The following is a 123211-nucleotide window of genomic DNA, read 5'->3' as shown; positions in this document are numbered from 1 at the left end:
ATATTTTGTTTTATAATAATTACTCATAGTGTTCATTGTATTAGAATGAGGAAATTATGGATAATCTAAGATGCATGTTTTAATTTCATTTTTTCCAGCATAATTTGTCTCTGCTTCAGCCTGAACTAGTCCAGAAGCCAAATTATATGTTTGTAGTAGATATGTATAGCAGACATAAGCTCAGTATTACTGTCTTTCAAAGAAAATTATGATGAGTTCCATTTGCCTTTTTGTTACATCAAAGCCATTTTAGAGCTTAGAGTTACTCAGTGGAAAGACCAAATACCACTTTTTTTAAATCAGAAATGTCTCAAAATTTGTATCTTAATCTCTCTTCATTGCATGAGATATGCCGTTTCAAACAGATGCATGCAATAAGAAGCCCATTTTAATTACCTGACAAATAAAGGCTGTTGGAAGTGAGACTTGTGTTTACAGGTTCAGTCTTGGTTCCATAGCCCCAAGAAAATGTGGGGGGAAGAGGAACAACTGCTAGACCCTCCTGGAATTCTGGCAAAGTGCTTTTGATTTTATCGCACCCAGGTTTCACTAGGGAAGCTGAAGGAATTATTTCAAACCATGAACCCTTGCTGATATGTTTTTGTGAACCCAGATGGCAGGGGTGTCAGTTCTGTGTCAGATCAGTTCCAGCTTCATCTGCCTTAGGATTTGGGCCCAGAACTTGCAGTTCACCTTGCATAAGGAAACTTTGATTATTGCCTGTACTTGTACAGTCTAGTCTAGCAAAAGCACTGGTACACTTTGAAATTAGGGCACTTAGAAGCACTGTTGTTTTTCCATTATGATCTTCAGGTAGATGATCCCTCCCTGTGTCTTTATATGGTAATTTTTCTTCCGGTGGTGAGGACTTGCTGTTGCCTCAAATTACTTACTACAGGTTTAAATGTAGGGCTGGAAACCTCGATCTAGTGTTTGATTGTTATGGAGCATTTGCTAAGTCCGGAAATCTTACAAACAAATAGATCTTTTTCCCCTGATAATTGTTAGATTGTTTCATAGAAAAATTGGATCTAAGTTCTTATTTGCATAATAAAGCAGTGGAATACTTATACATATATCTGTGAAAAAAATGTTCAATTATTTAGAAATTGTGCAGTTTTGCTTTGAGTCTGAATTATTTAAGTGTATAGTTACATTAATGATCTTTATAGTATTTTTTTATTTTGGAGTGAATATCTAAGTACTGTTTCTATAATATTTCAGCAATGATCCAACACTTCTAACACTAATACACTTTCTGAATTGCTGTTGTGGAAAAGAAGCGTTGTTATATCTGGCACTGAGCTTTCAAGTTTTCAATCTGCAGTTCTCCTTCACTGCATTTTAAATGGTTCTCCCTTCCATCCACTGAGATAAACCTTAATGCACAGCTAAAAACAGAAGGCCTTTATCATATCTTCTAAGTGCTACTGGAGTATTTATACCGGTTATTACATATTTACACAATTATTTATTTTGCTACTACTGTGCCTAAATGATCGTGACCTGTGTCAAGGCTTGGATGGGAAGCACTAGCCTCACTATTGTTAAAGACAGAGCTGTAGAAAGGCGGCTGCATGCTTAGATCTCATTTCATTTGTTTCTCCAGGGGGTTGTATTAGTAGTGTTTTCATTAGAAATGTTTTTACAGATGTCGGCTATCCAGATATGAAGTCCCTGTAGTGGAGAAGCAGTCAGGAGTTTGGCATTCAGAACAGAAAGGGAAAAAAAATCATCTTTGAGAGACTAATTTATAGAAAAATAATTTACTGACTTTCTGATATATAAATGTACAGTAACCCCATGGCAGCTTTAATATAGAGTAATTGAATTCTTGCAAGTATGGTTACTTTCTATTCTGAACTTGAAAAAATGCTACAGCCTGTCGTTCCCCATCACTGAAGACTAAAATAGTCCCCATTAATAATGCTGCTGGAAAAGTGATGTCCCTTGCTTTGTAGTCCAGTACTCTTTTTTCCGAGTATAAAACTTGTGGTAGTTTGACAACATTTTAAAAATTTATGTATTACTACAAAAAGTTTTGTTCTGGCAACACACATAGTAAGTAGATAGTTATAGAAGTGTAGTGTCACTGAGGGTTTGAGCAAAAGGTTTTAATGCAGTTACTGACACATAACTGCATTGACAAAATAATATGGCATCAAACATTAGAGTGGGTTTACTGGGGCAGATGGAGTCTAGGAGAACAGTACACAGCCTAATACTCTTTCAGCAGTTACTGTACATTGCTCATGGCTTTAAATGTACTGTGAAAAAAGCTGTTAAAATTTGAAATTTGTTATGTACTGTGAATATATATTTTGGTTTACAAAGGCAAATGTAAATAAAGCAGCAAAATTAAATCACCAGGGTTTGAGGAGCAGGCAGTCAAGCTAATACATTTTTTGGTAAAATTTAAGAGGTAATGGTAAATCTCCAACATTTGTGTATTCGCTTGATAGCATAAGTGAGGGTGTTTCTTTGGTTTGGTTTTCTGATCTGGAGGTAGAGAAAATAATTTTATTGATCTCATGTTAAGAGATGTTCATTGTACAGACACCAAACCATCAGTATGTTTGCCTGAAAAGACTATTTTTAACAACAAGATTAGTACTGTAATACAATAGCTCATCCAGATCAGGGGTGGAAAGCACCATGAGCTGCTATTTTTTTTATAATTAGGCGTGAGCACAGCCAAAGTTGTGTCTCATTCATGAGAGATATGAGGTGCACACCATGCTTCTTATCTGAACGAATAACACAGTTTAGTATTCTGTCAAGAGCCAGGACTGTGGGTATGGTGCCATGAATACCCACGTGTATTTGGGGCAAACCACAGAACCTGCCTGCTGCTCTAGGAGCCCTTCAGTCCAGGTATAGGGCATGCTCAGTCTAGATAACATTTTTGATGTTTCCATAGCAATAATGGTTTTTACTGCAGTTTTCCTGAATGTGGATGCAATGGTTTAAATACTCTTATTGGTTTGTCCTGACTCTCTGATAATAAAAAATTGGATGAATAGATGGGGCTAATAGCCCAAAGTAAAAGGAAGAAACAAACCTCCTAACATAGAATATCAGAAGCAAGAACACACCAGTACCCTAGGGAATTTGTAGCTACATCTCTATGAGAAGGCACTGCTATTTGTGGAAAAAGTTGCGCACCTCAGCAATATGATTTAGTGTCTCTTAAGTGAGTTTTACCTCCTGTCCCATACTAGCAGATCTTGCAGAACATGTGGCTTTTTTTTTTTTTTTGCTCACTGTCTAGTGTCTTGCTGCATGTATACGGTTAATCATCAAAATGGTCCTGAAGTTTTACGTGAGGATGCAGATTTTTATGCTACTGATCCCATTTAATTTATCTATATCATCATCAATGCAGTCAGCTTATAACGGCCTAATTAGAAATAGGTAGGCTTAGCAGGAGGGCATCTTAAAAGCCATTATCTCTCAAACACTGTGTAAGGGACTAGCAATGGCTTGCCATCCTGCCCAATAGCTTGTGTTGCACTACTTTGTGCAACATAACAAAATCTCTCCTGAGTTGCTCATGAAGGTGATCCCACTGGTCGGCTGAGGGGTAGGACGCCAAGTCTGTGGTTTCTCTGCCCGTCTTGGTTATAGGGGTGTTGAGTGATCTTAAACAGGGCTCCAGGCTTTCACTTCCTATCAGCAAAATGAGAATAATGTGGGAAAAGCTTTTCTGTGTAAGTGGTTCACAAACTGCTTTAAACTCCAGCTATTTGTGTTGTTGGCAGTTGTCTTAATGCCCTTAAAGGGATAGATACTGGCTTCTACTGAGATGCTTCTTCAGCGAATGAGTATGAGCTATTTACTTTGCTCTTTTATAGTAGATAAGTCAATACATTCTTCCATTCTTCTTGCTAATTACCAATTCACCTGAAACCTCTAGAAAAAAGCAAAAATTACTTCAATCCTTCTAGGGAAGTTAAGGGAGCCTAAGGCTGCAGCCTTCCATGAAAGCTTAGGGTAATCTTTTTGTTAAGAAATTAATTAAATAAAATTATTTTATGAGGGCAGGAGAAAGGACAAAATTTTTTTAAAGTTTTGGGTCTGCCCCAAGCAAGATTTTTTTCTTGCTATGGGGTAGTGCTACTTACTTTGTTTCCCTCTTGATAAGATGAAGGTGATTCCTCATTATACTGATACTTTGATGAATAGCTAGTTAATGCTTGGTTGTTACAGCTATTTGATAAAGAAAAGGTCAAGCATTTTTGCCATATCCCATCTATTGAGTAAATAAGTAATTGCAAGGATTTTAGTGAAAACTTTTATAGGAAAATCATTTAATGACTTATTAGTATTGAAATACTAATAAAAGCAAATCCCTATTATCCTAACAAACGTGACATATCCTTCTGGAAATTAATCTTGAAGGTGGGGGAGGCCAACTCCTCTCTAGGTAATTCTCAAATGCTGTGAAACCAGCAGCCCACTGCCCACACACCAGACATGACTGTGCCCATGAGATGGTCACAAACTCTCTATTCCGATCTGGAGCTCCATACAAAAAATTCAGGGGACAGAAGACAAAAACTGGGCCACAGATTGGGCCACAGTGGGAGGAGGAGGTGACTTTGCATCGCTGCATTTTCTATCACATGGAAAAGGTACCTTTACTGCAGCTCACAAAACCTTAGCCTTGCCCACTATGGCAAGAAATTCCCACTTCTTTGCCAGAGTGGACTTTTATGGACACACATTTTTTTCTCTCTCTCCTTTTCCTATTATCAAATGTAATCATGATGATAAGAATAGCAGATTTCACTAGCAAACAAGTTAATTGAAATGTTTCTTTATAGTGAATAATAGAAAAGTTTGATAAATTAACCTGCAGAGAAATTATGTGCTACTTTATTATTGTGTTTGATCAAGAAACCTTGCATAAAATATGCATAAAATAAGTTTGTTTGCTTTTTTAAGATAATTTTTATGCTTACTCAGGCAATCTTTCACAAAGATTGGAATGTTTTCATGAGTTTTATTTTTTCCTTCCTTCTTCTTTCCTTTTATGCTCACTGAGTAAGTCATTCACATCATCTGCACCATTATTCCTGGAAGTGCCTCACAACTCTAAAAGCAGAATATCTTAACTAAAATAAATGCTTGTAGAATAAAAAACAACAACAACGAAGAGAGAAAAGCCTGCCCATGTGTTTAATTTGATTTCTGCTTATTTTTCCACACAAGTTTCAGATAAAAAGGCTTTTCATGCTTTATGGAATGCAATTTTTTACAGAGCACGGACAGCAAACTAACTTGTGTACCACAAAATAACAAGCTTGTATGAGTACAGGCAGGACTGCTGTTTGCACTACAAGATTCAAACTTTGAGTTAGATAATTTTTTGGCAGTGAAAAATTTAGTCTGTTGCTTATACACAAGTTAATCCTGACTTAGAAAAACATGAAAGTCCATCTGGGGCTTTTAAAACCTTAGCTAACTTTTATACTGTGCTAAGAGATGATTTAGAGTATGTCACATTAAATACTATAATTCTTAAAATCTTCCCGCTGTTTTAGGCATTAGGTCTTTAAATGCTAACTCTTTTTTAATGCAAAAATGTAAGAATTAAAACTGTGACAAAATACAAGGCAACTTTTAGTGGGCTTAGTTAAAATTTTTTTCTATGCTCACAAGAGGAGAAAGCAGGCATTTAGTGTTGTCTGCTTTTTTAACAGAGGAACAAGGACTGTAATGAGGAATATCAGTATGAAGAAAATGGACTACCCTATGTGGTTTGAACGAAGGTCTATATATGTGTGTGTGTGTGTGTGTACATGTTCAAATATGTTGATAAAAGAAGTAACATTATAAAAAGAATCTACACAGGCTTATTGTGGTTTTTTTTACGGCAGAAATACTTGCTTTATCTCATGGTGCTTTCTTGATTTTTCTTCTGTAGCACAGAGCAGTACTTCAATGGCTCAGCAACCTGATTACATAAAGTCATTTTAATAAGAAAAAAAAATCTCTTTGGGGACACAAGAGGCAGCCTGGAATCTGGTTCACAATATCTTACATTTCTAATTCTCTTCTTATGAAAAAAACCCAACTAAACCAAATCCAACCATCATTTGGAGGTTTCCTTACAGGGATTTCTCAAATCTTGCATTTATTCCTGTAAGTCTTATCAATACATATTTTTAAAATATCACAACCTCGACTCCCTTTTCTAACTCCATTTTTATTATCACAGTATCTATTTTAATGGCTATTAAGCTACAATGTCCCTACCTTATCTTTGTCAGTTAATGTATCTAATTCCGCCATCCCAGAGGGAATAAACCTGAAGCTAAAGCCTGCAATATATTATAGAATCAAGAACGCTTATGCAGAACAAACAGAGGATTTAGCTTGGATAAACAGCAGAGAGCTCAGTGTCTTTTATGTCCAGAGCTCAGGACTGGATGAAGAAAATGACTATAAATCATTCCTGAGAAACAACATAACATAAATGTTGTATGTTTATTTAAAACTTTATACAATCATTTATCTGGGCTATAGCTCAGTTTCAAAAAGTGGTCTGCTGTAATGAGGTACTGAGACTAGCAGTGATCAAGAGTAAAATGATATATAGCCTTCAACCAGAATTTGCTTATGGGAAGAATGGAAAGCACTTAAGCAGACACCAAGTATCTATAGCTAGTAGATCAAGTGGGAGGATAATGCAATAATAACAAAAACTTTGATAAATTTTTTCCTGTTTCTCTTCAAAATATCACATTTCTTGTAATGTGACATTGTTTTGAGACCTAAGCAGCCAGCAATTTATGCCTAAATTTTCACATTTGAATAAAGACTGATTTGTTGTAAGTGTCTGAGGTTTGACATGATCTTTTACCAGACTTAAATTTTTAAAAAGGAGGCTAAATCTTTGTCTGGCCTTGCATTCCAGGGACAAGAGCTCTTTAAAATGGGTTGCTGTTTTGTTTGTTCTTTGGGGTTTTTTTTGACTCTCACAGGAGCAAGCACTTTTGTGATTTCATGGCTAGTAATTGCTAATTTTTTTTACTTCAGGAAATTTAAGAGCCACTGATGAAACATTTACTGCCTAAAGGAGACAGGCAAAAAATATAATGCAGCTTTTACTGCAGAAAGAGATTTTTCCCTCAAATTCTCTGCACCCTGGAGTGTTCCAGAAGATGCCAGTGCATGGCCCCAGGGGTGCCCAAGCAGCCACGAGGTTCCAGGACAGGGTTTGGCCATGCCACCCCGGCAGGATGCTGCGCCTCCCACGGCACACCGCAGTTCCCAACCGCAGTTCCCAACACAGCACCTTCTGCTCTGCATCTCAGTGTTGTGCCAGCAGATCTCCCTCAGCTGAGAAGATTCTGTGCTCTGTGGGACAGTGGGACCCACCCAAGCCTTGGCAAAGTGTCTTTGGCAGCGGCAGCTTCTGATGAGACTGCAGCCACTGCGCCTCTCTGCTGCTTGCAAAGGTTTTCAGCTCTGCCTGACACATCTCCCACCACTTTGACAGTGCATTTGGGCCTGAAACGTTATAATTTTTTAATTTCCTTCAGAAATGATCTGGTGGCAATTTAAAGCTTGCTCTCTGTTACTAAATTAATGTTAATTTAATCTCTCTCTGTTTACTAAATTAATGTTAACTAAGCTGCTCCTTGTTACTCTAGCAGTATTGGGGGACTGCAGGTCTATTTGTCAGACACTAAAGAATCATCCACCCCAAAAAAAACAAACAGGAAATCAAGTTACAACATTTTCACCTAGATATTTTTATTTATTTCCTGGTCCATGGAGACGACGGCCTGCAGAGATGGGGCTGACTGAAACACTGTATCTGCTGACAAGAACAGCAGAGGTGAAACCTTCCTCCTCCTGTTTCCCCTCCACAGTTGACAGTACCCTGTAAAACAGGCTCATAAATACTTCTATGCCTATGCAGCTCCGGATGTTTTCAAGCAAATATATTTATTATGTCAATAACTATAAAAAAAAAGATTACTTATTCAATAATTCATAATGGTTTCAGAGCTGCTGGAGGCTAATACGGCTCACTTTACTTTAGATAACTTATAAACGTAGATTATTTTCATGACAGACTGAAATTACTTTCTGGTGAATATTTACTTGAGCTTTAATTTTCCTATTAACCCAACATATACTAGAAAAGAGAATGTTGGTGCTTCTGTCCTTGTGCCGCTCTCCCAGTTGCAAGTAACAAAATCTCTGAGAAGTGTTTTGTGGAAGCAAGGTCTTAAAAATTCTCTATGTCATCAACAGCACAGCAAACTCTTGTAGGTTTTTTTGGTAGCTAAAACTGTTTTGTTTTTCCAGCATCTGATTAAAAGCAAACACCTCTACAAGGGATAGGGAGGGCTGGGACACTGCTCTTCCCATGAGAGCTGCTCCCAAAGCCAGCAGCAGCTCTTGCCCAGATGCCCAGGACAACTCTGGCAGAGCTGGAGCATGCTTTGTGGCAAAGGCACCTGAGGGAGGGATGGGACATCAAGGAGCAGTTTGGAGACAAGATAAAATGTGTTGGACACATCAGGCACTCCCATATCCTGAGGGATGCAGGACACTGTCACCATCAGACTCCTCCCAACTTCATCCCTGTGGGGTAATGGCCTGATTGTGGTATGCCCTTTTCTTGCACATGGCACATACTGAAACAGAAGAACCCTAAAAATAGTTTAAATCGCCGCTGGAGTTTTCCTCTTCAGAGTAAGTAGAAGCTGGAATATCTTCTAGGGAGGAGGAGCAGAGAATGGACAGGACGCAGCAGGAAGAGAAGAGATCCCCACACAGAAAAACTCAGCCCTTGTCCCTACAACAGGCTGGCTTTCTTCTCCTTCTCCCTAGTTCAAAAAGCAAATTAAAGATATTCTGTTAAGCATGTGTCTATATTCCAACAACCACAACATTTTAAGTGAGGGTTGCTGTGATGGTGCTTGAGACATCTGAAGAAAGCATTTATTGTACACATAGGAAAACATACTGGGAGCAAATTTAGGGTCGCTTTTCTAGCTTGTTGATTGAATTCAAATTGTACAAAGGAATAGGTTTTGAATTTACAAATGTCTTTTCCACAATGTCTTTATATCAAACAGGACACATCTATTCTATATTTCTTCAACATGAAATAGTTTTATTAATTTAATTTTGCACATGCAAGAAACATGCAAGCACAGGAATCCATAAATACAGGCACGTTAAAAATAAACCTTGCCCTAACACCAATAAAAGCTAGCAAGAAATATTTGAAAACTTGAACTCTGTACAAATATGCAAGAAATCAGCTTGGAGCCTGTTTAGAGCCAGTTCCTGACAAGAGAAAGGGTGACAGAAGAGCGTGTCCGAGGCCGTGCACCCCTGGCCGAGCCAGTGCTGTACCCACGTGGCGAACCTGCGGGGAGGGAGCGCGGGTGTGCCCGGGCAGCTTCCTTCCTTCCTTCCTTCCTTCCTTCCTTCCTTCCTTCCTTCCTTCCTTCCTTCCTTCCTTCCTTCCTTCCTTCCTTCCTTCCGACACTTCCTTCCGACACTTCCTTCCGACACTTCCTTCCGACACTTCCTTCCGACACTTCCTTCCGACACTTCCTTCCGACACTTCCTTCCGACACTTCCTTCCTTCCTTCCGACACTTCCTTCCTTCCTTCCTTCCTTCCTTCCTTCCTTCCTTCCTTCCTTCCTTCCTTCCTTCCTTCCGACACTTCCTTCCTTCCGACACTTCCTTCCTTCCTTCCTTCCTTCCTTCCTTCCTTCCTTCCTTCCTTCCTTCCTTCCTTCCTTCCTTCCTTCCTTCCTTCCTTCCTTCCTTCCGACACTTCCTTCCGACACTTCCTTCCTTCCTTCCTTCCTTCCGACACTTCCTTCCTTCCGACACTTCCTTCCTTCCGACACTTCCTTCCTTCCGACACTTCCTTCCTTCCGACACTTCCTTCCTTCCTTCCTTCCGACACTTCCTTCCTTCCGACACTTCCTTCCTTCCTTCCGACACTTCCTTCCGACACTTCCTTCCTTCCGACACTTCCTTCCGACACTTCCTTCCGACACTTCCTTCCGACACTTCCTTCCTTCCTTCCGACACTTCCTTACTTCCTTCCGACACTTCCTTCCGACACTTCCTTCCGACACTTCCTTCCTTCCGACACTTCCTTCCGACACTTCCTTCCGACACTTCCTTCCGACACTTCCTTCCTTCCTTCCGACACTTCCTTCCTTCCTTCCGACACTTCCTTCCTTCCGACACTTCCTTCCTTCCTTCTGACACTTCCTTCCTTCCGACACTTCCTTCCTTCCGACACTTCCTTCCTTCCTTCCTTCCTTCCTTCCTTCCTTCCTTCCTTCCTTCCTTCCTTCCTTCCTTCCTTCCTTCCTTCCTTCCTTCCTTCCGACACTTCCTTCCTTCCTTCCTTCCTTCCTTCCTTCCTTCCTTCCTTCCTTCCTTCCTTCCTTCCGACACTTCCTTCCGACACTTCCTTCCGACACTTCCTTCCGACACTTCCTTCCGACACTTCCTTCCGACACTTCCTTCCGACACTTCCTTCCGACACTTCCTTCCGACACTTCCTTCCTTCCGACACTTCCTTCCTTCCTTCCTTCCTTCCGACACTTCCTTCCGACACTTCCTTCCTTCCTTCCGACACTTCCTTCCTTCCAACACTTCCTTCCGACACTTCCTTCCTTCCTTCCGACACTTCCTTCCGACACTTCCTTCCTTCCTTCCGACACTTCCTTCCTTCCGACACTTCCTTCCTTCCTTCCTTCCTTCCTTCCTTCCTTCCTTCCTTCCTTCCGACACTTCCTTCCTTCCGACACTTCCTTCCTTCCTTCCGACACTTCCTTCTGACACTTCCTTCCTTCCGACACTTCCTTCCGACACTTCCTTCCGACACTTCCTTCCGACACTTCCTTCCTTCCTTCCGACACTTCCTTCCTTCCTTCCGACACTTCCTTCCTTCCTTCCGACACTTCCTTCCGACACTTCCTTCCGACACTTCCTTCCGACACTTCCTTCCTTCCTTCCGACACTTCCTTCCTTCCTTCCTTCCTTCCTTCCTTCCTTCCTTCCTTCCTTCCGACACTTCCTTCCTTCCGACACTTCCTTCCTTCCGACACTTCCTTCCGACACTTCCTTCCTTCCTTCCGACACTTCCTTCCTTCCGACACTTCCTTCCTTCCGACACTTCCTTCCGACACTTCCTTCCTTCCTTCCTTCCTTCCTTCCTTCCTTCCTTCCTTCCTTCCTTCCTTCCTTCCTTCCTTCCTTCCTTCCTTCCTTCCTTCCTTCCTTCCTTCCTTCCTTCCTTCCTTCCTTCCTTCCGACACTTCCTTCCTTCCTTCCTTCCTTCCTTCCTTCCTTCCTTCCTTCCTTCCTTCCTTCCTTCCTTCCTTCCTTCCTTCCTTCCTTCCGACACTTCCTTCCTTCCGACACTTCCTTCCTTCCTTCCTTCCGACACTTCCTTCCTTCCGACACTTCCTTCCTTCCTTCCGACACTTCCTTCCGACACTTCCTTCCTTCCGACACTTCCTTCCGACACTTCCTTCCGACACTTCCTTCCGACACTTCCTTCCTTCCTTCCGACACTTCCTTACTTCCTTCCGACACTTCCTTCCGACACTTCCTTCCGACACTTCCTTCCTTCCTTCCGACACTTCCTTCCGACACTTCCTTCCGACACTTCCTTCCTTCCGACACTTCCTTCCTTCCTTCCGACACTTCCTTCCTTCCGACACTTCCTTCCTTCCTTCTGACACTTCCTTCCTTCCGACACTTCCTTCCTTCCGACACTTCCTTCCTTCCTTCCTTCCTTCCTTCCTTCCTTCCTTCCTTCCTTCCTTCCTTCCTTCCTTCCTTCCTTCCTTCCGACACTTCCTTCCGACACTTCCTTCCGACACTTCCTTCCGACACTTCCTTCCGACACTTCCTTCCGACACTTCCTTCCTTCCAACACTTCCTTCCTTCCTTCCTTCCTTCCGACACTTCCTTCCGACACTTCCTTCCTTCCTTCCGACACTTCCTTCCTTCCGACACTTCCTTCCGACACTTCCTTCCTTCCTTCCGACACTTCCTTCCGACACTTCCTTCCTTCCTTCCGACACTTCCTTCCTTCCGACACTTCCTTCCTTCCTTCCTTCCTTCCTTCCTTCCTTCCTTCCTTCCGACACTTCCTTCCTTCCGACACTTCCTTCCTTCCTTCCGACACTTCCTTCTGACACTTCCTTCCTTCCGACACTTCCTTCCGACACTTCCTTCCTTCCTTCCTTCCGACACTTCCTTCCTTCCTTCCGACACTTCCTTCCGATACTTCCTTCCGACACTTCCTTCCGACACTTCCTTCCTTCTGACACTTCCTTCCGACACTTCCTTCCTTCCGACACTTCCTTCCTTCCGACACTTCCTTCCGACACTTCCTTCCGACACTTCCTTCCGACACTTCCTTCCTTCCGACACTTCCTTCCGACACTTCCTTCCGACACTTCCTTCCTTCCTTCCTTCCTTCCTTCCTTCCTTCCTTCCTTCCTTCCTTCCTTCCTTCCGACACTTCCTTCCGACACTTCCTTCCGACACTTCCTTCCGACACTTCCTTCCTTCCTTCCGACACTTCCTTCCTTCCGACACTTCCTTCCTTCCTTCCTTCCTTCCTTCCTTCCTTCCTTCCTTCCTTCCTTCCGACACTTCCTTCCGACACTTCCTTCCGACACTTCCTTCCGACACTTCCTTCCGACACTTCCTTCCTTCCTTCCGACACTTCCTTCCTTCCGACACTTCCTTCCGACACTTCGTTCCAACACTTCCTTCCTTCCAACACTTCCTTCCCTTCCCTTCCCTTCCCTTCCCTTCCCTTCCCTTCCCTTCCCTTCCCTTCCCTTCCCTTCCCTTCCCTTCCCTTCCCTTCCCTTCCCTTCCCTTCCCTTCCCTTCCCTTCCCTTCCCTTCCCTTCCCTTCCCTTCCCTTCCCTTCCCTTCCCTTCCCTTCCCTTCCCTTCCCTTCCCTTCCCTTCCCTTCCCTTCCCTTCCCTCCCCTCCCTCGCTGCCGGCTGCTCGCCTCACGCCAGCACAGACAGAGAGCACCCTCTCTCTTTAATCACTTAAGAAGTTACTTATGATATGCAACTAAATATTTAGTTGTGCAGAGGACAGCTTGTCACAGACAGCTTTGTTGCTAATGTATACAAATGCTGGTATGGCACTGGCTTCCTCCCTGCGCACACAGAGCTGCACACACACTGACCACAGCCTAAATAAGCTGATTTATTTGTTTCAGTTATTTGATAAGTGCATCTTTCCTCAAACCCTACGAAACCACTTTAAAAGGATTATAAGTTTTATGATGTGAAAAGATTACCCTGAGTGTGCCGGGCAAAGTTTATATTCAGAGACTGTGCAGGAGGTGAGGCATTCACAGAGGCTGGAGAAAGAGACTTGATAGATCAAAAAGGGATTTTCTTTGTTGCTGTACCACTTGCTGGATTTTTTTCTTTCTCTTTTCTTCCATTAAAAGAATGGCTCTGGCAAGCCCAGATTTCCTAACCTTGTGACACTCCTCTGCCTTACACTCAACAATGGGAATTTCAGGATCGACACTATTTTAAAAATAAGAAGCCATCATTTCACTGGCAGATGAAGACAGGGGAGAGTTGAGTATGGGAGTTACCTGCACAGTGTGTCTGTGAGGCTCATCCTGAAGTGGGAGTGTGAGGAGAGAGTGGCTCAGCCCAGTTTCCCTCAGAACGCAGTGAGTACATCGCTGCCAAGCACAGTGCCCCGGGAGGCTGGAGCAAACAGGGGATCTGTAGAGATGCTGGGTACTCACCCAGTCTTTGGGAGCGCTGTCTCATCACCCTTCCCCATGGTGGGAACCAGCATCCACCAACCCCGGTGCAGCTGAGAATCCAGAGCGGTCAGCAGGTGAGGAGAGAGGTGACAATAAGTCTTGGCTTTTGCCTTGAATGACAAAGTTGTGCTCATGTCACGTGGCTTTGTTGGGCTTGACACTTGTGTCATGGCAGAGAGAGGAAAATAATTTGGCCTTTTATACCCTTATTGTTTAATATTTGACAGATGCTCAGGGAGTAATTGTAAATAGGAGGAGGAACAAAACCGCTCATTTTTGTTTCCACCCTTTTTAAAGGAACGGTCTTGCACAGCAAATGTTTAATACCGTGCTCTAATGATGTTATTTTATTAATAGAGCAATGTGGATAGAAAGGGCAACACAAGAAAGAAAACAGGAACACAAGAGGAGGTAGTGCACACAACACCATCGAGGTCTGCTCTCCTCAGAGGCTTTGCTCAGGTGCTGGGGCAGCACTCAGGGAGGGTGCCTGGGGGTTTTGCTTTTGCACAAAGCTCTCTGGGTTCTGCCTGACCTCATCTCCTCTGTCCTGGCTGCATCAGAGTGGGGTCTCTATTACCCTCACCCCTGCCTCCCCCCATCTTGTGATTGGGCAGTGCTGCCACATAGAGCTCTATTGAAAAACGTGCTCGTATCCAGCATTGCACAGCCCACAGTACTCTGCTGTTACTAGAAAAGCATTTATATTATATTCTGTCTCCTGTGTCTTTCACAAGGGAGTTTTTATGTGTCACCAGAAAATACTGGGTAACACACTTTATTAGCCTCATGATACTGTGGGCCATCAATACTTGTCGAGGGCTGATGAGATCATGCTACAATTGTTAATCAGAGCAAAGGAAGGAGGTGGAGTAGTGGGAAATACCTTTAGGAAAGAATCAATTAGAGAGAACAGAACTGCAGGTAAGCATGGAATGTGTTTTCTAGTGTAAAACAGCAGTAGCTGCTCAGCTAGCCCATTGCTGAACTTTAAACATAACTTTCACTTAATAACAAGAATTCCTTTACTCAAGGAGAGAATAAATGCTGCGTTATAAATGCTTGTGATCAGTGTGTGGCTCTTTCAACCATTATCAGTCTCCTTAAGATCCATTATTTAGGAGAGTACTTAGGTGCACAGCTGGCTTTAAACAGATGGAGTGTTGTTGGGACAGTCTCATTTACTCTTTGTTAGACTAAAAGGTTTCAGCTTAAGAGATTGCCCAGCACAGCTCAGCATTGATTACTCACTTTCAAGAGTGCTCTTGACTTGGGATTTTCTCTTCAGTGAGGACTGGTTTCCTGGAGAAGGAGGCTGAGCCTGCTACCGAAGTGATCTGAGTGTCACACAGGTGAGGTGAAGGATGTGGTGAGACCGGTGCCACCATGCAGTGATTGCCAGAATGTATTTCAGCTTTGTGGCTCCAGGTGATGTTTGGCTTTTGAAGCCTGCTACTGTTGCTTGTGCACAATTCCTCTCTGATGTATTTCTCATCCTGTCAGAGGAGGGTGAAGTTTTTGTGACTTTTAGTGAGATTTAATAGTCATATGACTTTTCTTGTATTGCAGCAGAAGCCTGCAGCTCTGGTGCTAGCTCACCTCTCATCCCTCCAAACTCTCACTTGAGTTTCTAGGAGGACACTTTAGATTGTGGTCAGTGTGAAAGGCCCAAGATACTTTGATGACACCTTGGGTGAAAACCAAAGAGTTCACAAACCCTGTTTTGCACACCTGGCTAAGAATGAAACAAGATGTTCAGTAGTTTCCACCCCACAAAGTAATGCAGACCAGGCTGATGACAGATGCCAGGCTGATTGTTCAGTGCTACCAGCCTAGATAGCACTTTGTCTGGCTTAAGAAATACAAATATCTGTAACTTAGACACTCCTTGCTCATTTGGTGCCAAGTGGAGAATTTCACGAATAAATGAGGAAGGAATCAGATCAGACTGGTAATTCACACTGGCAGAGTGCTGGAAACACATCTCCCTATACTTTTCCAAGATACAAGTAAGAATGAATTTTGCATGTCTGGGACCAGTCATGCTTTAACTGGAGAAACAGAAAACCTATTGCATTATTGCTATTAGAGTAGGACAGCAATGTCCTACTCTATTAATTTGGATCTTAGGGAATTTATGTTGAGAAACAAATGGGTGCTTAACAGTCCTAGCAGAACAAATACAGAGAAATAAGCAGTAAACAATAACACCTCCTCAATCAGCTGAATATTTCAGAGAATCCCCAGAGTTATTTTTAAAAATTCTCATAGAGAACCCTTGATCTGAGCTGTGTCAGCACTTGTGAGAGATTCCCTAAGGACTCTTGGCAGAAGTTACCTCATCCATGGTTAATGTCTCTATCTCCACAGCACAGTGAATGGGCTCTTATGAATGTTAGACACAGCACCAAACTTGGGGCTTTCATTAGAGGGCAGGAGCAGGTTGGGTTTTTAGTGTATTTCTCCAAGTTTAAATTAAATACATGAGCTCAGTAAGTATAAAGAGAGCGAAAAATCTCAAAAACAAAATTCCAGGTGAAAAACCCCCACACTACTGAAACAACAGAACAACCACAAAACAGAACAAAAAAACTCATTAGAAACCAGAGGGAAGCAATCATGAATCTGTAGATGCTTTTACAAGCCAAACATATTTAATTTTACTAAAAGGCACCTTCCTGAGCTATTGACCAAAGGAATAGAAATCAGTGCATCTCAGTGAGATGAAAATATGTTTCACTGTGACCCCTAAGAGCTGCTTATCTTGCTGTGTATCTGTATTCTCATCTGCCCTAAAAAGAGCTGGGGCTCTGCATTTAACAATAGCAACCTCATTCCATGGCTTCTCTAGAGCAGAGGTACTGCCAAATGCATTTCGGTGCAAGTTCTGATGTATGGGATGACTGCACTGGGTACAAAGCTTTTTAAAGGTAGAAATTTACTGTCCATTGATTAGCACAATTCCTGCAGGCCCCATGATTTCTTTTTTTTAATGGATATCAGGTACAAAAACAAAGTTGTGAAATCAAATACAAATCTTTTTTGCTCAGGGCAAAATTCTGTGTTCATAGTTTATTCCTATGCCTTGTAGAACTATTCCAATTAACAATGCATCTGATAAATGGGAAAAAAAGCCCTAAATACTCCAGTCTTGGTGGAATACTTCAGTTCAGAAGGGACCATTAGATCATGCAACCTCATTTTTGTTTATCAGGGGGCTTTCTATATAGTCTAGCTGTACTTGGATAGGGCCCAGTGGTCCTTTGGCTGGAGAATACTTGCATTGACTTAACCATATCTAACATTCTCTAGCTTAATCTGAGGACATTGGGTTTAGGCACTAAGCATCCTGCCTGCCCACATGTAAATCCTATGTATCCCTGCCAGGCTGATGGGAAGAGAATTCTTCAGTAAGCCTGAGAGGGTCAGATCCTGAAACAGCCAGCAGGAGGGAGAAATTTTTTCTAAACCCATTTGCAAACAATTTTCACTAAACACTTCCGTAAACCTTCTGGGCTCTGTAATTCAACACTGGCTTTGAGCTCCAGCCTTTTATTGGCAGTGTATCTTGGCTTGATCTCATGCCTCCAATGTTAAAAGCCAAGTTTTGAAAATTAAACTGTTGGGTTGACTATGGTTTAGATATACCCTGGATCCAAGTACAGCAGTTTTTGAATCTGTTTGTACTGGTTTACAATTAAATCAGTCTTTCAATCTTTTTTTTTTTTTTTTTTCAGTTTTTCCTCTTTTTCTATAAGAATAAATAATAAAATCTGTTCATTTTAACTGCTTTGCTTTCTATTGAATTCTGGAGTCCTTATGGACATGTGTGGCTCTGGCTCTTGTAAGAATGGTGTTTCAGGTAATTCCCCTTTCCCAGTCCCTCTCATGGCAAACAAGTATTTGATGTGAATAGAGCAAAAGGTGATGGAAACAAATGAGATTGTGCAATGGAGACATACTTTAGGAATCAGATAAAGATGGGAAGAGTAAAGAGTAAAGATATCATCTATATTCCTCCTGATCAGCAGTGAGAAGGCATGACAGTTTTTTATTTAGATCTTGCAGTTTACTTGTCATGGGCAAGAGAACCTGGTGAGATTAGCTAACTTAGTTTTGGATTTACCACAAAGAAATCTTCACACAATTTTGTTTTATCATCTGTGGGCCTCATGTGATACCTCACTCTTGTGTCTCCGTGTGTTCTGCTCTTGCCATACAGTGACATTCACTTCTCATTTGGCCCTTCTCACGGACAAAAGGTGGACTCTTTTTTCCCAGCTTTCAAGGCTACTGGGTGTACTGGCAGTACACTGGACTTTCTGTGTCCTCAAAATAAAATGCCGACAGGAGGCAAACAATGAATGATTTGCCACCTGTGTCATGTGGTAAGATATATGTATGTATGAAATATGTATATGCATGTCTGGATTTTTTTTTTTTTTTTTACTGGCGTGTGTTACTCCCTTCATTTTTGCCTGACTAATAATACAATACCATGTTAGTTTAAAGCTAACTTAGGAAACTATGTAGCATAAGGGACTCATAACTTTGTATTCTTCTGGGAACTTGCCTAGACACTCAAAGTGTTCCCACAATAAGGTGGACTAAGTGTTTGCTGGTGAGACATCATAGGGCAGCTTTGAGATGTCTATCACTCGTCGTACCAGTGTTCTAATTTTTTTCTTACAATTCACTGTATCTCTTGGGAAAGTTTACCTTAGAACACTATTGTGGGAGTAGAATGAAATGTTTTGGTCTGGTAAATGGAAATGTGAAGTTTTGATCACTTTCCTCACTCTAAATACCACAGAAGCTCAACACAGCTCTCCTGTCAACCATCCTCATCAAACAGACAGGTGCTGCTCTACTTTTGTACTCATTTAATCCAGGACGCATCTGCATTTCTCATTAATTTGCCACCTTCCATTTGAGAAGCATTCTTTCACAAATATTTGCAGAGGCTGTGCCTAATAGGATAATTCAGGCAGCTGCTGACCATAGTGTCACAGGGACAGGAATACATCCTTGGAAGAAAACTCATGCACGTTTGTCTGTGCACAAACTTATGCGCTCTTCCTCACACACCCCTTTTTCCCTCTGCTCCTCGGAAACCCTGCCCCTACAGGGGCACACATGGACTCAGGGCATGTGCAGTGCCAGAATGTCACTGAAGCTAAACTTTAACTTCCTCATATGAATAAAACTAATGGTGCTATTTAAATACAATAAAAACATGCAGAGCTTCACTGCCAAGTTGTGCAAGGTCACATTGCAATGTGTTGGCTGTAAAGATTTCTAAGGAGCCTGTTTTCTTGAGTAATAGCATTTGGAGAAATGCACTTATCTGAAGAATGAGACTGTTATAGGTTTCTGTAAATCAAACCTAGCCAAAGAGCAGTTCCTTAATATCCATTTTCCACTTCAACACTTTGGCTGTGGCACACATACTGGGCTAAATCCTGCCCAGCTCACAGACAGCCCCCGAATCCATGCTGGCATGACCAGCCCTGTGCAAAGGCAGAAGATAGCTCGAGAGACTCCTTACAAGCAGGAACAGAAGGGTTTGCTGCTCTCTGCACATGAACATTGGAAGTGGTACCAGTCCTAGATTTGTCTTCTAGATGGGCTCAAGCCATACAGGGTTCCAGATAAACCAATCTCATGGGAAGCAATGTAAATCTGATGGACTGAAGTACAAAAAAAGCAGTGGATCCACAGCTGCCAACCTTTGGGTTTCCATCATCCCTCCTGCACTCCCAGGCAAGGCACATCTTTAGTGGCTGTCCCTGGGGTTCACAATGGGCGATCACTGAAAGCTCTTCAAGGTGCCTGTAAGTACTTTTCCCTTTAAATTTCTCCTTGTGGTTGTCAGTATCAGGGAAACGAGGCTCCCACCCAGCACAGCTTCTTGCCACAGAAACAGAAGGTGTGCATGAGACCGGCTCAGCTTCCTCATGTTTGGGGAACATTTGGGCAGGACAAAGAGAGCTGCCTTGGGGATGCCCTCTTGTGCAGATCTACCCCAGCAGAAGGTGCCAGCCAAGGGGAGGGAGGTGGTGTGGCAGGGCCCAGCGTGGCCCCACAGCAGTGGGAGCAGGCTGGTGGCACCACGCTGCTCCCCAGCCATGCCACAGCGTGCGGGGCTGCCTCCTGCGACCGCCCCGCCAGCCAGGAACATGGGCATCTGTAAGGGGCTCTTTACTGATTCTATTAAACTCTGTTATTCACAGGAAGCCTTAGAAAAATCTAACACTACATTCACTTCTGAGGTATAATAGATGTGAAGTCTTTTTTTTAAATCATTTTAATGCGATCATTTGTTGGGCCTTAGGGTAAAATTACATTTCACAGCTCCCTTGTTCCCATGCTATGTTAAAAAAGAGATTGATGTCTGAAATTTCAACTGTATTTGTCTTACGAATTTGTCCGACTCCCTGGAGAATAATTGTCTCATATCATTTGAAGGCTGGTAATTCCTTTGGAATGACCTCTGTGTTATAATTACAGCAAGAGTACTAGCATGTAGCTAGGCAAAGTGAAAGTTAATGTTCTTGGTTTCTAGCTTTGTTATTTTTATTAAACTGTTCCCCTTTAAAAGAAATACCTGGAGATATGGACTCTTACTCAAAAGGGCTTTTTGCAGATAACACAAAATGTCGTTTTTCCTGCAAAACACTTACATGCATTAACAATTATCTGAAGGTTGCAATGTATTCTTAAAGTCATGTGCATTTCTGGAATATATTAGAAGAATTGGAGACTTCAAGATATCATTTGCCTCAGGATTATTTATTTTATCCCACTTCAAATGTTTTGAAATTTTTTGAATATATATGCTGCCATGGCTCATGTCATTTTTCTATCATGATACGGGATTGAACTGAGAATAACCTAAATATACCTTCTCCTTAGGAAAGAAAATCCTGCAGAGCTGAGAAGAAATCTGGAGAAAACTGGTGAGCAGATCAAAAGGCATAGAGAATTAGAGATGCACTTGTAGGAGTAATGAGAAAGAGGATGCAATCCAGTGTGCAGCTTTGTCCTGTTTGTGCTGGTCTCCCTGGACCACCAGCCCTAAGTCTGAGCCGTGCTGGGGCAGCGTGAGGGGGAGCAGAGGGAAAACCCCCCTGCAGCCCCGGGGGCACTCTCACTGATGTGCAGGCACTGGGATGTAGAATTACTGTGACCATTACAACGATTTACATGCTTGATTCCTGTCTGCCTCAGCAAGGTGATAAATACCTCAAAATATTATACATTATAGGGCCTATTCTATTCTTGATTTACAAGGTCAATTGCCTATACTAACCTCTGCTAATGTTGGTGGGAATTTATTTTATAAATTTTCAGCACACCCAGAAAGGACATGGGAGTTAATCTGTCGTGATTCTTCTCTCTAGGGGCAAGAACAGCATCTTACTTCCCCAGCCATAGTTCTTACACACATTTTTGGGTGATACTTGAAGGTAAAAATGTGGTTTGGTAAGTGGGATGGGGCTGCATGCTTCATTTAAAAAGAAAACACAGACACTGCTTAATACATTTACTGCATTTTATTTCTAAAATGGGAACATTTATCATTTGTTATACTAATAGCTGAGATATTATTAGTATTTTTTTTAGCCTCTGCCCACTGTGAAACTATGATATCTTATAGTGGATTTCTATTATTTATAGGTTTTCATACAGGTTATGGCCTTAGGCCAGCCCAGTTACAACTCTGAAACATTAGAGTAGCCCATCTTCATTATTAAGAGGTACATATCTATAACTGTTTAATAATGACTAAAAAAAGAGTAACACTCCATCTCTTGTATTCTCATGAACAATGTCCTTGCTCAACGTCTTCTTTTGTCCAGTGAGCACAAAACCAAAACTAAGGTTTCTGAAGCCAGCTGATGAATCTTTAGGGGTAGTCCTTGCCATTGCAGGCAACAAGAAAGTTTTGATCCATGTTTCAGCAGCTGAGTTAATCTTTATTTTTTCTTCATATTTTCTGATAATTCTGGAGGGGTATGCCTAGTTTCCAAGCTAGTAACAACAATATACAGTTTCACTGTTTTGGCTGATTTAAAACATATATGCCTTTTTTTAAAGCTTAGAACAGGAGAGGCTCAAATTTGTGTCATAAATGGTCTAGAACACTCACAAATATATGGGCTTTATTTTCAGTGACTTATATAAAGTCACTGAAAAAGCTTTCATAAGTTCTTTTAGTTAAATGACTGCATATATTTGTAAAGCAGTCTTGCATGGAGGCAGTATGGTGACACAATTAAAGGAAAATGAGAAACTTTGTTGAAGCTTAATGAGAATTAATGTTTTGGCCATTGAACTTGATGGATATGTTGGAAAAATAGTTAAAGTGCTTGCTGTGTTAATGTCAGCTGACATAACAATTGTTTCCAGAGAACCAGACTTCTGAATCCTCATATAAAGCACTGGGGAACTTGAACAACACAAAAGAATGTAAGGTTTGGAGAGAATGGGGGCAGGGGAAGGAAAGAAAAACATTATATAAGTTTAGCTACTTCCAGCTCATTTTTCCCCATTGAAATAATGAACATAAGGGTGTCTCAGCAGCAGTTCAAGCCACGTTTAGAGAGAGCTTTGAGACTGCTATCTTAAGCATAAGAACCATCCTGCGCACTTACCAAGCTGCACCAAAGAGTCTTTAATTCTTGTTTGTAGTCCTACATTGAAATGAAGACTGGTTTATTGGATGAAAGGTAATAATGACCTTGGGGTAAAAAACTAATCTCTTGACTAGCTGAAAACCGCTCTCCTCCCTGAACTGAGAGGAGCCAAAAGCAGTGCTCGGAGCCTGGTGCTGTGCATGCACAGCAGAGAGGCACAAAGACAGCCCTGACCTTTTCCACAGCACAAGCCCACCACTTCCCTGCTCAGTGGAGATGGAGGAAGCCTCCGTGGCTGCAGCCTTGGACCCAAACCCTCTATTACTCTGCAGTTCTCAGTCTTCATCTGCGCTGTGCTTCAGCACCCAGGCATCAGCCATGCCCTGGGGGCCCCCAGTTGCTCCTGGGAATCTCACACCCTTTGTAAACTACTTTCTGCAAGGGAAATGGTATTTTTTTTTTCCCCTAAGTGCATAATATAATTCAAGATGCTAAAGAACAACTTTATTTGGTCTGGATCAACTGGTGTTTGAGCTGGCAACTGCCCACAAAGGTCCTCTGCCATAGTTATCATGTTGCATACGCTCATTAACCTCCCTGTATAAAATAATGAGTAGAATATGCACAATGTTACCAGTTTTTCGTAAGTTCAAAACCCAGAAGAACACACAAATCACCAGAGGAAAAGATTATAGTACTGGGGTAAATTGGAGGACACATCTATTACCGTGCCAGTACCAAAAAAAAAGCATTTTCATTGTGAAGAAAGATGTCTTTATTCTCACACCACACATGCACAAAATAATATCCTGACGGTTTCCCATGGACTAGAAACTTATCAGTGGAAAATGAAAAAATATATACTATCTCTGCCTTCTCCCCCCCTCTCATTTTCTGAAGCCATGTAGAAGCCTCATGCCATTTTTTCAGAATTGTTCATGTATCAGGACGGTGAGGGGATCTAAACAACATATTTTGTGCAAAGAGGAGCTTTGTAGCTCTGGTCTCAACTCCAGTGTTCAGTTCTTGTGATCCAGCACAGCTGAGAAAGGGGTTTTGATGGAATGACCCCTGGTTCCCACCCACTACTTGGGCTGTGATAGTCAAGATTGTTCTTCCAGTCTATTTCAGAGACTGACAGAAGCAGTTGTGAATCATTGTGGAGTATAATATGTCCTTACTCCATGTTTTTTTGAAAAGCCTGACCCACTGAGGGCAAGTTCTTCATTAGAGACTTTGAAACCTAAAGCTCTCCTGGTCCCCGCACAGGGCAACCCTGTAGGCTGCTACACTCCCAATGTACATGTTGCTTGCATATAAGATACTTCCATGAGTTTTAAAGTAGCCAGTTTCATTCTCAAAAATAACCACAGACTGTATTTCAGAAGATAACAGCTCTGATTATTCCCAACTGCATAGATGTTGCTTTGGTCATGGAGCATGTTAGCTGTTTCTAGAAGAGCAAGAGAGGTGACCCTGGTGACTACAGGCCTGTCAGACTCATTTAAGCAGCTGGTAAAAGTACAGAGAAGATTATTCTGGTAGTTAATGAAAAATTCCTGAAAGAGGTGATTGTCCTGCTCTGCTCTGCACTGGTGTGGCCTTATGTTCAGCATTGTGTGCAGTTTTGGGCACCACAACACAAAAAAGGCATTGAGCTGTTAGAGAGCGTCCAAAGGAGGCCAGGAGGATGATGAAGGACCTTGGGGTGAAGCTGGGTGAGGAGTGCCTGGGTCCCTTGGTCTGTTCAGCCTGGAGAAGAGGAGGCTGAGGTGAGGCCTCACTGCAGGTGCAGCTTCCTCGTGAGGGGAAGAGGAGGGGCAGGCACTGATCTCTGCTCTGTGGTGACTGGGACAGGATGTGAGGGAATGACCTGAAGTTTTGTCAGGGGAGGTTTAGGTTGGTGATCAGGAAAAGGTCTTTACCCAGAGGGTGGCTGGGCACTGGAACAGCTCTCCATAGAAGTGGTCACAGCATCAGCCTGACAGAGCTCAAGAGAATTTGGACAACCTTCTCAGTCACATGTTGTGTGATTCTTGGGGTTGTCCTATGCAGGGCCAGGAGCTCAATTTTGATGATCCTTATGGATCCCTGTCAACTCAGGATATTTTATGATTGCATGATTTTTTAAGCCTCATTGCAAACCTCATTTTAGAAGGGTTCACCTGCCCTGGCCTCAACTTTTTCCATCTTTCTTCACTCATAGAAAACATGAGAAAAATGTGAGTCTCTTTTCTTGCACGGGAAACAGATTGCTGGCAAACCAAACCTCGCAGCAATTCCACTTACCAAGAGGAACATCATTTCTGTTTGGTAAGGCCACACTGAACATCACACTGCCCACATCTTTTCCTATGTTGTGTCTGTTCAGTACAGGTTGAATGATCAAGACCCAATTGTGCTCACACCACAACCCCTCTTTCAGAAGGATGGTGGTGGCTGGGATGTTGTTAGCCTTAGAGGCTGAGTTCCCCAGGCTGCCGTCAGAGACTCTCTGAAGGGAAAAGTTTAGGAACAATTTAGAAATTATAGACCAAATCATAGAGCTATCATAAAGCTTTCATCAGTCAATAAAACAGGCTTTCCTTTTCATAAAAAAAAGCTCTCAAACATTTTTGTCTTATAAAAAGAATATTGATGCTGGAACCCTGAAAACTTCATGTGAACTTTTATTTTCTCTGCTTCTCTTTTCATTTCCTGTTTTTCTTTTCTTTCTCTGTGGTGAGTGCTTTCATGAGACCTTTAATGCCTTTTGATCCACTTATGGGTGAGGTGCCTCAAATAACACCTCCATGTTGCCTATCTCTGATTTCTACCAGGTCACCAGGCAGCCATGACCTCTTAGAAGCTGACAGACATCTTCAGTACTCTGCATCACCCAAAGCTGAGGAAGAACACAAGATTAGGTGGGGAGAAATATGGCAATACCAACTCCTCTACCATTTTTAAGGCTTCTTGAAAAAACATCGTGAGAATGGCACACACTGAATGACCTCCTCACTGTCTTTGCAAGAAAAACATTCTTTCTGTGAAGTGCTTGTGCCAGTATCATCACAAGACACTCCAGCCAATACACAGAGTAGGTGCTGTGTTTTTCCATTTCAGTTAATTTTCCTTCACAGGTGGAAATTAGAAGGCAGTTGTCCAGTTGTCAGCGCTGGCTGAGCCTCAGGCTGCAGCCTGCAGAGCTGCTGGTGTTTCCACAAGCAGCCCTGAAGCCCCAGCACTGGGTGCAGGGTGCATGCACCCTGATTGTGGCTTTCTTTTTGCATGAAGGCAGCGTTCAGGAAATATTTATCTATGTTTTCCCAGTGTTTACATGGTGGTTAAGGTTTTTTTAAACTGAAGTCTTACTTTTGGGAGAAAGGCAGTGTTTATGCCTGCTTGCATTATACCCAGCAGTTGAGTGTCTGCTTTTAATTGTTGACAATCAAATATTACTACAGGAAATAATGATAGAAAAGAATTACAGCCATTTTCCCCATGGTGGTGCTGCATAGGTAAAGCAGAGGGCCTTTCATACGATTTGTATATGACTGTAATATACTCATTTAGCATTTGTTGACACATGGGCATTGCAGTACAAATCCTACTATGAGTTTTGACAGCATAAATATTTTTAGTCTATCTGTCATGAGAATATCTGAAGAAATCAGAAACACAGAAAAAAAAAGAAGGAAAAGAGAAATATTAATCACATAACTTATCCACAATGAATAATTTGGTTTGCTCCATCTCTACTCTGTATAGGCAATACTGCACAGCAGTTGACAGGCCTCGGTTGGTGACAGTCAGGAAATCAGTTCTCTACGCCATTGTCCTATTACCATGTCTCAAACTTTTGCCGTTTAATAGTAAGGGATTTTAAATTATTGCTGGACAGTTGATTGAAAGTTGCTGTACCCGTTTTCAAAATGTTGTAAGTAAAAATTGATGTGATTTTGAAAATGGAAAACTATTGTATGAAACTCTTTAGCATGAAGAGAGCTTCCTGGACTATGGCCATAAGCTGCATTTGCTCAAGTCAATTTTGCATTAATCAGTGTGCCTTGAAGATTACGTCCTATGTTTTTTTATTTAGTGGGTCATATATTTTAAAAAGTGCCTTTAAGTGTTTTGATGAAACACATTAAAAATCCACTGTAATGACTAGGTGGCTGACAGTGTTAATATATAGCAAGTACCTTTGCCTTTGCAGTTTAAATCATCTGGAGGAGATGCTTCATTATTTATTTTTAAATTTTATCACCAGATATCTGTAATATCTGAAAATCAACCTTATGGTACTTGTCTCCAATATTTTCAAAAATACTAATGAATGTTTTCTAGTCACTCCACCACAAAATCAGACTTTTAAAGAAAGTTTTCCAACTAGAAATTACATAAATGATCTGATGCTCTTTCACACCACCAAGAGAGCATGAAAATTAACCCTGGCTATCTTTGTCCACAGAGTCCACAGATGGAGTAGTGTAACATTTAGTAAAATGGCAAAAGTCAGGCCATGGTGTATACTGATTTTCAAAATATTCACAGGTCTGATCATTTTGGTCACAAAACAGACTTTGCACAGCAACCAGACTTATCTGAATTTCCTAGATTTTTGTGAAGAGATCTGGCTGTCTTGGAGGTCCTACCAGCAGCAGAAGAATTTTGTAGTCTCACCTCCACTCCTGGGTGCAAAGGTGAGTACGTGAGTAAAGGCTTTAGGGTTCAACCCTTCATTCTAAGTTGAGACAAGCGTGCGCAGGCAGGGACATGTCCTCTTCAACAGACAGATGACAACCATGAAAGACAAAGCAGTGTGTGCATGCTGCTTTAGCCAGTAAAAATCTCTTGACGGCTGACACTGGCACAACCTGGTGGTGCCTCAGCAGGCCTCTCCTGTGCCCTGGCTGTGGAGGGAAGAGCTCCCTGGAAGAAAGCAAATTTCCTGCTTCAGGCTGCAGGCTGCAGAGGCATGAAGAGACCCCCCAAGGCAGCCTTGGACTCTCCAGGGGTGTGGCAGAGTTGTGTGAATGTGGAAGAGAAGCAAGCGCAGCGGCCATGTTCAGAGCGGTGTACTTCAATCGCTCTTTAGTAGGAATCCAGACAGTTGTTTTTTTTTAAGGCTCTCTAAAACAACATTTTTGCAGGGAGAAGACCAAGCCAAAACCCTGCAGCAAGGGCTGCCTTGTTCATGCCCTGGAGCTGCCTGTCTACTGAGCTGAGCTCCTGTGGGGAGGAGGCCTTCTCCTGCCATGGGGCCTGCATGGTGGGGAGAAAGGATGGCTGTAGCAATTCACACGTTCTGGAGGCCAGGATGTGGGGATCCAAGCTGTGAATATGAATATTCAAAGAAGTTATACACTCTGCTAAATGCAAAGGACTGGCTTCATCTCAGTCTAGAATTTGAGCATATATTTTGTTTCAATGCTAGTCTATCCAAACTAATTTGTCCATCTCTAGTAATTTTGCCCAGTGGGCCCCATCTCACAGCTTTTAGTCTTTATTCAGGCTATAAGCCCATTGACCTCAGTAAAAGCTGTGCCAGGATAAAGATTGAATGAGGACCACAGGATTCAGGCTGAATATCTTGAATAGCATGTAGATATGATTTCCTGTATAAAGACCTCCAAATTTTTTTAAATAAAATTTGGGAGGATGATAACAACTTCAGCAACATGATTTAAAATAATCACTTCTCAAATGTAGACATGAGGTAAAAGATAGGAAATGAACCTTTTGAAAGAAATATAACCTACATAACATGCTGGGAGTGGTCAGTGGGTAAACAAGCTCTGGCAGTGGTAAAGTTATGTGAATTCACAGGAATTATTTAGTACTTTCCCCTGACTAGAAGCAGGACCACACAAATACAGACCTGTCACAAATATATATGAAGGGAATGATGACTCCAATTCATTGCATTTAGTGGGATTCTGTGTGTTTTGCTGGGCTGCTGACCTACTGCAACAGTATTAAAAGGCACTGGGGTGCATTTTTTGAATTACAGAGGAAAAATGAGAGGAGCCTTTAAAAGCCTTTGCATGTACAGCCAAGTCCGCAGTTGGTGCAGGTCTCTGAGGCTGTACCACCAATAAGGGTGACTAAAGCCCTGGGAATGGAACTGACTGCTCGCTGACTGCTGTCTTACAGAAGGTCATCTAGCAAGTTTTACAAGCTGTTCTCTAGCCATATTGGAGTTACTCAAATTTTGCATTATTGTGCAGTTTTGCATCCCTTTCTATGCCCAGCCACTGTTAGAGGTTTTCCTGATTTTGGTTGCCATTTGTTAAAAGCGGTGGGAGTTGCAGTGTTTCACTCATGATGGGGGAGAAGAAAAGATGAGAGCACTACAGACAGGGGTTTTGCAGAAATTGAATGTTAAAACTGGAGATCTAGTAAACTTGAACTCCCCTATTTTGGCTAGCTCTGAAGTTGAAATTTTTGGAGTTTTCTTGGCCTTCCATCTAGATCTGACCTATCCTCTGAGAGTATGTGGATATTTTTGGCTTTTTAGAATATACTGCACAGATCACAGATCAGAAAAATTACAGCTGGCAAAAACCTTTCCTCATTTAGCTTGGCTGCCTGTCTGTGAAGGATCATTCCCTAGAGTCTGTTTTTGTAGACTTCATAACACAATCTAGAACTAGTGAAAAGGGGAAAGTTTGTCCAGAGAAGTCTGCTATTTAAGAGAAGGGCTTGATTTGGATTTTTATTTTTGGTTGTTGCTGTTTTATTTTGTCTGGATGAATGCACACTAGAATTTATGCAGTTGTCTAGAGACTCTCTCTGTGCCTTGGTATGGGAGAAGATTTGCATGGCTGTTTATTTTTGTGATAACCCATGCTTCAGACAGATCTGAAGAATCTCTTAACCACTGTCTGAGCTGATTTCCACCTGGGTGAGAATGAAGGACTATTCACTGCATGACATGTGAATAATGCATCACAGTAGAGGCTGTAATTTAGTATTTGCACTGTAGTAGCACTGTCCAGTCCTTCAGAATATTGAATCACACATGAGCAGTGTCCAAACCACAATTACAACTTTAACACAGCCATATCTTTCACCTCCTATAAAGTGGGGGGCGGGGTGGAAGAAAAACCCCCAAAGAACCAAAACACTTAAAAGAAGCTCCAAAATGCCTGCAGAACCTTCTGTCTTGATTGCTTCTAGGTCACATGGGAATGCACTTCAGGAGAGCTCCCACAGTGCTTACCCAGAAAAAGGGGCTGTAGGTGGCAAAAATCCCTCAGGGAGCCTGGTTACACTGCATTTTTTCTGGCTCCTTTTCACACCATGTGGAATTTATAGGCTCAGCTCTCTGGATCATTTGTGGGAAATGGATGGGTCACAGAACAGAACAGAACACTGCTGGTCTGATTGGGGCTGAGAAGGTGATTATATCATGTCCTCACAGCATTGTATTAAACTTCCCTATTGCTAGATTAAAACTGAGAAAAATAACCTCTACTTTTATCTTGTTTCAAATTGCCAGTCCGAGGTTTAACATAATGCTTTACAAATTGCAGGAGCCCCATACTGTATTTGCTTTTTGACAGGTCTGACTCTGCTTCATTAACTGGCTCCTTCTGGCATAACACTTTCACCCATCAAATTTACCTGTTCTTAACTGTCTTGAAAGAAACCCCAAACTGTGAGTAGTAGTTAATACTTCTCTCTGTACCACATCTGGTATTGCTTAAGGTTATGCATAGGCTCTTAACAGTCATTTTCCTTTCTGCAGTACAAAATGAAACATATTGATTATAATTTGTTTCCACTCTCTTTTATCTTTTTTTTTTTTTTAAATCAGAACTTGGAAGAAAATTATTCAAGGAGTATTTTTCTCTATTTTTTCTTTGTTTCTGCAGCAAGCTAATTCCTATGAAAAGTAGCCTTCAATGAAGGCAAAAGGATAATTTTCACTGTGATTTTGCCAAATGCCTGTTTTCCCTTATGAAAATCCTCTAATAATCTCAAAATATTGGACAGAGATCTTACAGTTAGGGCACAGGATATAAATCGAAGCATCCCTTAGAGTTCTGTGGCATTATGAACCAACCTAATTTTGCTGTTGGGGTTATCACAATGACTTTGTGAATCATGTGGATGGCTTTCAACAAGGTGGACTGAAGGCCCTGAGTTAGGAAATGTTATTGTCTTACAGACAAATGAGTGCAGCAGCATAACCCTGAGAGCATAAAATCTCAGTGAAGTCAGTGGGATTTACCTTGTTCATGAAAGAGGGACTGCAAGGGAAATTGACAGCTGACAAAATTCCTTCTGTCCTATGTCCTTTGATAACTGACTCTGGACTTGCTTTTCAGTTTTTTCCTATTTTCTAATTTTTTAAAATTTTATTTAGAATACAACAGGTTTAAGGATCTGATTAGTTTCTGTAACAGATCTGGCATCCAAATTATTAAAGTAAAAAGAGTTTGTTTCCTAAAGTACTGTGCTTATGTTGCTTTCGATTTGAAATTTGTTTTTCTTAATATACTGTTGTTGCAGGGGAAGAATCAACAAAGCCCTTCCAATAATAAGGCTCAATATAACCTGGGAGATATTTTAACAGTGTCCAGTTGCCATGAGAGATTTCCCATCTGACTCTGAAAGTCAGTGGGGTCCAGGAACTTTTGGACCCTTTTTCCCTACTTCAGCCCCCTCTTTTGGGTTTTCTGCCTCTGCACACTCCAGCCACATCTCTGATCCAGATCAAAAGGAGGTAAAACTGTGGCATGTGCCATGCAGTGCACCTCTCCCTGACACAACCAGAAGGATTATTTTAAGCTTTATTAAGTGAAATAAGGCTTTGAACTGGATTTTAAGACATTTTCTTCCATCATATTATCTTTTAAATTATTTCTAACAGTACACTCTTTCCACCTATGGAAGAGCTTTCTTCCAACCCACCGCCTGCACCTTTCAAAGGTGTTCTTTAGGCTGTTTCCATTTCTGTTTCTTAATCTGTTTCCCATTTCTTTCTTTCTTTCTGAAACAAGCATCTCTCCTGCACCTGATTCACCATCATTCCCTTGCCCTCTTTCCTGGCATGCTCTGTTCTATGAGGAGGTCCCCAGGTGGGTCTTGGCAATAGGAGGAGAGAGTGACTGACCAGTCTTTCATGCTGTGGATAGCGTTTGAACGTGCTTTACTCTGTTCCGGCAGCAGAAGAAACCGTAAAATTCTAGGAAATATCTTCTCAATTAATTCCTTTGCTTCTGTCTTCCTAAGTAACCTCATTAAGGAGTAGGCTTATTTGGGAATAGCTTTCCTGGCAAGGACAAACAATACTGGAGTGATGCAGCTATACTGTTCCCTGGCCTCATGGCTGGTGAATTTCCATTTCTTATACCATATCCAAAACTTGCCTAATTTGATCATTTGTTTGCTCTAAAAATATTTGCAAATTATTCTAACATAATATTTATGAAGAACATCTTCTTTATTCTGATAAGTGTATCTGAAAAAGAAATATAAGCAGTGAATGAGGTATTTTGAGAATAGCTTTATGGAATGACAAGTGAAATTATCCAATAGAGATAGTGTGTGCCTTCTTTGCACAATGAAATTTTGTTTTCTGGTCACACTTTTCATGAGTAGAAGACATTTAAGTGTCACCAGTATTACCCTGCAATTCATTGTACTTGCAGTACCACAGGATGATGAATTCAGACATATCTGCTGGGAACCAAGCATTATCAAGAGGATTTCACAGAGGAAAACTAATTATTTAAAGGAGCAGCTGAAATGTATTTCTGTTCTGAATGTCCCCTAGAGCCTGGCTAGTAGGGACATTCAGCCCATAAATATGGACTAAACTCTATTTTCATAATTGATTTGCAGTACATCTTTAAGTGCTAAGGAGGCCAGGTGGTTCAGCAATGACTGCAGCTTGATTCCTGTACAATAAAGAATCTGTGCATTGCTGCACTCAGGCAAGTTATACCATGGACAGTTGAGGCCGATAGGAATCTATGCAATAATTCTCACTCCATCATTTTCGAACATTAGTGACTTACAGGTCCTGATCTTAGTTCTGAATTTGCCTTCATTTTCATTGATTTTGTGGTATATCTGATGCCCACTGCAGTAAATTACTGAGATCATAAATGATGACTCATGAAGCCGAGAGCGAAGTCAATGCCATTGGGGTGAACAAAATTAATGGATGCTGGTGGATGATCTTTGTGCTTTCCTGTATCTGTTGTTTGAACCTTTTCATTGCACATTGGGCCTTAGGAAGCCTGGGGATGTGATCACAAAAAATAGCTCCAAGGCTCAGTTTTCTTGTACCTCAGTAAATGAGCAGGGGGCTGAGGAAAGGCAGTGCACAAAGGATTTCAGGAATTTTAAAAACTTCTCTATTTCTTAGGTAACAAGGTAATGCTGATCTAGTAGCTCTAGAATTGTGATCTTTACAGCAGTAGACCAGCAGAAATTGAGGTAACATTATCTAAGTAAGTTATAAACTTTCAGTGGCGTAAGGTTGATCTATATGTGGAATATCTTTCCCCTTTTCCAGGGCAGGAGGGAAGAATCATTACTGTCATATTTTTTGACAGTACCGCTGAGGCAATCTTCATGCTGCCCAAAAACCTGGCATTGTCTTTCCTTAGGAGGCTAAGTCACTCACAGCAAATAATAGTGGACTCTTTGAGAAATACTTTCCATATTGCTTAATTGCAAATTGGGTGAAACACTTCACTGACTTCAACAACAGAATCTTTTTTAAGGAGGAAAATGTAGTCTAACTGGGGGTAAAGAAGTTGGCATGGACTTACAATAATAAAAGGTTCTTTGATGGAACTAAACCAGTGTTACTGACCATCCAAAAGCTGCCTGTTACCACAGACACCACAAAACAACATCTCTGGTTATATGATGTGCAGCAATAGAGCTTGCATTGATTTGCAGTTCAGTGACTGCAAAGTAACCATCAGTGTTTGGATGGCTGTGTGCTTCACTGACACAGACAGATACAAGTCAGTGTTTGCCACCATCAGTGTGACCTGAATCTTTCATAATCCTTGTCACATCAAGAGACCCTACCAAAAACTTTGCCCTCTTATTTCCTGTCAATGACAGTGTCCCTGCTCCAGAGTACTCTGGGTTTTTAAGTACTGCAAAGTCAGTCATAAGGCTCTTAGACATGTCTGTACCCAACAGGGGCACCATATGAAAGTAGTTCCAAGAACAAAAACTCTGATGTTTAAACAAAGAAACTATTTCTACTGAGCATGAACAATACTTGAAAGAAGTGGATTGGGAACTGAAATTACACCATTACTTGTTGCTTTCGATATTTTGATGTTGCCACCATTGCAATGGTTAACAGTGGAACAGCACTTGAATGGGAAAGTAGTTGGCCACATAGTGACCCCTCTGATCAAATACAATGCCAGTGCAAGTCTTGGGATTTCCAGCATTACAAGCCATATAGAGAAACATTGTTATAGAAAGCTTGCTGAATCTAAAAGACCTTTTAAATTCTCAAATAAAAAGCCTAAGAAATTTATGACTGTGTTGCTAGATGTGGAAGCCAAGTAAACTCACAATGTTGATCTTAGTTGTGTTTAAATTTCTCCTGCCTTCTGGCACTTTGAGCTGTAGTGGAAAGAAATCATTTACTTCTAGTAGCTTTAAGCATTTGGAAACACAGGGGTACCATGGAAGAGCGTTAAAAACATAAATTATGCCACAAAAATGGTCCCAGAAGTGGTGTTGGGCACCTTTCCTCTCAGGCACTGCAGATCTATAGTGACATGTGTGGGAACATCAAAAAAAAGCCCCTGGACAAAATGTGGTGCCAGCCCCTGGGTTACTGGCTTTCGACATGAGGCTGTACTCATTTAAAACTCCCTTGCAAGCAAACAAATAAACATAAAGCTTGAGCTTCTAACCCTGAAGTTCCTTGCTGAAAACATGATTGTCTTTATTAGACAATTGATATTTAATGACATTCTTTGTTTATCTTTTTATATATACATCCTTTTTGATCATGGTTAAGTCTGTAATGGAATAGAAAATGTGGTCTTCCTCTTCTTGGGCTTTTAATTGCTCTGCAAGTTTCACATTCAGGTTTTCACCCTATTAGAGATCAGAAGTTGCACAGGGCTTGCAGAGACCCCAGAGTGGGGCAGCTGAGCAATGAGGGTGCAATCGCCCTCTCCAAGGCAGGATATGCTGGATGAAATCTCTTGGAAGAGAATAGCAGTCATCCATCTCATTTGGAAAGGCTTTGGCTAAAATAAGCTTATTTTTCATTTCTTTATGGTGCATTTAATTTTAAATGCAGGGTAAAGATTGTCAAAAAGTCCCAAGTACTACCGTGTGTAAGAAGAGTCAGATGACCTACCATATGGGAGATTACCTTGGTTTAATGCATGGCAAAATGCAGTTTTGTGAAGCCAGAAACAAATTAAACACTTATTTCAAAAGTAAATTTAATGAAAATTTTATTTGTGACATATACATATTCTGGTTAAGGTTATTACATTTAGGCAGTAAGGTTTCCTGGTAGAAATTTTCTTCTTTGTTTTTACAAGATCTCAGCTTTATCTCTTTATTCCCTTACCTTTGCATTTTCTTTTCACTTCTGAAAAGTCTGATGCTTTAAAGAAGAAAGAAATAAAAAAGATTAGAGAGAGGGAGAATGAGGGTGAATGCCTGCATGTGTACCTGTACACATAAAAGGAAGAGTGTGTGACGTCCTTGAGTTACACAGATGAGTAAGATTACTTACTGACTACTTACTGACTACTAGAGACACTTATTAAGAAAAACATGATAGGCAAAAAAGAATAAAACAATCATGGCTTAAATCTGGCCTAGATCTTCAGTTATGTGTGATTAGCTTAAGCCATCTCTTAAAACTGTTACAAATTAAATGATGCATGCAATTAGGATTTTTTCCTGTTGTTTTTCTCCCTCCTTTCCTTTATTTTCTTTTTAATGCTCCCCACAAAGAAACCCACAAGATATTTTAGCTTCAAAAGACATGTTTCTCTTCTCTCATTGCAAATCCCTGGTTTTGTACTAGGCACAATACCTAAACAAAAAATATATGCAAGAAAAAAAATGTTCTTTATTCTCTGACCAAAATTTAACATTATTCTCTCCAGAGCAAATTTGTTGTTGAAGTTTTATTTTTAATGCAATGAGATCTAGTGTTTTTCTTTGTTTTTGTACAGAATAATTGCATTCTTCAGTAGCATGGACTATTATTATTTATTTAATTCTGATGATGAATCTATTAAAATACGTGATTATAGTTAGGCAGAATCACAGGTACATTTTATTTTACATTAAAGCTGAATATTTTTTCTGAAAGTTCACTGCATGTGTCCTCTGAAAAAGAATATGTTGCCCACAAAAATAGATCAGTGAGGAAAGAAAAGAGATTTGGCGAGGCTGTGTTTATTGTTCAATAAATCACAGTCACTATAAGTGACCTGCTGACTTCAAGTTCTTTAGGTCAAGGAACCCTTTGCTATTCTGCAACTTCACCTCTTTGCTGAGCCTCTTAATCAAAAGTGTAAAGCCAGAAAGAACATCAAACAATCAAGAGCTGGATGATTGGATTGGTTATTTTAAATTACTACAGCTATGGTTGTGACAGATTTGAGGATAGATTGCATCATCTCAGCCTCACTAAGTAGGTTGAATAGGTTGAGCATTTTGTGAAAAACAGCTCCCCTCCCTCCAGAAAAAATTTACATGAAGCCATCACTCAAGGTGCTTTGACAATTAATTTACTACACATGTAAAAACTGCAGGGATTAGGAAGAAAAATCTAGTGTAGTGACACCTCAGATTTGCTGTAATAGAAATGAAAGATAATTTTTAATGTCTTTACTATATCAATACATATTTGCTGTGCTGTTTTATTCAGGTCTATCTCCTAATTCAACCTGGTAACCTGTACTGGTTCCTGTGATTTAACTTGTGCTGTTAACGACACAATCGAATGTGAGAGGGCTACAAACCAAATTGAGGCACAAAGAAATTGAGATTGATGCCGATTCCCTTTCTTTCCTGCAAGTTCTGAATCATGTGATTTCCATGATGGCAAACATCACAACAGAAAACAAGGTAAAACCGAAACAAACATCTGGATCATTACCATGGGATTGTTTCAGATAACGAGCCAATAATATAAAGGAAGCTGTACTGCTTTTTACTGGGGTGGAAGCAGATCTGGGAATTTTTACATCTGAAGACAATCTAGAAGCATGCTACTTACTGAGGTATCCATGGAACTGCCATGGGATTTTGTGGGCGAAGAGCCCTTGTGCTTAGGGTGTTGGCAGAAAGGGAGCTAACCAGCAGCCTTATTTAACACAGGAAAATCCTAAACTAGAAAGGTGCCAGCAAACAAAGGAGAGGGAAGAGAAAAGCCACACTTGGCTTAAAATTCTTCCATAATCTACAGTATAACTTGCTAATACATATCATGTGCACAATGCATTCCCTCCATTAGGACTGGAGGTGAATTAAGGTTATATGACCGTGCAAGACTGATAGAGAAAAATTATTTTTCCAGCCACGGTAAATAGTAAAGCAATGATTTTAAAATCAACAGTGTTACTCAAAAGCTTGCACAGAAAAACCAGCCATTCAACTCTACAGAGTGTCATGATCTATAGTATAAAAATGTTCATAATTTTTTCCTTCATTAATTAGATCTAAGCAGAAAACATCTCTTGAAATATTTTTAGATGAAAATGAGCTCTTGAAGAGAGGAGTCTTGCACAAATTAGCCGATTTTATAGAGATATTTAAAATTATTTTCCCCTCAAACTTATAGAAGATATTTCTCTCTTCTTTTTTTTTCTCTTTTTTTTTATTTTTCCCCCCACTTCAAGCAAACCCTTTGCTTCTCTAGAGTAAACTCTGAGAGAAAAAAATTTAAAACAGCCTGAAAATTTTTTTATTGATAATGTGTACTTGAAGGAAGATCTTTCTCTAGCAGCTCTACTATTGACACAGAGCAAAGCAAAGCTAGGAAGATGGAGGGCTGACACAATATGGTTCTAAACTTCCTTCAGAGCTTAAATGCCCCAGATCTTCTTACCTCTCAAAAAAGACGAGTGCAAACGTTGTCCTATCTTTAGCTTTTAAATAAAAACAAGCTCGACTGGTGTTAATAGTCAGATACTGTTTTCAGCTGTGTCTGCCTACGGTCGTGGAACATATATCTTTGTCACATAAGCTGTTCCAAAAACTGAGATGGGAGTTACATGGTGTTGTTATCACAGACTGATCAGACACTGCTGCAGAACCTCTTTGTGCAGAAAGAAGTGATGCAATTACTATTACACCAATACCTTATCCCCATTCCTGAGGATTTTATGGGTAAGTAGAAGAAACTGGCTTTATATATTTTAAAGAAAAAAAAAGAGAAAATTAAGAGAGACCCAAAGAAACACACAGGCATTACAAATATGGTTCAGTGTTTGCATTTATTGTGCTCTTTTTTTGCTTGATAGAAAATATTTTTCTGATGAAAATTTTTATTTACTGTGTATATAATTACTTTTATGCTGTGGGAAATACAGAAAACGATAGTCCTGCTATAAGGCTAATAAAAAAGAAAAAAAGCTAAATAGCTTCCAGAAGAATTATTTGATCTCTGTAGTGTGTGCTTTAAGCTAAAATGTTCTTGGCTTCCTAAAAAAAAAATAAATTCCAGGTTGAAAACTCTGCATGACTATTATAGTTTGACTCATTCTATTGAGGCTAAAATTATGAAAAAAAATGTATTTCTGTGACTTGTTGTGCCAATATAAACAAATACGAGTTCCTCCCCTGGTCATTTGCAAACTTATTTGGAGAAACTCTAGAGATGAGAAGAGTGATTGAATACAGTAATGTCAGAGGGGAAAAGAAAAATAGCAGTATAATAGATGAAATTTATAACAGGCAAGATGGGGGGGGGGGGGGAGAAGACTAAAGACTAGAAAAAGTTTAAATCCATGGAGAAATATTGGTATCATTCATCTGCTGTGGTTGGAGGAGAAGACAACAATGGGGAGAAAGGTAGTGATATAACTACAACTCTAATGGATGGTCCAGGCTTCACTAATACTCTTTTCCAAGAGAATGGGTGTCTATAAAGTTATGTTATCTCTAATAAAATAAATTTTTTTAAAAAATTAAGATTTGTCAATGCCTTGTTCTAAGATGAGACACACTGACTGGGAAGATTCTGATTCCTTTTGTGACAGACTGTATGCTCATCCCTTCCTATGTCCTTGGACCAGTTCCAACCCTGTTTGGTTATCCAGGTCTTCTACACCATTAGTTTTCTGATGTCCTTACTTACATGAATATGAAATCACCTGTGGCTATGTTCAGATATCTGTGGTTCTTGTTTTACACCTATATAAGTGATTCAGATTCAGAGCAAAGCAGCTGCCTGTGGTTGTCCCTTGACTGGCATGTCCCTTGACTAGCTGATTGTCCTCAGGGTCACCACTGGGAAACACTGAGAAGAAAAATAAGTCCCCCATCTGATGCACTGGCTTTTGACACATCTAGATTTTGGGGACCTAATTATTGCTGTACAATTGTTGGCATCTATTTTCACCAGGCATCTGGGAGTATTAAGCACACTGCATTATATTTGTTAGTCCAAAAGGCTGTCAGATTCCCTGCAACCATGGAACATGAGGCAGGCCAAGTCCCTCTCAAAATGTCTTGTTGGCTGATTTTAGCAAGTATGAAAAGAAATAAATCTGAGGTTGGGGAAACTGACACAGTACATGGAAGTCAGAGCTCAGCTTCAACATCTGTGCGTCATCAGTTCAAGTGTAGCTTGGGTTTGTGGTGTTAAGAAGTCATTGGACTTGTTTTAACTAGCAGATGCTTTTTTTTGTGCCAAGGAGGCTGCCCTTGGCAGTGTGTGCAGTGACTTGGTTACTGCTGGTGTCTTGCTGACTTGTTTGAGAGCAAGTGTCCACTTTATTTAGATAAAAAACCAACAAAAACAAACCATTAAAACTGATGCTATCTAGCTTTCCTGGTCTTTTGTACTTTAATATCAGATTGATTCTTCCCCAGATCTCAGTGAACACATTCAGAGGCAAATTAAGCAAGCAGCACATTGTTGGTCCTCAGTGCCGCTAAAAAAGTTGAGTAAATGAGTTAAAAGAAAAATATTAGCAGACCTGAGTCTCACCCCTTCTAAATCATGCACCCAAAGAGTTTCAGGGTGGTGGACCCCAGGACTTTTCTATATCATAGACTGGGCCACCAGCCAAAGGACTCCTCCACCTGCCACCCCCATTAGACATTTGTGCCTCATTAGCTCATGACAGATTATGCGGGTTTGGTGATATAATCTCATATATTGTATGACTCAATGCAATTTTTGTTAGAAGGAACTTTCCTCGGATATATAGAAACTTGCCTTGAATGATTGACTATCCCTGCTACTTGCAAATCAGCAGGCAGTCTGCTGGCAGATTTACCTGAGTATTTTCTCAAATACAGTAGTTTTGCACAATGATTCTACCATGGTGGTTCTTGTGCTTACGTAAAAGGTCATAAAACAAGAAAAATGATGGAAACTGACATTTTTTTTGCATACTCAAGTGATACTTTGTCAAGTGGAACAAGGGGTAACTTAGCAAACTAATCACTGCTCTTTGACACAAACAATGGCAGTGAAATAATCCCGAAAAAGGCACTGAAGGTCCTTTGCAGTGGAGCATGGCTACTGTTTTTAGCTATGGTTTTAGAGTGACTTCTGATGAATGAGTTCCAAGTCCTCATCAACTGGAATTTTGAAATTCTGTCTTAGTCCACTAGATGGTGGTCCTTTTAATCAGGATTCAGGTAAAAGAAAATTACTCAGCCACAAAAAAGCCCAGCACTAGAGTAAACAAAATAGAAACACCTAGTTATTATATGGTGTGATTTACATCATAATCTACAGACAACTATTCCAAAATAAATTTGAGAAATTTCTTGAGCATAACTGTGGCATTTTCTCAGCAATACATCCATAGGAGTTGTGAGACTCAGTGACCAAGAGACCTAAACTTGATCTCACTTTCTTCTGATTGCAAGAGTTGCAACTTCCAAGATGCCAACACTTTTTGGAAGCTGATAATGACAACCTCAGCAAGGGATGCTGATTATTTGAGGCTACCTTCAATGCACAATCACTCTAGCATATTTAATTTTCTGCAGAGCACAGACAAAATTCCATAAGTAATATTAACATAAAACAAAGTCTTAGGGTACAGTAATAGAAATGTTTTATTAATCAAATATATTTACATTTCTTCATCTTCTTTTTAAATGTGTGCCTATTATTTTCATTTAAACACAACGTAATCTTTACATTTGATATCACAAGAATACAGCTACATGCATGACTTAATTGGTCCTTTACAGTAAAAAAGAGGCAATTTAATGAAGTTTAAAAAATGCAAGCAAACTGTTGATCTTTCTAATTACAGTGTCATTTTTATTTTTATTACAACACAGGACCCCTTCAGCATACTCTACATCTATAGGGTGGATTTATGGGTTTTTTGAGATTGACTTCATGATGTCGAAACTTCCAAAATCTAGGAAGAAAAAAAATATCATGGAGTCCCAGAATATTATATTTTCTGGAATCTTTCCACAGAAAGGACTTGCAAGGAACAGAATAGCATTCTAATTGTAATTTCTAAAAAATGAGAGCAACTTAATTACTCTTAAAAGCAATGAAGACTTAATATTGGACATTCACTTATTTATTTGTTGGAAATCACACTGTTTTTTCAGCTATAAGACAGCATCACATAACGCAATGGCACCATACAAAAAATAAATTTTAATTTAAAGGAGAGATGATGTTACCAAAAGTAAAAGGTATACACATAATTTCTTGTAAGCTTCTAGTATGTAATGTGCTGTAATTATTATATTATTCCCAATTCAAGTATCTTTCATGGGAAGAAAATCAAATTGTATTTAAAATTATCATCTTTAGGGGCTATAAGTATGTTTATAAAGGACCCGAAGTCTTTCTGAAAGTATAGCTCTGTGAACATATAAAATTTAATTCCACACTGAAAAAGAATCAGAACTAGGCACAACTTTTAAATATGATTTCCAACATGTTCAGGGTTGGACAAAAAAAATTAAAAACCAAAAGCTTGTATTTTTTACCAGACTACAAAACAGAGATGCCAAGTGCTTCAGAAATTCTGAAATGGCAGGCACATAATCACTACATTTAAAGATAATTGAATTACACTTACTGCTTCAGATTACTGTGTGCAAACACATATTGTATGCATAATAGACCTAAATGTACAGTTCTGCTGATACATTAATTGAAACTCACTCAGTATTTGAGAAGTCCAGACAGGAACTGAATTCTGTTTAGTCCAAACCTAGAATGTATTTTGTGTTCACATTGGTTTTACATTTGCCATACTGTAATAGAATGCCAAACCTGATACTCAAGAAAATGCCACTATGGAATCATGGGTTCTCACTGTATTGCTTTTGTATGCTGCCAAACGTGTTGTTGTGAAAATAGAATATATAAAATAATACAATAATTGAAGTTGTCTTTAGGCATATGGAACAACATAGTGGTTTACACTAGAAAGAATTATCTGGAAGGAAAATAAAATAAATTCTGCAGACATACTACTCTAGTGCATTTTTTTAAAAATCCAATAAAATCTTGAAACAATTGACCTTTACTTCACACCCATTCAGAAGAATATTTAGACATGTTTAAATGAAAACATACAAGTAAGCCTACCTGCAGTCAGCAGGGAACTTGCCATTTCTGTAAGCACATACTTAGGTACTCTTTGCACTACATGATTCAAATATAGTGGAGTCTCTTCACTGCCACAAACCTCATCCCTGACCATGGGAGCAGGATTAGATAATGCAGCAGCACAACTCACTAATCTAACATAGCTCACATTTGCTTTTCAGAGCATGACATTTTCCCACTTACTTAGTTTATAAATTTTCTGATCTCTTGTTCTTTGTTTAACTGTTTGCTTGCAGAAATGATCAATAGATACTGTTCAAATAGTTAACTAAAAGTTGGTGCCCCACCAAATGTTACTTTATATTAAGTCACTTAAATAATGAAAAATGTGAGCTACCAGGCATGAGTGTTTGAAATGTTTAGGATTTTATTTTGGTTTCTTCTGTTTCATTAACCTTGCTAGAAACAAAACAATGTTCAAATAGTCACCTTTAAGTTACAAGTCTTCCTACCCAGCTTCCCATGCTTCTTTGAACCTAAAAGCAAACAAACAAACACATTTATATAGTAGCTAAGAGTCTCTCATAGTTTTGAGGATAGAATCAGGCAGGTGACAGAATCGCTCACTCCCCATATCTCTGCACTCAGAAATAGAGCTGAAAACTCATAGGAATAAACCTTCTTTATGAGATAATCTGGTATCTGCTAGAACAATGATAAAAAAATCTTTTCACCCCCATCACGATTTTTACATTTCAATGGCCAAACACAAATACTCCTGAAGTAATTCCCTGCAAAGCTTTGGAAACTCCAGATTCTGCAGTGTAGTTTTTACAATATAATAGATGAACACCATGCAGTATGGATGTCTTAGCTTTTAAACTCCTTTTAAATGCATTTGAATTTTACTGTAAGCTCTTTTTCTGCTTGAGCTCTTTGCAGAATTCATAAGTGGTCTGAACCTGGTGTCAAATTTGTAGCTGATTCTGTCTAGCCCTTTACAGAACTGGATACTTTATTCTCTACATATTTAAAATCATCCCCATAAATGTGTTTAAAATATTTAATATAATCAACTGAGCCCTTATGAGCTACTCAGCACTTCAGTTTTGGTGCAAAACTGAATTAATCTATTTTAATCCCCATATTCTCCACAATTGTATTTTGCAGTATTACCTTACGATAAAGCATGACCTCAGACTGTTTAGGTTTTGCTTCTTGGTGGTTGTGATTTTGTTTCTTTTCTTTTAATTTATTTTCTTTTTTCTTTTTCTTTTTTTTTTTTTCTTTTAGATTTTTTCTGGTTTTTTTTTCCTTTTTTTAAACATTTTTGTCAACCTACTGCTCTAGCATTGAAACAATCAATACATAAACAAACGCCGCTGGCTTCTAGAAGTGAAAACATAATTTGATTAGACAAAATTGTGAAATCTGAAATACATCATGGATAAAAGCATGGGAAAAAGCCAATATGGAAATTGTTAAATCAACCCAATGTAATGACATCTGAGCTTTTTACATTTATATTGGGAATATTTTGGCTTTCCTTCATTCACTTTACCAGGCAAATTTCTATGAAGTGAATGCTATGAAGCCTACAAGAAATTGATAAAGTATCTCTATTCAAATTTATCTTTTATTTTGAAGCTCAGCCCAATGGTACTGAAAGCTTCATCTAATACAGGAGCATTTCTAATTTGATCCAGATAACAGACTGAAAATATCAATCGACTATAGTTTGGATTTCTGATTGGTTTTCCTAGAACATTAAATCAGTTACCCAAACCAAATGTATCTTCTCGGTTTTCTGCTCCTTGTAATATTATTTACACATGGACTGGAATATTTAGTGTTTATAACACTTTTTACCACCTCTGTCTTTCATAGCTATTAGACTAAATTTGAAAGCACTATTAGTTTGACACAGTTTTCCTACTTGTTTCTTTGTGTAATGTATATTTGCAGATATACAACATTCCATTTTTTTTACTATTTTTTCTTTTTGTTTTTGTTGTTTTTCTTTCCCAGAATATCTATGGCAATGCCAATGCAAATTAGTTGCATGAAAAAGTGCACACAGTGTGAGGCATGAGACTATGGAAATGGAATGCCCTTTGGTCTGAGGTGGCTGACACTGACCCAGGTATAGCTTGCGATCACTTTCCATCCCACACAGCAATTTCTATTACAGCCATGTCAAGATCAACTTAGCCCAGCCCAGCTAAATGTACAGACTACATCTGGGTCTTTTGAGTCATGCTACAAAAAAGGTGCAACAATAAACAAGTCCATGTGCATTCTCAGTCATAACTATGAGCAGAAGAACCCTTGAGACTCCTCACTTTGGCATTAAATAACAATTATAAAGGCTTTTAGAATTAAAGCAATACATGAAGGGACTTGAAATGTTAACAGTCCCAAGTAACTTGTCAATTGAAATAAGACTCATCCCTAGTCATAAATAAATAATCTCTTTCCTGGTCTCACTTCCATGCCAGGATCAATATCTCTTAACATCTTACTTATTTTATTACTGCTTTTGGTTTTCTGGGACTGATTGAAAGTTGCTCAGAGGAAATCTTTGGTTTTGCTTAAGTGTCCGTGACATTTAATCATGACTTTCCTTGCAGTTTAATTCCAACCAGTCAATCAGTTAATCCACTTCAATTGATTCTGTGCTCTCTGTTATTGGCTTGCACTCATTGGGCATCCTCTGGTGTCGACTCAGCTGGGTGGCTTGTGTGAAGCTCCTCTCACACCTCTCGCACCTGGTGAAGGCAAGAGAGAAAATTGAGACCAGGGAGCTGCTCTGGGGGGGGGTGATGGGCTTTGTCTCATCCTGCCTAATCAGAACAGACACTCAAAAGTGGCTTCAGATTTTACTGGCTCGAGAGGTTTAATTGGTGGCTACTTCCAAGGCCTTGATGCCTATGATGGGACAAGGCCTGTCTGATTCAGAACAGAGGAATCTGTCAATAGACAGGGGGAAGGTGATTTCTCCAGAGAGGCCTGTCCTGCTGTAGCTCTGATCACTGTCAGTTCAAATAGATAAAGAACAAAAAGAGATTTTTAGGAGTGAGCCATCAAAGAGGCAGCTTGTCTGCAGTTTTCTGCTCTGCATCCCCTAAGAGAAATTGATGACAAATAGCATTTCACCTTCTGCTTTTTTAAAATCCACAATTGCCTATTGGAGGATGAGAAATCACAAAGCAGTAATCGTTCAGTCCTAGAACAAGAGAAAACTCTTTGTTTATCTGATCTGACCATGTAGTAGGATTCATTTTTAAAAGGCACATAGAGAGAGTGGTTACTTAATTATCTGTGGGCATCCACACTATTTGCGAAATCTGTGGGTTGAGGAAGAACTCCTAACAGCCATCAGTGTTGCTTCGCTTTTATACTGTTTCCCTTTCTACCCTGTTCTCTCTTAGAGAACCATAATCTGCAAGAAAAATACTGCATGAACGAATGAACAAAGCCATTAAATTTTGCAGAGGATAGAATAGGGGCTACGGTTGCCTTGGAATTAATCCCTTATCCCTGCTCTAAAGACACACTACTGTACCTAATCTCCCAAATGCTGCCTTCTTAATTTGCATTCTGAACATTAGAGAAGGGTTTGATGAGTCACAAACATGGATGGAGCAGACCCTTTCTGTATGGTGCTTGCTCCAAAAGCCGTCTTCAGTTTAATGGTACCATGTGATGTCTTATCTCCAAAAAAGATTTTCATAAAAGTATCACTGCAATGAATCGTTCACCTTCAAAGGAGAAGTGAGAGAAACAACGGGCTCAACTAATTCACCTAATCTTTCTCTATCATGTGAATGATAGAAAGTGAACTGTCAGTGATTTGCTTATTAAAAAAAAGAAGATATTTACACACATGTATAACTGTGGATATTCTTCACATTAATAATTTTGGTGATAAATTTCTGCTTCAGGACTATTTAGCACAGACATTACAGAGTCATTCATCCAGGTTACTGTACCAATCTAAAATGTCAACACTTTTAAGTTGTATTTCCTTGATTGTCTTTCATGGAATATTTTTAGTATCCTATGCCACTGTTAAAAACTGCACTGTGATCTTGACAAATGTAAAATGTCAGCTTTAATGTATCAGACCTATCAGCTCAATGAAAATAACTCAGAAGTATTGATTACTTAATGATTTTTGGGGTATTCATTAACGTCTATGTGCAGATCATCCACTCTCCAGAGCTCCTGAAGTGCTGATGACACATTAGTGCACTGCTGATTGTTTATTAGAAAACTGATTACTTACTGGATTAGTGTGTCAAAATATACTACCTTTCATTGCCTGACAAACTTGCAAATTATTGTATTATTTTTATATACATACATATATATCTATCACAGAGGCATTATAATCAATTTTAAGGCTGGGGGGTTAACTTAGTCTGTATGAGATATTACTCTCTACTTGAACTTGATAGTTTGGTTATTTTGATGTCCACAAAGACAAGTACTTTGCTTGATGAGTAATAGGAGGGTTGGATCCTTGCCTAACTAAGCTGTAAGTGATACAGTTGCAACATAACCTATAAAATCAGGTGTGGCATGCCCTGATTTTAAGAGCCTGGCCAAATAAAGGAAATAAGGGCTAACAGGATGCTTAGGCACCATGAGTAACTTAGATGACAGCTATAGAGTGATCCAAAGACAGTGTTACCCACCAAAACCATTTGCTGTGGCAGGCAGGCCTCCTTATCCTTTCTGGGGCTTGTCTGGGAGGCTGGAATTGGGCAGGCATTCACTCAGCACCTTGCATTGTTAGTGAAAGTGCAGAGCAAGGTTTACCACAGTTCTTTAAGACACAACTTCCCATCCTTTATCCACAAGATTCCTCTGTTGTAGGAGTGCTCTACCTTCCCAGCTACAGGCTGATACACTAACATCAAGCACAGGAAAGAGGGATGCTAAAGAGAGAACAGAAAAGGGGTAAATCTCTTGATACAAGCACCTACCCTTTATGAATTGGAAGGCTGTGGGTGCCAAGTGTTGCTGCTGGTCAAACTGTGATGTCTGCATTTACACAGCCCTTGGGCAAAAGTCAGAATAAAGCCTCTGACAAAGCACTTAATTCCCCTGTCTTTCCCTTGTACCTGGATAACCTTCAGATATTACCCAAGGTGCCTGGGATTTTCTAGGTACTTCCAAATCATGTGGGTGGTGTTTTCAGGACCGTAGTTTTGGATATATAAGTACCTGGCTTATGGGCAGAGATGTGTATTAGGCTCCTGATTCCTCTTTTCAATGTGGTCCAGAGAAGTTGTTGCTGGATACAAACTGATAGAAAAGGTGAAGATAATAGTGTCACAGCAGTCAGCATTACTGTCTCACAGTAGGTAGGAATGGGAAGAGGAGCAAGAATATTTTTCTTCTGGATTGTGATGTACTCTACTAACCATTCTTTCCCAGCCCATCATAGCAGAATAACCACTCCTATAAACTCTGCCCATGAGATTGGTGAGTTTTCATGTGCATGTTCCTGTATGTAACCCAGACGTGTTTAATGTTGTGTTGGACAGTTGAACAGTGGACAAAATTGTCAGAAAGGAAAAAGACTCCATAGCTCATGTGCCCACACACCAAGCCACTATGGGACTGAGCCCAAGCCTGAATGATAGACACACAAAATTTTGGCTAAGCCTGCACTGTAGATACATGTATTGGCAATAATGACACTTATTAACTGAGATACAATTTAATTTCCACTTAGGGCCATCTGATGGCATTTGAATGGAATTTAAACAGCCCCAGGTGCATTTAGGTCCAAAGCAATTCCAAAGTCCTCAAACAATTAGGTACCATCAGTGAAAACTGGATCCATGTTGCCTTCTTTTACAATGTCTGCATACACTGTAATTGTAAGGAGCAACGTCCTAAAGCATTCAGCCTCCTCAGCCTCAAGGCTTCACTCTTCCACAGGGTTTCCTGGTATGATTTGCTTGGGTGGAGGTGGTAAACAGAATTGTTCTTAAGTTCACAAAGTGCACCAATAGTCCTGGGGTATTTCTACAGTACTGGGGTTTCTGATTTTGTTTAGATAGCCCTCATTGTTACTGGTCTGCTTGTTTGCTTCACAGTGCTTTCAAAACATTGACAGTGAGGATTGGTTTAATTTGCACATTTATGTCAACCTCTGTGAAAGGCTTTGGGTGGAGAAAATGCTGAGGGCCTATTTTAGAAAAAAAGACATTAATTTGATACTCTCAAAATAAACATTTTAAGATTTCATTGAACAAGGACATTTTAAACTCCTTTGGAAGGGTGTAAAAAATCCAAGAAAAACTATCAACCAAAGAGAATCCCTCCTGACAACTCTGAGATGTCGCTGCAGGTACAACGTACATATTCAACCTAAAATGAATGCTGACCACTTTTGTATTTCAGTAAGTAACAATGTAAAATATGTGATCTGTTGGAGGCTGAAAGAATCTTTCCTCCTCATTATTTTGGATTGACTGCTAAATCTTAGGTCTTTGAATAAGTCTGATTCTGTAGGCAAATGAAAATTGGGAGGGGGTGAGAAAAAATTAAGAGAACAGAGATAACAAATAATTTTCCTTTTTCTCCTGCATTTTAATTTACTTAAGATCTTTGTTCCCAGACTAGCAGCCATAGTGGAGACTTCAGTAAGATAAGAATACACAAAAACTTTTCAGTGGTGCGGCTGGCTTGATAGCTTGTGATGACATGAAAAGTCAAATTCAGCTAAAGCTTTGACTACAGATAACCTCACTTAGCATTGTTATCTTAATGAAAAGAAAATAGAAAAGTCTTCCACCATACATCCAAATTTACCTAGGACCTACAAAGAAAATGGCCTCTCACAGAAAAAGCTTTTTAACCAATCCCAAACATCCTCTCACAAAACAATTAATCTAAAATATTTTTGAAAATACTGTCACCAGTGTTCACCATTTTTAAAACCAGCTTCTGGAAATAATATGCATACAAACATACTTGGCTTTTAACATTGCTGATTTAATCCATGCTGAGTGTCATTTGTCTATAAGCACATATGAGAACAGCTGCCCTATTGCATTAGTAATCATGAGATTGCATTCACAGCAGAAGCACCTTCAAAATTATACCTGTTATTTTAAAATAACTTAGCTAGAATTAGCTAAGTTATTTTAAATAAATTAGCTAGAATTTAAGTAATTTATCACTATCCATGCATGGCAATTCTTCCTAATATTAAAATATTAGTTAAATTAAGTGTGTGCATCACCACAAATACAAACTTCTCTGAGGTACAGAAACACTGTTTCAGTTAACTTTTCTGTCTTTTTTTTTTTTTGTTTTTGTGCGTAAGTGTATACTCAAAATTCTTCATAAACAAACATTTAAAACCTAAATCGCATGATCAAGAGACAGATATTTTGCTTGTTCTATTTATGGTTCTTGCTTAATAGAATTTGTTGAGCGTCTTTTCCTAAACCAGATCTTGTGCAACCCTTTTCCAAAGGAGGATCCAAACAGTGATGAGACATCAAAAGGAGTTGCACCTCTTTCTTTTTTCTCCAGCAGAGATGATAGATTGATTTCTGGATAATTTTCTGCTCCTCCTCTCTCAAATGCAAGTAGTCCTGCATGAGAGACAAATCTGCCCTTTTGAACAGCTTTGCAGGACCAAGGCTTGTGTGTCCTCTTATCTGACTAGCAGGGATGGGAAAACCTGCAGCTCCAGTTTCAGCTTCACATGAAGTTACTAGTCAGCTTAGTGAAAATACTTCAACAAGACTTCCAGAGAGAAAATGGTGCTACTGTTTCTTGTGCTTGAGGAAGAAACTAAAGAAACACCTTGCACAGTTGAAATTATGCCATGCATCATAAAGAACCAGTATAAAGTATACACTTTTTTTTTTTTTGTTGCTCTGTCCCGCAACTTAAGGAACAGTCAGATACATCCTGGAATACTTAAATGCTTCCACTCGAGCAGGGCAAAACATAACAAATGAACAAACAAACAAAAAAAATCAAAAAACCAAAAAACCCCAAAAAAACCCCACAAAAACTAACCAAAACAAAGCAAAACAAAAAACAAACCCAGACCTCTTGTTAGTTGTATTACATACATTAAGCTCTCTCACAAATGAAATTGTGCTGTAATCGAGTCCATTTTTGAAAAGGGTAAAAAATTAGTATACCAAAGGGGAAAAATAATGACTCTAAATTGGGCAAAATAGCAGATCTATTGGAAACATGACAAAAAGAGGACGTTAAGGAAAAAAATTAAGTGGACTTAACAAGGTTACACATAAGTAACACCTTAACATTAAACGAAATCTATTTTCCATTTTGACCCGGAAACCCCTTCCATTAATTACTAAAATCTATTTACACAGCAACTAGATAAAATCAATCTGATTGCTCGCACCATTTTTGGCTCACTTTCTGTGGGCTCTGAGCATTCAACAGACTGGCTCAAGAGAAGTCGATATTTAGATGTTCTGAGCCTCCACGACATCCTAGCCATGATTCCTGCCATGCCAATTCTTCTTCTGTACTGGATATGCAGCATTTTGCTCCTGGCTCTGCCCCCTCGCCCCCAGCAGAGACATATGTGGAGGCTGTGCTTCCTTCCAGCCTTATATGGAGGCAAAGTGTGCTCACCAGTATCTCTGTGGGGCTGTTATGGGGGGTTCTGACAGGCCGAGCTCCCTTGCACTAACCAGATCAAAAGCACTGTCTGGCAAAAGTGGAAAAAAAAGTCAAACAGAGAAAAGTAGAAAGAGAACAGACAGTACTCGCAGAACTGGGAGAGACACACACCTTCTACACATATTCCCCTTCCTCCTAGGAACATCCAGGAAGCTTCCAAAAGAAGTGATATCGATACATTAGGTGGAATTGCTCCAATGACCACATCTAGGTACTCTGAGCCCGTCAGTTCAGCCAAGACAAAGACACAAACATGGGATATATTTCTTCTGCTTTGGAGAGCCCTTCCTCTTTAGTAGGCAGAGTCTTGCACAACAGAAGGTAAAATATCAGGATCAGCTGTACTATTGCTGGAAATGAGCACTGCTGGAAGATTTCTGAGACAGGTATGTGCTTAGCTTTAATATCAGTAATTGAAAACTTCAGAAGTTAACAAAATCTGTTTAATGTAAAATCATCTTTATTAGGCGACATTTTTTTCTTATACTTCGGACAGCTGAACACTTTCAATTTATTACTATGATCTTTCAAAACTTATGCCACAGAGTTACATTTTCTATTCAGTGATTCTGAGACTAAAAGGAGGTGCATATTCCTCCCCATATATAACTAGAGCCAAATTAGCTTTTAAGTGAAGCTACATCTACCTCAGTATATAGACATCAAAGAATCATATTAATGTTCTTACAACATGGCCCGTCTCAGTCTTGATCATATTTTCAGCTGTGGTTCTCTGGCAGCAGCTTGTCACTTAATTAAAATAATCAAGGTATCATTAGAGAACAGAAGATTGTGCAAGGTTTTCAAGAAACTCAAAATCAAAGCTGTATAAATTCTGATTTTAACAGCACCACTAGCTGTTTCACCTCATTGTCACAGACATCTTTTCATTAAAATCCTTTCGTTAGGATTTTTGCTGCTGAAGCTGAGAAGCTTCAGCAACAAAGTGTAAACAATGGTTATCTGCTGGTGTAGAATGCAACAGGTAGATCCATGATTTGTCTCAGGTGGATGTTTAGATTTACCGACCACTCACAGCAGAGCTAAGTCTCGTTCTCTGCTGAGACGCAGACCTTTGTAATTCATTCCTTTTCTATTCTTAGCTTAGCTAACCTTCTGAGAACTTTCTCTCTATTCTTTTTAGTATAGTAATAATGTAATATATATAATAAAATAACAAATCAAGCCTTCTGAACATGAAGTCAACATTTCTTGCCTCTCTCTTCATCCTGCAACCCTTGCAAGCCCTGTGGCACCTCATGGTCTGACCTTGGCTTTCAAGGGATCATCAGCCGAGTGCTGGCGATGCTGGTGAGCAGCAGCAATGCATTTCCCCCCCTAATCTCAGCTGGCAAATGCCGCTGGCCTCAGGTACTTACTTGAAGGGCTTTTCCCCGGTGTGCGTGCGGATGTGGTTGTTGAGCGTGGTGGCCCCGGCGAAGGCGCGCCCGCAGTAGCCGCACTTGAAGGGCCTGTCGCTGGAGTGCGTCACGACGTGGTTGCGCAGCTCCGAGGGCTGCGAGAAGGACTGCGAGCAGTGGCCGCACTGGTAGGGCCTGCGGTGGGAAGGGAAACGGCAGCGTCAGTGCTGTCTGTTGGCACCAGCAGGAAACCACACGGGACGGGGGCTCCTGATCCTCCCAAGGATCTCCAAAGAGAAAAGCGGGCGCGCTTCTCTGGGTCTTTCTTGGGAAGCGCAAGCCCAAAACTTCACAACCCCTTTAGCAAATGTGAAACTCTTGGGCAGGAATTAAAAGAGAGTCTATGGGACCATAAGCCATAAATCAGCAAACTAGTGAACCTGCAGTACACATCTGCTTGCCTTCGTTCTCTCAAACTCGATGGTACTCCTTAGTCAAAAAGAAAAGATCCACACGCATGGAGCTGATGGACTCATGTAATCCTGTCTGCTGGTGTGAGCTATAGCCTTACTTGCAAATGCATATCTGATGGTTGTGTGCACATCCTGTCGTTATTCTTTAGCTATTCACAATTAAACTCCTCATATTGCTTTGGAGGATTTTAGAGATCACTTATTTCAATAAGAGACTTGGAAAAAATGACTGCTGTATCTAATATTTAAATTATCTTTCTATTTTCTTATTTCAGTTGAAAATCTTTACATTTCATTAACATTTTTTCTCCCATCTAGATTGAAAATGTCTGTTTTGGGGATCTCGGAAGGAAACGCAGAACTCAGGTTTTCAACAACACATCTTGTTAAAAATAAACATAACAAACAAACATGCAAAATGACTGATATGTTACAAATTCAGAATCATAACAAGCAGACTGCAAACACAGAAAAAAAAGGATACACAACAACAATGTGAGACTGGTCTTCTGAAATGCTAACTAAAATAAAATGCCAAGAAACCATGTCTATATATTTCTCTTCAATAAAAGTGGCTTTATGTCAACACCCTACTAGGTTTTTTTTTCTATTTCACATTTGTTTTAACTTAGTAGCAGAGTCCTAAATGCTTATCAGACTGCTTGCTAAGAAAATTAAGATCTTTTTTCTGGAGGGATAATAATGATTTTTACCCTACACAACATTTTAACTCTTGGTGTCTGCGTTTCCAGAGCCAATGGCCCACACAACTTAATTGCTCTCTCCGTAATAAATGTATATGTTTAAATAGCTAGAAACCAAAACTAAAGGGAAAGAGACAATGGTGACCAGGCATGTACAATTCAATTAAGTGCAAAATAAAGTGAACTATCTCATTTGTCAAGTGAACTGCTTAATTGTGGCTACTTGCATCACTGAACACAAATACTATTATTTTACAGTGCTTCAGAGCACTGAACCCTGATTGTAGAATTTTTTAGCTTGATTAATAGCTCAGTATTCATCAATAACTCAATAGCTTACAATTTTAATTACTTGCATTTGAAAATCTAACTACTCTCTAACAAGTTTGAAAGTAAGGTATGAAAGCTGTGGAAAGGTAATTTAGATGATGTGGCCCTTAAAGATACACAGAAGTATGTAAGATAATATTTTAAAAAACCAAAAACCAAGAAAGTGTTTTTCTGTTTCTCTTACGGAAAGACAAGTAGTAACATGTCCAGTTTTCACCTTTCTTGGAGTCCAAAGTTAATTTGAAGAAAATATTTATCAAATTTGGTAAGAAATTTCAAGAGTTGATAAAACAGAGATAATTGGTGAATGCAGTAATCAAGCACTTTTAACCAAAATAAAGCAATAATATATTCTGTATCCAAGAAACATTGATTTTTTTTTAATAGTGAAGGAGACCATTAACATCTATTAGCCTCTGGTTATCTATTTTTAACAGCAACCACAAAAAATGATGCAATGCGACATAAAGAATTAATGAATGAATAAATTAATAAATAATAATAATTAATCTTTTTATTTTTTAAAGTGATAAATAAATCAATATTATTAACTTAATACAGTGAAAATTCACACTGCAACTTGTCTGTAAACAGTCAAAATTTCAAACCAGATATAGGTGAACATTGTCATGGCAAACAATATGGGTTCATTGCCTCAAAATAAATGTCTTCTTTACAAAATACTCAGAATATATTTCACTGGCTTACACTGAAGTAAATCATCCCTGCAAAAGATCACCAATTGTTAGATCACTTTGACTCCATTTTTCTGATTGATCCACATGTTGAGACAAAAACTGTTAAAGAAGTTACCCTTCTCTTTACAGAGGATGAATTTATCCAAGTTTATGTCCAAGTAATTCTAATTAATACTAAAATGCCTAATTTTTTTAAAGCTTATGTAAATGACATACATTAGGCAAAATTAATTTTAAAAAGAGAGCCTAAAAATGCATTGAAATACTGTAACAACTTAAAAATGCTCCAATTTGCACAATTGCAGATTTGAATACGCCAACTTCTGACAACTTTTGGACGCTACTATTTTTCAATGAGAAAAGAAATAATTAGATTCAATAAGTACAGAAGTTATCATTCTGTTCTCTGGTAACAATTTTCCTGTGCTCGGGATTTTTTTTTTCTTGGAAGAAGATAAAATCAATATGTTATTTTTCAAAAAAAAATGAAAGTGGTGCTGAAGGCCTGAGCAGGAGCTGTGCTCGGTTCAGTGAGTGCATTGACATGGGCAGAGCACGCCTGCCTTTGATGCAGCACTTGTGTCTTCTGCCATCACTTCTGTCTGCACTGGGACAATGAGTTCGGATGGTGACCTCGCTATAACAGAGCTCTGCAGACAAGGAGGAACAGCAACAAAGGGACTGAGATGTTGGTCCTCGTAGGCTGTGCTTTCAGGAATCCGCTGCTGTACTGGCAGCTCAGAAAAACTCATTTCCTTGGAATAACCAACACACATATCGTACTTTCCTGAGCTTCACAGTATCCATGTGAATCAAAATCTTGCCAGATCATAATTTTAAGTTACAGTTAAGAGCAGCTAAACTGATTACAGCCATGTGCAGATGAGAGTGATGTTCTGACAATCATCAAAAGTAGTTCTAATGTTTTTTTATAGAACACCTAGTTACATAGGAGCTTTTAGCTTCACATCTTTCTTTTTGAGCTTAAAGAAGGGAAATCTACTTACCCAGAAGAAAATTTTCCTGTTGGAAAAATTTTACACTGTTGTTATTAATCCCATGCATCATTGATAAGCTATCTAGGTTTACTGACATTCAGAATCCACCAGCTTTTTCTGGAAACCTTAATCCTACAGTCTCTGAATCTATGATGGCCCATATAGGAATATAGGCCATCCAAACTGAAATTCTGAGAGCAATTCTAATGTAATAGTTTTCAGGTTTTGTGGTAATTTATAATTTGAGCTTTTCCAAGTTGTGCAAACATTTTCCAAAATTAAAACACTATGGAATAAATTTTGCTCTCTAAGTTAGACAATCTCTTGAATGATTTTGCTCTTTGGTGAGGTCTTTTCCTTTCTTAAAATTTCTTTACTTTGCAGCTGATATTTTTCTGCGTGAAACCACATCATGCATGGGATCAGTAAAAAAGTCAGGCTTCCCTATAAGGCTTACTGAACCTCACCAAAGCTCATGCTTTGGGCAAGGAATGTAGAACCCCTAATATGTACAAAGCACGTTAAGAGACTAGAAAAATCCATATGCTTTCATCTGAAATAGCTACTGAGAGACAGCCGTACATTTAGGTTAATTCTTTCTAGATTTTCGTTTAGCAAACTTGACATAGCTTTATTTGTCTTTTACTATTCCTCTGTCAAAAGAATATATTTTCCAAATTCTGACTCCTAAGTGTATCTAAGTGTTATAAATTTATTTTCTACATCATAAACTATTAACTCTTTGAATTATTAGAACCTTAGAGAATCCAATCATTATTTTCCACTGCATTTTCAAACTATTTCCTTTATGATTAATATGTTTTTAGTGTGGCCTTGTCAGAAGTGAATTTGCTCTTTTCAAGGGGCATATGGAATTCTAGTGTAATCTTAGAAATTTCTTGTAAGGGCAAGCTCCTGAATACTTGTAACTTTGTCATTGAAACTCAGCCCAGTGAGACAAAATAGCACAGCACTGTATTCTTTTCCCTCAGAAAGAGCTGGAAAAGCACCAGCTGAAAGGAGAGATTGGCATGTGATTGAAAGTGTTTTTCTCCCTGTTGATGACTAAGAAGTAAAAAGCCAACATGATCATAGAGTTATAGAATGGTCTGTGTTGAAAGGGGCCTTAAAGACCATCTTGTTTCCAACCCCTTGCTATGGGCAGGGACATGGTGAAATATGAGTCTCCTCAAGCCAGGTCTCATAAGCTCTTGAGATCTATTTCACACCCAAGATGGCTCAGCTACCTTAGAAGGCATAAAATCATCAGGATGGCTTCTGTGACAGTGTTGGAAACAAAAAGGTTTTAATAAAAGGCAAAATAAACAAAACTCTTTGCAGAGAAAAACCGAACCAGGTGCAAAAGGTCCTTGCCCCCGGTAAAACACCTCACAAAAGCAGTTAGTTTATTTTTTCTCTTCTTTTTATAGTAAATTGTGACTCCTGTCCAATTAGCTATCCTTAAGTTTGAGGTGAAGACCCCCAGGTCCTATGAGATGTCTTTTCACCTAATTGAGGAGAGAAACTTCTGTGCTTATTTCCTTTTTAAGGGGACAAAGGATATTTTTGTCACTCCGTCAAGTGGGGGCACATTCCTATAGGACATCTTCCACTCAAGACCCCATTCTATTTGGCCTAGATCATTCCCAAGACAGGGCATTGACAACTTCTCTGGGAAAATTTCAAGTCTCTCATCACCCTCACACTAAAGAATTTCTTTCTTACATCCCATCAAAATTTACCATCTTTCAGTTTAAAGCCATTATCCCCTGTTCTATCACTAAATGCCATCATAAAAAAAGTCTCTCTCCAGATTTCTTGTGGGCCCCTATGTGTACTGGAAAGCTCATATAAGGTGTCCCTGTGCCCTTCTTTTCTCTACCCTCAACAGCCCAAACTCTCTCAACCTGTCTTCATGCCCCTGATCATTTTTGGGATCGTCCTCTGGACTCTCTGTAGGAGATCCACATCCTTCTAATGTTGGAATTCCCAGAGCTGGATGCAGTGCTCCAGGTGGGGTTTCACAAGAGTTGAATAGAGGGGGAGAATCACTTCCTGCCCATCCTGCTTTTGACACAGTCCAGGACACGTTTGCCTTTCTGTGTTGCAAGTGCACACCTGGCTCATGTCCAGCTTCTCATCCCCCAACATATCTGAGTCCTTGTCCTCAGGAATGTGCTCAGTCCATTCCCCACCCAGTCTGTATTTGTGCTTGAGATTGCCCTGAACCACTTTCACTTGCTCTTGTTGTATTTCATGATGCTCACCCAGTCCCACCTTTCCAACCTGCCAAGGTCACTCTGGGTGGCATCCCTTCCATCCAGCATGTCACCTGCCCTGCAAAGCCTGATGTCATCAGGAAACTCGCTGAGGGTGCCCTCGGTCCCACTGTCCCTGTCACCAAAAAACACTGCTGTGCTAAGTAGCATCAGCCCAAATAGCAGCCTCTAAGGAATAGCTCTAGTCTCCACTTGGAGATTGAGCCATTGCACTCTTTTCAGTGCAACTTTACTGCCAATTCCTTATCCATTGAGAGATCTGACCATCAAATAAATCCATGTCTCTTCACTTCACCGACAAGGCTGCTGGGTGCAAACACTTAGCATAGGTCCAGGTAGATGACCTCAGTCTCTATTGCTTATTCACCAACTCTGTAAACACTGCTGTAGAAGGTTACCAAATTTGTCAGGCATGACAAATTTGCCCTTAGTGAAATCGCCTTGGCTGTCATCAGTCACCCCATTATTTTCCATGTTCCTTAACCTAGTCACCAGGGCAATTTGCTTCATGCTCTTGCCAAGTACCAAGGTGAGAATGACTACCCTGTAGTTGTCCAGGTCTTTCTTTTTAGCAGTGGAGGTTATGTTACCCCTTTTTGAATCAGCAGATCTTCACCAGACTGCCATGACCTCTCAAATATGACAGATAGTGGCTTAGCCACCTCACCATTTCTCTCAGGGTATGCACATGCTTCTCACCAGGCCCCAGGGGCTTGCACATCTTCAGATTCTTAGATGGTCTTCAATCTGATCTTCTATAACTCACAGCTCTTCATTCTCCCAGTCCCTGCTTTTACCTTCTGTGACATGAGTGGTGTAACTGGAACATTTGCCAGTTAAGTTGCTGACTGGCTCGGCCTTTGCTATGTCCTAGGTCACCAGGCCTCCTGCTTCCCTTTAGAGAGGTCCTGCATTTACCCTGGTCTTCCTTTTATCACTAATGTAACAATAGAAGCTTTTGTTGTCCTAGATGTCCCTGCCCACATTTAATCCTATCAGGGCTTTAGCTTTCCCAAAGGGATTTCTGGCTGCTTAGACAACCTGTCTGTATATCTCCCAGGCTACCTGTCTGTGCTTGCATTCTCTGGAGGCTTCCTTTCTGTCTTTGAATTAATCCAGGAGTTCCCCATTCATCCATGCAGGCATCCTGGTGGTTTTTCCTGACTTCCTCTTTGCTCCTGAGCTTCCCAAAGGTGATTGATCTCACAGTCTCAAAGAGTGGGGCACAGGGCTCCCTTGAATCCAGGACAGCATTTCTCATTGGTATAGGGGGGAGGATGCCATGCCACAGCCTCTGCACAAACCCCACAAGCAGTGCAGTTTGAGGTGGGGCCAGCATCAGCTTTCAGGATCTGGCCTTTATGCAATGCTCAGCTTTTTAAGAGCACAGCGACAGTCAGAGGAGTTAGGTCACAGTTGCTCTCAAAGGAAGGTATTTTTGAGGAATGCCTTCTTCTAGCAAGTGGAATTAAGGTTGAAGAGCAAAGTGACACCTCAGGATACTGCTAACCTGCACACAGCAACATCCCAAGCGTCAGCAGAGCCATGGGGGGTTACTCTCACTGCACTCCACATCCCCTGCCAGGTTGGTGCTCCCCTCAAGCAACGCAGCTGCTGTCCTGAGCACCACAGGTACCATGCAGCATCAGGGATGGCAGAGCTGGACCTGCTGGGAGTTCATCTGCTACAAATCATCTGCTACAAATGCTTGGGAAGAAACCGGCCAAAGCAGAAAGCCAGCATTGGAGCATATGCAAGCTTCTGAAGCTGTCAGGGAGAGTTTCTGCTCTGTAGACCTGTTATTGTTACTAGCTCTGAGTACTGGGCACTTGCAAACCTTTATGCGAAGATTATGCAAGAACCAGCATTAAATTCAGCACTTTACAAGAGCAATACTCAATACACAGAAATAGACAACTCTTGCTCAAAACACTCATTTTTTAAAAGTCTGTTTTGGAGAGGTTCAAATCAATTAGTGGACTTGTGGAGAGCATCAAGATCAAAGACACAGAACCTATAAAGAAAATATAAACACAAAATGGACTAAGCCATGATATTAGAGAAAAACATCTATTAAGCTGGTAACTTCAACTTCCTGTTAAGAAAAACAAAACAAAACAAAACATGCTTACTATTTAATATTGCGGTGATATTGCAAAACGTGAGTATAATATCTTTTGACTAAAGAAGAATTGTGAGTGCCAGATCACATCCATAATCTATCATCCATGAACACATTTATGGACTGTGCTTTCCCTCAGATTCTCAGCTTGAATCCCTGGCAATCAATGAGAATATATATCATACAGATGTACAGGTTGTACATGAAAATATGACACACAGAAGTCTTGAGAACTGAAGCGTTCTGACTTCCCTGAACAACAGTGTATCCTGAATCTGGTGATCAGAGTGATGTGGAAGACTGCTGTCATTAAAAAAGACTGTGTCATTATCAGAAAAGTTGTTGCTGTTAAAAAAACCAAATAAAAATTGTTCACTGTAATAAGGAGTTTTGGTAACCTCATTTTTGAGCCTTCCAAACAGGATTGTTGGGAATTTCTGCAGAAGAAGGGAGGAAATAATAATAATAATAATAATAAAACCTAAAAAAACTTCAAAAAGAGAAAAAACAAAAACAAACAAACAAAAGAAAACCACCACCCCAACAAAATAAACAAAAAAAAAAAAAAAAAACTAAAAAAAAAGATTTCCAACTCTTGCTTCCAGAAATATCTTCTCAAACTGTTTCTGTCTGGTCAAGGCTTAAGCAAGTCTTAAAGGCTCAGATGGTCCTCGAGTTCAAGATTTTACAAATTTAAATTTCCACCTCTCACACACACTTCAACCCCAATTACCATTAATTTCAAAGAGAAGCCCTAAAAAATGTAACAAACTTAAAATTTTTTGTGGAAAGAGAAAAGTATATAAGTAAACCAGTAAAAAATTAAAAGTGAATTTAAATTAAATTCTTAATCTTTAAATAAAACAAAAACCACAGCAGAAGATTTTAATAATTTCTCCTATTTGGGATTCATCATGTTTTAAAATTATTTTTACTTATTAAGTGATCAGTCTGATAAATAGGATCATTTATTTCTTGCTACTTCATGGAATTACGGATATTATGGCCTATTTATGTCTGCTCTCATTTAGATGTTTTCTTAATCTCAGTTGTTGTATTATCTTTGTTTGGATTTCTCAAGCTTCAAGTAGTCTGCTTTTCTTGTATTTCAGACCATGAATTAGACTCCTGTACAGATTCAAAGGTTGTTTTCCCTGCACAGCACTATTGCAAAACAAGTACTAAGCCAGAGCAGACAGACTAAAGTCTATTTCCTAGAGATGATAGGCCCTACTGTTTCAGTCACATCAAAGATGCAGTGGCTGGTGTGCTTACAAATTGCTGACAATAAATGAGGAGTTGTTTATCAGTTGGAGCAGTGCTGCAGATGTCATTGAGAAAAGAAGAACAAGAGAGCTGCATCCAGCACTTGGGGCTGGCAAGCGGGTATTCTTTCACAAATCATACCTTACCTTCATGTCTCCTGGAAATTTTGTACAGCACTGTAAAAATTTTTCATCTAGAAAAATGCAAAGTGTTTAAGAAACCAAAGGCTCCTTTTTTCTAGACACTGTATCACTAAATAACTGGCACCCACTAAAAGACAAAAAGTTTCCTGTGATGTAAGCTCAGACTGTAAAGGTTTCCAAGCAAGGATATGATAACCCAGATCCTAGGGCAGTTATTTATGGTAATTTCAAGCATGGAATGAATTGCAATGACCTTAATCATAGCAAGATGATTTCCTACTATGCCCTAGGGTATTCTGAACTGACAATGCTCCAGACTTTCCTGAGGAAGCTGCTGGCTGGGTAGGCACAGGAGGGACTGAGAGGTAGTACACCATGAATCTGCACCCTACTAATGAGAATGATCACTTTTAAGACTGAGGACCAGAAATCCAGTCTGTGTTTGTTCAAACAATATTTGACACAAGCTGCTTAGGAGGAAATAAATAAAAAAGTAATAAATTAATTTTAAAAAATTAATCTCTCACCTCCACAATGAAAGATCTAATGGTAAGACAGATTTATCCTCATTTTCTTTCTCTGACAAAATAAATATTTAGCTGTCACTTAGAGCGGAGAATAGTGCCATTAAGAGAGATCCTTCTTGCAGTAACTATTATCTGCAACTTGCTTCTTCACAAAGGAAGTCACTGGTTAAAACAAAGGGTGAAATCTAGGTGTCACACCTGATTGGGTGAATCACTGAAAAAGTATGTGGAGGACCTCACAACATGCCTTTTCCAGTGTCTAGATTCTTCCAGGATGCACCTTTTTATGCTTTACAGTATACTTAGGATGCTTTAATACCAGAAACACAAAAGCCCATGGAATGTAGGAGAGCAGACCTTTCAGGACCCATATTCTACATTGTACACCTAAATTACCAGTTTTGTCCTACAGCTTCCCTAGCAACGCATTTGCTTCTGCTGAGGCAAGCATGAAATCCAGAAAAGTGTTGAAAGAGCCTGTTCACATTCACAATATTATCAATTTTTAATTTTTATTAATATTAGCTTAGAATCCAATTAGTCCCTAACATGCTTGACATTTCTTCGGGAAAATGGATTTATTCTCTCCATACCCATAGAATCACACAAGCATTTGTGTACATGTAGATAGCACACAAAGTACACGAGGAGACATAGACATGCACACAAACACATACACAGACTCAGTCTTTGCTGCTTTTTTGGTAGTGGTATTTTTAACTCTAATTCACAATTAAATGCTGCTTTTTGGAACAGCTTTCAGGGATTTAGCTGTTATGCTCAAATCTTCACAGCTGAAGAAGAGACAAAATACAGGCAGCTTTTTTTTATTGAATTAATTTGATTTTTGTCTTTTGTCCTGCCAGCTATCAAAATTGTCAAATAAACCAGCTTTGATTCATAAATAATGGTTCCATTATATTTACTGTGCCACCGGTCAGAGTACCTGAAATTTTAATTCACTTGTTCAGCTAAATTTCATCCTCAGTTCACAGCCATAAAATTCTGTATTGACAAACTTTCAAACCAACTTTGACTCTGAGGTATCTAGTCAACATTTTTCTTCTGTGTGGATATTAGTTTATTGAATAAGTGGCATCTGTTTTCCTCCACATCACTGGTGGAGTAGGTATTTCCTTTTGACAGCTTTGTACGATTTATGGGTTTGCATGCTATGAAGAAAAATAGTACTAAGCAAAAAATTCCAATTCATTACCTCTTAGTACTTAATTAAGTTCATACGCATTGCACACTATAGGTGAACCCTGAAATGACTGTGACAGCCACTGAGCAGCAAGTTAGATTATCTTTGGAAGACAGAGAGACTTTTAATTATCTTGACCTCATTTCTTCCATCTATGATATTCATAAATTTTCATTTTATTTTGTTGCCTCCATCAGATGTACCAAACCATTCTAAAAACAAGATTATATCCTTAGCTATTTCCTTTTATCTGCACATTTAGGCACTGAATGTTTTTACAAATAGTGAAGGCAAGCAATAGTTTTTATCAGCTTACTTCACGCAGCTGCAGATGAATTATGTCATACAGGCTCCCCATAATAATGGTTTGGTTTTGAAAATGATAACAGCTTGATAAAAGAAGAAAGCAGTGGATCTGGCTATCAGTAGATACAGAAATAAAGAGAGCCTGGGCTTTACCTGTCGGGGTTCTGCGTACACACATGCATCTGCAAGAGGATCCGCTGGGTGAAAGTCTTAAAGCACTGCCCACATTTCCAAAGATGCCAGTCACTGAACTCAGAATTTAGTTGGCTTGTTGAAGTTGGGCTTGCAAGAACTCGTTGGTTTTTGACACTGATCTGGTTAAATCCTGACTCGATGGACCCAGACTTATCCAGGAGAGAAAAATTTCGGCTACACGGAGTCTGTGGAAATACTATGGATCGCTGTGGAGTGGCAGGGGATAGTTTGCTACTTTTATTAAATGGTTGTAGGGTGTCTTGTCTGGACATGGCCTCCATTACAGTCGAAGGGACATTCACTGGGAGAAAACAAGAAAAGTAAATAAGATTCTTTTTATGCCTTTTTAAAACTAATACAATTTTGGGACACCAAAAAAATCAACATCCATTTTCTTGACACTACAATGAAACAGTTTTATTTTAACAAAGTACAAAAAAAAATTTAAAAAAAGGAAAAAAAAAAATAAAAGAAGGGCTTGAATGAGACAGTGATCTGAATGGATGGTGCTGATTTTATGACACTGAAATGAAAATTCATGCAAGGGAGTGTCTGAGACTGAAAGGACCCAGAGAAGCCTGACTGTGATATATTTCTATTACGCAATGGGATTGTCATCTGAAAGAAAAAGCTGCACCTCTTGCGATACCCTGACTCTGCATGTTGCAGTCAGCATGTCTGACTGCTATATCACAGGCAAGCATGAATTTTGAGAGCATGGAGAAAAAAATCCCTGCCGGGACCCTCCTTGAGATACAAGAGGGCTTAAATATCCACTGCAGCAATAGTTCCTTCATCCTACAAAAGGGTGGCCTCTGAGGATATTGCACCATTGCATCTCACAGATGGTCACACTGCCAATGCAGTAAGAAGCCAGGGACTTCATCATGTATCTCATGCCTGAGGTTAATAGCAGGTAGGTCACCATGAAACACTGCAAAGTACAGGCAGAGAGATCTTCATGTATCAGTTTCCCACCTAAAAAACAGGTATGAAAATGTTTTAAAGTCCCATGAAAATTGTTTCTAGTCTTATGATCGTCAATTAACTACGGCTAATGAGGCACTCAGATATTTCAGCGACAAATGCAATATGATTTTCACAGAGAAGTGATTTAGTGCTGAATTTGAATGTTTTGTGATAAGAAAGGCAGGAGGTCAAGCAAGTAGAAGAAATTGAACAGCTGCCTCACACCTTGAGAGCCATGTAGATCATGCAGTGAATGAGGCAAGGGTCCTGTGGAAAAATAGTCAGCTGACAAAAGCTTGCACCACAATGCAAAAATAAACATAATTTAGGCCACTGGACTGAGTAACTTCTAATGCTTTCTAATTTTGGCAGACTCAGGCCCATGCGCTATTATTTTCATGGAAATTTTTTAATTAAATGTGTTATATACATATAAGTCTTTGTACACAAATTTGGTTACAAACTGTTTATATGTACAAATAGGTACATAGCATGTATTAGAAACAGCTGTGTTTTGGTAAATCATGATGATAAGCGCAAATATGAGCAAATCATGATTTCTAAGAGCAAACATGAGAATTTCAGTTGTAAGCCAGACTCAGCCAATATTATTTAATGCAAAAGAAATACAAACAAACAAAAAAAAAATCCCCAAAACAACCACAACTTAATATTTAGTAATATTTTAAATTATGCCAGTTGCTTTAGAGTTCTGTTCTAATATCTATGATCAATCATAACAATTCAAATATTATATTATTAGAAGATATTTAATTTATATCAGTTGAGGTCCATCCTAATCTCTTCTTTTTTGTAGTATCCGAGAACCTCATTTCTAAGTAGGTTTGCATCCATGGATCTGTCTATCTCAAGTTTCCAGACACAGAATTCATCCTCTATGTCTCTTCAGTATCAGGAGCAATTTGTATGCTATCATTTTACCTCAATATAGTCAGAAGAAGGAGATCACCTTTTTATTTTATTTTATTTTATTTTATTTTATTTTATTTTATTTTATTTTATTTTATTTTATTTTATTTTATTTTATTTTATTTTATTTTATTTTATTTTATTTTATTTTATTTTATTTTAATTGTGGTCATAGAAGTCCACAGAAGCAGTGAGATCAGGCTACTATAGATCTAAGGAATATAGGCAGAACTTGTGCTGCTGACAATACCCTTGTGCAGAAGATAAGCAGAAAGTACATTCTGGGAGTTTAGGTGGGACTGAAGTCCTATACCAGTCTGCAGATGGCTCCAAGAGATTAATTTCATCTACTCATGTCAGTGTCTCTATGGATGAAACTCTGGTTTGTCTCACAGAGAAATTGCAAGAGACAATATTTATAGATATTATCCATAATGATTTTCAAATAAAATTTTTGTAGTCTTGAGTTTCTGAAAGAAAAAATGATATTTCTAAATTGTACACTCCAGAGCATGTCTTTTATCAGCAAATATTTCTGCCAGAAACTAAATTTCTTTTTAACTTTTCTCAAACTCAACAGACTCAACAGAAAACTGAAGATGAGAAAGGATGTTTATTTTCGACAGTTTAGTCCCTGTTATCTTGCTGTTTAATTGCTGCATGATTCAGTATTTAAGTTGCTACAAGACTCTAGTTCTTCCTAGCAGTTCAGGCTGTTAAAGTGTCCAAGTCCAGGACCAAAAACATACACCTTAAACAGCATTTACGGAGTGTGGGCAGTCACAGAGTTATTTTAGATCAAAGTCAACAGTCCACTCTTGTTTTCTCCCACTATATAGATACATATAGTTGCCAAAATGGATGCAAGCTCTAACCAAATCTCACACACAAGCAGTAGAACTGAAGGATGTGCCTGGATCACCCATTTTTATTACAGACATAGGTATCCAGCACTAGATTTTGTCTGTGTTAAAAGTAACTATTCATGCTTATTTTCATGAGTATCCCTAGCAAACGAGAAATAAAATGTTGAGAACAGGTAAAAGAATGGATGAAAATGGGGATGGTCAGGATGGAATAGAGATTTATTGTCATTTCAGTGTGCTTACATTCAGCTGGTATTTTTAAAAGTAGGGTTTTATGTTTAACCACAAGGATCTAACCTCTTTAATCCGTCAGTCAAAGCTTTTCTCAACATGCTCAGAGGTAATAGAATAAAAGAATCACCAACAGAGGCCCTGTAGTCTTGCAATGCATTACTGTTTTGGCAATACAGTGTTTTGTGATAGGTCTAGTAACAACTGAGAGAACCAAACAAACTTGTTTGCAATACATTAATTAATCACTGATGCAGAACAGTGATTCTAACCATACCACAATTTTGCAGTGTAAGTGTATCACCTCACCTTAAATATACTGCAACTTTCATTAAATGCCATAGAATCAGAGAATCATAGAATGGTTAAAGATCATCTAGTTCCAGCTCCCCTGCCAAGGGCAGGGACACCACCAGAACAGATTGCTCAAAGCTCCATCCAGACAGGTGTTGAAGTTCCAGGGACTGAGGCCCCTCTAAAATGCTCTATGATGTATCTGGTTAGGCATGAAAGAGGAATTATGGCTTACACAGGTAGAAATGCAAGAAAGAACTTACAATTTTCATCTTGTGCAATGCACTGGAGAGGGATTCCAAAGAAAGACGTGTAGCTGTCGTTGTACCACACTAACAGCTCAGTGCCCCTGGGGATATCTATACAAGCCCGGTAGAATATATTTGACCTAATCAAGAAAAAAGAAAACATGGCATAATTTAGGAATAGAGCATTCTCATCTTATAGTACATGGTATTACAGTAGAAATTCATTGTTTTGGAAGCATTTCTGCAGATAACTAAATGAATAACCTACTGGTTGTGTTAAAACCAAATCTGTCATTAGAGAAGGACTTTGTTCCTGTAACACAGGCTAACAACATTACAGACAAGTTGTATCTAGCATATATTAAACACTAAGGTTTCAGAAGGACCAAGATACCATTAAAATACAGGTATTTTCTTGCAAAGTGTGTTTCAGGGGGATTTTAGAATGGTACTTTCTGCTTACATGGTATAATCATCTGAGTGATGTACACAGATCAGCAAGTGCAGCCATTTAAACAGCTTTGCATTTGTCACCTGCAAAAGTTAACATATTTTAGGGTAGACAACATTTCTTTTGTGAAGAGAAATTAAACGAATAAATGCATTCAGCAAGACCTTTGAGATAGTTTGTGGAGTGACCTGTCATGGCAGTAATATACCTTTAAAAGAGAGACCTTGGGTTGTTGAGAAAAACAGACTTTGACTTGGGAGAAATAAAATAATGGGATTAATTGGATCATGCAGTGTTAAAATCTTCCACTACATGGAATGTGAGGGCTATACCAATAATTTAGTATGTGTAAATGAGTGTTACCATAAGTGTGTAAGTTATTGTACACATTGTTCCTGAGATAGAACACTGGGTATTTCTAGACCACTGAAGTGGGAACACGGGGGGGAAAGGGAAAAATCCTTATGTCTTTAGCATAAAAACAAGAGCCTTATCCTGATCTTGCACTGATGTAAATAGCTTCAGAGTGATACTTCTGCAGTTAAGACATTTACATGGCAGCAAAAACTGTGCTAGATTGGAATCAGACACAGGATAAAAGACAAATGTTATCACTTTGCAGTGGCTTTTCCCTTATGCTTCACATGGAACAGTAAAACACACTCCTCTGAGATGGATAGAAATTCAATATATACAAGAAGAACAGTGCACTCTTGCTGAAGGATTACATACCAAAGTGATACAGTCAAAGTACCAAGAAATGAACATTTTTTATAACGGCTTATGTAAGGCAGAAAAACATCTACAGACCAAAAAAAAAAGTTAGGCCTCAACCAGTTTTCTGAGTGAAGAATTGCTACAAACATTATTCTGAAGTTCAAGATAAAAGTGTTTAGGGTTGGTAGGCCTTAAATTTAGACTTTCTATAAAGAATTGGCTGTAGCAATGCAATTTGTTCCTTGTATAACACTGCAGACATAAGGAGAATCTTCTACCACATTTTTCATGGCAGTGAGATATGCACTTGTCAACATATTTTGTCACCGCAAAGTGGCTCTTGGCAACAGGATCATAAAGATCAATAAAAAAGTGCAGATTCTCAATATTTTACTAGCAGCTGCAAAAATTTCATTTATCTTGTTATTTTCCTCGCTTACTGCCACCCTGTCTCAGGAGGGCACTGCTAGCTAAGCAGAATGGTTTTCTTAGCCTTCTATGAATATCTGACAAAAACTCTCCTCTTTGTGTCTCCCCTTCATCTTTCCTCCTCCCTCTCCTCCTCTTCTTCTCTGTCTCTCTTTCTTGACAGAGCTTTGCATTTAGTTAATTCTTTCCACTGTTACATAAAAATGAAAATCGGAGCTGCGCTATAAATTACCGGCATCTCTTAACTTGAGAAAAATTGAGTCTACTTTGTACTTCACCCTTGTAACATTTCATCTCTCAGTTTGGCTTCCCTTAACATAAACACAGCAGCCCAGCAAATGAATGTGCTAAAACCAAATGACACACTTCGCCGCTGAAAGAGCAGAACTGTTTTTGAGCAATGGGTGGTCTGTGGGGCTTGGAGTAGGCAGGGAAAAAAAAGTGTAAGTGTACACCGTCCCTTACAAGTGTGCAGAGCTTCCAAAACTCGCAGAAATCTCTGCATGCTGAAGTACATCAAAGGGATTTTTCCCTTTTCGGATAATATTTCCTTTGCTGACATGTATTTAGTATTGTGGTTGGATGACTCATAAAGATAGCTTCATGGCGTCCCAACGCAGTTGAAGCAGAACACATGCCAACAAACATTATTGTCAGCCTCAAAATAAAAACAAAACGTTCAGCTAAGGGTCAATCAATCAAGAGCACTTTGAAGAAAATTCCATTTAGATATTACAAATCATAACAGAATGAATTTAAACCAGCTGACTTTCTGTGAGGAGGACGTCCATGTACAATAAAAATTAGGCTGGTTTTTCAGTGTCCAACTTTTCTATTTTCTTACACTTGGATGCAGTCACTGGTGATGGATGCCAGTTTTTTAAATTGTGTTTTTGTAGTTCATTTTATAAAGATCTGAAGTAATCGAAAACAGATCAACAGAGGGAACTCTAAGTAAAAACTCCATCATGAAAGGAGAGTTGTAAAATCCACTTAATATTGACAGATGTGTAATGACTTTCTCATGTTCACTTTTCATTTAGTTTTGTCATCTATATATATGTGTGTACGCATATATTTTTTCTTATTTTTATATATGTATGTGCACGCACACATCAGCACATAGAGAAATAGTCCACAAGATACCTACAAAAATACTCTTTCATCACAACAATCTATTCATTACCCAGTGTGTTTCTTTCAAATCCTATGGTATTTAAGCTATAGATAGCAGATACCTAAGTATATAATAAAAGATTTGTAATGTATAAATAGGATTGTTATTTTTTAACTGCAGCATTGTTTAGTCAACTGGCCAGAGAATAAAAAAGCTGAAAATGCAATTGAACAATTTTACCATTGTTAAATTGGATCCCTATGGGATAATCAAACTTTATATATTTCATTTTAGCTTGCTTTTGTATGTTTTATTTTTAATTTTAAAGGTAGTTTAAATAAGTTTAAGATTTTTCCTAAATAAAAGAAATTCTGCTCTCAAAAGCAACCAGCAAAAATCATTGCTCACTGCAACTGGCACGCCTGGGGCATTCTTTGATATGCTTCCTACCACATTTAATAAGGCCAAGCAGTCGCTTCTGATTCTAAGGCAAAAGGTTTGTTTATAGCTGAGGTCATGTATTTATGTAATGTGTTGTCTGGGTTTTCTGGATATATTTGCAAGTACAAAGCAAAATGGATCATAATTTCTTTACATTTGTCTTCGCGTTTTGACTTTCTCTAGCCAGCAGCATAAGAGGCACAAGCTCTAGCAGCCTTGGCCAGCAGGTGCACTCGACAAAAGAGCTCGAGGTGCGTGCACGGCTCGTGGCTGACCCTCAGGATGCCTCTGGGTGCCACTTTTCCCCCTCCCCTATCACATGCATCCCTCTTAAGGGTGGAGCACTGCTTGTGTTGGCCTGCCTCTGACGAGGCTGTTTGAAGAGAGGTTTAGAGATCTCTCTTCTGTCACACCAGGGACACAGGGCTGTTTGAAGAGAGATTTAGAGATCTCTCTTCTGTCACACCAGGGACACAGGGCTGCCCTCGCTCCCTGGAGCTTCGCCCCACGCGTGCTGCCCCGCGCCAGCACATCCTCCCGATCTGGGATGCTCTCTTTGCAATCAAAGGCAGCAGTACTCCCGATGATCACAGCCTGATGAAACACCCTCATTTAGTGTCACTGGGTGAATCAAGGATCACTTTACCTGTACTGAACCACGGTTAAGTTCTGCTCCCCACAGTGCCTGGCACATCGGATGTACCTCATCCAGCTCGACTTGCTGGGCTCTCCACCGTCGATAAAGTGCTGCAGTGTCCCGTCTTGGTCATATATCTGGGGGAGATGGCACAAGGTCGAGTAGTTAGAACAAATCATCAGCAATCATTTTCACTGCTATGCTGGTGTCTCTCTTTCCAGGACTTTATTGCCATGAGGCTTGTCATCCGTGTACTGATACTTTTAGAAATATACATGAAAAAGCAGAAAAATATTTTTTAGGGAATGCAAGTTTATCTTGTTTCTCTTATCAAGCCAATCTTTTCATATTAAAAATATTTGTGGTGTCTCAAAGATGTGACCATGTTTCCCAAAGAATATTTAACTGATTCTGACAAGCTGGCCTTAAATAATGAACTGCCAGATAAACAAGAAAATCTGGATGTAAAGTGTGCAATAAAATGGCCGGGACATCTGAGCAAGGGGCAGTAGCAATCCCTAAACAAGGACCCCTTCCTTCACATCTCAGTTGCAGCAAGAGTATTTACTTCAGCAGCCTTACATATGTTAGGGAGTTATAGGATTCATAATATCAAAACAAATGAGACTAGAAGGAAAAATGGAGTTGATGATGCCTTTTGGATCTCTCTTGAGACACACAATTTTTTGAAGTACCAAATGAGAAACCAGTCCTGAGGGAATCATTGTTTTCCTAAACATGACATCCCTGCTAAGGACATGAGAGCCAGTTATGTTGATTTAAAAAAAAAAAGGTAATATGTTTGTATTCAAAAGTGGATGCTCCCTCTGAAGTCAAGAATAGAGTTGCTCTGGAGATTTTGAAATGAAAAGATAAATGTATCATGCATACTTATCCCCTGGCTGCTTCAAAATGTTATCTAGATAGGTCTAATCCTACTAAAAGCGTGTGATCTCAAAAGGTTTTTACTTGTTACACAATTACTTCGGCAAACCTCACAAATACATCTGAACAATTAGGTGCCTATCTGAAGTAAATCTCATTTTCATGCCTTTTGCTCCTCTATGAACACCATTTGCTTTAACATCCTTCCCCCAAAAATGTTATTCCCTTTGAAATGGTATGAACCTAAATTGATATCTTCTTGAAAGTATTAATTCTGTTAACTAAAGAGGAAGCACATTTATTACATTGAATTGAACATTTCTAGCATATGCAGATTAACAATCTTGAATATCTATTTCATTATCAAGAGAATAATCTCAGAAACTGTGTGACTATATTTGATCCTTTAAAAGAGGGTTTCCTATAGTTCACACAAAAATATAAACAGGAATCAAAAGCTAGTTTTTTTCCTCCACCAAAGGAGAGTGTCAAATTCAGGAACCAGCATTGCTTTTGCTTTTGGCCAAGAGGGACTGTGAGTAATCAGGAGGAATATGTCCATTGCAAGAGCAGGAGAGACACGGGAATCAAGTATCTGTGGCGATTCTTATCCTTTTTTCCTGAGTGTCTGTGACAAGGATCAGGTGGAACCTGGCCAGATATTCCTATGTTGGGTAAACAAGATGCTACCCCAACATGCACTGAGTGGAATAAAGTCAGAGAATCAGGAATCCTCAGAAGTAAACAAATACTTTAATCCCAGTGATTAAGTTTATTTTTGTATAAATGCTAACATGCTGGTTACCAGCAAGGACCTATTCTTAAGCAAATATCTTAATGTATGCTGAATATATGAGCAAAATATGCTAAACTATATAAATCTGTGAAGAAATCAGGAAAGTTCTACAGGACATCAGCATATAAAAAGGAAGAGAAGGAAAAATTAATGACTAACAGTACCTGGCTGAAACCATTTTGGCAATATCTATGCAAACATTCTCAGCAGTTTTTATTGCCTATCCATTTACATGCTGCTTATTCATATAACAATATATGTCTTAACATGATGCAGACACAATTCCCATAAATAAAGAGCTGATAACTTCCTAATTCCCAGATTATATGAAACAGGAAAGACAAAGAGGTCTACCATAACCAGTAGTGACACTCATGTCTTAGCACACAGGGCTCTACCCAGAGCTTTGTATAAATAGACAGTCATTAAATGATATGAAATATTAAAATCTGTCATGATAACATAGGACTGGGTCTTTCCTGGGCCTTGGTCTGGAATTGGAAGGACTGTGCTGTAAGACGAAGTATTTTCAGATACTTTATTCTGCAAGCACTGATGACACTCTGCCCTCCTTGGGCATATTGGGATATTACTGACGTTGCTGCATAGTCATAATTTATCCTACAGCATTCTTCGCCCTGTTCTTACAGGATTGTAAACCCATCTGTAAAGAAGAAGAAGCCCTAGGCTTGGAAGGTAAATAACAATACCGTGTTGAATCTATTTGTCAAGTTGCACAACACAGGTTAAAATCAGGAAAAAAAAAACAAAACCAAAACTCAGACATGGTTTTTATTTTTCACCATTATGCAGTTCTTATTCATTTTACAGTTATATAAATCAGAAAACCAGTGAAGAAATAACTGCCTGAAGAAACCCTCATGAGGGAGCAAAGCATAATCTGCCATAACAGAGGAAAACCAAACGTGTAGCCCAAGCTGTGAACACAGGCACTACATTAAACAATGGATATACATATTTACCCACATCTCTATTACACAAGCATACATCCTTAAACAGCCATACTTTCTATTACAGAAAATACTGCAGAAACCTGTGACAAACTTATGTTACTGGAAGCCTTTGACTACTTGATCATTGCATCCATCCACCCTGGCATAAATTTCTTACACATTGCAATAGCCTCATGGCAAAATAGAATACCATTTCTCCAAGTCCCTTCAGACTCTGCATTTATTTTTTCTTTATGTCACATAGTCACTGATCCAAGTAGTGGAAACACAGTTATTTCATTTTTCTACATTGATTGCACTTGGAAGTGTTACCTAAGCTTCATACTGCCCTCTGATAACTCTTGGTTTTGCTGGATATTAAGGGTCCGGGTTTTGTTGTGGTTTTCTGTTTGTTTTGTAATGGAATGAACCAGATTGTGGAACAGACTGGAATTTGATAAAAGAGGTCTGCACTCACTTCATCTGATTTGCATTATGGTCCCCCTTAGCAGCTGCCTTAGAGTTAATTATCTTCTTAATAGGTTCTTGACTGTTTACAGATATTTTACTGGTATGTTGCACATCAAGAGACTCAGAATGTGATACATACTTCTCCTCTATGAATTTCATCCTTTGACTTCAGAATACAACAGAAACTGCTTCATTTTCCAGGAAAGTAAGTCCAAAGCATAGTCATCAGAATACGAGTCCTCTCTTCAGTATTTTCTGTTCCCTTCCTTGCAAACACCCCTTTATTAAGTAATTGAGACATAAATAAAGGTCAGGTTCCTCTTCCAGTGGCTGGATTGGTTGAGGATAATTATTTGGAGGACATAGATACTTTAATGGTAATTGTAAGAGCAACACACAATGGCAGTAATAACATAACTTCAAAAGCGCACTGCGTGCCATATAAATGATGCTCTAAAATCTCTGAACAGCCATAACATAAATAACAGAAGTAATATAAACATGAACCATCTAAGATTTAAGCAGTAATAAAAGACAAGGTGGGTGCTAAAGAGGCTTCTGAAAACCTTCAATAACTTCAGTACTGATAGAATCAGTATTGCTTACTTGGATCATTGGGGCAAATCTAATTCTAGTGCTAAAACTGTTGCCCCAGTTTCTGGTATTGATGCCACAAAATTTTAGATTAAAAAAGTTCAAATGTAGCAGCACAGCTGCAGAGGAAGCTAAGTTATGAAGCAATTAAAAACTATTTCACAGAAGCAACAGCAAGCACAAAAATAATTTTTTAAAATTCTTCCCTCCCTATCAGTTGCCTTCCCTTGTTCTCTTTCCATGGCCTGCTATTACATCTTTAGAAATTCTTGCATTTATTTTTCCATTTAATCAGGTAAGAAAGGTATTAGCAGATAATTATTTGGCTGCTCATTTTCACCTCAGGCAGTCAGGGAATGGAGTGATCCTGAAAATGTTTCTTTGGAGACACATTTATATTGTAAAAGTAGCTATTAGAATATTTTTTTTATGTTGCAGGATATCAAAAGAAATGTGAAGAAAGCCACAAAATATGCAAGAGTTTATTCTAACCATTGTAGAGACTCTGGCATTTTGCTGTTCACTGCTATTCTCATTGATATCACATGCATAAAATCATAGAATTTTCAAATCATTTACTATGAGTCTTGTCCTCTCTAAAGAAGATTTACTCTTGCCTTCAAGATGCAAAGATAGTAAATATGTGCCCAAAACTACTGGTAATATGTTATAAAAAGTTGTAACCAGACATGTTAGATGTGGTAGCATCCATACAAGTTATGTCCTTTCTGTAACAGTGTATGAGCCTACAAGCCACAGTTACACTGGAAGTTTCTTCTTTGCTATCTTGGACATCAGAACTCAATAAGCTCTATATTGGGCAAATCTCACTATTGTGAGACCCTGCTTTTCATGTAAAAACAATACATCTTCTAAAGGTGTCTAACCTGAACAGAAGTTGAAAACCATGCCAAAAAGGATAATGGTTACAAGCCTGGCTATTAAGCTGACAGTCTGTAAAAGGTGCGCAATTACAGAACCATAGAATTGCTTAGGTTGCAAAAACACTTTTAAAATCATTGAATCCAACCCTTAACCCAGCACAGCCAAACCAAGCAGGTCCCTACATTAAGTCCCTAAGTGCATCAGCTACACTTCTTTTAAATACCTGCAGGGAAGGTGACTCTATCACTTCCCCGAACAGCCTGTTCCAGTGCTTGACAACGCTCTTGGTGAAGAGCTTTTCCCTAACATCCAAGTTAAACTGTGTCCTCTGACACATTTGGAGGTTTTTTTATTTTTTTCCTGTTGCTCATTGCTTGGGATAAGACCCCAGCTCGCACACCCCTGGAGCCTCCTTTCAGATGCTGTAGAGAGCAGCAAGGTCCCCCCACTCAATCCTCCTTTCTCCAGGCTCAACAGCCCCAGCTCCCTCAGCTGCTCCTCACAGGATTTGTGCTCCAGACCCTTACCTTTCTCCATTGCCCTTCTCTGGACATGCTGCAGCACCTCAATGTCTTTTTTGTAGTGGGCGACCCTGGACTGGACACAGGACTTGTGTGGTGTCACCAGTGCCCAGTACAGAGGGACAATCCCTGCCCTGCTCCTGCTGGCCACACTGCTGCAGACACAGGCCAGGATGCCATTGGCCTTCTTGGCCACCTGGGCACAGCTGGCTCATGTTCATGTTCAGCTGCTGTCATACAGCACTACCAGCTCCTTTTCCACCAGGACATCTTTCCAGTCTCTCTTCCCCCAGCCTGTGCCATCATGTGGGGTTGTTGTCACCAAAGTGCAGGACCTGGTACTTGCCCTTGTTTGCCCTCACAGACTTGGCCTCAGCTGGTCAATCCAGCCTGTCCAGACCCCTCTGCAGAGCCCATCCACCACCCTCCAGTGGATCAACACTGCTGTGTAAATTAGTGTCATCTGCAGACTGGCAAAGGATATACTTGATCTGCACATCCATATCATGGATAAAGATATTGAACAGGGCTGTTCCCCAACACTGAGTCCTGGGGAGCAGCACTTCTGGCTGGCCACAGGCTGGATTTAGCACCACTCATCTCTGTTCTCTGGACGTGGCCAGCTTCTGTTTTTTACTTGAAGAGTACAGGCCATCACATCCAATTTTTCAAGCAGACTTCTGTGGGAAATGGTGTCAAGGCTTCACTGAAGAACAGGTAGATAATACCCACAGCCTCTCCCTCATCTGTAAAGTATGTCACACTTTCACAGAAGTGGGCTTTTGTAAATCCCTGCTGACTGTGCTCAATCCTGGTTGTCTGCACGATGGGACTCAAAATTATTTGCTCCATGACCTCCTCTGGCACCCTGACCATGCTTACAGGCCTGCTGTTCCCTGCATCCTTCTTTCTGACCCTCTTGTAACTTTGCTTTGGTCAGCTGGAACCTCCCTGATGAGCCATGGCCACTTATAAATGACTGAAAATAGCTTAGTGAGCTCTTCCCCCAGCTCCTCAAGACTTGTGTCTATCCCACCTGACCCCACAGACGTGTGTATATCCAAATGGAGCAGATCTCTTACAATTTTTCTCTCAATTACAGGGGCTTCATTTGGCTTCCCACACCTGTCTTACAGCTCAGAGGATTGGTTATTCAGAGAAGAACTGGTCTTAATTTTAAAGTCTGGGGGAAAGTCTCAGCTTTTTCCTCATCTTTTGTCACTGTTTCCTCACGTATCCACCAAAGGGATTCTGCCTGGCTCTCCTTAAGTTGCTATACTTTATAGAAACCTTTCTTATTTTCTTTTACAGTAGGTAAGTTCTACTTGGGCTTTGGCCCTTCTAATTGTCTCCCTGCACAATTTCATGGCATCCTCTGAAGCTGCCTGTCCCTTTCTTCCAAAGGTCGCAAACTCTCTTTTTTCACCTAACTTCCAGCCAAAGTTCTCTGTTTGACTAGGCTAATCTTCTTCCCCCACCAATTCATCTTTTAGCATATGTGGACAGCCTGCCCCTGTCCCTTTAAGCACATCCAACCTTCCTGGACTCCTTGCCTTTCAGGAGTGCCTCCCAAGGGACTCTGTCAGTCAGTCCCTCAACAAGCCAGAGTTTGCCCTCTGGAAGTCGTAGACAGCAGCTCTGCTGATCTTCCTCCTTACATCTCTGAGATTTGAAAACTCAATCATTTTGTGATCACGGTGCTCATGACAGCCTCTGACCACCACACAACCTGTAAATCCTTCTTTGTTCACAAACAACATGGCACATTTAATCGCTGACTCCCTCACCATCAGTGTCAGGAAGTTCTCTTCCAGATACTCCACAACCATCCTGGATTTTTTCCCCTCTACACTGTTCCATTTTCACAAACATTGGCTAAAGTGAGGTCTCCAGGGAGAACAAGGGATGGCAATCATGAGACTTCTCCCTGCTGCTTACAGAATATTTCACCTTCCTCTTCATCTTGGCGGGATGGTCTAAAACAGACTTCCACCAGAATATCTGCTATATTGGCCTTCCTCTTAGTTCCTGCCCATAAACACTCAATCCTGTCATTAACATCATGTCCTTTTGAAGAAAACTGCCATATCTTCATTATTTTTTTTTTTTTAAATTCACTCTGCAGCACTTTACTCATTGTCTGCAATGAACTAGTATTGCAAGTAAAGCTGAATACACGTATGCTGTCTTAGAGGGGGGAAGAATGTTAGTGGCTTTACTGGTAGAAGACAGCTCTACAGCCAACAGAACAAACTACAAGGATGGTTACCTCTCCCATACAGCTGAAGAAATAGCTGTCTGTTTCCTGAAAAGCCCTGAAACTCAGATAAGTGAACAGTAAAATTCAGTGATTTGACTTGCTTAAGGCAGTTATTGTTAAGCAAGATGCCAATGAACTCCAGAGTTTATTATGACACGATACATTATTTATTTGTTAGAGCTTCTAATCATGTCAAACTGAAAGCAAACTAGATTGTATGCATGACTTGATAACTTACTCATTTAGGCTGGACTTGGTGTAGTGTGCTGGTGCCTAGCAGCTGGCTTTGAAATCAGCACACTGCCAAAGGACCTCATTATCTAGAAAGTTGGAAACATTCAGAAGATGCTGCATGAACTGAAAGAGAGAAGATACTAACAATTCCTTGAAAATATTAAATTTAAGGAGCATAGTTAAGCTGAAAATCAAAACACAGCTGGGTTCATATTGATAGTAACAAGTGCTCAAAGAATGAATGCTTTTAGACTTTTAATGCCTTAATATTAGGTGCTGGACATCTGCTTTAGGACAGGAGGGCCCTTCTAAGTGTGTGTCTTCTCCTTGTTACACACTGAATGAAACAATCAAGTTATAACCATAACTTCTTTCTCACTTCTTTCACTAACTTGATAACCAAGTAAGGGTATTCAGCAAGCTTTCTAAGAACTCTTTAGTCCCACTGTATAAAAGAAAAATGAAATATAATGCAGCTCAGACACAAATTAAAATGCATGGAAAACTCTCCAAACAGTTTAATAAAAAGAAAAATTGATGCTGATTTATGACAATAGTAATATTATATAATCACATCCTTTGCAAAAACCACATCTCAAACATTGAAATATATTGCAAATTATGCACTATCTTTTAGAATGCCTATACAGCAAACAGGCTGAACAGCCTGAATAAAGAAAATATTCATCACATTCTGGTAAATCCAGGCTTGATGCCTAATAAATATTATTGTATCTGTAATAATCAACTATACATGTAAAACTGGTACCCAACAATAGTAGTATGCATGTCACCAACCTCATTCTATAAGTGGAAATGTTTAGACAGGTTCCCTGCTCAACTGCATGGTCATTATTTCAGAAAGACATTAATTATAAATACTTCTCATACATTTCACTGTTTCTTGATAAGACTAATTGATTTGCTTTACCAGCTAAAGTATGTCTTCAGATTATTTATAGGCAGATAGCAGAATCAAAAATATAAATATGTTTCAGATAACATTCAGGCTTGTTGTCTTAGGAGGAGATAAGAATGCTTTGGTTTATTATTATGTAGAAAATGAAAGGCAGTTTCTGTGATCTTTATATCTATATGAAATAAATCCATGCCAATAACTAGTTACTTGTTTTGAAGTGCTTCTATTTTTATAATAACAATTGATGGTATTTCCTTGCCATGTAGAAAATGCAACAGTCCATTCAAAGTATGATTTTTCTTTGTTGGAGTATTTGTGGCACATGCAATTTGTTTATACTTAGAATTATCATCAAGTTTCGCAAAGCAATTGACAAAATAAAAGTCTGAAATAAATGAGCAAGGGGGAAATATCAGGAAGCCTCACTAGTTAAAGTCAAAGGAAAATTTTTGTCCAACTGGATGCAACCTCTCTATGGAAAAGCACAGAAATATATCCTGACAGCCAATGGTCTTCTTTGGCTGTTCACACAGTGCAAAGCAATTTTCTAAAATTAAACATATCTGATACAGAGTGTACATCTTATAATATCTACGCAATGTTTTTAACTTTAATCTAGCAGGCATCATCTAGCAAATTTTATAAAAGAGAATACTTGCCAAACAATATTAAAAGCAATTTAGTTTTAATGTTTCTCAAAGGCTTATGGCATATGAAACTATAAACATTGGTTTGAACTGTCTGTGCTAGGTGAAAGGCTTCATCTCTCACTTAGACCTCAGTCCAGCAAACACTTCTGCACATGTTGTAGTCCCATTGATCTCAATGGGACTACTCGTGTGTGAAACCAAGCATCTGTGTAAGCAGTCGGAGGATTGGGGCCTTATTCCAGAAAGTGTCATGAAAGCAATGCCCTGCTGATTATGTGGACTTCATAAAATTACTTTTTTTTAAGTCAAGTCTCTGCGGTTTGTTTTGACATTAGCCCGTGGAGGTCCTGGAATAGGAAAGAATTTCATGTAATGCAACAGTGTTACTCAACACCAGGGCAATGAGAGGAAGACACAGAGCAGAAGAAAACTGCATGCATGAAGCTGGAAACACATGTAAACAGATCTGTAAAATACCAGTGCTCTTGCAGTACCCACTGACATCACAGGGCCTTCCCTGAGGGTGATTTTGCACTCTCCTGACAGGTCCAGTGACAGGACAAAGAAAGGTGTGGTACTCCAGCCACAAGCCATTCTGCAATGGAGACATTTTTGTTTAACGTTGTTATTTCCCTGCTCACTACCCTGCTCACTGCCCTGGCTTCCTGAGCAGCCCTGGTACCAGAATTCCATGTGGAGGCAACAGACTGAAGTGGTTTTCTCCAGTCTTTTCTATGTGGGACATGGAGCATGAAGAGAAAAGAGTTACCAATCTAGGCTCTCTGGTCACTCTTCAGAAAGACTGTGAAAGAAACCAGACTAAAAATGAAAATATGTTTAAGAACAGAGAGGGAAATTATCAAAGCTGAGATAACCCCGAAAGACTCTCACACCTGTTGACTGGTAAATGCAAATCCTGGTAAGTATAACAGGGAAGGAGTTGCAAGTAAGGGCCCAATAACTGAAAACTCTGACTTGGCTGGAAAGAATCAATGAACTTACTCAGTAATAAAGCTCCTAAAATTATATTGGGAGCCAGAGAATCAGTACAGTTATAGTGATTCTTTCTTGCTCCCAGTGACTCTGGAGACAGAGCACTGTTTCCTCTGCAAGGTAATGGGAGAGCTTAGGCTGTTTTCTTGGAGGTTCTCAAAACCACTAGACATTGAAAAGTGAAATTAAAAAGTGTTTGTTACATTTTCTTTTTCATTCCCTTACATAACCAAATATCCCAGAATGATTTTGGCAGATCTAATCATTCACCATCAAGCTAGACAATGCAGCTGAAAAAAGTGTGCGTGTATATTCTCCTGGGGTGACTCAGAGTCATCCTCAGAGAATTCACTCTGGACCAAAAGAAACTCATAAATGAAAATCATCCTCATTTGCCCTGATTCTTACACATAAGAAAGAACAAAAGTATGGAGAGGGTTCTTCAAATTCAATGCTTATCTTGCTTGTAAGAGGAAGCTGATGGCCCTAGAATGGCACAGCTTTTTGTCCCTCATTCCTATAATTTCTGTAAAGCACTTTTCAAAACACTGCTCCAAACTGTGTTTTTGTAGTTTTGTGCATGAATCAGTACTTCTAGAGAGTAGCAGATATTAGATGTAAAATCTCAGACTCGGTGCTTAGGGATATTTTCAGAAATACTGAAATACACTGCATAGAACATATGGCACAATTATCATTCTGTAATTAACTTTGGTTTCAGTTAGCAGCACGTGGGGCTTTTCATTATCTTCTTTACCTTTAGATTTTTAAAAACTCCAACACCATGTTCCTTTAAGCATTTTAAGAACTAGATTATAAAGGAGCTTCTCTTCTCAAGCACAGAACTGCTTGAGATTCTGAGATCTGCAGAGAGGGTGTCAAGAGGATGGAGTCACTCTTCTTGGTGATGCCAAGCAAAAAGACAAGAGACAATGGTCATAACTGAGGTACAGGAAGTTCTACATGAATAGGAAGAAAAATTTTACCATGAGCAATTTTACCAGGATCATTAGAGCAATGAGAAGAACCAAGAGGTTGCAGAGTGTCCTTCTAAGGAGATATTCAAAAGCTGTCTGCACACAATCCTGAGTACCATGCTCTAAGAAGCCCCCCTTGAACAGGGAGGTTGGACTATGTGACTCAAATGGTCTCATCCAACCTTAGATAAAAAATCCCAACCCTAATGCAGAAATCCATTACATGTGAAAATACTCTCTGAAAAGAAAGCCTGTCCACAAGTAGCCTCCTCTTCAAGAAATGTCAAGAGCATTACTATGTTCTAAATATGTATTGCTGCCTCATGTAAGAGTTGTGATCACTGATAATGGTTTGTTCCTGGACTAGGGAAAAATCCTGGACTACAGATGTGTAAAATTAAGTTCAGGTTAAGAGTGTAAAATTAAGTTCAGGTGTGTAGATTAGTGTTTCTGGTGAGTTCAAGTATTCCACTGAAGCTCCAGTGACTGCTCCAGCAGACAAGCAGTTATCCTAAAGTACTGGGCATTACTTGTCAGGCCTGTCTGCATGTCTTAGATACTTTCCGGGATTTAAAATTTCACTAAACACCTCCATTCAGGCACTTGAATTGCTCCGCAGATGCCTGGGTTTAGCTCCTGCCCTGAAAATGGTTTGTCACATGGCTTACAGCAAGTCCTTAAAGTCTTGATCCTGCGGCTGTAGAAAACAGGGAGTTTGATAACATTTTTTCTGCACCATTTGCTTATCTTCACTCTGAGTTTGTAAGTAAATACGGATAGGGACTGTGTTTACAGTGTATGTGTAGAACATCTATCACAGCAGAACACCCATTTACTACTACAGTACAGGCTCCACAGATAATTCTTTGAATCCTTTTTTAAACTTCTCATTAAGGCTTACCATAAATGAAGAATTTCAGTAAAAATTACATACCTTAGAAAATATACTTAATTCCTTTGTGAGTTTTAAATAATGAGGCACAGTGATATTTTTAGTTTGGAATATTTTGGAATGTCTGGAATGTCAAGTTCCCCAGATGATGATTAAAAGGTCAAGTAATAAAGTATATGATAAACTGTGCCTGAGATTTCTCATAAAACTAATGAGTAATGGCTGTACAAACTGTGTTGCCATGTTTTCATATCAAAAAATTCCTAGAGTCTATTATTCATTCAAATTTGTTAAACTATAGGATTGTCAGAAAAAAATAATGCAGGAATGGCTAGTTTGCTGCCTCTTTGGGGCTGAAGTCAGATTCAAGAAGCAAACAAAAGGCATGCAGTAAAGAGTAGTGCTGATGTTGCTAGTGGACGTCATAGTGGAGAATGTGAAAAGGGTTTTTTTCATTCCCAAGTGCAGGTCTGGTGTTGGTAAGTATCATGCTAAGTTTCTTTAGAAGTGTGTTTGTTTCTGTGAGGATTACAACATTAGATTAGAACATTGCTTGAGACACAATCACAGGAGCCCTCCAGAGCTGTCAAGCATTTGGCATATCTCGCTTATCTCTAAGGGTGGCAGGGGCCATCAATACAAAGTGGACCATCAATCAATATGGGGTCTTCTTCAGACATTGCCTGTCAGCTGATCAGAGGAAGACTTTAGGGAATCAGCTTTCCATTATCAGGATTTGGTCTGTGATCAGAACAAGCCACTAAACCTTTTACTTTTCACTTGGCAAAAACATACACACTGGAAAAAAGTCCTGACAGTTCATTCATTTTGCTCCATCACTGGAGCCAGATGATGTTTGACTGGGGAGACCCACCCTCTTTGATGTTGTACTCTTTTGAGAGTGCCCTGCTGTGAAGAAAATTTTCTCCTTCCAAATTAAAGAGAAATATTTCTGTGTCCAGCTGTTAAATGTGACGTTTGCCATTTTTCAGTGCACTGGCCTCATGCCATCTCGCAGGCTGTGTTTCAAGCCTATCTTTTTCCTTTCCCCTTCTCAGCAGCAGTATCCACAATGTGTTAGTGTCTCCAACTTCTACATACATCAATACCAAAAGGGAAAATACAAGTAATGCTGCATTTCTCTGAACTACAGCAGCAATATTTACATGCCTCTTCTGATTTTTTTAATTAAAGCCAGCAATCCTTCATGCAATGAAGGATAAAACCCCTAAATATGATCTATGGAAAACTGACTTCAGTTTCATTTTGATTGCAGTAGGCAAACCATGCTGAAGCAAAGCCTTAGTAGAAAACATTTACTGGTTAAATGAGTGTGGATATTACTAAAACTTGTTTTGTGTCCACATCAAAAAAATGGCACCCATTCAGCAGCCCTGGCTCTGTTTAAATTAAGACAAACTTCTCATGAAATCTTGAATAAATATTTAAGTTTATGTAATCAAGAAAATCTGTCTCTCCTCATATTTATTAAGTGTAATTTTTAGAGTTATAAAAACCACTGTCACCAACTGTGTATACAGTAAATAAAGGCTGAACTCATCATTACGACATTTTGCGTATCCATTGAGGTGGATGAAATGCAACAGGTTCCAAGTATTCTTCAGTTCAAGCTCTCCATAATCATTTTCATTTGCATATTTGCTGATACAGAAAAAGATCAATGTTTGATGGATTTTGGCAAAGTCATTATTACAAACCTGTGCTCTGTAATTAATCTCAGGCTATGACCAGCAAATCTGAATAACTGCTCATGTACTCATGACATCTTCATGCTCTGAAAATGAAAACCTGACTGAGACCCTCAAAGGATGAGAATGGAAACACTTAATTTGGAAAATTACACGAATGGTAAAAATAAAGCACTTCCCCTTTAGGTAATCACTTTGTAGATCCATGCAAAGAAAGGGTATATTTAGATAGATTTGATCTAGAAATAAGCAGTAAAGATGCTCTTAATCTGGACTACAAGTAACTCATGGATACTTTTAAAAAAAATATTAGAATTATGCAGATTTACAAATAAATAGGAGTTAGCCTCTCTCCAAAAGACTATCAGAGAGCCAAGCTGCATTCTGAGGGGCTTCAGGCAGTTCTGAAAAGCTGTCTGGTATCTAACAAAGGCAGTGCTGGGACTGGAGATGTCCAAGCAACACAGAGACGCTGGCTTGTAATGGTGTTGGCAATTCAACAGCAGGCAGGCTTGCTTGTTCCTGGAATGAATCAATCACTGCCACTCCTAAAATTGCAAGCAGCACTTATATGCTCTACAAATGGTACATTTGGATCTCTGCATTATGCTGGTTCCATGACTCTTGTTCCAAAGAGGAGACTTTGTTATATGAATATAATTTATGCTGCTATGGTCCTTCTCTATCCTTATTTCCAAATGATTAAAGAAATATTTTTTTACTGATAATTGTAACTTTCTCTTATTTAGCTAAGCAATGTTACCCAAAATTTTCTTTGCTTGCCTCTAGTCTCCCATCAGCCACTGTTTCATCATGTTCCTTTTTTCTGTCCCTCAATCTATCAGGCAGCAATAAAACACCTGAGAATACCTCATTAGAGTGAAAACGAAGGACTGATTCCAAAGACTTGTGTTGGTCTCTTTCACTATTACTTATTCTGCATTACTCTCTTTCATCTTTAACAGCATATGCCTTACCTTTATCCTTCCAGCTTTTCTCAACTCTCCTCCCTGTGCCAAAAATAATTTTTTGTAAAAGGGAAATTTTTGTCCCAAACAGGTGTAAGTGAAAATGTATAGGTGGCTTATATGGGCCAACACAGGTGAAGCAGAAGTAGTTGAGAGGTTTGTGCAGCAAATCTGCTGGCCTTAAATGACCACTTTTTTACAAAGAAACTCAAGGTAGATAAAATAATTTGAAACCAATAGAACCAGTGATTGTAATCCATCTTGAATATTTTAGCAATAAAATTATTTATGCAAAGCAAGTCTTATTTTTCCTCAAGACTAAGTTAAAAAAATTAAAATAAATCAATTATTTTGATGATTTTCCGGCATCCTCAAAATTTATTGCAAAGGGGAAACTAAAAATTTTTTAGCAAGGCTGCCTATAAAATTATTTTGCTGGATCTGTTCAAAACATCACAATGGTTGCAAAGCAATAAAAATAACAAAATATTTTGGAACAAGGGTTTTTATTTTTGGGGGGTTTTTTCAATTTGGATGATTTCAAGATTTTATAAACCAAAATATAAAGTTTAATTGTAAGCTTACTGTGCCTTAAAAATTAAAGGAATTTGGAACTGAGAAATACATATTTTGTTTAGAAAATGTAGGAACTTCATATTTAGATAATTTTGAACTGTTTTTCCCTAAGTTTTATTCATGAGAAATTCCCATGAAGTTAACATTTTTTTGCAAAAAGTTTTATTTTCTGAGCATTCACGTGAAAACGAAAAATTGTTTCCTTGGGAAACTCCAACAATTTGTAACCAGTTATCTGTTGTACCCCAGTTAAAGACACACATAAAAACAGTCATGGCACCTAAGAGCTTGCAATCTAAAAGATATAGATAAGGCCAAATGAATTGAGAGATCCAGAAAACGTGATGAAAGTGCAACCTTTCTCCACTCCTTCCCTGTATCTTTCTCCCTCAAGCGCAATTACAAAAATTCTCTGCTTAAACACAAAAAGAATAATAGGGAGTACGACTTCACAGTTTTCCCGAGTTAAGCAGGAACTGGCCTGCTTCCCCTCTGCCTGATAGAAAAGCTTTGGTTTGCCAGTGGGGCACAGATCCCTACCAGCTCCCTCCTTTTCTGGGGAAAATAAACCCTGGATGTATCTGCAGGCAGGTTAAAATCTGAGCCCTTTCCTAGCCAGCTGGTGGGGAAGCAGGCAGTGTCCAATGTGCATTACTCCAGGCATTCGAGGGCAAAGGGAGTACATACTAAAGAAAGGGCAGAGAAACTAAACAATGTAGAAAATAGGTATTTTTGCAAGGGGTTCCTCAAGAACCCCTTGCTGATAGTAAACAAATGAGTCCTAGTTCTTTTTAATGCCTCACTGACCATGTACTTACTGTATGTGGTTGACTTTCCAGGCTGGCTTGACCATTATATTTGTAAGATGAGAGTGTATTAAAAATAACTGTGAGCCAATTCTTAGCAATACCCTCAGACTAACTGTTTTCAAAGAATTTGATGAAGCTGTAATAAAAATCAATTAATCCACAGAAAGAAGCACTTCTTGTTCTCAAATGACAGATTTACGATTTCACGCAAGCATGATATCCTAGAGCTCACCCTTTTTAATAAGGAGTCTTTTTAAAAGCATAAAATATTTGTCCTAATGAAGTAATGGTTTCCTAAGGTTTTGCTTCTTTTCTGTACTGCCTACAGTTTTATGTCTTTGTTGAAATGTGTCACTTCTTAAATTATGATATTTTCCTAAGTCTACTATATTCTTTTTCTAACCCACACTAAGAAAGCACAATTGTCAGACATTATGTTTTGAGGGCAAACTGACCTCCAACATATTGTGGATAATGTAAATTTAATATTTTATAGTTATTTTGAAAACATTCCTCAACTCAAACTTGGTTGCTTAGTATATTCAACTCACTCCACCTAACAACAGCAAACTAAAGAGGCCAATGTTTTCTGCAGAAAATCAAAGTAAAAGGTGAGTGGCAAAGCTGAAAAAGTGCTTTCACTTTTAGGGAGTCACTATTACAGAATCACTGCCAACTTCAGATAAGACACTGTATGGAGACAGCCCAAAGAGCTGCTGCAATTCCAGGACTGTCGTCTTAGCCTGCTCAAATTGGTCTAAAAATTCTCCAAGAAACCGGGAGTAGAGGAGGAGTGAGACAGGAGAGGTTAATGCACTGTGATTGTAGCCTCAGCTGACTCATTCTGTCAAGAAATACTGAGGCTCCTCCAACAGAATATGATAGTGTGTCACTGTGGCAGATTTTGCTTCTTTTTTTCAAACACTTTTCATTCTCCGGTAGAGAGCAGAGAAGGATCTGAGTTACTCCAGGCTTCAAAGGAAAGACATTTATTTTGTCCAGATAAGTAAATTGTCTAGTAATCCCATGTGGCATCTGGATAAGAAATATATTATACTTACTAGAAAATTGAGCAAATCCTTGGAATCAAGGATGAATAAACAAACTGACTGAGAGGAAAAGACACTTACCAGAGTCTTAATAATGAGGTACATTCAGGAGCATTCCATACTTTAAAGGGTAGTTTTGCAGTGAGTGTGACTAATGAGGCCTGGTTTTAGTGCGGATGTGTCTGTGTCTTTTGTCCCCAAAACATTCAGTGCTGTAATAATCTCCACTTTGATACTGATTCCAGTGTATGATACACTGATACGTAAATACTTTTCAGTTATTACTCACTTAGTTCTGCTGCTATTACTGGAGGTTCAGCACACAGAAGATCCAAATGCTCAGTGCAGTCTGTCCCTGTGAGTGCAGGAGGAACGGTGTCCTGGGGCACTGTGCTCTGCAATGTGCGAGTAGAGATAGCTATAGGGGTGACTGAAATTGCTCCCAAAAATATCCAGCGGCTTTTGCTCAACAGTGACATTTAGACTGAGTCACTGAGCTTTGCTGAGCCCCAAAGGGGTTTTTTTTCTTGAAAGCATCCCAACAGCATGTAACTTCTTCTAGATGTCACTTTGTGAAATGTGAAGTAGCAAGAAGGTGAAATCCCATGGAACCTTGCAGAAGAGAAAAGTCCTGGTGTACAGTTTGCACATGCTCACCAAACCTCACGTGTTTTACCAAGATTGCAGGTATTGTTTTCCCCAGTCTCTGGAAATTTAAGCTGCTGCATATTTGGAAAAGTACAGCTGTCATGACAATACCAAAAAAGTGTGCCCTGTATGCTTTTCATATTTGACTTCACTATATATACAGGATATCCTGTATTATTCACACTGTCTGGCACTTCTAAAAGACAAAAACTACATTTCCTGTTTTCTTCTTTTTTTCCCCCCTACTTTTTCCACAGTTCAGGGGATTTATCTTCTTACTCATGATATCAAAATCAGTGAAAATGCAGGAGCAATTACTGTATTCCTACCAATATAGTTCTGACTCTTAATTAAATCCATTCCAATCTCTACAGGTAAATCATTAGCAATAACAGAGTTCAATTGTAGATACTTTCTGTAAGTATTAAATTTAAATGTCATGTTTTGTGACATTTTCTCAATCTAAAACGCATTTCGTCCAAAAATGTTCAAAACCAACAATGACGAAAACAAACCCTCAGATTCTAATGGAGTTTTGAACACTGTAAGTATGACCTGAATGTGACCCAAAATTGTACTGCTATGAGCAGCTCTTAACACAAAATTGCATGGAAGTTCTACAAACAGTGTCAGAAGATGTCACGTTCCACAGTGCAGAGCATCTGTATTTCAGTCTTTTAATTGCAGTGTAAATCCTCTAAAACTCAGTACAATAATAACCAGCAGAAGCAGATAGCTAGCAGATTTTTGAATTATAGTGGTGATGGGAGAAAAAGAGCAGGAGGACCTTACCACAGTTATAACAAATGATTGCAGCACTTTTCACCTGTAATATTACAAAGATATGTATTGCAATTCCCATTTTACACCGAATGTAAACCATACCATTAACTTTGCAACTCTGTTTAAACAGTCGGTCAACTTCAATGCTACATCTACATGTACTGTTCACATAAATGAGAAAAAAATCCAAACCTTATCACAGATGTCATTCACACAGTGAATAGAGTCAGTTCTGAGATTTGCATTGATTTAATATCCTTGAGACTAAAAATAAACAGGACTCAAAAGATCCATCATGATGCAATTATCCAAAGTCTTCCTTTTAAAATGCATCTCTGCTTGGTTCCTGACAAAATAATTTTAACTGTAAATTTGCAAATGTCTCTGTTATAAAACTGCACAGATCTGAACTAAAATAGTCAAAGCTCAAATGTTTTATAAATACATTTTAAATGTGGCATTAATATAAAAAATCCCATCTCTAACAAACAAAAAACTCTATAATGCGATTTTGAACTTCTTCTGACCTTCTGATGGCTACAATTGGGAACAAATGTTACCCAGTAAATACATTGCCAGCCTTTTATTCACAAAAAATAGGACAATTAATTTAATCAGCCTTTATTTTAGTAGATGCGTCGGATGCATTGTATAGGAAAATATACCAGTCTTTCATATATATCAGTCATAATCAGAGATAAAAAGGCTTACTGATTTAGAGCATATCTACACTGCAATCAAAGAGACTGGGACTGGTACAGACGAGTCTGTTTTGTGGGTGTAAATTAGTTACCTAGGTCATGACAGCAGAGGATGTGCTTACAGCTACTTACTGTGCCTTACTGAGAGTTTGCTATCCTGTGGTAAGCTAATTTTTGCTGGAATTACATCACTCATAAGACTGAAATAATTACCCTGATTTAAATTATTTTGCTTGCGTCTGCCTAGAGGTGCAGAAACGTCCTTGGAGGCAATGCAATAAGTTCTGAGAGAATTTGCAATGGGGAAAGCTGGTAATAAATATTGGGGCACTATTGGTGATTTCTTTTGTTCAAATGCAGCATAAAATGAAGCTTCTTACTCACTTGAGGGTAGGATTGGTTTCACACAGCCATAACCAGCTAGAGTTAAATACATAACCTTCCTCTATTGCCCAACATCCTTGTAGAGACAGCAGAGAGAGGCAGGCAAGATCAGAGGGCAGCACGTGGTGGCCAAGGTTAACTCCCTCACATCAGGTACTTACTGATACCCAATGTTACAGCCTGATGCTGCAAGCACAGCCTGCTGTCCGCTGTCACACACTAGATGTGGACCCTGGTCTCCTTCTGAGACTACTACTCAAAGAATTCAGCCATTTTTTGTGTTGTTTTCTCATGCTCTTGAAGGAAAGGGCATGAACAATTTTTATCATCTCAGCATTGAAGTGTGGCTTTTGTAGTACGCTTTTTACTAGAAAAACAAAAATACCTTCTCTGTACAAATACATTTATAAGTAAATGTATAGAATCATATCAGTCTTAAAACAGCTAGCCACCATTATGATTATGAAAGCGTGCTGTCAACCAATCAGGAGTTTGGGGTTTTCTAATTTTTTCAGTATTTTTTCCAAAATATGCTTCTCCCTTTTTTCTTTTTTTTCCCCTTATTTTTTTAATTAAATACACAGCAGTAACAGCACTTTTTAAGAGAGCTATGATTTCTAAGGCTGCTGAAAGCTGCTTCCCTAAAATGACCTTTCCTACCCAGTAAATGATTACAGCAGGGCAAAAGCAAAAAAAACAAAAGGAAAACCCACATCTTTTGGTCATATTGCTCACAAAACTATGTTGGTGAAGCTTTTCAGATGCATGCTCAAAACTTAAAATAAACAAATAAATAAAACTGTTCCTCTTCCACTCAATTTCAATTTCAAGTCTTGACAAGCTGGCACATCTCAAGTCATTTAATGGAAGCTTTGAGATAATATGTGGTGGCAAGAATACGAGAATGTTTGGAGCATGACAAGAATGGGATACCACTGCTTGAGCTGCAAAAAAGTCTTGACATTACAAATGGCAGCATAAAATAATAAAGCCTGGTGAGTCTAACTATTGCATCCTTATGAAATGGAGGAGCAAAAAGCCTTTACTGAGGACCAGAGGCTCTAATTCCTCAAATGGGAGAAGGGCCAAGGGAAGACATGGTTTCCACATGGAGGTTGCAGCAGCTCCAAAGGACCCATCCCTCCGTGTCAGAGCTCTGGGAGAGCAGGCGGGATTCTGGAAAAGCAGCTGTGGCTGCCCTTGCTGACCTTTTCTCTGCACTGACACCACGCCAGGTCACCCTGTGCAAACGTGGCCTTGTCCCCTGGTGCTTGTGACTGTCCTGTGAGCTCTCCAAAGGCCGAGGTCTCTGCAGAGCTTTTTCTTAACAGCGGAGAAATCGCTGCTGTCAAAATTGGGTCTTTGGGACACAAAAAATTGGGTCTTTGGGACACAAAACATACTCATCCTTGTACAAAATAAAGTGCCAGCTCTGTCTTCCAGCAAAGTCTCTAATTAGAAAGTCTTAATTAGAGAGAAAATGGGCATCATGCTTACACTAGTATAAGCTGACAGGAGCTAAAACACAAGAGAGAGTACAGTGTATCTGCAAAGGCACTAAGAAAAATTATTTTGTGAAACTATGTAACAGTGTCATCTAGTGACTCATGCCATAATCTTATTATCCTGACAGTGCAACCAGCTGCAGGGGAGGCTGGTTTTTACCCTGCAGAAGTGAGCTGTGCCCACACCCTCTACTGACACCTGGCATTCAGCTGTGGCAAGACTTCACGAGCAAACTGAGAGCATGCACACACAAATAGGACATTTGCAAACAGCCGTCTGGTAAGTGTGCAGGTATCCTTAATTCCATGTGTAGAAATCCGAGTGGAATGCCAATGCTAGGCATGGTATAGGTCCTGTCTTGTGTCATGGAGAGCATCTGTCATGATGCTGCTGAAATACAGCCCGCGATTACACCACCTAGTGAGACTCCTCTGAACTCAGTCCTGCGTGTAATCTGCAGGACACTTCACAAGGTCCTGCAGACCACCAGGGAGCTGTGCACAGCAGTTCAGTGGCCTGTGGTGAAAGCAGCCACCGCTACAAGCCAGCAACATGGTTGTCTTCTTTTTCCTTTCTAACATCTGACCCTAACACCAAGGATTACCCTGTGAGTGTTCAAGGCCAGGCTGGATGGGGCTTTTGAGGAACCTGGTCACCAAGGAGGTGTCCCTGCTCATGGCAGAGGGGTGGGAACCAGAGGGTCTTTAAGGTCCCTCCAAGAGCAGACCATCCTATGATTATGTATCAGCAGCCAGTGACTAAATCCCATATCATACGTCCTTATTTCTAAGCACATTCACTGAATGCAAACTAATCTGCCCAAAAGACTCATGAGAGCCCTTTAGCATGACACTAGAGAGTGGTTTCTTTGGCTTTCCATTTTTTTCATTCTTTTTGCCTAAAAGTCAGCTACCCACACAAGCAACCACATAACAAAGGCCATTAATAAAAATGAAAAAGCTTAACAAATATACTGGATTCCTTCCTTTTTAGAGTTATGAAGTTCTTCATAAAGTGCAATACTTGCCAAAGAATACAGTTAAAGGCATGAGCATTTTGTTATATTTCCATTATAATTAATTAAACTGTCAGAAACATTGTCCAAAGAGCATTCAATCTGACAAACTTGGAAAATCTGAAAAATGTAATGCCAGTGTGACGCTTGTCTATAATTCATGCTGCAGTTTACAGGGGTATTAACTGCACTGCAATCTTTATTACCCCTTTGTAAATAAAAATAAAATATAATAAATGCAGTTAAAGTGCATTGGATATTTTTGTAGAGACTTTAATTTTCAAATCATATTCACTTCCTTCTTTTGCTTTACACTGTACTGCTTAGTGCTTTAAATGATATACATCAAAACCTAATGTAACATTCCAGAAAATTAAGAAAAAGTTTTGTCATTGGTTTGATAGTTAATTTTTCTGATTCTGCTGCAAGCTTGATACTTGAGACTGAGTTTAACACACATGCACACACACACAAGAAAATTTTATAAGGGCTGTCATCCCTGTTCAGATTTTCTTACTTGAGCTTTGTACTTACCATGCGGCTGAAACATCTTTGGCATCCAGTTGGGTACCATCATAATAATAGCTCAGAACAGAAGGCAAATTAGGACACCTTTTGTCTTCCTAGGGCACTTAAATCCTGTATTCAGTTTAATCCCCGAGCTCTGCTCAGAGCCCTGATCACTAATTTGGGTGCTTCCAGAATCTCAAGCCCTGCTAACCTGCGAAAGCAGTTTAGTGCATCACACCCAGGCACCCCAAAAGAATTCATCCAAGCAAACAATAGCGAAAACTCAGATATTCTGTGCTATGCAGGTGCAATGGCTCGTTCAGAAATAAGTCAGCTCAGCACCTCACCGTAGAGGGTACAAATACCCCTGGTGACCAAGGGGCAGTAACATCTGAAGAGCACCAACCCTCTGGCTTTGGTGCTATCAGCTCTGCTCTCTCAAGGCAAGTGTCTGTACACAGCAATCCCACAACTGGTTCTAAGTGGCTCATTGCTGGCAACACAACAGGAAATAAATTTAAAACCAAAACATGGGAGGAGGGAAAGAGAGAGGAAAATGTTTACAGTAATGCTTTTAGAACAAGGTTAAGTTGAAAGAATAAAGAGGAAAAAAGAAGGTTCCAGACATGTGAAGGAGTCCCTTGGCTTCCATTTCGAAACAAAGTTATAAGCACTTTGCTTTGCCAGAACAGTCTGAGAAATCCGTAACAAAAAAGAAAGAAAAGAAAAATCCTGAACCTCCTTTCTGTACTATGAATAAAAGGAGAGGTTGCTCTGCATCCTTTCCCAGACGTGATCCAAGAAGCAACTTAGTGAGGGACCCCAGGGCCCAGGAATAATCTGTAACCAAAGCTGAAGCAGCACAGCCTGTTGCCTTTAGGCAGAGGAAATCCCAAGATATCAAAAGCTGTTCTCAGATCCCTCTTCTCAAGGGGAGCAGTAGGGCCAGCACCACCAGTCCTTCAGCACAATATCTCAGGACAGCTCATGTCCCACTGTCACCTCGTGTTTCTCATCGGCAATACTGCTGATCCCTGCTTTCTCACACCACCCAGATCCATTTCTTCATTCCTTCCCCACCTGCTCCCTTTATCCACCTATTCTTTCTTTTTCACCTTCACACCATCTTCTTTCTCAGGCTTTTCATCCCAGCTCCACTCTGCATTCCCAATGTAGATAGATATAGATATATAGATTTCAATATTCCTTTCCAAAACAGTGGCGCATTTGAATGCCTCAACAATCTGTCAATTTGCACTTAACAAACCCAAGAAAACAGGGTATTTTTGTTGCCTTGAAACTCATCCTTTTCATCTGCCCTCTTCCATCATTTCCTTTATGGCATCAAAATGATGACAAGCTAGACTTTTGTTGGGACATGATTCATATATTTATCAGGCAGGTGACTCCAAGGTGCTGAAAAAAGCCAGCATTAAGAAGGTGAGATGGAAAGAGATTCCTCTATAGTAATTTGGCTTAATTCTTAGTTCTGAGCCTGCTCTATCAGAATAAAATCTAATAACAACGCAGTGAAGTTGAAAGACTGCTCTGAAATCCTTCAGCATATGAGTTTGGGGTCTAATTTCACACAAGTACCACCATCAATACAGCCACATTTGGAGTTGCAAGGCATATCTGTGAGAACTACTAGCTTGAAATGATTGAATTTCAGACAGTACTTTTTCTTCTTAACTGCAAGGAAAAATCAAACATAAATGAATGATGTTCAAAGAAATAAAGTGAAATTTATGAAGCTAATTCTGACTTAAAATATTTATAACAAAAGAGTGCAAGGTTTTGTATGTGCTGCATAAACTTATTCATTTAAAAAATATATTTAACAAGTGACAGGGCCAAATTAAAATTTTTATGTAGTACTGGATACCCACCCAAGTAGTTAAATCAATTCCTTTCTGTTTAATTTTGCTATTTGTTTTTCTATCTGAGCTGCCAATTTTCTAACATATTAGGGAAGAAGTAGGAAAGTCTTTTTGATTGATAACAAGTTCAGATTTTTGTGTCAGATCAGTAGAGATTTTTTTTTTCAAAGTAAGAATTTCGTATGTTGCTTTTACATTCTTAGACAATTATTCCACAAAAATTATTTAAATGCTCTTTTTTTAGCTGCCTTGACAAGAACACCAAAACAGTTCACATCACCCTTGACCTGCAGGGTGTACATCATCTTGTCAACATATAAACAAACACATGATGGGCTGTATTTTAATAGATTCTGTAAATATCAAGATCCAATTCATCAAAAGGTTGGCCAAAGTGACAGCTGTGGGGGTTGCAGTACGTGGTTGCATGTCCATTCAGCGTTCTTGCAATGGGATCATTGCAAGAAAACTCAGAGCTACTGTTGCTATTTCTTCCACATTATTATTTCTCTGGAAATCTGGGTTAAGCTGCTGTCTGTATATGCCACTTCATGTATAAGAAAAATATGCAGACTTCCGGGCAGAACCGCGGGGACAGCTTTTATAATAATCCCTCTCCTCTCTCCCCATCTTTATCAGACAGTTCCTCTGATGTGCTGCACTCTGTCATAAAAGGAGGCTGAGAGGAATTTATAAGCACAGAAACTCTTACTTCGGAGAAAGAACAGAACTCATTTTTGATAAGGTTTACACAGACACAGTAACTTTTCTTGGTTGGCTTTGTAGCTTTATGAATTTCAAAGCTAGCAGGGACTGTTAGATCATTTGCTCCAGACTATACTTCATGGGCCATTAACTTCTATACAGGAAAAGACACAGAAAAAAGGGAGAGGACCAGTATAGGCTTGAGGACTGAGTGACATGAGTACCTGGTGCCCCTATAATGCCAGGGAATTGCTGAGGGAGTTAATGCCCAGAGAAAGCCAGGACAGCCATCCCTGAAGCTGCAGAGATTGTGACATGCATGCAAGGCCAGTGGCAGTCAGCCTAGGGGAAAAACAAGCTGCCTGTGAAAGGGAAGGCTAACACCTCACACCACTGCCCCAACTCAAGGTCCTGCCGCAATTCTCTGGCTCCCAAAAAACCACAGAGAAGGCAGAATCTGTCTGGGCAGCTGAGGGAAGAAATTCTCAGAGAACACCCCAGTAAAGACGAGATTCATGTGTAAAGTACTACAAGGAAGATGCAGACATCTTCGTGTTGGTCCTGGGAGGTAAAGGTTTTGGAGTTTCACAGGCCAAGAAGGCAAAGGCTGAGATCATTGAATACGAAGATGTGCAGCTTGACACATCTAATGACCTTTTAAAAGTCAAAGGTGCCAGACTCTTTTAGCGAGATATTCTTATATTTTACTACTAAACATATTTACCTTCCTCTTTTAAGATTTCATCTAGCTTCAGGTTCTAGCCATGGTATTTTGTTTATCACATCTCATCCATTAAATAGAAAATCCCTTCTGCCAGGTTGGATTTTCTTTTACATATGTGAGTGTCTAAACTAAGAAGTCAAACCAACTCTAAGCTCTTCCATAATGAAGGCAATACATCACACTCCATTAAGAACTATATTCAAAGGCCTTTTTTCTAGAAGTTGATCACCTCCACAACCACCTTGTACTCTTTCACCACAGTACTCTGGTTGTGGTCTCTAGACACAAGGTAACTTTTCAAAGACATTTCATTCATATGATACTAGTCATATTATACAATTTATAGCTACCATGACCCTCTGCTGGAGAGTTAAATGCTGTAATGCTCATGGGCAACTCAAACATAAATTCCTATGCTCATGCACAAAGCCAGCTTCTCTCTCCTTGGCCCTTGGTGCCTTTCCAACAGACTCCCTCCAGGATGAGAAGTTTAAGAGACTGATGTATGAAGTTTAAATATTTGTCTCTCTTTGAAACTCCTAGCATTTTTCATTTTGCTTGAATGGAAAATAACACTGGAGTCTTTTTACTAACTACAAAGTACAAGCAACCATGAGACACAGAATGAAAATGCCTAAAAAAAAATCCTACAGTCTGACAGCAGGGTAAAGCTCGGAAGTCCTGATTCTGGAAGCCACTTCATACTTTCTGTAAGCCCCTCAACACCACCAGCTTCCATCAAAGCTGAAAGGAATAAATGAAATCTCAGAGCTTTGCAGCCATGTTCTGATATGAGCTTAAACACCCAGGCCTCCATTCATAGTATTTGCAGTTGTCACACACTCAAGAGAACAGTCTTCTAACCCAACCGGTTGTAGTTAGGCACAGCAACTAATTTTCTGTTTGGTTTAAATATTGAAGTTTATTTGGAGCTCTCAAGACTTAATATTAAACCATATTCTTAATAACCTTAATATTTCTTAAAATTCATAACCTTAATATTTCTACCATATTCTACTTTCACCCATAAGATTCGTGAGCAGTTTGAGCAAATGTTAGAACTGATTCAGCCTGTGTACATATGCAAAACTGCCCAAATATAAAGCATACAATATAAGACCTCTTCTGGCATTTGCAGTTGTATCCTTTGCTCCTGATTAACTGAATCCCAGTGAGTAGCGCAGTCAGAGTTACCTGTGGGACAAATCACCTGCAGCTATAAGTGGAAGATTCAAATTATCTCTCAGTTTTCAGAAACCCTGGTGAGGTGCTGGTCAAATAGTTACAATTTTTTTTCCAACGGGCACAATGGAAAGAGTCATGCCAGAAGGCATGGAGATCCAGCTCCCTCTAATCACAACCAACACAGTCTGGGCACAATGGGGTGTCAGCCCATAAGACAATTACACTTGCAAGGATTTGCACCCTTGGGCATGGCACTGTGCTAGCAGACATACACCCACATGGCTTACAGTCCACAGCAAGCTTCTGTCTGCTCAGCTTGGACCAGAGACACAGCAAGCTGGTGCCCAGGTGCTCCTGCCCATGGCCCACCCTTGGTGGGATACCATGTCTCCTAGTACAGTGCTGAGGACACTAAGATTTTTAAGAAAACCTTGCATGAGCAAATATATACATGAAGCTATCCTTTAAGGTTTTGAAACCTTGACCTAGATGAAATGTTTCAATTCATCATCAAGAGAATGGGGAAAGTCCAGAGGAGAACATGAGCATGAAAATTAATATTTCTGAATGTTATCATTTTTTAGTGTTTCACCCATGTCTTTCTGGGGGATATCCATGACTTACCATCAGACAGCACCAGCACAAAAACTGAGTAATAGATCAGCAGTGCAATGCTCATGAGACAAGTCTAGCCTGGTTTGTGAGAGTGCTAAAATTTCCTGTAATCTTTGAGAACAAAGAGAAAGAATAGCAGTAATCTTCTACAACACTCATAGTCAGAGAAAGCCCTGTCTCTTTCTCCAAAGTCATTGGCATTACACTGCCTTGCTGTCTTATTCTTCATCTTCTTCAAACACTTCTTTTTAGAGCCTGTATCTCTCTGTTGTACCAATTTTTCCTGTGATCTAAAGGCCTGCTTTTTCAGCCTATATAGATACTTGAATTTGCTGAAAAAAAAAGATATCTAGCTCTCTGATTTTCACATTGAGACTTTTAAAGGGTGTGAAGGAGGGAGAAATTCAGTCAGCCTTTCAGTCTGTGGCAATCTGATCCTTGGATGCTGAACTACACAGGCTCTCTTGTACAAAATTACTCAACATTAATTCTGTTAGATATTTCCCAGATAAGTTTGTATCAAGTTGCAATGGATGGCTGTAGCATTATTTTAATAAAGCAATGGAAAGAAAATATTAATGTAGAAATATTAATGTACATCCAGACCAACTTTGCTTTTTAAAGAGAAATCTTTGTTCCCCGTTTAATGCCAGATGACAGCTAGAATGAATGATCTCAACAGCAAACTTATGGTTAATTCTTCAAATAAATCAAATCACCATCACTACAGAAGGAAAATGCCAAAATGTTTGTTCCCTTTGTAGGAAGCCCTAAAATAAAAGCATATTCTTTTGCACAAAAATCACAAGAATAATTTTCATGTCAGATTTTTACAGAAGCAAATAATAAAATAAATAGGAATTTAATTTAAAATTTTAAATTAAAAATTAAAAATTAATAAAAAACAAAAGTAAGAAAAGTTAAAAATTTGTTAAACACACACAGTGGTGGTCCATATAGACACCTGAGTTGTCTATAATCATAATTGCCAAGACAGTGAATAACCTTGCCTTAACTATCACTGCAGCCTGCTGTTTTCTCTGCAGATACAGCAGCAGCGTTAAGTTCTTGATTCTTTCATCCCTTAAGCAGATGAATGAAAGCCAAGCGTGGCAGAGGGAGGAGCATTTCTCCTGACCAGCTTACCAACCAGTGGCTGGGCACACAACAGGAGCAGTATTCTGCTCACCTTCAGAGTGGGCAGGAGGCACTGTGCAAACTTCTTCAGTGGCACTCCTTGTTATTCCCAATTGTGACTGACAGCATCCTGAGAGGCATTGCTAGCTATTTCTGATCACAAATACAGCCACTACAACATGCAGGCCCACAGGATGTAAATGACTAGTGTAAAGTATAATATGTGGACCTGTGAGATTTCAGAAGAGATAAGTAATAATTTGGAAGAAATATAAATCAAGAATAAAGGATTAAGGAGAGTAAGACTCGACCAAAGCCTTCAAAGTGATCCAAAATGGCAGTTACTATATCTTTGAATGAGAGACCATCTGGTTTGGCTTGGCAGCAAACTATAAAATTGCACACAAATTAGCCTTTCAAAAGTAAAAACAGAATCAGTTTAAACAATGAGGTAAAACTTCTGCAATGCTATTGCCGCTAGGTCGTGTCACTCTTGTGTAATTTGGGCATGAAAATTAACATCTCATAGGATAAACAAAAACTCACAAAGGTTAAGACAAGAGGCAGACAAATATGGTCTTTGGAGGAAAGGGAGGCTACAGACCCCAGCGTGACCTGGGGCCATCTTTTGTTGGGAATGGCAGACCCCGGGGTCAGACAGCACTCAGCCCGAGTTGCAGTCTGAGCCCACCCAGGCTCGGCTCCCTCTGAGGCAGGCTCTGCCACGGGCTGGGCTGGGGACACCCCTGAGCCCGGGCTGGGGCTGCTGCTGAAGGGTCCCCATGCCCAAAACTCACCAAACCCCGAGCCTGGGGCCACGTCGGCACCATCCAGGAGAAACAAGCAGAAAGGTTAATGTTCCTAAAATACGACCTTTCATTCCAAGTAACCTGAATGTGATCCAGGTTTGATCAGAATAGAGAATGGAACTCGGATGAGGCAACGCAGATGAGAAGATTTAATTGTCTATTTGGAACCCATCTTTTTCCTATACATTTTCATGTTTAATATGCAGTCTAAGGAAATTTTCCTTATCTTTTTGATAAAATTTTAGCAGAAACAGAGCTTTCTAAACTCTGGTTTTTAAACATGCTGAAAGATACCCAACAAATTAAACTCTACAATATTGATCCATGAGCAACAGAAGAGATTCACCTGGGTGAAAAGCTTTGGTCCTGACACAGAAAGAAGACCTAATATTTATCTGCAATTTGCACTTTTGGATGAAAACCACACCTTTTTTTAAATCAACCTTTTTTTCAGGAATCTATGTTTTGTGCTACTATTGTGATGATACTTTTGCATCAGTTAAAAAGAAACATGTTTATGTTCATTAAATGTTCCTATTTCTTCCTGAACTTTCTGAATGTGTGCCATCTCAGAATCCTACCAGTCTTCCTGCCATGGCCTTAGGTCATAGATAAGAATCTTTTTTCTTTTTTTAAATGGTATTTTGGGGTCTTTTTTTTCATCAAATGCAATATGTCATATTATTTGCTCTGAAAGACAAATAATATTTTCAGTGGCAGAAAAATGTCACTTTGCTACTGCAGCTGTCACTGAAATATTGCTGGTCACAATAAAATGAATCAACACAAACCCAGGCTAAAATCTACAACTCTCTCTTCACTTCTCTAACTGGAAATTGTTGTGCTTTATTAGAAACTGATTATACAAAAAAAATCCTGCTCTGAGTTCTTCACACTTTTGTCAAAGTAATTGAGTATCTCTTTCATCTCCTTTTACTGGAGCAGTAGAAATGGAGAGACCATTCAAGGCACCTTGAAATAGAAATAGGAATGAGATTAGAAACAGGAATTGAAATAGAGAAACAGAAACAGAAATAGATAATAAAAATAGAATCTAGAAAAGAGATTCTATTTTTAGAATCTAAATTCTAATTTTTAAGAATTTTAAATTACTTTCTTAAAAATTACTTTTACTGAAATGGTGAGCTCTTTTTGCAAAATTATGGTCTTCAAATGTTGCCAGTCAGCCATACTACTATAAAATTCCTTCCATAGATTGATAAAAACTAATACCCTGCTTTCCACAGTGAATGCTGATGTGGCAAAAGCAATAAGTACATATAAAATAGTTTAAAAGACAAAAATAGTGATCTTTACAGAACTAGGAGTTTAGTTCTAGGTGAAAACAGTGAACCTTAGATTTGCTAACTTCATGTACGTTTTAGATGACACTTCTGTTAATGCAGGATTACTAGTTTAGGACTGTACCACTGACCACTACGCTATTTGCCTAAAAAATGAAAATGCCTAAATGAAAATCCAGGGCTCCATTACAGGTGAACAATATGAAAAAGAGAGCCTCCCTCTGGCCTCTATTTCACAGGAACTGGTAGTTGTGATAAAGCCACTTTTCTCTACTTTGTGGTTCTACAAATGAAATCAAAACATCTTCAGAAATACCCTCAGGTCAATAAATTTACTTTCTTATACGCCAGTTGGTCTCCACACCGAAAGTATCAGGTTGAATTACTGATAAAATACAGAATTGTTTATGTACATCTTGCTAAATCCAGGCAACTAATATGCAGTGTAGTACAAGCAAAAAAATTTATGAGCTACACATTTTTCACAAGATACAGGAAAAAAATGTTTTTCTTTGATTCTAATATTCATCTAACTAAACACAATGCACTGCTACACAGCCCCTGGCAGTGCAAACCTCACTTTTTCACAGCAAAATATTGTCGTTATGTCGAATGAATACATTTACACAAAGGTCCCTTTACATTTACTGCAATATTATTGTTTGTAGACCCCAGCACAAAATATTCAGGTGGTTCTGCCAATCTGAAAAAGCTACTCACCTATCTTAAAAAAAAAAAAAAAAAAAAAAAATAAATTAGGAATTGTGATTACACTGGGACTGGGTTATTCAGTCATGCCTGAAGACCTCCTTAAATCAAAGCTCACAGTGACATCAATGGCTATCTTGTCCAGGCAAGGACTGATTAACAACTGCAGGATATCAGTCTTGATATGCATATGATACAAAACAGCTTTTTGCCAGCTACGACTGGACCTTGTGTACAGTTTGCAAAAAGAGCCTCCTGAAAGCACCTGCATTTTCAAGTTTTTAACATGAACATTGTTTATATCCATGCAAGTAGAAAGCACTGTGGTTTTGTGGTTGGTAGCTAGCATTTTGTGGCTTTATTGCACTAGTTTTAATATAGGAAAACTTCTGGAGCATATTTGCTTTGTGGCATCATTTCTTGATTGTGTCTTGCAGAAATAATTGACCCACATCAAGTTACTGTACTCCATATCTATTTGTTAATTAGAACTTTAAGATGCAACAAATAAAACACACTATCGACTTTTAAATCTTCAATCAAATAAATATTTACAGCTGCAATTTGCCAAAATTATTTACCTTTCAATAACAGATCACAAAAAGTATATGTGCTAGAGATTCAAGTGAATGCCTTGGCTGTCAACAAACAAATTACAAACAGAAGGAAAAATAAGTGTTCCGGCTATCGTTACAGGCTATAAATAGCTGATGTGGTTCTACTTTAAAGATGTGTGATCTTCTACATTAGTGGACTTTTTCAATGCGTAATTGACCTTGAGATGGAGAATAACCTCACAGTAGAGTGGCTTTTCTTTTAAAGAACAATGAGTATAGGTATTAGAGGATGTGCCTGTTGTCAATGATCATTGCTGAAATCTGCCTATACCACACTGGGACAATCAATTTTGTAAATGATTGCAATAATCAAGGAAATTGCCTAATTTATAAATCCTGGCATACAGCATTTTAAAGGATTTCTACATTTTAATGCTGATGCTTTCAAAGCCAAATGAATTGTTGTCCAAGCTGTCACTACACAAAATGATAAAAACATTCAGTCTTGCGGGTAACTACATCTCATGGATATTCAGACCATCAGGTACATAATCACTCATTAGTGAAACCTGTGATAGTTTCCAGTTACAAGCCAATGGAAAAAAGGCCACAGTTTCGTTATGAAAAAAAACTTCTAGGAGCTGAGGAGTAAAAACAGCTGAGAATTACTGAAATAAGTAATAAAAAATAAAAATATTCCTATCATCCTTTCCACTGTTCTACCCCTGTAGTAGATAGGGTCAGGCGCTCGGAAAATCTCACGATGTCACGGAAAGCAGCAAGATTCCTCTCCCCCTAACGCCTAGTGATAAGGGATCACCCAAGAATGTAGTCCCCCCTAACATTAGTAACTTTCTACTCCTTATTAACCAATTACAGTAAGGTAAGACCCCCTGACGTAGAGAAAAACCTTCCTGAGTATAAAACCTGACGAGACGGGACAATAAAGGCCTTTGGACCATCCACCATACTGGTGCCTCCGTGTGTTCTTGGCCCGAGTGACATTGGAGAGTTTGGGTCGCCGTGCCGTTTCCTCAGAACCAGGTCGCCTTGCCTTGCATCAGAAGGCAACATACCCCACACACTTTTTTCCCCCATAGGTAGAAAAACAGAATAATCTTATTTCTATAACTAAAAGGCTGATCTAAGAACTTTTTGGCCACAGATACTGTCAGGGCAGGCATTGTTCAAACGGAAGGAGAACAAATGTACGCCATGATGCCATGGCTGTGGCTGGTGGGCAATTCTACCTAAACCACCCTCCAACTCACTCTCCACCCTGAAGCTGGCTCTGCAGACGTAGTTGTACACGCATTGCTATTCTCAGTTAAACCTTAAGCAATTGATTTCAGCCAATAGTGGGCTGGCAGTGCTTTACTTACTGCTCAATCTCACTAACCTGACATTTATGGTGTACTGATTGGCCTATGTCAGTGGTGGTGGTTGTAAATTCACTTTGAAAAGCTTTGTGTTAACAGCCTTCAACCAGGCTCCAAGACGAGTATGAGCAGGCGAGCTGACAATTGCTCGACCTCCTGCCCTTATTACAGTGAGTAAATCAGGCTTTGAGCCATTAGGCTGGAGCCCCAGGCCTAGGCAAAAAGGATTGACATGACTAAAGGTCAACCTCTGTCACACATGTGTAACAATTTGGATAATGGAATTCTGTAACTTATCTGGAAAAGGTGCCAAGTGCGTAGAGGGAAGGTATAGCCTGGGCTGAATTTTCCAGCTTTTATGTTAAGGGTTTACTCAAAAGTCTGCACTTAAATGTCTACGCGCATTTGATGCCACAGAATCTGGGGGACCAAAGTGTGTGGAGCAGTGATTGAGGCAGTTCTGCAGAATATTGAGTGTCACCACCACCTGGAAAAGCACATTGCACTGTTTCACTTAGTCAAATCTATAATAAATATATTATTGACATCAGACCCACAACACATTTTGGACACTTGTATAGGTCATTAAACTACTGCCTTTATTTACCAATTTTGAATCAAAAGTCAGTCGAAGTAATTACCTGTTAATAGTATCATAAATTAATTGTAATTTCAAGCCTTACAAACTAGTCTCGTACAACAGTGGAAATCACTTTTATAATTAATTAAATTAAAAGGTCTAATGTTTCCATTACACTGGTGCCCAGTCAGTAATGCAGAAAGGTAGTGGTCAAATAAGGACAGAATTGAGCTTTTATATTTATTTGTGTTCCATTTCAGTATTTTTGCATATTACATAATGAAATCTCCAAGGTGAGATTATGTGCCATGGAAAAACAGATAGTCCCGGCATGATCTAGCGATTTAGAAAATATTTTTTTTTCTGGGAATAGTGTGTGTCCAGACGTGTGCATGTTCCATGCAGTCCTCAGAATTCCTGTTTTCAGTAACACTCTTAAAACTGTGGGCCTGTATCCAACTCCAAACACCAAAGTGTATTCCAAACTTCACTTTGTTCAATAGGAAGAGAATCTGTCCCCACACCAAATTAGATTAATTTTGTAGCACATGTATTTAGGCATACTATACATACTTTCTGTAGACAGAAAGAACATACCAAAAACATGGAGATACACTAAAATAATGCATAAGAAAGTCTTATAAAAGTCACAGGTCTTCTAAAAGGGTTTTGTTTAGCTCTTCTAAGAACTAAAATTATTAAATATAAAATACCTTCCACACTTGTGATCTCACTAACTTATTATGGACCTTAAGAAAGGAGTTTGTAACTTATAGAAGTTATCTGGGAAAATGTGTTAGTAAATGATCCAGAAATAGCAACGATAGAAGGCTGCTTTGTAGATGCTTAGCACAATTTTCTTCTGAGGTAAACAAATGGAGTCTTCTTACTGAGCTTACAGTTTAGCATGCTACTGACCACAACATTAGTGATATTTTCCCACAGCACGGGAATTTGAAATCCATGTAAAAATAAAAATTATTGGTCTTTTTCAATGGAAAATAAATGCAAGGGTGCTACATCACACAAAATCCCCAGAAATGGCAAAACAACAAAATAACAGAATGGCACCAGCTGTTACTCTGAATAACTTAAGACACAATAGGAAAGTAACTAAGGAGGTTTTTCGAGACAAAATTACTTGAATTTCATGCACATGACAAATTTAAAACAGAGCTGACAAGCAGTCTGGAATACTAGATGACGGATTGGTGAGAAACATAATTTTTACTTTAATAGAACGACAGCATGCACATAATCCTATCCCCCAGTGCTTTTCTGTAACAGCAAATTTAGTCCAAAACTGCAGCCTTGAGAATCTGGATAAGAATCTATCACCATAACTGCAATGAGTGCTTCATTTGAAGCGCAAGGATTCTCTGTGCATATTAATTTGTTCCAAAATGTCCAGTATTGCTGCATGGGCCCTGGCCACAGTGCATCCCAGCAAAAAGCCTGCTCTTGGTCCAGCAGAAGGCAAAGGCAATGTTTTCTTTCGCTTCAGTTGAAGCAAAAGACAAGAAGGCCAAAAAGTACACATATGATACTTTATTAAGATGACATGCACACTTTCTTGTGCCAGTTAATTTGGTGGGGGGAAGGAAGCAGGGGGACAGGGGGAATTTTTAATGGGGAAAATCAGCTACACAGATTTAGCAATTTGTGTTTACTAATGAACACCCTGATACACACACACACACACACACACACACATATATATATATACACACACATATAATTTTTCTCATCCCTGTAAAAAGAAGTCGCATATAATAAAAAATTACTTCCAAAAATGCTAAATTTCAGTTAAGTAAAGTCAAAATGAAGTAAAATCATATATTTGATATTTTTAGGCTGTTGCAAGAAAAAAAATAGCTATTTGACCACACATGAAAGAAAAAAAAAGATATAGCAAACTCTTTATCAGGCACATGAAGAACAGGAAACGATAAGGCTGTATCCTTTGATATGTCTGTCAGTAAAATTTTTTCATCTAAGCTGCATTTGCAGGGGAAAATACCATTTACAAATTAGCTGTTTCCAGAATTCACAGTTTAAAGTTGGGAGCCTGAAAAATTTTGACTACTAAAATGTATGCATGTTTAAACCTCAGTGTTTTATTCTAATAGAATTTAAGTGTATATCGTATACATTCCTTAAGTCTACTCTTATTAAATTTTGATGTTAAACAGAAAGGGGAAACCATGTGCAACTAGATTAATTTATCTCCAGGGAGTAAGGACACATTAATAATTGAGATAATGTTTTCATATATGTTGGAATCAAGTGTGCCTTTCCACTTCTTTATTAGAAAACACATTAGCGGAAAATTATCTCATTCTCATCAGTAAGACCTAATTGCTAAGAAAGTCTCTGTTTCTTTACAATAACAAAAGGATTATTCTCACTACTTCAAAATAGAAAAAAAAAAGGAATCAGAAACATTATGAAGCACTGCTGGAATAAATGCCTGTATTACCAAAGAGAATGTTTATTTAATACACCCAGTCCTGTTTTTGTTTTAAACAAATCAGAGTTTATTGTATTTTTTTTAAATACAAGCAAACTCTGGTTATAGAAGTGGGCCAAAGGGGGGAAAAAAAAAAAGGCAGTACAACTGAAATGACTAATATTTTTGGCTTTCTGAAAGACCGATCTTTCTGTAAGTTATAAAAAATTATCTTGGCTGATTGTGAGAGAGCTCTCTAATTTCCCATGAGCACCCATAGGAGCCGGGGCTGCTGTGAGGCAATGGAGTGGTGCGCAACTCGCTCTGAGCCGCGGCGCGCCGCGCTGTGCGCGTTACACACACAGCAAACACCGACTGCGTGGCGGGAACACTTGTGCAGACAGTCTGAAGCACATTTCCATAGCACTGAACTATACATCAAATGCAGTGCTTCTGATGTTTCCCACAACAAAGAGCACCAAGAAAAAAGCAACCAAAGCCGTAACTATGCTTAAAAGTGTTCGCAATTGCCCTTCTGTTTGCCTGGTGTACACAAAGAACTGTAAACTAAAACAAATATCTATCAACTTTACAGTTCCGAGGGCAAAATAATAAAATGCAATTTCTGATACTAAAAATGTGAAATTGTCTCCATAAGGTCTATCAAGACCTAATGCTGAGCAGCTGATCTGTAGACAGACTTGCATTTGCAGCTGTGTGGGAAATATTGGTGAAAGAGAACGGACTAAGGTCACAACTTTAAAAAGGGACCATGATGAAACATTTATTTATCATTCACAGTGATTTAATCCACACTCCAAAACCATGTAGACTAAATGAATACAGACTATTTAGATATATACTGCCATTTGCTTTTATGTATTTTCATAGATCAGGTTCTGTAAAATTACACTTTCTGATTACTTTCTTTTAATATATTTTTTTTATTAAACATTGGTCTTCTGACAGATAAAGTATGCCAAATTGAAAGACAAAACAAATGAGAAACAGGAAAATTTTGGCTAGAGCTTAGAATATGTGTTTCTTTGATAACAGTTTTTGTCATTAACGGAAATAATTCAAGACCGTGAGCAACATGTTATTATTAAATCAAATTGAATTCTTATTTTTAAGATAATTCTATTAAAATACATGCATTCGTTTTGCTAGCCAACAGGAAATCTGTGTTGTGTGTTAAGAGCACAAGAGTAATCCCACACAAAAACTCAGCCGACAAGCACTTACAGCCTGAATCTGGTACATACAATAGTACTGGATGTTTTTTTTTTTTTTCCTTAGTATCTTTTTGGGTTTTGTTTTTAATTTTTTTAAAAGCCCTAGCTTCTTTCATTGCTTCAAACCCATTTTTAAGATAACCTGAAATATGATAAAAATCTTGCTTATTTAACAAGGTATTGTCAGTATTTGCAAGTTTACTTGCATAAAACTAATTCATATGTTTTTATAAATTAAACTCACGCTGTGAATATTTATGGAAAAATTATCTGCCTCAATTTATCTAAATTTCAGTACTTATTGTAATATGTGGATCTGACAATCTCATTTCACTATTGTATATTCTGTTAATTGGAATAGTCTAAATCACAATACCCTTCTTAACAATTCAAATTCCAACATCATTATAAAGTGGTCTATAAAAAATATGTGATTAATAAATATCCCAAAATACTGCCATTATAATCACTGAGCTTTGGTACGAACAGGTTAAAATCCAAATTATCAATATCTGCTGTACAAGAGAAATTCCATCTCCACTGGAGGCAGCAGCAAAATTCCCAGTCATTGCAATTCATCCAGTTCTACTGATCACATTCAGGTGTGTTATGAGACTGATCTCTTCAATGTGAAAATCTTCTTGCCACAATGATGTTTTTGGATAAAGACCTTGAGACAAAGACCCTGGTGTGTTGTTTATTATTTGTTTACATGCAGGAAAAGCATAGGAGCTCCAACTTTTCCATACCCCCTAATATCTTTCAAAGATCCATTCACTTTCCCTGTACACACGCTGAAGACAGCAAAAATACTGCATCTTCATGGATTCCTTATATTCTGAAGATTTGGATCTGGTGTGGATGAGCAAATACCACAGATCTGTGGGCCTGTCTCTACTGACTGTTGCAGTTAGTTTTGAGGCAAGCAGAGATTGCAGCTACAGAGGACTAAGCAGAACTAAAAAATTATACCTTCCAGTACAAATCAAAGAAATTAATGGCAGAAGACTAGGAAGAGAGTAGGCTCTTTCTGACACACAGAGGTCATAGGTTCTTCCTGAGTTATAACTGTCACTCTCTAAGACAGTGACAAATATTTAAAAAAGAAAAACCAACAGCTTTGAGATATCTGAAAGTGGCTTTCATAAAGCACTGGAAACCTCCTTTGGTGAACGCACAGTAGGTACAGGACCAGAGCTGAACTAAACCGGGCAAGAACTAACTCTGCAAAGGGTCAGGCTGTGGAGTAGGATCCTGGGCTTATTTCAGTAGCTTTTCTTGGACTGCCTGAGGGCCACAGCAGAGGTACAGCACTCCATCTCAACCCACATGCACTGCTCTAGCATAATACAGCTGGTGCTGTGACCTGAGAGCTCCATCAGCTCTTGTAACTCAGGTCAAAATATAGAAAGCGCTGGGTGCTGTAAAAGCTTCAGATCTCTCTGACCAAGACTCTCTACTACACACGACAGCACCTGCAACAGTCAGCTCTTCTCATGCAGACCAATTGGAGCTCTGTGCTGTCCACTGGTTTTCTCGCCACCTTTATCACAGCAAGGCTTTTTCTTGTGCTGGCTACGTTTTCAAACCTGCTTACTTGGTTTATTTGAGTTGTGGGTTGTTTGCTTATCTTCACGGCTAGCTCTGGTGCTAGTACTATATACAATCACACTCCATGTTTACTTCAAAAAGATCAAATTTGACAAGGAAGGAAACACGATAACTTACTTCCCAGAGGTGCTGAGTGTTCCTGATGGCACCTGCTTGAACCTTCTCTGGCAGGAGCAAGATTCCCTGGAAGGGCCCGATCCAGGTGCCCTGCTGGATGCGCTGCGCGGCGCAGATGCCGTAGGCCAGGCCGGGCACGGTGCTGGTGCACAGGCACACCTCGCGGGGCAGGTCCCGCAGCCACTCGGGGATCTCGGGCGGCGGGGCGGCGGCGGCAGCGCTGCTGGTGCCCACCAGCCGGCGCAGGGAGTGCAGGGGCCCGTGCATGGGGCACTCGCCGTTCCGGTTATCCGCGCACATGTCACATCCTGGGGGACAGAGAGGAAAAAGCTGTCAGTGCCCTGCTGCTGGCCACCACCACCACCACCATGGCCGTGCCACGCCGATCCCTGTGCCTGCACTGCCATTCCACGGCTGCACAGCCCGTGCCCCTGCACGCCGTGCCCTTCTGAGCGCTGCGTAGGCTCTTTCCCAGATCTCGCCAAAGCCTTAAGTAAAAAATTCCAAAGGCTGAGCAGAAATCCTGCAGACAATTTGCAAGCCTTGTGTATTCACAAACCTGCCAGGATTCATTTACTTTAACAATGTTTTTAAAGATGAATTTTTTGACTAATGCAAATAGTGCAGTTAAACCATCCCAGTGTGTTTCAGCGAGACATTTTAAAACGCAGTCATAGCGTGTCACAAGTCCCTCTCAACTGCCTTACCACAGCTCAGCCCAAGGGCTTAATTGGAACAAGATTTAATTTAATCCTTATTTTAAATGAACATTCACTCTGGTTTTTACATTACCATGTGTGTGTGCATGTCTGTCTGTTTGGAAAATAAAATAAATAAACCAGAACCTCATGAATGACAAATTGGAGCCTGCATGCACATTTACTTTACTAAAGACAAATCTAATCTTAAAACTGAAATTATGCAGCAAATATTTCTGGGCATACACTTGAAATTTTATTTATTGAATGAGAATATATGTTCTTTGCCTGTACAATGTAAATGAAGCTAGGAAAAGACCAAAACAGCATATCTGAGTTCATGAGCAATTCCTGTGAAAAAGATCAATTTGTAAAACTGTTAATTTCCCTAGCTGTTGTTAATAATGAATGATGTGTCTCTATTTTGGGAAGATCCTACCATGGCTTTTCTTTTCTGAGCAAAGAAAATTTTGGTTAAGTATTTCCACTGCACACTATTCCACATGCCACAAATGTACATCTTCCAGGAAAATGTTTCATGTTCAAGAAATTAATTTCTCTGGAGATATGCCGAGTTAACATAACAATGAATCTCTTGAAATAAATTGCCGTCTTCTTCACATTTCATTTTTGTAACACAATAAATGTTTTCATATAAATTTATTCCAGAAATACAAAGAAAAACCAATCATTATGGTGTAGTACTCTTGTAGCAAGTCCTACATCTTTCCCTTAATAATTTTATATACCACTCCTTATAAAAACAGAGCACAGCATTCACTACAGAAGTAGGAGTTTCTTGGTCTATGCCACAGATTTAGACTTGTTAGACTGCCTGCAACCACAGCCTCAATTCTCAGGGGCCCTGACTCAGATGTTCTTCTTTCCAAACTGGATGTACTGTGTATTAAGTAGGTCTCTTTCCTACAGATCCTTCAAAGGAAAACCCTCCCTTCATTTCATCAAAAGCTGCTAAAGGACAGTAAAAATGCGTCTTGAAATTATGGCTTCTATGTGTATTCTGCAGTTTTAGACACTCTACATAAACACTTTTTCCTGTCATCCTCTTTTAAATTTTACCATTAAAAAAGTGGTGCATTCAGCAACAAGAAATTATTACTAAGTCACATGTGGAAGCTAATTTCACTCAAGATCATTACACTTTTGAGTCTTGCAGAAAACACCTGCCTCCACCTGGTGCTTGTCTGTCTGAGCTCCCCACCCGCAGCATGGCTCACAGGTCCCAGCAGAAGACAAGGAGAGAAGCCCTGAGCCGTGCATTGCTCCAGAGGGTGCCCCTGCAGAGGGGCTGCATGGCAAACTGGCCCCAGGCCATGCATTCGTCCATCCATCCATCCATCCATCCATCCATCCATCCATCCATCCACCCATCCATCCATCCACCCATCCACCCATTCACCCATTCACCCATCCATCCATCCTTCCACCCATCCATCCATCCATCCTTCCATCCATCCATCCATCCATCCATCCATCCATCCATCCATCCATCCATCCATCCATTCATCCACCCATTCACCCATTCACCCATCCATCCATCCTTCCACCCATCCATCCATCCATCCATCCATCCACCCATCCACCCATCCACCCATCCACCCATCCATCCATCCATCCATCCACCCATCCATCCATCCATCCACCCACTCACCGATCCATCCATCCATCCATCCCCAGCAGGTCCAGGCGGCACGGCAGGACAGAGCCATCCAGCAGGGACGGCCCTCACGCCACCACAAAGCGCGACTGTGGCCGCAGGGCGCAGCTCCTCCTGCCTTAGGAACATCATCCCTGCCACAAAACGGCTTCCCTTGGGCTGAAGTGCCGCGGCAGAGGGGTTTTGCTCTCCCAGCCATGTCACTTGGGGGTGGACAGTGGGTGGGATTTGCAGGAGCCCGGGGAAGATATTTCTGGAGAATCCTAAAAGAATGCAGCAGATATTCCTACAACCATTCTGAGGCATGATGAATAAAAGTCATCAAGTATATGCTGGAGAGGGAGGGAATGGGGCGGCAGGGCGGTTGGGTTTTTTTTGTTATTATTTCCACAGCTAGTTTGGAAAGTGAGGTATCACCACAGCATCTTTTCTTCCCTTTCCTCTTCAAAACCAGTCATCAAGAAACCTTGTGGTTTTGGCCCATCCTAAGCTATTAGGGGCAGCACTGCAGTTTGGCACCGAAGGTCACATAGGAAAGGATCCCAAATAGGAATAGGGAAGAAAAAACCCCAAACAATGAAAAAGCAAGCCCACAACCCAAAACAGTTTGGCATGTGATACACTCTAAACAGATTATGGCTGAATTCTACAATCTACAGTTGGACTTGATGACTTCACAGATCTTTTCCAACACAAATTGTTCTATGACTCTATGAAATCAATTGATTTCAATCTACCCATGCAAGTCAGAAAGAAAACATCTTACAGGAAAACTGAGAGCTTAAAGAAACGATATCTAACCACGATGTCAGTTAGCACCAGGGTAGGCCCTTGAATTTTAATTATTTGCACTGCTTTAATATTTTCTGGATACACAACCCTCCTCATAACTAGCTGATTACAATGGCTTTCTTAGAGGAATTGTATCTCTGGAGAAATTTACACTAAACCTGCTCAATATCTTCTTTACTCCAGTCAGACAATCTCAGTGTTGAGTTCCTGCATACGGCCGCCAGATATACATAAGTTTTCATGCACAAAAATTTCAGTACCTGCCTAGAACAATAATTCCTTAACTTAATTCTGACAATATGTGTGCATGAATTTGGATTAAACATTTTATTTCTGCATTTCCAAGAAAAAGAAACTAAGAAATTGTCAAGGAGTACAAACAAACCCCGTGTCACTGTCATTTACCCTTACAGAAAGTCACACATGGTGATATTTATTTTCCAGTGTCCAAAAACAGTGGTAATGTCTTAATGCTTGGCAGTCACAGTATCTGATCCCCCGCTGTGTTCCTTTCCCCTTTGTCCTGCCAAAGCTGAAAATTTGGAAAATGGAACATCTTTTGAAACTGTTTTGGTTAATGTCTTGTTGATGAGAAGGAAGGAATCTGTCTTTAATACTAAGCAGTACTGAAATTCCTCTTAGTTTCATGCTTCATACATTTAGCTTTAGTTGCTATGTAATTGCACAAATAAAATCTTTAAAAATTCTCATAAATGTTATAAGGAATGGAAACCATCCTAGCTATATTTTACCATGCCTGGAGTAAAAAGCTACTGTGCATCTTTTCCTGTCCTGTAACTAACTTTTGTGTAATGGTGTAACACATGAAAGCGTCCATTTAAAGACCACCACTGTAGGCAATGTATTCCTTTGCCTCAGAGGACAAGGGAAGGATTTCCTTCATATCATTTTGGGGAAAGAAATCAAGAGCTCCAAGACTTGCACACTATCCTGCCTCACAGCAGGATGAAAAGCATCGTTTTTGTGTGTGCTGCAGAGCACAATGTGGCACGCTGCACCAACATGCTTAATAAGACATGGAAAAGAAGCGGGGCTTTGAGAGGGGCAGTGTTGAGGTCCCCTGACATCACCAGAGTGGCCATTATCACCCACACTGCTGTGGGGGGGGTTCACACGAAAATGATGCTTCTAAAAGTGTGAACTTCCCAGAGCATGGCCAGACAGGGTGTCAAGGAGAGCTGTCCTGTGCCCTTCCTCCAGTTTTGGCCTCAGAGAGCAGCTGAGTGTGAGCACAGGGCTTCACTGAGAGCGGCTGAAATGGATAATTCTGCTTTCTGCAATAGCATCAGTCAAGCCCCAAATCAAGTCAAGAAGAAGAAAGAAATATAAGAAAATTGGAGGACTTGCTGAAAATGGAAAAAATAAAGGAGGACTGCAGCCAGAGCAGAGTATGTCCTGATAAAATCTAGAGATGTAAAAGGTAAAGTCAGTGGGAATACTGCTTTGCAAGCCCAGATACAGCCAAACACTTTGGAAGGAGATCAGTTTCCTTCTTTATACCTTCATATTCTATAGATAAGGAGGATTAAGGAAAGGAAGATGCAAGAATAAGAAAATTAAAGGATTTCCTAGAGGAGCTGTTTGGCATGGTTCTTACGGAAGGATTGGAAGATGTTACTGTTTATATGCCTCCAGAAAAATGAACACAGTGTAATGCCAATACTATAACTCCGTGTGAGTACACTTAAAAGTACTAAACCTAGGCAAAAGGAACATATCATTGCCCCCAAAATGTAACTTTAAACACACACCAACACAAATAACACTACTACTGCACACTTTAAAGCAAATCTGAAAGGAAAAACCTTTTGTCAGTGAAACTAGGGTTTAACACAGTGTTTTTACCAGCAAACCAGCTGTAACAATAAATGAGAGAAATACATTTTTTCCTCAGCAATAATATGCTTCAAAGGTGCAGTTAGACTGGATACCTGCAGTTTGCTGGTATTAAAGAAGGGTGGCCTCTGACCCTTTGCTCCATAATTCACCGCAAGCATGCAGGTATCCAGCGTAAGTGGCCATCATTTCACATGGTATTACTCACTTGCAAGTATAAATCACCACGGCTGGCCCTGCATCCCTGTCTGGGCCCGGGTACGCAGCTAAGCAGGAGGGAGGGCTGGAAGGGACTGTTTCCCTTCCTTTCCTGAGGGCTGGAGCTTTCCAGGGAAGTTCAGCCTCCCTCGTACTTCAGTTTCCTCATCGATGAGCTGGCATCCACCTCCTTTCACCAAATTATTGGCAGTTTCTATCAGACTGCCTCACTGGAGGCAGACTTTCGGGGCCACAAAACACGGATGCGTTTTCCCGTGGGGTGCCCTCTATTTATTTAGTTATTAACTCTAACAGCTCTCTGCCGAGAGCGGGACCGAGCCCGGCCCGCTGTCCCGGGGCTGTCCCGGTCCCCTCTGGCAGGGCTGTGGCCCCGGGCAGTGCCTCGCTGCCCGTTCCCCCGCGGGCTCCGCCGCTCCGGCCGGGGCTCAGGCGCACCCCGGGGTTGTTCCTCCTTCGCCAGAGCGCCCGGAGCGGGTCAGGGGGCCCGCCCCGCCTTCAGAGGGGCTTTCGGGTTACTTTTAATAGGCGAGTGTGGGGCGGGTTGAGGGAGGTGGGTTTGTTTTTCCCTGCCTTCTACTGTAGGTATGAATGAATTAAATTTCCGTGTCAGGTATGAGAAGGGTAGGAGAATATTGTGTGTAGATAAACCTTGCCACCCTCTGCCCCTGAGAGACCCCCATATACAATGTAGAGATGATGAATAGGCGCCAGGAGAGGAGATCGAAGTTCAGCCCGCACCGGCTCCACTCTCTCCTACAAAACTATAGGGCAATTAATTGTGGCTTGTCCCCTCATCCTTCATCTCCTGGTGGCACATATCGATGGAGATTACTGCTGATGGACCATTTTATCACCCTAAATAAACAGTCACCACCTTCTCTAACCTCAATCTAATGTATGGCTATCTGCTATGTTTAAGGGTGCTGGGTAACTAATGATGTAAAATAGCTAAATCATACAGGTTACCAGCAGTCCAAAGGAAAAAAGAAAAGTCCGAATATTTTCCACACCGATCCACTTCACAGCATGTTACATATACTCTGTCTCCCCATAAATTGAATGGGAAAAGGCGTGCAAAGTGCTTGGTGGCGTGACACTTCAGTTTTACACGGCGCATTTATTACAGCGGCAGGTTGGTGCTTGCCGGCGAAGGCGGGGGAGTCTCAGAGCTCTCGGTGCGGACGCGCCTCCCCAGGAGCTCGGGGCGAGCCGTCCGGGGGAACAGCCGGTCCCGCAGCCCCGGGCTCACCCGAGGACATCGCTCCTGCCCGCCCCAGCTCCCAGAAATATCCTCGTCCTTCCACATTCGAGGCTGGAAAGCAAACGGTCCCCAGCCGCCTGCCACTTTATCGGGGTTTTAGCATAATCCCCTTTACTTCCCTGCGGGTAAAGACTGCTGGGCTCTAGTCAGGGTTTTGCCTCTTAATTGTTTCTTTTTTATTATCATTATTATTACTTTTCCCTAGCTTATCCCCTTTCAATTTAAAACAATTACATACAGACGCTCAACCCACAGCTCCTAGGCGGCCCCCGCCCCTTCCCTCGCCCAAGACCGTGCCATATTCATTGATATTTGACGATCAAGGCGTGTGTCTACTGGGGAAACCGCCGCCATCCATCTTCCCACGGCGGCCACCCGGCGCCGGGCCGGGCCGAGCGCTGGGGAGCGGGAACGGGCGGGGAGGCCGGGACGGACGGGACCGGACGGGACGGGACGGACAGACAGCCACGGCAGCAGGGACGGGACGGGACGGGACGGGATGGACAGACAGCCTCGGCAGCCGGGACGGGACAGCCTCGGCAGCCGGGACGGGACGGGACGGGATGGACAGACAGCCTCGGCAGCCGGGACAGCCTCGGCCGCCGCTCGGGCTCCCCCGGCCGGCCCGGCCGCCGGCCCGGCCCCGCAGAACCAGCGGGACACACGCGGAGTCTGCCGGCGCCTCTGCGGAGCGGGTGGGACCTGCCGGGGAGCGGGGACACGCGGGGAGCGCCGCAAAAGGAAGGGATGCTCGGCATGGAGAGAGGGGTGTTATTTGGGAAAGTGGGGGAAACAGGGCACCCGCTCGGTTGGTGAAGGAGGTACAGCTGGGATTAGAGCCCGAGACACAGACGGAGCCTGCGGGGCCGGGTAGAGGAGCAGAGCGGCGCCCCCGCTCCGGGCAGGGCGTGGATCCCGGCGGGCGGGTGACTGTGCCGGGCTGGGGAGAGCCCGCCCGTCCCGGGCTGCCCTTGGGGCTGTCCGCAGATGGAAGCGCAGCAAGCAAGTACGACTCAAACTAAAGTAGACGGCGCCTCATCTCACCCACAGCCCCCACCTCCTTCCCCTCAAGCGGGCAGTGAGGGTGGGAATGGTGCGAAACGGGAGTGAGGGTGGGAGTCAAGGCGGTGGAAACCCCGCTGCCCACGCACCGCTAGCGTGACCCCGGCCGCGCTCGGGCAGCCAGGCCCGTGTCCTGCAGCTTGTTCCCTGATCGTGCGAGGGCTGGGAGTGCGTGGCACGGCACGGGCTGTAGCTGCGGCACTCCTTCCTCACTGACAGTTTACTTTTTTCTTTGGTTTTTTTTTTTTTTTTTTTTTGAAGCACGAGCTGCCCAAAGCAACTGCGCTTGGTCCCAGAAGACCGAAACACTCGGGCTGCGAGTTTCGCTCCGAGGCAGCTAATAACCGCTAGAGCGAAAGCCGCCTAGTAAACAAGTAAATTATAGGAATGTTTAGATCTAGCTGAAGAAAAACAAACATAAAAAAAAGTCGAGATGGCGCTGGCTGCCCCCTGCCCGTCCTTCCGACGGCGACCGCTGCCCCGCCAGAGCCGGACGCGATTCACAAGCGGCCTTTCCGCGATCGATCCCTTTGCTTCCCCGAAGCTTCCACCTTTTATACCGCGCTCGGGAAGAAATTATTCAGGCTTCGCCTCCGACTCTGCGGGGTGCTCTTATTCCACTCAGTCCTTAAAAATATCCCCCCCCCCCCAAGGCAAACGCTTTTTAATATTCCTTTCTCCTTTTACAACCTTTACTCTTTAGGTTTACAGAGCGGCTCCGAGAAGTAAAACATGGATTGTTTGAACCGTTCGGTTGTCGATCAGAAGTGCATTTCGGATACCATTTTCTGCATGTAATTTATAATATCACGTTTTCTTCACCCGAGAACACAAAATACACAACAAGTTTCACTACAAAGTAAGACTAAGCATGAGGAAGTCGCTCAAAATAAAGTCGACAACCAATATAGAAACGTTTGAAATGTTAAGAAGGCGGGAAAAATCTCCACCAAACCCCGATTCAACTTTCCCCCCCTAACATATGCGCAGCGCTGAAGACTGTGCTAGCACCCACCCAGTTTAATTAATACATAGCAGGATGTCATGGAAATTTTCAAAACAAGCTTCTCGTCTGAAATTGAATTAAACGAATCCGCGTTTTGCTTGGGCATGTGTTTAAGGATTGCTGGTTTGGGGTATCGTTTTTCTGTTCAACAGCCTTCCTTAAACCGACATTTGGGGAGTGGTGGTTGAGAAGGACAACAACAACAAAAAAAAAAAAAAAAAAAAAAAAAAAAAAAAAAAAAAGTTTTAAGAAATCTTAGGATAAAAGAGAGTGCTTGAAACAATAATATTTTTTTTTAAAGTGCATGGGTCGAGGCCATGTGTTTTAAGAGGGACAGATCCAGATCCGTGTGCTCTGAATGTTAGTTATAAAACTGATGAACTATTAGGAGTTCATATAGTTCTTTTCATGTCGTGAATTTCCTCGGTCGCATCGTATTGATAGATACAGGGTAAAAAAAAAAGACAGAAGTTTCTAAAATTACAAACCTTTCATCCGTACAGATGTATAATGATAGGGAAGCCCCCTCCCCCCCCAAAAAAAACCCTTCCAGCTGTATAATAGGCAACAGCAGTATAAAACTCTTTAGAACCTCCAAGTCCTAAATTAATTCTGACTCGTGCAGACTTTTTCGTCGAGAAAATCGGCTTTTCTCTTTAAATGACCATGTTATGCTTTTCCGTAGGGGTGGAAACTAAAACCAACGAGGTGTTAACGAGGTCTGAAAGGAAACGATACTCCGAGATAAGAAAGAGGAAAACTTTGCCCTAGACCATCTGATGAAAACTGCAACTTTTCCCCTGCCCAGCTCGGAGGAGTAATTGATTTCTGGACATTCAGCGAAGCCCGGGCTTTCCGGGCAGGAATGGAGTGGGACATAAGGCGAGAAAGGACCAGCTTTGTAGCTAGTCGCCCTGAACCTTTGCTGAATCCATTTTCCTAAGCAGCCCTCCGAAAGAAATCTACCCCCGCCACAGCCTTTCGGGCGAAGCGTGCCTTCCAGGGAGGGACACGGCTTTCAGACCAGAAAAACTGCTGCTGAAGGGCTGCAGCCCGTCTCCTGAAACAACTGGTATCAAGGCAAAAACTAAAGGGAGGGAAGGGCGAGACGGAGGATGCTCCTGGTGGAGTGAGAGCGGTGCAGGCACCGACCGCAGCCTGGAGCGTCCCCGGGCTGGCCCCAGGCGCGCAGGGGAAGCGGCGGAGGGGGCGAGAAGGGCACGGTACGTACGGTTGTTGGGGTCGCTGGTGTGCTGGTTCAGGGGGATGATCTCCATGCGCTGCTGCCCGTACAGGTAGTAGTCCAGCTCCTCGGCCGTGCAGCGGTACCGAGCGGCGCCACGCTCGCCGCATTTGCCGCCGCCGGCCCCGCACAAATCCTTGCCTTGCAGGGGAGCGGGCGCTGCCCCGGCCGGGAGCTCCGAGCTCTGCAGCGGGCCGAACACCGGGACCTGGGTCACGGGCAGGGAGGTCAGGCCGGCCAGAGAAGCCGCGGCTGCAGCGACGCAGGACGAGGTGGAGGAGGAAGACGGAGTGGACGAGGAAGAGGAGGAGGAGGCGGAGGAGAGGGAGGTCGGGCGCTGGCGGAGGCTGTCAGCCGGGGGCTCGGCTCTCTCGGGTGGCTGGAGCTGGGCGAGGGGCCCGCTGCTTTTGAGCTGGCTGGTCTGCGGGAAAAGCTGCTGCCAGTGCTGCAGATAGGCGGGATCCACCTTCAGGAACGCGGATCCGCCGGGATCTCCGGGCTTCAGCATCGCTCTGCCTGTGGAGCAGGGAGAAAGGGGACAGAAGAGGTGAGACCCCCGCCCCGCCCTGGCAGGGCCGCCCGGCCCCGCGGTGGCACCCGCGGTCGGACAGACGCTGGGACACGCTGTGCCACGCAGGGCTCTGCGCCGCGGCCGTGCGGGACCGTGCGCCCGTCGCTTCTCCTGTCCGTGGCCAGATCCGTCAGGAGAAAGCCTCGTCCCGAAAAGCCCCAGGACGAGCAACGCGGTGGCCGGGGCGACACGGCGGAGCCCGGGCAGGAGGCGGGCGGTGGCGGGCAGCCCCTCACGCCGCCCTCGGCCCGAGAGCCCCCGCTCACCCCGTCCCCTTCGCACGCACTGCCTTCCCTTTCCACTCCTTCCCTCTCTCCGCGGAAGCAAACGACTGTCCGCTGACAACAGGGAGGAGGAGGAGGAGGAGGAGGCGGAGGAAAGTTCAGGCACACGCACACACGCGCGGGTCTCTCCCTGCTGTTCCCCACTCGGGCGCTCCCTGCCCGGGCTCGGGGGCCGCGCTGTGCCGGCAGCTCGGAGGGGCCCGGGCCGCGCCTGCCTTACCTGAGCGGGGCGAGCGCTGCTGCTGCTGCCGCTGCTGCTGCTGCGCGGGCGGCGTGCGGAGGGGCCGGCTGCTCCGGGAGCCTCCGAGCCGGACAGCGGCCGGGAGCAAAGATTTCTCCGATCTTTGTCCACGCGGGAGGGGGCTGATCCTTCTCCAGGTTCCGAGGACCGGAGGGACGGCTAGCTGCGAGCCACCGGGCTCCCTCTGCTGTGGCTGCGCATCGCAGTCGCGGCCGGGCGCTCGGCTCGGCTCTGGCAGGCTCTGGGCGAGACACGTGGGTTTTACGACAGCGCAAAATACAAGTGTGTGTGGTGTGTACGAGAAGGAGGGGAGGGATCGGGAAGTTACCAGCGAGTCTGGATGCAGAGCTCTTTTTTTGGCAACTTCCCCCACTTTGTTCCTTGCTCAACTTTTAAAGTGCCCCTTTCTTCCCTTCCCTCCTCCTTCCCTCCCTTCCACCCCCCAGTCTTCGACCTCTTTCCCTCTCTCCTGTTTCCCTCCCTCCAGTTTCCTTCCCATCCTCTCTTTTTTCCTCTCCCCCCTCCCCTCCCCCGCCCCCAGCTCCGAAGTACAATCGCCCCGAAAAGAGCCAAAGAGCTGCTGGGATTTTGGGATTTTGGCTTTTACCTCGGCGGAGGGGAGCGGGGGACCGGCCCCGTCCCGAGCGGGATCCGCTGCGCCCAGCCCGGAGCCGAGCGCCGGGAGCTCCCGGCCCCAGCGCCCCGCACCCGGCCAGCTCCCGTCAGCTGCGAGGCTCTTGCCTCACTTGCTTTTGGCCCCTCGGGGGCTGGGGCGGATTTTAGGCACCTAGCCGACCTGTCCCGGTGCTGTCTCAGATAGTTGGTGCTGTGCGCTGGGTGACATGCCTCCTTTTCCCCTCGGCCGCCTGAGACCGGTCCCAGCGCAGCTGAGGGAACCCCACGCCCCAGAGCTTCTCCTTGCTCAGACCCTGCGTCCCCGAGCACCACCAGCCCGCCTCACTCCTGCTCTTTGTACCGGGTTACAGCGCAGTGCAAGAAGCATGCATGAGGGAGATGCAACCTGTGGCGAGAAACTTCTCATCTCTAGTGACTTTCCGTCCCCACTCTGCTTAGAAACTTGGGTTTCCCGCCCCGCTGCTCAGTTGTTGAGCTCACATATCAGTGAGTATTTACAAGTTTGGGGCTTCTTTTCAGTTTCTTTCCTAGACCACGTGAAAAAACAGACAAGAACTATAATGTCTCAGGTATATGGTTCGTACATATTATGCCTTGCATTGAGGACAAAATGCACGAACTGTTTGTCTTACCAAAACATCTCTCTAGTGCCAGAAGAGCCCTCGTAGACAGGTGTTATACGCACACTGAATGCACAGTTGCCTACAAAAGTAACGTGTGAGCGTGTAATATGTTTTCACCCTTCTCCCCACCCTGATTCCAGTTTGTTTCTTTCCCACCCTTTATTCTCGGTGAGCCTGGGAAAGCTGCTGCTGTTTAGACTTTGTCTGTGTCTAAGGCAGGACATTTTAACACAAATTTGAACACGGCTCGGGCAAAAAATGTTTTGTCTGGAGTCATTTTGACAAGGTCATCCGTCATCTGCTGTATAGATTGATAACACCTAAATTAAAGGCAAACACGAGTAGGAGCACACCCAGCACCCATTTTTAGGAGTTATAAAGTTGGGTATAAAAGCCTTCTTTAAGTCTTTGATCAATTCTATGGTGCAATATGTAATAATTTTCATCCCTCTCGCTCTCTCAATGCTCTCTCTGTAGTTCCGCGGCGCTGCCGCTCAGCCCGGGGACAGAGGTGGGGCTGCCGGTCTG

At 40.5% G+C, this 123211-nt stretch overlaps 1 protein-coding gene across 1 annotated transcript; it reads right to left on the bottom strand.

Moving 5' to 3' along the window:
- Positions 1–42574: 42574 nt before the first annotated feature.
- PRDM6 (PR/SET domain 6) lies at positions 42575–120836 on the bottom strand. Its single transcript, XM_059492444.1, has 7 exons — positions 120317–120836; positions 110513–110820; positions 70839–70966; positions 67053–67177; positions 63458–63800; positions 52273–52449; positions 42575–44964 (listed from the first exon to the last, which is right to left on the bottom strand). The coding sequence occupies exons 1-7, from the start codon at positions 120834–120836 to the stop codon at positions 44850–44852; spliced, it is 1716 nt and encodes a 571-aa protein (XP_059348427.1). The 3' UTR covers positions 42575–44849.
- Positions 120837–123211: the final 2375 nt, after the last annotated feature.

Source organism: Ammospiza nelsoni, chromosome Z (assembly GCF_027579445.1).
Source record: "Ammospiza nelsoni isolate bAmmNel1 chromosome Z, bAmmNel1.pri, whole genome shotgun sequence".
NCBI lineage: Eukaryota > Metazoa > Chordata > Aves > Passeriformes > Passerellidae > Ammospiza > Ammospiza nelsoni.
Note: the sequence above shows the minus strand (reverse complement) of the source record. Positions and strands in the feature narration are given on the sequence as shown.

What these genes read in the sequence shown, in the direction of transcription:
- PRDM6 (XM_059492444.1), bottom strand. Translation starts at nt 120,836, where the DNA reads ATGCTGAAGCCCGGAGATCCCGGCGGATCCGCGTTCCTGAAGGTGGAT. An exon ending in ACACTCAGCACCTCTGGGAA is followed by an intron (nt 70,967 to 110,512) that starts GTAAGTTATCGT and finishes CATCTCCCCCAG; the next exon opens with ATATATGACCAAGACGGGAC. An exon ending in CATTGCACAAGATGAAAATT is followed by an intron (nt 63,801 to 67,052) that starts GTAAGTTCTTTC and finishes GTTTTCTCCCAG; the next exon opens with TGAATGTCCCTTCGACTGTA.